We start from the raw sequence: 144,179 nt of genomic DNA on the forward strand, positions 1-144,179 counted from the left end.
TGGGAAAGTATAACCTGAAATTCTCGGGGAAGAAAATTCTCTGGTCTCACTCAGTCCTTTTGTGTCATAAACTGGCTACTGTCAGCTCTGTTTGGGAAATCTACACAATTTGGGGGAAATCGTGTTAGCTCTGTTTGGGAAATCTGCACAATTTTCCACAGTGTGAAACGACCTGAATAACCTACATTTAAATTTGTTTCCTTCGATTTGTCTGTCACCTAACTTTCTTTCTTTTGGCGGGGAGGCGGGGTGCTGTATACATTCTTCCCTGTATCGGAAGAATGTGAGTCCCATCTCCTGGATCTGTCCTGGACACTCCACTCCTGGTTGTAAAGGTTGTGTCAGGGACATTTCCAGTGCCAGCCTGGAATGGTTAACTGTATGGCTATTCAAAGCGAATTTAGACCTTGACTTCATCTATACGCTTCAGGCCTATTTACTGAGCAGTCATCTTTTAGAGAAACTTGTGTACAGAATCATAAGAAAATATCAGGATTTTTCTTGAATTTCTTGAATGACATTTCTTGAATGTCATTTGTGCTGCACCATGTCATATTAGCTTCTATCATCTTTATTGTCTTCATACTCCTGAACAACTTGAGAAAAGGCAGAGATCCACTAGATATCAGTTCATAACACCTATTTTTTTAATGAATATTCAAAGTTCATCAGTAAAGTTTCAAAGTAAACTTTGAAACCTAAAATGGTGCTTGAGCATTCAACACTTGATAGATTGGAAAACGCCAGCGAAACACAACCACACAACTCTTTTTCTCATGGTTACACATAAAATGGGCTGCGTTTTGATCCTCTTGATTGAAATGTATGGTGGTAAGAGTCTTGGATAGGGAGACAGAAGACCTAAGAACTTGCTGAACCATATCAAGAGAAATTTTCTAACCTGTAAAAGGAAAAGGTTGGAGCACATGTTCCAAAGATCTTTGATGAAATGAATCTCATCACAACTTCATAAACATATGTTGGATTTCAGTGACTCCTGAAGACTTTATCAGAATGTTGGTAAAGTTGTTACTCTTATATCCTTTTGAGGGGAGGTCTAAAAGTCAGCAAAGTAAAGGAAAACCAACAAATACATAGTAGGCAATTTTGATTTGATGAAAACCAAATATATAAGTATTTATAATTTTTAGGTTTAAACAGATCATAAAGTAATTGAATAATTTTCTTTTTAAGCTAAAAACATATTTCTTTTTTTTTTTTTCTGTACAGAATATGGATTTTGCCACAAGAAGATGGTTCTACCTGCCTTTGGGTTGCATGTTGCTGATCCATCTGACTCATGCTGACTTTGAATTTCAAAAGGGTGTACTTGCCAGCAACAACCCAGGGATCATGGAAGACATTGATCCCCAGTGCTGGCATACTTGCTCTTTGACGTTGATAGAGCTCAAGGAACTCAAGATAGAGCACAATGTGGATGCTTTCTGGAATTTCATGTTGTTCCTGCAAAAATCCCAGTGGCCTAGACATTATAATGTCTTCTTAAGCATAGCTCAGGATTTCTGGGACATGTATGTAGACTGCTTGCTTTCAAGATCTCATGGAATGGGCAGAAGACAGTTGATGTCTTCCAGGTATAATTTTCTACAGAAGATAAGAGAATTTAAATGTGTACTTAGATAATAGCAGTTTGATTTTCTTAAAAATTCAAAATTTAATCTTTCTGATTTTTAAAGTTTATCTAATAAGCTAGCAAATTTGCCATATTTTTCCTAATTTGATCAGCTTTGATTTTCATTTTTGCTGATTTTATATTGTTTAGAAACCATGGGAGCTCTGATGTGCAAATACTTGATTCTAAATGATCTTGGAATATAATATATTTTGGTAATCATTAAATAACTTATCATTTTATTTTTCCCCATGAATAGTTCATAACAAAGTCATTTAGCCCTGTAATTATTCATATTACATTTGTTAAAAAATTTTTTAAACATCAACATGTGTTTAGACTTTTGAAATTAATATTTTCAGTAGGGTTGCTTAAAGGGAGGGAAACTTAAGAATCATACTAAAATAAGTGTTAACAATTTTTCCTCTCTGACTTTACAGGACTGGATTTTATAAAACGTGAGTTTTACATTTAAGAGAATACAGAAAATACCTCAAGCAGGATGACACCAACCTGAAAATTTAACCCTGTGTCAGTATTTATGAGCTCAAATATTTCCTACAGCATTTATCAAAATTATTATTTCCAGTTCTTTAGTATTGATGAAGGTTTTATTTTTGTTGATGTGTAATTGTTTTATGCCTATTGAATCATCATTTCTACATTTTTGGATAACTTGTCAGTAATTTTTTATTTAGAAGTCATCTTTGTAAAGCATCTTTTTTTAAAAAAAGAAAATACCACTTAAAATGCAAATACAATATATATATTTTAATACAATGATCAATGGGGTAAAATAACAACCAGTTTTATCTGGTGTTATGTATAATATTGACCTTAAAACTGTGCCAAAACTAATGCCAATATTATCCTAAAAAGTAATATTTAATCTTGATGTAGTGTACTCTGTGGCTTCTGATATATGTGTCTCATCGCCAAGCTATCTTATATATTATTTTTTATCCATTAAGGACTAAAATTTAATTTTATGTTTTCATTTTTATTTTCCTCATTTTAAAAAAAGGAATAAGAAACAGAAAAGTAGTAAGAAACTTCATTTTAGTAAAGTGCAAAAAGGAAGTGAAAGTCACTCAGTCATGTCTAACTCTGTGACACTATGGACTTTATAGTTCATGGAATTCTGCAGACCAGAATAGTGGAGTGGGTAACCTTCCCTTCTCCAGGGGATTTTCTCAGCCAACCCAGGGATCAAACCCAGGTCTCTTGCAATTGCAGGCAGATTCTTTACCAGCTGAGCCACAAGGGAAGCCCAGGAATGCTGGAGTGGGTGGCCTATCCCTTCTCTAGAAGATCTTCCCAACCCAGGAATCAAACTGAGGTTTCATGTGTGGCAGGTGGATTCTTTACCAACTGAGCTAACAGGGAAGCCCTTTCATGAAATGTAATTGGATAGAATTTTTGTCTTTAGAATACAAAAATTGTTTTTATATTTCCTTTTATATAACACATTTTATTGTAAAAAAGGATATGGAATTTAAAGACATATGCCAAACAATAGAATAACATGAATTAGATGAAGAGGTTAGGATGATGAGACAAATAATATGAGGAAACAAATAATATGCAGTTAAAGTTTTAGATCAATGCTTTTAAATGCATATCATAAAGTTCTATACCTTTGATAAAGGGTAGCCATAAATTTAGTCTGAATTTCCAATGTGAATTGGGACTCATGAGTGGTTTCAAGATTCACAGTGGGGACCAAGCAATATGTTTGGGAGCCTAGCTTTTCCTAGGTCTGAGGATCAATAGAAATCTGTCCCATAGGTTTTTTATAATGGCTGCCATGGGTTACAGCGTTGTGTTTTCAAATATCCCAACAGTGACAGATAGCCTTCAATGTAACCTGATGCCAGCACACCCAAACACAATTAAATACAAACAATTTCAAAAGCATCAAAAATAATATGAATTGTCTGATGGTTTGATTTGATCCAATAATAAATTTTGAATTAAAGGAGGGGGCCTGACAGTTTTTGAGTTGTGGACCACTTTGAAATTCTGATGAAATTATAGACCCTTTACTAGGCGTTTTATATATATACACTCATACTTTGTACATAATTTCAGGGGTCCCATGAGTCCTAGGTCAAGAAACTCCAGTATTAAGGAATGAATGGACTGCATAACTTTGAGGTATTTTTTTTACAAGTAGCATTTCATATAAATAAATTTTGTATAATAACTGGTTATAGATAATATGAGGTTTTAAGTTTAATATTATAAAATTCTAGATTGAGAATATTTTATCTTGCCAATTACAGATAGATCCCTAAGCTCAGAAAATCAACTAGTTGGAGGGTAGACCATATGTTCTCTTACAAAAATGACCAAATACCCATGAAGCTGATTAATTCATTTCCTTTTGTAGAGGCATGGGGTCATGATTTTCCTTAGAAAACAGCTGTCTTTTGGAACTTCAGCAGTTGAATGCCATAAAGCAAGATCATGTCATTTTAGCCTAAAAAATTACTAAACCAGTTGTCACCAATCCTTGTTGTCATAAAAATTTTATTGCAGCAATGATGAGCTTTTTAATATTAATAAAATTAATTTCTAACCTTCTAAAATAAATTAACTGAAAATGGTTTCATAGTTCTCCTAGTTAAATTTACAAGCTACCTTGGATTATTAAAGATGTTAAAAATACACTCAGCATTCTGGTTTTAGAGCTGTTCATCTTAAGTCTCTTTGATGATACTTAGATATAATGCTCTGTTAAATCTCCCCAGTTTTGGGCAAAAATCATATCATTTGTATATATAAAATTGCATTCTTTTTTCATCATTCATTCAACACAAATTCATTGAGCTTGGAGGTACACTGCTGAGCAATCCAGACACAATCCTTGCTTCCAGAATTGTCACTGCTGTGGGACAATGATGCAGCAGGAAATAATATAACTAATTCAAAATACTTTTATGATGTCAAAATGTAAGCTTTTTTTTTTAACCAAAGAGAAATGGTAGCCAGAATAGGGTTGAGTGGGGAACAAGTCATAGTTCTCTTTTTCCATATTCCAAATCATCAGACTAGTCAGACAAGATGATGATCCAAAGGAGAAAAAAAACAAACCCAAAACTCACCCATTCTTGCAGTGATGTTATGGTAAAGACTCAATCAGTTTCACAGCTTTGTGTATATGCTGAACTCTTATAGCTTAATTCAGAACCAGTTATTTTCCAGAGTGCTGAAAGCTAAGGAAGGAAAAAAGATAGCAAAACATATATTGGGAATTCACTGGAAGTCAAGTGGTTGGGACTTCTCGCTTCCACTGCAAGAGACATGGGTTTGATTCCTGGAGGGGAAACCAAGATCCCACATGCTTCAAAGTACAGAGAAACAAAACAAATAAAACCATCTAATATTGCTCCCAAAATATTTCTTCATGAGGTGATACAGTGGTTAATTTACTGAGTGCCTATGCTTAAAATTCGGAGAAGGCAATGGCACCCCACTCCAGTACTGGAAAATCCCATGGACGGAGGAGCCTGGTAGGCTGCAGTCCATGGGGTCTCGAAGAGTCGGACATGACTGAGCGGCTTCTCTTTCACTTTTCACTTTCATGCACTGGAGAAGAAAATGGCAACCCACTCCAGTGTTCTTGCCTGGAGAATCCCAGGGATGGGGGAGCCTGGTGGGCTGCCATCTATGGGGTCACACAGAGTCGGACACGACTGAAGAGACTTAGCAGAAGCAGCAGCATGCTTAAAATTCCTCTGCTCTTCCTATAGATTTTTTTTTTTTTACTTTAAATAAGCTTTTTATTTTGGAATAGTTTCAAATTTGCTGAAAAGTTGCAAGCTAGTGCAGAGAGTTCTTATATACGCCTCACTCATTTTTCCACATTGTTAACATTTTACATTAGTCTGGTATGTTTGTCATAACTAATGAACCAGTATTGATACATTCTAAATTAAACTTCATAATTTATTTGAATTCCACTAGTTTTCCCCCTTTATGTCCTCTTGCTGTTCCAGTCTGATGATTCGGAATAAGGGAAAAGAAAACTATGAATTATTCCCCACTCAACCCTATCCCATCCAGGACACCATTTACATTGAGTTGTCATGTCTCCTTAGACTCTAAGATGATGTTTTTGATGACCTTGACAATTTCAGATATGGCCAGGTATATTGCAGGATGTCCCTCAATTTGGGTTTGCCTGATGTTTCTCTCTGGTTTTGATGGGGGTTATAGGTTTGGGGGATGAAAACTACAGAGGTAAAGCACTGTCTTCAACAGTGCTTTATACCGTTATATCAAGGGTTCAGTTTAGTCGCTCAGTCGTGCCCGACTCTTTGCGACCCCATGAATTGCAGCAGGCCAGGCCTCCCTGTCCATCACCAACTCCCGGAGTTCACCCAGACTCATGTCCATCGAATCAATGATGCCATCCAGCCATATCATCCTGGGTCGTCCCCTTCTCCTCCTGCACCCAATCTCTCCCAGCATCAGAGTCTTTTCCAATGAGTCAACTCTTCGCATGAGGTGTCCAAAGTACTGGAGTTTCAGCTTTAGCATCATTCCTTCCAAAGAAATCCCAGGGCTGATCTCCTTCAGAATGGACTGGTTGGATCTCCTTGCAGTCCAAGGGACCCTCAAGAGTCTTCTCCAACACTACAGTTGAAATGCATCAATTCTTCGGTGCTCAGCCTTCTTCACAGTCCAACTCTCACATCCATACATGACCACAGGAAAAACCATAGCCTTGACTAGATGGACCTTGTTTGCAAAGTAATGTCTCTGTTTTGAATATACTATCTAGGTTGGTCATAACTTTTCTTCCAAGGAGTAAGCGTCTTTTAATTTCATGGCTGCAGTCACCATCTGCAGTGATTTTGGAGCCCCCCAAAATAAAGTCTGACACTGTTTCCACTGTTTCCCCATCTATTTCCCATGAAGTGATGGGACCAGATGCCATGATCTTAGTTTTCTGAATGTTGAGCTTTAAGCCAACTTTTTCGCCTCTGTCACTTTCATCAAGAAGATTTTTAGCTCCTCTTCACTTTCTGCCATAAGGGTGGTGTCATCTGCATATCTGAGGTTATTGATATTTCTCCCAGAAATCTTGATTCCAGCTTGTGCTTCTTCCAGCCCTGTGTTTCTCATGATGTACTCTGCATATAAATTAAATAAGCAGGGTGACAATATACAGCCTTGACGTACTCCTTTTCCTATTTGGAACCAGTCTGTTGTTCCATGTCCAGCTCTAACTGTTGCTTCCTGACCTGAACACAGATTTCTCAAGAGGCAGGTTAGGTGGTCTGGTATTCCCATCTCTTTCAGAATTTTCCACAGTTTGTTGTGATCCACACAGTCAAAGGCTTTGGCATAGTCAATAAAGCAGAAATAGATGTTTTTCTGGAACTCTCTTGCTTTTTCTATGATCCAGCGGATGTTGGCAATTTGATCTCTGGTTCCTCTGCCTTTTCTAAAACCAGCTTGAACATCAGGGAGTTCACGGTTCACGTATTGCTGAAGCCTGGCTTGGAGAATTTTGAGCATTACTTTACTAGCATGTGAGAGGAGTGCAATTGTGTGGTAGTTTAAGCATTGTTTTGCATTGCCTTTCTTTGGAATTGGAATGAAAACTGCCCTTTTCCAGTCCTGTGGCCACTGCTGAATTTTCCAAACTTGCTGGCATATTGAGTGCAGCACTTTCACAGCATCATCTTTCAGGATTTGAAAAAGCTCAACTGGAATTCCATCACCTCCACTAGCTTTGTTCATAGTGATGCTTTCTAAGGCCCACTTGACTTCACATTCCAAGATGTCTGGCTCTAGATTAGTGATCACATCAACCTGATTATCTGGGTCGTGAAGATCTTTTTTGTACAGTTCCTCCGTGTATTCTTGCCACCTCTTCTTAATATCTTCTGCTTCTGTTAGGTCCAGACCATTTCTATCCTTCATTGAGCCCATCTTTGCATGAAATGTTCCCTTGGTATCTCTAATTTTCTTGAAGAGATCTCTGGTCTTTCCCATTCTGTTGTTTTCCTCTATTTCTTTGCATTGATCACTGAAGAAGGCTTTCTTATCTCTTCTTGCTATTCTCTGGAACTCTGCATTCAGATGCTTATATCTTTCCTTTTCTCCTTGGCTTTTTGCTTCTCTTCTTTTCACAGCTATTTTTAAGGCCTCCCCAGAGAGCCATTTTGCTTTTTTGCATTTCTTTTCCATGGGGATGGTCTTGATCCCTGTCTCCTGTACAATGTCACGAACCTCATTCCATAGTTCATCAGGCACTCTATCTATCAAATCTAGACCCTTAAATCTATTTCTCACTTCCACTGTATAATCATAAGGGATCTGATTTAGGTCATACCTGAATGGTCTAGTGGTTTTCCCTACTTTCTTCAGTTTAAGTCTGAATTTGACAGTAAGGAGTTCATGATCTGAGCCACAGTCAGCTTCCAGTGTTGTTTTTGTTGACTGTATAGAGCTTCTCCATCTTTGGCTGCAAAGAATATAATCAATCTGATTTCGGTGTTGACCCTCTGGTGTTGTCCATGTGTATATATCAAGGGTACACGCTGTCAATATAACAAACCCCATGGATGGTGTTTAAGCTTGGCTAAGGTAGTATTTGGGCTTCCCACGTGGCACTAGTAGTAAAGAACCTTTCTGCCAGTGCAGGAGGCATAAGAGATGCTGTCAGTCCCTGAGTTGGAAGATCCCCTGGAGGAGGGCATGGCAACCTACTTCAGTATTCTTGCCTGGAGAATCCCATAGGGAGAGGAGCCTGGCAGGCTACACAGTCCATGGGGTCACAAACAGTCAGACACGACTGAAGTGACTTAGTATGCAAGGTAGTATTAACCAGATTTCTTAGCTGTAAAGTTACCTTCCCTTCTTTTTCTATGTTGTATTGTTTGAAAGCAAGGCATTAAGCATAACCCACACTTCAGGGAATGGGAAGTTACGTTACATTTCCTTGAAAAGGAGCTATCTACGTAAATTAAATATAAGTGGTCATGAAACATGGCTGCCAATGACTAATGTAAGCTTAGGCTGTGTTGGCTGTAGGTGAGTAAAAATGAGTTCAGTTCAGTCGCTCAGTCGTGTCTGACTCTTTGCGACCCCATAAACCACGGCACACCAGGCTTCTCTGTCCATCACCAACTCCCAGAGTCCACCCAAACCCATGTCCATTGAGTCGGTGATCTCATCCAACCATCTCATCCTCTGTCGTCCCCTTTTCCTCCTGCCCTCAATCTTTCTCAGCATCAGGGGCTTTTCAAATGAGTCAGCTCTTCGCATCAGGTAGCCAAAGTATTGGAGTTTCAGCTTCAACATCAGTCCTACCAATGAACACCCAGGACTGATCTCCTTTAGGACAGACTGGTTGGATCTCCTTGCAGTCCAAGGGACTCTCAAAGAGTCTTCTCCAACACCACAGTTCAAAAGCATCAATTCTTTGGTGCTCAGTTTTCTTTATAGTCCAACTCTCACATCCATACATGACTACTGGAAAAACTATAGCCTTGACTAGACGGACCTTTGTTGACAAAGTAATGAGAGGGACTAGTTTTATTATACCCTCTATGTATCTATGTTAAACCTGTAAATTTTTGTTTGGTTCTGTTGGTCTCAGTATAGAGGAATATTAACAAATTTCAGCACTTCAGAAAGAGCTGGCCAGATTCATAGTCTGGAATGATTAAATAAACTGGATATTTTACCCCCCAAGACTTAGGGTGAACATCATAGTTTTTCCCTGTGATATGAAATGTACCCTCTGTTCCAGAAGGCAGACTGAGGAACAGAAGAACAATAGTTGTTCACCTAATTATTCACTGGTTTTCATCCAATATGAACAAGCACTGGCTGAAAGGATCTAATCAGGTAATGAACTCCTCCCTCATGGGGGAGGATTGGCTTCAGTGTTGAAGCCACTTTCATCTGGGCTCACTAAAGTCCATTTTTGTTTTCTCGACTATTTTTTCATTTAGTTTATTAGCAAAAGTTTGGGAGCTAAAATTTTGTCTCAGTTGACTCATAGAAGGAAATATACTGTCCACCTTTCAGCCAGGCTGGATGGGCTCAGGAGTGATGTAGTGGGAGCACAGATGTGAGGGGAGATGGAGACTTGTTAGAATTAGCGACCATGTCAGACAGAGGGACTGATTTGCTGGCTCACTGCTGGGTGCCTAGAACTATAATATGGGGTCTTGGGTATTGTCTGTCTACCAAGTACAAGTGTCTATATTAAGCAACCTTAACTACCCTTCATCCACATACATTTCTTCCTCTGTTAAATGGATGCTAGGTAATAACCTGCCCTATTTTACCTTTCCTTTTCTGATGGGTGAGATTTATAACAACAGGGAGAAATTCTACAGAAGGCACAGATTGTTTTGATTACAGTCAGTCCTAATAAATCTGGAGATACCAAGTTGTACTATATACAAAAAATGCTATTCACCCAAGTAATATCAATTCTATTTCTACTCTCTGGTCATATTAATGTAATAGTACTTGTGCCTGATTTTAGAGAAAGTCTACCACTCTTATGAAGTGAATGCGCTTGAACTACCATAACGTGTCTGTGTTTAGCATTCCCTGTATAGTGTTTTGTTGGTTGAACCTTCCCTTTGAGTTCAGGACTTTGCTGTATTTGTGTAAGTTGAGGGAAAGGCTGCCAGGAGTTGGGGCTACCATCACACTTATTTAGTAATTAACTAAGATGTGGGTTACCACAATGAATGAGATATGGTCTCTGTCTTGTCTTTAGGGAGCTTGGAGTCTGAGGAAGGAACTTACAGTCTACAAAATGGGGTAAACATTCCTTTCTTAGTCATGGACACTTCATCTCTGTTCTGTATGTATCTCAGATGTACCCAAAGTGTATCTGGTACTTTTTGTATGGGCCATCTCATTGTTGCATGTTCCTGTCCACATCCATTCTTGTGTCTCAGTAATTCCCCTTTGCATGTGTGTGTGCATGCTAAGTTGCTTCAGTCGTGTCCAACTCTTTTCGACTCTATGGACTGTAGCCCGCCAGGCTCCTCTGTTCATGGAATTCTCCACACAAGGATACTGGAGTGGGTTGCCATGCCTGTCTCCAGAGGATCTGCCTGACCTGGGATTGAACTCACATCTCTTAAGTCTCTTGTATTGGGAGACAGGTTCTTTACCACTAGCACCACTCGGGAAGCCCCAACTCCCCTTTACATGGAACCTTTGTGCTTAGGACTGCCTGTGAAGAAGAGGAACAGATTATGCCTTCTGCTGTCCTCTTGGGGATGATGGTAGTAGAGAAAGGGATTCAAAAGAAGACAAAGCTCACTGATAAGCTGATGCAGCCAGGCCAGGGTGAGAGGTCACTGGCGACTCATTCTAATTAGAGCAACATCAATAGCTGTCATTTCTTCTGATGCTACTTATTCAAATGCTACTATCCTCACAGAGGGAATAATGAAAAACTCCTGGAGGAATGTGAGTGGGAGGAGGAAGTATAAGGGGAAGAGGGAGGAGAAAGTAGGAGAGGGTGGGCCCAGTGGGGTGTTGGAACCCTCTTTCATTTGATAATGCAAGTGGATCCTATGCATGTCTTCCCAAATCTGCATTCAGCAGCACCATGTTGGTAGCTTGAAATTGGTCATCCTGGGAATATTTATATCATGCAAATTGGCAAACACTATATATAAGAGCTTTTTCCCCTTGAAGAGCTGGTGGTTATACATTACACTGCTATGTGCACCCTATGGGCCTAAAGACTAGACTCAAATTCCTTTCTGAGGAAACAGTCTTGTCTCTCCCAGCCCTGGACATGAACTCAACTTTGCAGCCTCCTGAGTGAAGAAGGGGGTTGATGGGGTTCTTGGCTTTGGAAACGCATAATGACACACAGGGACACAGACACTTATTGCTCTGCATCCAATATTAAGGGATCTACCTCTATGTGACAAGGTACCTCCACCACCAGAAGAGTTTCCCTCCACACCCACTTTCCATCCCCATTAAAGAGAAGTATCATTGGGATTTATTTATATATTGAGTTAAAATAGATAGCTAATGGGAAGTTGCTGTATAACACAGGGAACTCAACCTGGTGCTCTGTGACAATTTAGAGGGATGGGATGGGGTGGGAGGTGGGAGGGATCTTAAAGAGGGAGGGGACATGTGTATACCTATGACTGATTCATGTTGATATATGGCAGAAACCAATACATGCAGGTCAAGAAGCAATAGTCAGAACTGGACATGGAACAACAGACTGGTTCAAAACTGGGAAAGGAGTATGAGAAAGGTGTGTATTGTCACCCTGCTTAATTTCTATGCAGAATACATCACGTGAAATGCTGGGCTGGATGACTATCAAGATCAAGATTGCTGGAAGAAATATCAATAACCTCAGATATACAGATGATACCACCCTAATGGCAGAAAGCAAAGAGAAACTAAAGAGCCTCTTGATGAAGGTGAGAGAGGAGAGTGGAAAAAGCTGGCTTAAAAGTCAATATTCAAAAAACAAAGATCATGGCATTTGGTCCCATTACTTCATGGCAAATAGATGGGGAACAAATGGAAACAGTGACAGACTTTATTATCTCTTGGGCTCCAGAATCACTATGGACAATGACTGCAGCTATGAAATTAAGAGACACTTGTTCCTTAGAAGAAAATCTATAATAGATCTAGACAGCATATTGAAAAGCAGAGACATCACTTTGAGGACAAAGGTCCATATAGTCAAATCTATGGTTTTTCCAGTAGTCATGTACATATCTGAGAGTTGGACCATAAAGAAGGCTGAGCACCAAAGAACTCTGCTTTCAAACTGTGCTGGAGATGACCCTTGAGAGTCTCTTGGACAGCACAGAGTTCAAACCAGTCAATCCTAAAAGAAATCAGCCCTGAATATTCATTGGAAGGACTGATGCTGAAGCTGAAGCTCCAATAGTTTGGCCACCTGATGTGAACTCTGACTCCCTGAAAAAGACCCTGATGCTGAGAATGATTGAGGGCAAGAGAAGAGGGTGACAGAGGATGAGATGGTTGGTTGGCACCACTGACTCAATGGACATGAGTTAGAGCAAACTCTGTGAGATAGTGAAGCACAGGGAAGCCTGGTGTGTTGCAGTCCATGGGGTCACAAAGAGTTGGACATGACTGAGCGACTGAACAACAAAAACACAACATTGTAAAGCAATTTTCCTCCAATTAAGTATAAATAAAATTTTTTAAAAACCATCTTTATGTTTAATTTTTATTGTTTAGCTTATGACTAACATTTGGTTTTTATAGAAGAACTTTTACTTTGACCAACATATTTGCTGCAAAATTTTTACTGTCCATATTTATATATATTTATAATAACTTATGTACTTATCCTGATTCCCCACTCCACCCATATGCTTTAGATGGGACTGGCCTCCATCAGGCTCTGCGTGTAAGCAGTTCTCAGATCTGGCTAAGGTCATGATGAGTGGTTCAGGAGTGGGCATGCAACCAATCAGATGTCCCAAGATGCAGAGACAGTTGCAGAGACTGTTGAGAGGTAGGCATGCACTCTTTCCTACTGGATATCAACCTGGGAGAATATAATTCAGGAGTTTCTAGGAAAAGAGAAGATCCTACTCATAAGAGTTTTGGTTCTTGGATCCAACAATGCCTGTAGTTTTAATTAGTTTAATATTTGATTTTTGTTGTTGGGTTTTGTTTTGTTTTTTTTTTTTTGCTTTTTGGCTCAAACCAGTTGGAGCTGTTCACAGCAGTTGAAAGAGTCTTAACTGATACAATATGTTTTACAATTTTCAGTTAAGAAGACTATAATCTTTAGAAAGAAATTGATGACAACTCTTCTCACAGTATATGTTGATATTTTCAAAAAATACATTATATGTCCTTACTTTTATTTTTAATAGTATTTCACTAAAATATTTATTCTAAAATGTTTGCTTTAAATTTATATATAAAGATATTTAGCTAAAAATTATAAGTGGAATTTATTTCAAAAATCCTTTAGAGTATTTTATGTGGGATCACTCTTCTTTGGCTCATCCACAGTTTTTACTGCTTTCACCTTCTGTAAGGCTCCTCCTCGAATAGGCAGTTTCTTAAGAGCAATATCTGTATCAGCCAGAGGTCCTCCCACTAATCGGGCAGGAGTGCTTTCCACTGTTACTACCCCACCAGAGGGCACCTATAAAAGCAAAATTAAACATTTAAGAGTCCATTTATAAAAATTTTCACTAAGAGGAAAATCTATTCATCCTTTAGCTAACTTTGGAAAAGACACAAAATGTATATAGTAACTAGGAGGCAGTGTGTAATAATGGAAAAATCAGGGCTTTGGGCCCTTTGGATTCAGGGCCAAATTATTTCCAGAAGGGGACACCAAGAACACTGGAATATGGCATGGATCTATTTACCAAGCAAAGGAGGCACTGCGCACTCCCTGTCAATGAGATGTAGAGACCTACTTTGACTAGTGTTTACAGCAGTTTCTTGGGAATCCTGGAGGGCTAGGTCTGGTCTAAACCAGCACCAGGTAAGGGCAGGGATAAATATGCCTTAACTACTTGACATTTTAATAGCAAAAAGAAAAAGTATGAGACAAAACCTCATGGAAATAACATTCTTTGGGAACTAAATTCATTATCTATTAAGAAAAGTTATGGAGAAAAAAAAATCTTACTGTTGCGTTAAGGCCTTTAATATCTGTCCTGTGAAATATTGCATTTGGTGGTCTTTCACCATATCTAGAGGATTCTATAGCTTTCTCTTGAAGTCTTTTTGCTTTCTGAAGATTTTTGAATTAAAAAGAAAATAAAATTGTTATTAAAGCATTAACTATGGTACTTACAAAGAAGTATACAAAATATATTTGCATATATAATTTATTAGCACTAGATCCAGCATTTATTCATTTAGGCTAAGAAAATAGTTATTAGCAAGTTATATCCTTTGCACACTGCAGGAAACAACTAAAAATGTTACTGAGATTTCCAAAGATACTGGCAATATATGACCAAGGGATAAAGTAGTTCCTAAGGAAATCAGGCTCAATTTTTTGCAAATGGTTGAATAAACTACTAAATTTACAATAGATGATGAATGTTTTCAAATTATTTTGTACAAATACTAATCCAGTACACTTAAATGTTTTAAGAATTCAGAATAATGCAAACTATACAATTTGCTGCAGTTACCTTCAAATTCAATAGTTGAGGCACTAGAACAGGCGAAATCCTAGGGAACAACTAATCTGTGTGGAAGAGTTTTATAAACTCTTCCTTAAAAGTACAGGTAGTTATGGGGCTATTTTGTAAATAACATTGGGAAGAACTTTTCATGAGAAGGGGGAGACATGGTATCTTGAATAAGCTTGTTGTTAATTTTTGTTTTGCTATCTTAATATGGTTCCACTATTTTTGTGGGCTAATATATCATTTAATGATTCCATATTTAGAGGAAAAATTATCACATTATGTAAAAGTGTATCCCAAGCACAAATGGAAAAAAGTAATGAGATTTGGGGACTCCTCTGGTGGCTCAGAGGTTAAAGCGTCTGCCTGCAATGTGAGAGACCAGGGTTTGATCCCTGGGTCGGGAAGATCCCCTGGAGAAGGAAATGGCAACCCACTCCAGTATTCTTGCCTGGAGAATCCCATGGATGGAAGAGCCTGGTGGGCTACAGTCCATGGGGTCGCAAAGAGCCGGACATGACTGAGTGACTTCACTTCATGGTGTTCTTACATATTTCAAGTGAACAATTAGCATTATAAACTTTTTAGTTTACTTTCAAGCTTATTGCTGAAGCAGGTTATCACATTTTCTCAAATTCCTATTTAAGCTTTAATATAATGTTTCTTGTGGTGGTCACAGGGAAAACATCTTTGATCAAGAGGGCAATATGGACAGTTGTTTTTTGTGTCCTTCACTCTGCCTCTTACGGAAAGAATCAGTGAATAAGAAGGCTCAGAATGGAAAGCAGGGGCACACTCCTGCTTATTCCTGACTAACTCTCATCTCTTTTATGCAAACAAGGAACACCATCCTTGTTTCACCCTGCTAAGCCAAATGAAACTCAGAGTGGTATCTTCTGAAACTATGAAAAATGCTTAGTTTCAGTTATCATCTTAAACTGCAAATGAGGATCAACAGTGCTGGTATCCCACAGAAAGATCAACAGAAAAAGGTGAATGAATATTTCCCTGAAAAATTATGTCAGAGTTGGCTGGTTTTTGTGGTTATTATAATATTTAAAAAATCCTACCTTTAAAGTTTTAGCATTTGATGTTCTGGCCAAGAAATTTCCCCATGATTTATTAGCCAATTCTCTTTGTTTGTGTGTGGCTTGTATCTGAAATGAGAAAGATAATTAAGAGTTCATTTCTATGAAAGGATGCCAAAGGGCTTGAATACCTCTATTTTGAAGAAAGAGCTAGTTTTTGCCAACATAAATTTTAAGGCCAACTAGCAAAAAGATTAGAGTATAACAACTTAAATAACAAAAGTCTTAAATAAACAAAAAAAATCCTTTCCTCACTATGTGGCCAAGGTTTGAACTGCTTCCCATGAAATGTAATGAAAAACTGTTGTTATAAAAATATAAAATATGAGAATAACAATAATCGTTCTCAGCAAGACTGTTTTAAATAAGTATCACTTGCAAAAACAGAGTATAATCCAGAGCAAGTTACATAAATGACCCAACAGCAAATCCACAGGCAAAAGTAAAGAGATTTCTGCTGCCACTGATAATAGTTTAGGCATGATTATATTGGTGGAGCTTCTTCTAATTTATGACTTCAGCAAGATAAGCAATTTTGTGAGAGTGCTGAGTTTGTTGTGGAGTTACAGTCTGGGAAATACTACTGACAAACGACAAAGACTGTGGTTCTCAACAGACTCTCCACTAAATATATAATCAGAAAACACATGCCCTTGGTTGGTATATAGTATATTATTAACTTTAATTATGAACCTGAGTATTTAATTAAACAACTGCTAAAAAAATAAGTGGGGTCAGAGCCATGATAACAAATCAACGATAACCAGCAAATCAGCAATAGCTAGTCCACACAGCAGAATACTGCCACTCAATATAACTAATGAGAAGCAGAACTTCCATCAGGGCACTAAAGATCAAAGGAATGGCTTAAATGGCAGTATCCTTGCAATAAAAACTCTCCAACAAATAAAACTTTTAAGAAGGGATGTATCTAAGATGGAGCAGAATTTATAAGTGGATGCTAAGTTCCACTAGACTGAAGATATAAACATTTAACAGTATAAGCGAAACCAGCAGGCAATAGCAAAACACTTTGGAAATCACCTTAAAGAGTTCTAAATATTTAACTTTAGTCATAAAGGATCACCAAGCAGCAATGGGGAGTCTGTATCATCTCTGCGTCGGTGGACAAGTTCACTTAGTCACTTAACCTATTTGCTCAAAAACTTCAGGTGTGTTGTTTCTCACCTGTGTAAAGCTTTGGGGAAAAATGGCTCATATTTTCCCAACAGGCTTTTTCTGACTAGCTAAAGTCAGAGAGCACATGTACAGAGTGCTCACAGCATGTGACTTGGCACTGAGGTGAGGAGATGTGCCTGTGGTTGGCATACTAGTGAGGGCCTGTCACAGAGTGAGGGACAAGGGCTGACTTTCTCATTGAGATTAAACTTACAGTCACAGAGATAATGTTTGTCAGAATTTTCTAAATGTGTGCACTTAAATAGACCACAATTTTTGAAACTGTGACATTTCAAAAATGGAAATGTAAGCCTTTAGAAATAAAATTATAATGTCATAGACCAGCATTGAGTACAGTAATTGAATTTCAAGCTATTCACTCCATGTTCCCTTTCAGTCTGTACAAAGACACAGTAACTATAAAGGAAAATCACAAAATGACTCTAAGTGCTGAAGCATTCACAAGTAAGGCAAATATACCTTAGGGATAATTTCAACTAGTTTACACATGGAAATTATTTTGGCTTACTTTTGTATATACTTTTTGTTCATTTTGCACATCTTGGCGTGCTTGGCTTTCAATCATCTCACTCTGCAGAGAAACAACCATCTTTCCAATATTTTCTGATGCTGCTGTAATAGATTCCAAAATTTTTTTGTCTGTGGTGACTGGTCTTAGCTTTTCTAATTTTATTTCTTCATATATTTCATTCCATATTTCTCCAATCTGTTATAGCAAAGTTTTAAAAAGTTAAATTAACCAAAAATAAATCATATACTTTTAGGTAACCTAAAATGTATTTGAGTGATCATTCCAAAGTTAACACTTACTGAACCAGCTTTTCCTAACTTACTCTTTGGGAATAAGTGGCTCTGGGAATGATTTGGGGCAACAGTTACATTTGAGTATTCAGGAATCACTTACCTAATGTTTTTCAGTGATAAGTATTCACAGAGAAGGCTCTACTATCTAAGTGTAGTTCTTTGCCATCATCACTGCCCTCTCCTTTACAGTCACTCTGTTTTCACAGCTGCACAAATTGTTGCTTTACTCTCATCCTCCTAAAGTACTGATGCTTTCCTTCCTAAAGCCCTGTTTGAAGGCTGGGTCAAGATGAATTTGTAGAACAGTGAAGATGGAGATTTCTGGAATCCTGGTACCTAGTCATATGAGAAATAGGGCCTTGTCCCTCATCTTCTAGCTAAGGTAATACTTGACCTAAAACTTTAAATATGTTGATTTCATCATGCTGTAGCTCCATCTCATATACTGGGATATATGGAAATTACTGCATTTGAGTATGTTTAAATTTAGAGGAAAAAAATGCATCCAGGATACAAGTAAAATTAAGCCTTGTTTTCCCGTTTTAAATAGAGATTTATTCATTTATAGCATTCAATACATAGTACTAATATTAGAAGAGAGTGTTTACTTGAAAAGGCTTTCCTAAAAGTTCAAAGGCATTTATTTACCAAAAAGTATATAACCAGCAAAGTAAACAACTCAGGACTATTAATTGATATTTGACCATTGAATAATGTAATGATAAAACAATACTTTAATAAGTATTAATAATTTATTTTAACAAGTAATAATTCATTCAATTCTAGCTCTTTTTTAAAAAAATTATTTTTGAAACTTTTGACTGCACTTAGTCTTCGTTGCCGCGTGTGGGCTTTTCCTAGTTGCTGAGAGCCAGGGCTACTCTTCATTGTCGTGCACAGGCTTCTCATTGCAGTGGCTTCTCCTGTTGCAAAGCACAGGCTCACTCTAGAGCACAGGCTCAGTAGTTGTGGCACCGGGCTTAGATGCCCTGTGGCATGTGGGATATTCCCAGACCAGGGATCGAACCCATGTCCCTTGCATTGGCAGGTGGATTCTTAACCACTGGACCACCAGGGAAGTCCCAATTCTAGCTCTAAATACCCTTTTAAAGAGAAGAAATTATATTTTAAAGATTCTGTTAGGCCTCTATATCAGTAATGTCTATCTTCCTCTATAAACTAAAAGTTGGATGAAATCTTATCCCATGTAAATACCCAATAAATTAACTGTATGCTCCTTGAATAGTATCAGATGAAAAATGAAAACTACATAGTATGTGGATTATTGCTCACAAATATGAATAGATCTTTCCCAACTGATGACCTGCATACTAGATTTTAATAACAAGTCTAAGAAGGTACTCACTTTAAAATCAAGATATCTATGTATGATACATAGAGTGACAAAATCTTCAGCAGATAAGCCAGGTAAATTTTCAAAATCTAAACAAAGTTTATAAAGAGAGAATTACTTTAACTGAGCAAATAATTCTAAAAGGCATATATTTATCATAAAAATGCAAATTATTCCTTTTGATTTTATCCTGATTTATGAAAATGTTACTTCTGTGAGCTTCTGGCTTCCTCCTGTAACAAACCTCTGCCAGGTCATCCTTATGTAGTCATTCAGAGAGGAACATTTTCTGTGCTGTGGTCAGACCATGATACTGTACTTTTACAGTCTGAAGAGTGAGGACTTTTTTCTTAATAAGAAGCGAAGTTAAGTCCTCAGGTGATTCAGAATTCTAGTATTTAAGTCTAATCATCTAAACTAACTGTCTTTAATCCTGACTGTACTCTGGAATTGCCTGGGGAGCTTAAAAATACTGATGCCTTCCCCCAAATTCAGAGCTCAAGGGGGCAGCTGGTTGCATTGTGATAACAATGGAACATGCATTTGTCTATATAAAGGGACTTTTATTCATCATGTTTGAAAAATGGACTCCAAAGTGAAATCAATTCACAATACTCAGTAAAGAAAGAGAGGCTCTTAAGAATTTGACAAGTAACTTCTTACCTAGTTTGCCCAACACAGCATAAATTTTTGCTCTGATATTCTCAGCAACATCCATAACTGCAATAGTTGGGCAGTTAGCAGGTAGTGGTATGATTTTTTGCTCTTCTTGAAAACTAGTAAATAGAGGTTTCTTTGTATCTAATCATTGGATATGATAAAAATATAGAAAGGACAGATAAAAATTGTAGTAAATTAATAATTTTAAGATTTTAGTCTAGACATCATAAAATATACTAACAGAATATAGTACTGCCTGATACATGATTACTCTTTTAAAAACATAAGTAATCAGCAATTTTTCCCCATTCTGTTGGAAAAATTTAATTTTTTACTATTTATGTAAAGTATAAAAATTTCACAAAATTACTTTTTTAAACATGAAACTTTCACATAAAAAACTTTTCTAATTTTGAGATCCAGAAACTGAACATGTCAGTTTAACAATGATTTAATCTCCTATTTGCTTTTGGTTCCTGTATGTTATCCTATAAATATAAAAACTATTTTATGATGTTATGGGTTAGAAGTTAGAAATAATAAAAATGGATTGAAGAGAGAAATCACCAGGAGTTAAAGGGGAAGTATTTTCACTTAAAAATAAACCATACTAACACATAAAATTATAATAAGAATCATAAGAAGTATAGAAAATGTAATATAGCACTATAGAATAGATAAATGAAATATAAATTCTGATACTATAAACTTCATTAATTTAGAGTCTAGTCATTTAAATTTATGACCATTGATTTATTTTTATTTAGAAAAGTTTCCTCCTTTACATAAAAAGTAAACTATAAATGAGAATCAACAGAAATGTACAAAATACTATAAAAATTGTTCTTAAGCACTCTACTTATATCTCAAATTTTATTGGTAAATGAAATATTACTGAATATACTTACAAAAACAGATAACCCAAATAAAATGCTTTAGGAAGTCCTGTTAAGTTTTTTTTTCCAAGTTAAAGAATATAATCAAATACCATTTCCTGAAAATATTCTATAAAAACATGAACCTACTAATTTACTTAGTTTTCTTTTAATCTGCAGACCCCTGTGAAAAGAACTTTAAACAAAGAGGTAGAAGTCCCCATACTTTCCTAATGTCTCTTCTTAGAAATACAGATCTAATTATTTCTACAAACAATTACAAATACACTTACCAACAATCTTCCCATATTTATCACGTTTTACTCCTAGTTCTTTTTCTTCCTTTCTCCACAATTTAATTAAAAGACTAGCAGCTGTCTGGTCCTTCTTCCCTCGCCAAGCATTGACATGAGCCGCAGTTTTGGGATTATCACAAAATTCAACCATTATTCCAAGTATTAGATTGCAGAATTTTTTTTGGTTCAACTTTTCCAAGGAAACAGAGAAAGAAAAATGTTGCAATAAATAAATATTTTTTAAATAAAAAAATAAAAATTTTAAGAATTATTGTCTTTTAAAAGAGAAATATTTGTTTGTGTTAATCAGTAGGTTTTTTCCTAAATGATTGCCTTATAAAATCAAGACTCTAAGTATGATTTGTGACCATCTCCTGTTAAAATAGATACCATCGTAATGAGTTCATTTTCAAACAATAAGGACTTTTTAAAAATAGAAATAAAAAGATTGAATATAATTTTGATGTAGTCATAAACACATCCTGAACAAAAATGTCATTGATTTAGTTCAATTGAAATTAAGTGGAGCAAGGTCATTTGTGCTATACATAAGACTGTAATTATAGGATCTTTTTAATTTACCTGGTTTATTAAAGTTTGTTAAGACTCATCCTCGCTGTAACATTATTATTAAGAGACTGCTGCTGCTGCTGCTAAGTCGTGTCTGACTCTGTGCAAGCCCATAGGCGGCAGCCCACCAGGCTTCCCCATCCCTGGAATTCTCCAGGCAAGAACACTGGAGTGGGTTGCCATTTCCTTCTCCAGTGCATGAAAGGGAAAAGTGAAAGTGAAGTCGCTCAGTCGTGTCCAACTCTTTGCGACCCCATGGACTGCAGCCTACCAGGCTCCTCCGTCCCTGGGATTTTCCAGGCAAGAGTACTGGAGTGGGGTGCCACTGCCTTCTCCATATTAAGAGACTAACTGATAGTAACTCCAAGTGGCAGTCACATGTGAAAATAAATCAAAATGAAGTATAATCTTGTAGTTTGAAACTCAGCAACCATAAAAGAGTATATCAGCAGTTAAGAAAAATTATCTTATTAAGCATATTTCCTGTTTTTCTACAAATAGTTTTCAGCAAACTAAAATTTAGGTATAGAGAAGTCCAAATAGAGCAGAGGTGTCCATACAATCATGGCTTCTGTGTGAAATATTTTTGGTTGAGAAACTCTTACAGTGTACTGCTAATAGAATATGGCAAAAGAAGCATGTAACCTGTTGTCTGAATTACATACATTATCAGTTTCCTGTTTAATTAAATTATGGATAATATTACCTGCTTTCAGTTCAGTTCAGTTCAGTCGCTAAGTCGTGTCCGACTCTTTGCGACCCCATGAATCGCAGCACACCAGGCCTCCCTGTCCATCACCAACTCCCGGAGTTCACTCAGACTCACGTCCATCGAGTCAGGGATGCCATCCAGCCATCTCATCCTGGGTCGTCCCCTTCTCCTCCTGCACCCAATCTCTCCCAGCATCAGAGTCTTTTCCAATGAGTCAACTCTTCGCATGAGGTGGCCAAAGTATTGGAGTTTCAGCTTTAGCATCATTCCTTCCAAAGAAATCCCAGGGCTGATCTCCTTCAGAACGGACTGGTTGGATCTCCTTGCAGTCCAAGGGACTCTCAAGAGTCTTCTCCAACACTACAGTTGAAACGTATCAATTCTTCGGCGCTCAGCCTTCTTCACAGTCCAACTCTCACATCCATGCATGACCACAGGAAAAACCATAGCCTTGACTAGACGGACCTTAGTCGGCAAAGTAATGTCTCTGCTTTTGAATATACTGTCTAGGTTGGTCGTAACTTTCCTTCCAAGGAGTAAGCGTCTTTTAATTTCATGGCTGCAGTCACCATCTGCAGTGATTTTGGACCCCCCAAAATAAAGTCTGACACTGTATCTACTGTTTCCCCATCTATTTCCCATGAAGTGATGGGACCGGATGCCATGATCTTTGTTTTCTGAATGTTGAGCTTTAAGCCAACTTTTTCGCTCTCCTCTTTTACTTTCATCAAGAGGCTTTTTAGCTCCTCTTCACTTTCTGCCATAAGGGTGGTGTCATCTGCATATCTGAGGTTATTGATATTTCTCCCAGCAACTTAGAGAGTTATTATCTTATATGGGGTTTCCCAGGAGCTACAGTAGACACGGGTTCAATCACTGGGTTGGGAAGATTCCCTGGAGGAGGGCATGGTAACCCACTCCATTATTCTTGCCTGGAGAATCCCATGGACAGAGGAGACTGGAGGGCTACAGCCCATAGGGTCGCAAAGAGTCAGACACGATGGAGTGACTAACATATACACACACTTTCACATAGTAAACTCTCAGTAATATTTAACGTTTATGAGCAATTATTATTACACACTGAATAAATATTTCAACAGATTGTATTAATCACAATCCTCAATCAAGTTAGTTTTTTATTCCTCTACTTCACTTTGGGAACCCCTGGTGGCTCAGTGGTAAAGAATCCACCTGCAATATAGGAGACATGGGTTCGATCTCTAGATTGGGAAGATTCCCTGGAGAAGAAAATAGCAACCCACACCAGTGTTCTTGCCTGGGAAATCCCATGGACAGAGGAGCCTGGTCCATGGAGTCACAAGAGTCAGATATGACTTAGCAACTAAAACTGCTATGACATACTTCACTATTAGGAGGGAGGCAAATGTCAATGGTTGAAGTTTATATAGAAACTTCATTAAAATTATTTGTAATTTATAATTAGCTTGGTTGGTTTAATCTACATTAAGTACAATCTAATAATTACATTCAAGAAAACACAGCAAAAATATGTCAGGAATTATTCAAACCACTGCATATAAATGTATACACACATGCACATAACTGCTCATACAATCCTAGCAACAGTGCATGAGGTAGATAATACTGTTATCTCTATTTATAGATGAAGAAATTGGTAACAGAGATGTTAAATAATTTGTCAAAGTTACACAGCTAACAACTCCTGGAGGCCTCAATCAGACTGATTCCAGTCTGTGCTCACAGTCACTGTACTATAAGGCTTCTCCTACCAGTCTACATATCTTTCCATCCAGAAACCCTAATGGTGAAGGAGAATGAATATAAGTAAGAAATGTCTTTTAAGTCTTCTATATATTGTTAAAATAAAATTTAACTACTTTATACACACACACACACACACACACACACATAATATCATTCCTCACTTCCAAATATTAAGTAGAAGCTACGTTCCAGGAAGATATGCCAAATTAATTTTGTAGCTTTGAGAATTCCTTGGCACTGACCATGTGCTTCTAGACATACTCTAGTCAGAGGAACATGGTGAGATAAATGTCATTTAGGACTGCCTAAGTAGAGCTATGCATACATCCTCTGTATTACGCTCAATTTTCTGAACTTTCAAAGGGTTTCTGCTTATGACTCATTCAAGGTGGGTTATTTTTATTATTATAATTATTACTTACTTATTTTTTGTTTGTAGTGTTTTATATCTAATGAGCTTGCTATCATCTTTAGTGTCAACTAATTTTGTTTCACAGAGATGAAAGGACACAAATAACTTTAGTATCTTTGCTAAGTTAAAGGTCCGTTATTCTGTTAATAATATCAAGAATGGTGGCAATCACAGGCAGTGACATACCTAGAACTCTGCATGAGAATATCTCTCAGAGTTTTACTGAAACAAAAGTATACTTTTTCTTTATATTAACTATGGACCCACTTATTGAGGCTAGGAGGGGATTACTGTAAGGATAAATGAGAGTCTGTCATTCTCAGCCTTTCTGGATCATTCTATGACACACTCGTCTTCACATTACCTACAAATCATACAGGTTTTTTTTTAATGTTGATTTTTCCTTGTTTGTCAAGCTAGAAGTTATTAGTAAATGGTTATTGACTTTGAAGTAGTCTAGCTGTTTCTTTAATTTTGTGGGGAAAAATCCACATAAAACAAATTCCTTGCTGTCATGTGTTTGGGAACATTCATCTAAGTAAACCAATTTCTTCACTGGAGGAACTTTCAGACTCTTTATTACAACAATGCACATTATGGAACTCCAAGAGGGATTTTTGTTTAAAACAAACATTTAAACTCTATTTGGAGGCACATTTAATCACAGAGTAGTGTTCTGTGATACTCAGTTTGTAAAGACCTAATAAAGACATATTTAATTTTTGTTAAACAGTTATTGTACTTACTGCTAATAAATCCAAAAGGAGAAAAATGCCTTCTTTTTCAAGAAAGTAATCCTCTGAGGGGTAACATCCCAAAATGCAGCACCTTAAATAAAAAGGAAGGTAATAACTTAACAAGGCTTTACTGGTAAATTCAATTTGTGAGTTTATTTCTATCAAAAATATCTTTTCAAAGAATATTTTTCTTCATTCTCTCAAATCAGTTTATTTCTTTGCTTAAAAACTGAACTTTGAAGAGACTTTGCCAGTGTAGTTTAATTTCAACTATTTAAAAACTAATCCCAATTGTTTTTCATTACTGCCTATTTTCTGTAGATGCAATATTCTCCTTTGCTTTCCCAATGTTAATTATTCCTAAGGTCTCCTCTGGTTGCTCTATGAACTATTTCTTCAAGCTTTATTCATTTACTGTCTTTTACAGTGCTGGCATACCTGAAATACTTGCTTTTTTAAATTGCTTCTAATTACATCTTATCTTGGCATGAGATTATTTGCTGAAGTGCCTGCTGTGAAATGCCTCATCGAGTGAGGGACTGAAGTTGTTGCCAGGGCTCCTTTCTCTGTTTTCCTGGGTTGCAACAGACATGGGCTGAACAAGCCGCTGCTGGTGGTGGTGGTAAATTGAGCCCAATCTCCCTCTAGTCTTCCCAGGAATGGCAAGCCTGCTGGGGTCAGTCGAAATCTCTTTTCTATTTAACATGGTATTTATTTAGTTATATGTGATTCAGTAATAATATGATAATTATTTAACATGGCTCCCTCTTGGGGAAAATTTTGTGATGGTGGTTGTGTGTGGTGGTGGATGTGAGGATTGGTACATAAAGGCCATCAGCTTGGCCTCTTTCACTCATGGGCTTTCAAGTTTTACCACCTATGGGTATGAGTCACACTTATTTTGTTCCCACTTTTGAGGTAGTAACTCTCTCATGCCTATCATGGCCTGTCTTTTGCCTCCTTAATTCATAGCATTATTGTAATAATAAGAGAAAAAAAATAGAACATCCTTCTCTGTTCAGAAATTAAATAATATATTTCTAAATTTCCTAAAGATTGAGAAGAAAATCACAATGAAAACTGGAAAACAGTTTGAATTTAATGATAAGAGCATATGGAGCCTTGTTGACTTCACAGGAGAATTTACAGCCTTAGATGGATATATTAGAGCAGAAGAACAGTTGAAAAATCTATGATCTTAGCATCTATCTCAAGAAATAGAAGAGATAAAATTGAATGAAAAAAATTCCACAAAATTAATTAAATAGAAAAACAAAATAGCATAGAAACAATGATGCAACAATTGATTCTTTAAAAAGACTAATAATATTGATGTCGATCAACCCTGATGAAACCCATCAAGAAAAAAGAGAAGGCAGAAATGACTAATATCAAGAAAGGAAAAGAAAGTATCACTTTATATCCTACAGACATTAAAAATACTGAGAGGATATTATAAATGCTCACATAGCAGGAAATAACAAAAATTTTGACAAAATAACTAAATCCCTATAAAAAGACATCAGAACCTATGCATGAATAGAAAATCTTAACAGATATATACATATTAAAGAAATGAAACCTATACTTTAGCATCTTTCTACAAAGAAAACTCTAGGCATAGACAACTTAATTGGTGAATTCCACAAATTACTTAAGAAAGATATAAAAACAATCTTATGCAAACTCTTTCTAGAGAAAATAAAATGAAGGAATACTTCCAAACTTGTTTTCTGAGGTCAAAATAAACTAGATTCCAAAACTATTCAGGGAATATTAATAAAAAAGAAATATTAAACTTACATTAACATGGTATTCTCTTCCCCAAATCTAAAAATATTTGCTAATTGAATCCAGCAACATAAAAAATAAAGACATACTACACCATAACCAGTTCAGGCTTATTCAAGAAATACAATGTGATGTATCATATAAACAGAATGAAGGAGAAATATGATACCTCAATAGAACTAAGTGTTTGATAATATTTAAAGTCCTTTCATGATGCAAAGGAATAGATGAGAACTTCTCTTATTTAAGTTTCTAAGAAAGGGAAAAAGATCTGATGCCTGGTATTACCAATTAAACACCAAACTTTGTTGTGACTGCTGTTCAGTTGCTAAGCTGTGTCCAGCTCTTTGTGACCCCATCAACTGCAGCACACCAGGCTTCCCTGGCCTTTACTATCTCCCAGAGTTTGCTAAAACTCATGTCCAACTTATTTATTACTAATCTATTATACAAAGGTATTTGAAGGTATACAAAGGTATTTGTGCTCTAGTAAAAGACACAGATAAATAAAGTCATTTATCTTTATCTTAGTATAATTATGAGATATCAAATAAAAAGGGATAAAAGATCAAGTCATTTTCTGCAGTAACCACTGAATCCCAATATATTGGTATATAGCAAGGATGGTACTCAATACTCATGTCTGAACTTTTTACTATGCTTAATACAGCACCTTGGTCAATAAGACTTTGCTGTTGAAACTAAAGATCAGGTTATCATGTTATCACTATATCCTTCTCTGTAGTAAAAAAGAAACTAGATAATTGATTAGCCCCATTGCCCATGTTTATCTGGAAGCGAGCTGAGTATTCCAGCTCTGTATAAAATGAGAGAATTTCCAGGGGTAAATCTAGTTACTTTATCCTTTGGAAAGTAATATTCATCAGAGTTTTCTTACTACCCCCATGTTTATTGCAGTATAATTGGAATTTTTAATCTGTATATAGTTTCTGTATATAATTTGGTGAGTTTGGACATACGCAAATACTTGCATTGCTATCATAACAATCCAGGTAATAAAAACATTCATCACCTATTAAAGTTTCCTTATATCCTTTTGTGTGTTTTTGTTGGTGGTGTTTTTTTCGGGGGTGGGGTGGGGAATAAGACCACTGAACATATGACATCTACTCACTTAACAAATGTTTAAGTACACAACATCTTACCTTAACTGTAGCCACTATATTCTAAAGCAGCATGAGCAATGTGTTATACTGCAGGTCTCATCTCTGGAACTTACTAATCTTGTATGACTGTAACTTTATATCCATTGAACGACACATCATGCCTCCCTCGCTCCATCATTCTACATACTCCATCATACTACATACTATTATCTACTTTTACACTTTTGACTATTTTAGATGCTGTGTTTAAGAGAAATTATGTATAAGAGATATCCTTCTCTGAATGACATTTCACTAGCATAATGTATCCTATGTTGTTGCAAATGGTAGGATTTCCTTCTTTTTTAAAGCTGAGTAATATTTCATTGTATGTACATAACACATTTTCTTCATTAATCTGATGGACATCAGTGTTGTTTCTGTATCTTTGCTATTGTGAATAGTGAATAATTATTCACAGTGAACAATGCAGCATAGAACCCAGGATGCAGCTATCTTTTCAAGATACTGATTTCAATTCTTTTGGATATATTCCTGGAGGGGAGATTATTGGATCATATGGTAGTTCTATTTTTCATTTTTTGAGGAACCTCCATATCGTTTGCCATGGTGATTGTACCACTATGTCTTTCACCTCTTGTTTATGTTGATTTCTAAGAACTTTATTTTTAGAAATTACAAATGTGATTGTTTCTAATTTCCTCTTTATTGTATAGTTCATTACTAGTATATAGAAATGCAATTGTCTTGTATGTTAATTTTGTATCCTGCAACTTTAATGAATTCATTTATTAGTGCTAACAGTCTTTTGGTGGAGTCTTTAGTGTTTTCTACATATTAAGATCATGTAATCTGCTCTTGTCTGGAGAATCCCAGGGATGGGGGAGCCTGTTGGGCTGCCGTCTTTGGGGTCGCACAGAGTCGGACACAACTGAAACGACTTAGCAGCAGCAGCAATCTGCAAACAGATGCAAACTTTACCCTTTTTTTTTCTGATTTGGATGTTTTTTTTCTTTTTCTTGCCTAACTGCTCTGAGTAGAATTTATGGTACTATGTTGAGTAAAAGTGGTAAGAGTGGGCATCCTTGCCTTGTACAGATCTTAGAGAAAAAGTTTTTGGCTTTTCACCATTCAGTGTGATATTACTTGTGGCCGTTTCATAGAGCTTTTATTGTGTTGAGGTAAATTCCTTCCCTACCTAATTTACTGAGAGCTTTTAATCATCAAAGGGTGTTGAATTTTGTCAAATGCTTTTTCTGCATACATTGAGATAATTGTGTGATTTTTGTCCTTCATTCCATTAATGTGGTGTATCACATTGACTAATATGGATATATTGAACTATTCTTGTTTTCCAGGGATAAGTCCCACTTGGTCATGGTGTATAATCCTTTTAATGTGCTGTTGGATTCAGTCCAATATTTTCCAGAGCATCTTTGCTTCCATGCTCATCAGGGATATTGGTTTGTAGTTCTTTCTTTGGCCACACTGCTTGACTTGCAGGATATTAGTTCTACCACCAGGGACTGAACCCAGGTTCAAGACAGTGAGAGCACCGAGTCCTAACCCCTGGACTGCCAGGGATCTCCCGGTTCTCTCTTTTTTTAATGATGTCTTTATCTGGTTTTGATATTATGTTGATGCTGGCCTCATAAAATGAGTTTCGAAGGGTTCTCTATTCTCCTATCTGTTGGAAGAGTTTAAAAGGGACTGAGGTGAGGTGAAGTTGCTCAGTTGTGTCCAACTCTTTGCGACCCCGTGGACTGTAGCCTACCAGTCATGGGATTCTCCAGGCAAGAATACTGGAGTGGGTTACCATTTCCTTCTCCAGGGGATCTTCCCGACTCAGGGATTGAACCCGGGTCTCCCGCATTGTAGACAGACGCTTTAACCTCTGAGCCACCAGGGAAGCCAAAAAAGGGACTAGTATTACTTAAATTTTTGATAAAAATCACATGCAAAGCTCTCCAGACGTGGACTTTTTTGGTTGGGAGGTTTTTGATTATGGAGTCAATCTCTTTATTGTTACTGATCTGTGCAGGCTTTCTATTTCTTCTTGATTCAGTCTTGGTAGATTGTATATTTCTATTAATAGTTTAAGTATGTTGTGTTTTCACTTTAGTTTGCCTTGAGAAATCTTCTAGTTTCCTTTTTGTTTTTGTCTCCAACCCAATGGTTATACTAAAGTGTGTTGTTTGATTTCTATGCTTTTGTGGATTTTTCTGGTTTCCTTTTGTTATTGATTGCTAGTTGAACTCAGTTGTAGTCAGAAAAGAATGATTTCCATTTTCTTAAATTTGTCTAGGCTTGTTTTGTGACCTTGTACATGACTTACCCTAGAGAATGTGACACATGTGCTTGTAAAACAAACAAACAAAAATTTCTGTGTCTCTTCTCAAAACTACTCTAAATACTTCACTTATGGCCACCAAATGTGTAGGTTTTTTCTATACCAAACAATTATTCAATTCACAGTGGACATCAACTGGGTATCCTCCAATTCAATTCAATTCTGAAACTACTACCCAGAGTTAGCATCCAGTCTCACAGGTTAAAAGTTCAGTCCCACAAGATTATGCTGCTTTCCTCCTCCCAAAGTTAGATTTTAGTCCAGGTTGTCACCTGTGCTTCTGACCAATCAGATGTAGGGTAGCTCACAGAACTCAGGAAAATAGCTTACTTACTAGATTACCAGTTTACTGTAAAATAATATAACTTGGGGACAGCCTGATGGAAGAGATGAACAAGACAAAGTATATAGGGAAGGGGCCTGGAGCTTCCATGCCCCTCTCAGCAACTCCACGTGTTCACTGATGTGGAAGTTCCTCAATCTCATTGTTTAGGATTTTTATGGAGGCTTCATTATGTGGGTATAACTGATGAAATATCAGTGGCCATTGGTGATTAAACTCAATTTTCAGTCTCTCTCCCCTCCTTGGAGGTTGAAGGTGGAGCTGAAAGTTACAACCTTTAAGTAACTATATAGTTACTTCCCTGACAACCAGGCTCCCATCTTGTGGTTATCTAGGGGCTTTCCAAAAATCACCTTAGTACCATAAATTCAGATGTAGTTGAAAGGGGCTTGTTATGGATAAAGAAAGATACTACTTTCATCTTTATTACTCTGAAAGTATTATAGGAACTAAAAATAAAAGACCAAATATTGTAACAAAAGATGTTCCCATTGCTCTTATTAAGAAATTACAAGAGTTTGGGGAGTTCTGTACTAGAAATGGACCAAATATAAATTTTAAAATTATAAACCACAATATTACAGTGATTTAAAAAATGTGTTTTCTGCTGTTATTGGTAGAATGTTCTACATACATCTATCAGGCCTCTAGTCATGAGGGTTTTTTTTTTTTTTTCTTAAACAAATGTGTGTGGTGTGGCTCTCATGAATTCCACCCAATAGAACAAAAGAAAAGTATAAGTGTTAATAATATATGAAACTCAAGTAATTTCCCCCAAGACAAAATTTCATAAATTGATGTTAAGGAAAGCAGTTTATTTATTATTTGCCCTTTGGAATGCTAAACTTTTTGGGAAAGAATATTGACTAGGAAATACCTAATGAATTGGTTTTCAACTCTTTACGATAAGATGAATGAGGAATTCAAGAGCCCTTCATATCCTTTTGAAGGATATGAAGAATGCTATATGAGGAACAGTAGATGCTCTGTGTTTTCCCAGGCCAGGCCAAAATGGAAAGCATTCAAATCACAAATATAAGGATCTAAGTTTAGATACAAGAATGGTTTTTATATCTGAGTGATGGACAAGACTACTTTCCAAGGTATAATTGTAAGTATTATTTTTGGACTATTGAAAAGAAAAAGGCTTGTCTTTCTTCTGCAGTTTTGAGGGAAGAAAATGGATACATAGCTAGAGAGGTAATTTTCTTTTACTGTGGGTACAGCCATACTCACCAAATGCTGTCCAGTGTACTATAAAGAAGTACATTATAGCCTAATCCACTCTGTAACTTCTTGGGGTCTGTTTTCATTACATGAAGAATTATATCCACTCCTCCAGTTCCAAAAATTTCCTAAGAGATTTATTTACAATTATTTCTTGAAATAAACAAATACTCATTTCCTTTCCCATTTCATCCTATCCCAGAAAACTTTTCAACTAGGAAAATACAACATTGTTAAGAAAACAGTGTGTATGGGCATGCTCAGTTGCTCAGTCATGAACTCTTTGTGACCTTATGGACTGTAGCCCACAAGAGTCCTCTGTCCATGGGATTATCTCAGCAAGGAAAATAGTACAGTAATACAGTTGTTTTTTTTTAATTTTTACTCACTTTTCTCAGGAACTTAAGACAAATTATTGTAAAGTTGGTCATTTTTTAAGCGAGGATACCAATCAATATGCCAACTTAATGCCCATTTATATTTTTCCTCTTTCTCTTTCTTAAAAAAAAAAAAAATCCACAAGACTTGTCCCATGGCTTTTCTTTTTTCACACTGTAGTGAATGTAGTCTAACATAATGTCAGATAAGTACCAGATAGCAACAACTAATTTAAGCGGTTAAAATTCTATTATGGAAGATTTTCTAATGTTTCCAAGAGAGAAATAATCAATAGCAGTTAAAACTTTTAATAATTTATATAAAGTTATTACCAGTTAATATTTGTCCCATACCAAGTATCTTTCTTATAGTCCTATTATTCTATTCTGGGTCCCACTAAGCAAGACTATGAGTATTTTCTAGAAGAACATAGACACAAGATGAGAGAATAGAAGAAGTTTCACAAAAGCTTGGAGCTAAGTATGTATTTACTGTTCTTTTGGCTTCTCCCTCAAATCACTGTACTGAAGCCTTCATAATTTTTAATTTTTACTTTTCCAAATCTGTATTATTATATAAGTTATTAATCTCTGAGACTCAGAGTTTTCTAAGGCATTAAAAAGATCAAAAGGAATTAAACTCTTTTTTAACTTTTAGTTTTAGGTATGAACCCAATTCGAACACAAAATGGCATTTATAATGGTACAGCCACTTTGGAGAACTATTTGCCAGTTACTTCAAAACATAACACCTAGCTTATGATTCATCAGTTGCACTCCCAGGTATTTACCAAAGAGAAATGAAAGCATTTTTTTCCCACAAAAAGACTAGTGCAGCAACCTTAATTAAAGCTTTAAACATAGTAGTCCTAAATGGAATCAGCCCAAGTGCTTATCACCAGGGGATAGAGAAACAAATTTTGGTATACAATGAAATACTATTCAGCAATAAAAAGGAATGAATTATTGATATATGCAACAACATAGATATATTTCAGAAACATGGTGCTGGGTGACAAAAACCAGAACTAATAGGGTAGATAGTTATGTGATTCTATTCATATAAAGTTAAAGAATAGGCAAAACTAATTTATGAAGATAGAAACCAGAACAGTGGGTTGCCTAGATGCAAGTAGGGGCATGGCTGCTAAGCAGCATGAAAGAATTATAGAGAGAAAAAATTATATATATTAATTAGGATACTGGTTAAATGCATGACGTTTGTCAAATTGAACAATATACTTAAGATCTATATACTGTATGTAATTATACTCTAATTATAAAAAGAATATTAAATCTCCATAAGATTAATAAACACCAACATTTATGGACATTTACTAAGAAATAGTTCCTAATGTTATGTGATTGAAAGATCTGAACAAAACTTTGATTCACAGGCATACATACCTTCCCAGGAGTATGATGTTCACAAAGACCAGACAATATAAGTAAAATATCAGACTGAATTTCCAGAAGAATGGCCTCTTCCTTATCATTATACTTGCTTATTGTATTTTTAAAGATTCCTGATTTGAAGAAAGTTAAAGAATGTAAAGTTATTGAACACTGTATTTTTATTTTGATCAATTACTGTTCTGAAATTCTCATAAAATTTCAACTAGAACTATTTTTAAAAGGGTTATTTTCATTGCATGGTTTCCTAGAAGCTGTAGACAGATGATAAATGGATTCTTTGAGCTCTCAATACAATCAGTATTCTGATATATATATATAATTTCTAGTACATAATTAATTGAATATCATTAAAAGCAGCCTTTTACAACCTGACACTTCATCAAGAGAACAAAACTGTTTAAAAAAATATGCAATTTCATGAGGCAAAGACACATGCCTTTGCAAAAATATGACCAAAATACTGATCTTATCTTGCCTCATCTCTTCTTATCCTTATGATTAACAGGGTCAACTTTAAGTAAAGGTGGACGAGTGCCCTAAGTATGTTTTCTATCTCTGTTACTTCTTTCTGTGTTGTCTAATTATGTCTACCCGAAGGCATCTTTGACAACTTAGGTAGCAATATTCCTATGTCCTTTAAAAGTTCTCCCTTGCTTCCAATCAAAATTTTAAAAGACTTGAAAATAGTCACTTACACTGATGGAATGTCATTCACAAGAACATTTTGCTTCAGAAAAGGACTTCTCCTTTAAACTTTATATAAGGAACAAAAGTCACTTCACTTAAAGTGAATCAAAGGGAATTAGCATTAACAGCAAGGTGTGGAGCTATGTTTCAAAGTAAAAGGGCCATGGAAACCATAGCCTATTTCCATAGTTGCCCCTGAAGGGACAGTTCTTGGTCCTGTTATGGCGAATTACAGGTAAAGGATCAGAGTCTAGGAAGGCTAGTTGAGTGTGCTTGGAGGCCAGGGCAAAGGTATGCCATGGACAGAAGGCCTATGTTCTCTTATTAGGACACCTTCTAGGAATCCAGCTTGGCTTGCCTCAGGTCTGCTTCTCTTTGCTAGATTAACTCCTCTTCTTCCTATCTGTGTATAGGTATGTCACTTTCCCTGTTATCTGTAATAAATGTTATGTTAATGCTGAATTATTTTCTTAATATTTATCCTTTAACTCCCTACATTTACCCTCCCCATGTCCTGTTTTAAATCATTAGATATAATTCTTTCATATTTCCTCTTTCTAAAATAGCATTGTATATATAACTTCCCTAATCCAAACTACTGATAGCTCCCCGTGCTTAAAGTGGATGAAGTTCAAACTCTATTATTATCTGCCATTCAAAACTCTTTCTAGCTTGGCCTCTGACTAAACACTTAACTTTATCTCATATTATTTATCTTCATAAAACTTTGACTCCACTTAAACTCTCTCTGAACAACCATCATGTATATTTTGGCTTCATGTCTTTGCTCATGCTGTACCCTTGTGTGAAAGACCATTTCTTTCTCTTTTTGCCTCTTGAAACAGCCTTACCTTCACACCCTAACTCATAAAGTTTGCTGTTAAGAATTGCCCAGCCTTGAAAACTACCTTGTGCCATTTACTCTCTGTATTACTCACTAGGTGCTTTACTGATGGTGCAAGGTAACTCATACTATCTTTCTATGACATATATCTTTCCTTTTGTTTCCATTAAGGCAAGGTCCTGGGAGTTCTGCTCTATACATATTTATGACATCAGTGCCTAGACAACAGGTGTATGAACATTTGTGTTTACAATGCAATTACTATGTGTTGAGCTTATTACTACTATGGAGCCCTCTGTTAGACTCAGTAAGAGAAGATCCTTACCACTAGGAACTCACATAATAAAGATCAGCTTCTTTCAAGTTAAAGGGATAAGGTCCTAAGAAGAAAAAAACCTTTGCTATTTGCTTCTCCTTCCCCATTTGCCACCCAGGTAAGATTAAGACTTCTTCCTGGATATATGGAAAACTGTATTCATCCTGTTAGGCTGGGGCCCTAACATTGAGTTCTGCATAATGAAATGTGCACAGAAGAGATAAAATCTACTTTCAGGTTTGGTTATCCTAAGTAAACTCATCAATAACGTGAATGTTTTTGCCTAGCCCCTTTTTTCAATATCCTCACTTTGTTTATTTATAATAATATTAGAGGGTACCACACCAATTCAGGCTTCCCTGGTGGCTCAGCTGGTAAAGAATCTGTCTGCAATGCAGGAGACCTGGGTTCAATTCCTAGGTTGGGAAGATCCCCTAGAGAAGGGAACAGCTACCCACTCCAGTGTTCTGGCCTGGAGAATTTCATGGACTCTATAGCTCATGGGGTCACAAAGAGTAGGAGATGACTAAGTGACTTTCACTACTGATGGAAGAGTGGGCACTTGTCTTAACAGACAAGAAAGTTTTTGAGTAAGCATTTATAATTAACTGACATCCAGCAAATTATATCACTTACCCATGTGGTAGTCACTGAACATGAGTATGACTAATATAACTCTTACTTCTCAAAGTCAGGAAAGGTTAGGGCCAGAGAACTATTTATTATTTTTTAATAATAAAAGGCATAAAGTTTTAACTTTAGGGGTCCTCAATTTTTTGATAACTCAATTTTGAGCTCAATTTTGAGCTCACATGTATGAATGTTTGGGATAAAGTGACTTAGCATTGTCAAATCTAAGTTAAAATTTAAGGATATCCTGATATTTCACACCAGAAAGCCTATGTAAATTTCTGAATACACCAGTTGTACCAGTGTTCTGGTATGTCAAATGCACTGGAAAATGTAATGTTTTCCTCTTTTAAAATGACTCCAAAAGGTCTGGCCAAAAAGTGGTGATCTTACTACTAAAAGAATGAAACATAACAATAGTCCATTAAAAAAAGGATAAAGATAATCCTAAATGAAACCATATCCGAATTAAATAAACACATGTTTAAAGGATAAGTAATCATGATGTGTCAGTAAAGACAAACTAATTTATACCAATAGTATGAAACAAAAATCAAGAAATATTCAGGAGTTTGTCAGCTATCGGACAAAATAAATGTATAGAAAAACATTTCAAACAAAATTTCTAATTTATAAAAATCCTACTTTCATCAGGACAGAAACGTGTTATGTTTTACCTATTAGTTGCTGAATTGCTCCCTTTTCACACAGATCCTTGTTTATAGTATCATTCTCAAGGTAGACCATGGCTCTCAAGAGTCTTAAACTGTAACGCATCTGGGCAAACTTATTGCCACGGCCACCTGCACCATGAAAACTGTTACCATGACTAAAGAAGGAATCTGTAGGAAAATATTAATAGTTTAGTTTACATCAAGAAATTTATACATTATTTCTGTCTATATAAGTTTAAAGAGATGGTAAAATTTTGTCATACTTCAGGGTTTTCCTTTTTAGGGAAGTAAATGTGATTTCGATCCCCCTCCTCTATTTCCTGCATGTGTTTTTAAATTTTACTCAAATGTATCATTATTGCATGTATCTTTTGTCATTTGTTTTTTTATTAACTCAACATTATGTTTTTAAAATTATTCACATGGTTACAAGTAGATCTAGATCACTCAGTTTTAACTGTTTTCCACATCCACATTATAAATAACATTTTATCTGTTCACTAGTACAAACTGCTAAGATGAACATTCTAGTTCATGTCCTCTTGTTCCCACAAAGAAGTGTTTTGCCTGTGACACCAGAATCCTGTAGGGTACACCCACATGGAGTTCTACTCACCTTGCCAGACTGTTTCCCAAAGTGGTTATATGAATACAATGTATAAGAAATAGATTTTTTTCCTTGATCTATTAAATGTGAAATGGTAGTTCACTGTTATCTTAATTTGCAGAGCAATTACATTTCCTCTGTAGTGCAGTGGGGTTGAGTGTCTTTAAAAATTTTTTTTTTTTTAATTTGAGATTTTCTCCAAAATTTTTGAAGAATTTTCTTGGCAAACCTTATTCTTTGTCTACTCTATGGAGTTATTTTCTTTTTGATATTTAAGAGTTCTTTATGAGCCTGAATTCCAATTGTTTATCAGTCAGAGGGGTGAATAAATATCTTCTCTCAATTTGTAAATTGTTATCTTATTCAGATTCTGTCGTTCTGTCACACAGATATTTCTGTTTTATAGTAATTAATACATTTAATAATCTTTTATAATCTTATAAATAGTTTAAGCTCTTCTGTTTTTTAAAAAAATCTTTTTTTCACCCTGTTATCATAGAGATAACTTCCCATGTTTTCTTCTAAGATTTTTACAGTGTTTCACATTTAGGGTTTTAGTTCATTTTGCAATTAACTTTTTAAAACAAGTTGAAAAGATCTAATCTTTATTTTTTTCACAGAGGGCCAACTGCCCAAGCACTATTTTTTTCTCATTGATTGGCAATATCATCTCTGATAATTCCCACCTCCCATATATTCCATTTCACTGGTCTATTCCAAGTCTAGTACAATATAATTTTAATTACTATAGCTTTATGGTCAGTCTTGATAAGTAACAAGACAAGTCCTCTTTCTCGGATATAATATGCATTCTTAGAAAGGTTCTTTTAGAGGTATCTTTTTGTTTGGTGCTAAAAAAAAGTTCAAAATACTATTCGCAGTAATGTGTATAGGTTTAAAAATGTGCGTTCTGGAACTAGACTCCTTGTATTAAATCCTGGCCCTGCTACTTACTATTTGAAAGCGACAAGTTATTGAACTCCTCTGACTGAGTTCTATCCACTGACCTACAGGACTAATAACAGAACCTATAACTCCTAGATTTGTTTTGAGGCCTAAACGATTTAATATTGTTGAAAGGGTTGAGGCCTACCTCACAGTAGATACTCAATAACTGTTAGCCATCAGGCTTCCTTTGGTTAAGCAGCATTACCTTTTGCTTTTTTTTTTTTTTTTTGGTCTTATAGATTTCTATAAATATAAATGATATAAAGCAGATGCAGGAGAACTGTTTTATTTAATGTGCAGGAAAGATTGAGGGCAGGAGAAGGGGAAGACAGAGGATGAGATGGTTGGATGGTATCACCGACTCAATGCACACGAGTTTGGGTAAACTCTAGGAGTTGGTGATGGACAGGGAGGCCTGGTGTGCTGCGGTTCATGGGATCACAAAGAATTGGACATGACTGAGTGACTGAACTGAACTGAATTTAACATGACTAAATTTAATAACTCATCATATTAAAAGCTAGAGAATAAAAATAAGCCATAGTTTTCTCTCCCTCATTGATAAATGAGTGCTATTCCTGATCTAATAAAAATACACCATGTAAAATTATTTCCAAAGCAAAGTTACTACCAGAAAAGAGAGCAGTATCTTCCTTATAAATTTTTTAAAAGAATGTATTTATTTCCCTTCTAAGAATTATGAGAATTGAGATGAAACAGTCATATAAATTATGGCTCTTGTTAATTTAGCAGGCAATATGTGGCTAGAGATCTAGATTTGAAGCTCCATGAAGATAGGATTTTATTATTTTGAACATGTGTTTCTTTAGCAGATAAAATATGGTAACTAGTAGGCATTCAATAAATATTTGTTGAATGACTAATTACAATATTATAGGACAGTATAATTATTGGATAGGTCTAATAATACAAAAAATTTAAATCAGTTTAAATGAATGATTTCTTTTACTGAAAGGTATGCATCAGGTATAGCTAACATTTACTAACATCTGACTCTAAATGAAATCTCAGACTTTTTTTTTTTAAACAGAATTTAAATATATTAAAATCACTGAAGGTCAGATCAACATTTTTAGTTCTCCTTTTAATTGTATTTCTTTTTGTATACCACCATTCAGTTGAAGGATTCCCTGGTGGCTCAGATGGTAAAGAGTCTGCCCGCAACGCAGGAGACCCAAATTCTATCCCTAGAATGGGAAAATTCTCTGGAGAAGAAAATGGCAACCCATTCCAGTATTCTTGCCTGGAAAATTCCATGGACAGAGGAGCCTGGCGGGCTGCAGTCCATAGGGTCGCAAAGAGCTGGACATGACTGAGCAACTTCATTTTCACTTTTATTCAGTTGAAATGTGTAAATTGGAATTTTGACAGGAATCTGAAAGCCCACTTACCTTCATTATCACACCATGCTAGAAATTCAAGGACTTGAGCATTTCCATTATAGAACATGTACTCATCTATTAAAAAAGGAGCCACTGATGACAAAGTGGCAATTGCGTGCAGCTGTAGTTCTTCATACTGTGCTGCAGACCATTCAAGTATTTTGTGTTTCTCAGGCCTTTTAACATAGGTAAACAAAGCCAAAATAACTTTGCCATCAATTAATAGCTACGAGAAAGGCAAAAGTACTATGTTAGAGACATAATTAAAACAATTTAAGGAAATTTAATAAAAGATTTCCAATTTGATGTGTTATTGATGATGATTTCAAAATAGTTCCTTCCTAAAGATTCCAAGCTATGTTAAGTACCAAAAACTAAAAAACCAAAACCCAAACTCAATAATAACAACCGTTCACTATGATCCCCCTTTCTGGGCTATGCACTCTATGGCTGACAATAATACATAATAAGTAGTAATTTTAAAACCTATATTACTTATATATGCAGTTTCTTTAACTGTAGAACTGTTATAACATAGCTCCTGCTTATCATAAAACCACAAGAGTCAAAAATTTGGGGCAAATAAGCTGGTGGTTATTTCTGCCTTCCTTGCTTTTTTAACAAAAAAACCTTTTAGAAACTCAATTGTATATTTGAATTGTATACTTTAAGAAATTATACACTTCAAGAAATCAATTTTGTCTGAAGTTATGATCATGACTATGGCTAATTTTTAAGCATAGCCAACAGAACCTTCACAAATACTCTATCTAGTTTGTACTGAATCCATGATTTCAATAAAAATAAAAAGTACAATGCTATGATAATATGACAATCAAGTTAATATTATAGTTGATTCTGATTGATACATATTTATGGTTCAAAAGATAGTAACACACCATGTGCTATATTCTATTCAATTTTCTTTTCATCTGGCATTATTCTACAAAGACATTTTTACAACAGCATCTATGAATTTTTCTGAAATTTATATTATTCCACATGGAAAGAGCACAAGATTTAGAACTGAGAAAGCAAAAATAACTATTAGTTCTAGCATTGCTATATTAAGTGAATAATTTTTTTGAAATACTGTGTGAGCTGTAAGTAATAGTACACATATTCATTATCACTACCACTACTGAGCCACAGACACAAACATATGACACACAAAAAATTGATTGATTCCATTGCTTACATCTGTGCTTTAAGTAACTTACCATAGTCTTTGTGCCATTTGACTCTGTATCTGTCATTTTAATAGTTATATGATACTCCATTGTAATAATAAAACACAGTCTATTGATTTTCTATATGACATTTCAGAAAATACATTTAGGTTCTACAGAGTACATGTTTTTGATATGAATAATAAAGTTATAATTGTAAAGACAGGCTTTTTCCTGAGCATTTTTTGGTATATTCCTCAAAGTGTCATTACCAAAAATTTTTCATAGCTCTTTTAATCTTCATAATAATTTCATGAGATAGGTATGTTTTCTATTTTGAAATTGAGATAACTGGAATTGAGATAAGCTAACATACTTATTCAAGATCACATTACTAGAAAGCAAAGAAACGAGTTTACCTGACTAAAGCCTTAATCACCATACTATACCACTTTTATATTATTACTAATGATGTTAATAGACTGAATGCCCCCCTGGAACTTGAGTTTTAAGACTAAAATGAAATTTCAACTAATGCAGTATTAACTAAACAGATGGAATTGTTAGTAAGTAGTCATTTTTTTCTATTACCTTTTACAAAGCCTTTATCTTAGTCTCATAAGAGAAGGAGGAATTGAGCCTCAGAAAATTCAGGTGACTTTGCCAAGGTCATATAGCAAGTAGGTGATAATACAGGCTGAAATTCATTTCCAGTGTTCTTCAAATTACATCATGCTTTATTTAGGATATAAAGTATTAAGATAATTCATGGGTTTTATATATATATATGAGTTAGCCACTCATATTTCAACTCTTTGTAACCCCATGGACCGCAGCCCGCTAGGCTCCTCTGTCCATGGAATTCTCCAGGCCAGAATACTGAAATGAGTAGCCATTCTCTTTTCCAGGGGATCTTCCCGACCCAAGGATTGAACCCAGGTCTCCTGCATTGCAGGTGGATTCTTTACTGTGTTAGCCACCAGGGAAGGCCGAGTGTATGTATATATGTGTGTATGTGTGTGTGTGTATACAAAGAGGTTAGATTTGTGTGGAGAAAAAGCAGGGTCATAGGGCTTGAAATGGGCATCACAGAGATGAGCAATTTCTTCTAGCATTAAATCATCCCTTATTACTATGGTCAGAGAGACTATTAGGCTGGGTGGGCCTATATGGATTGCCTTTCATATTATGTTCTCTTTTTAGCAGCTCTAAATATATAAATAAATCTCCCAGGTTCTCCTGCTTTTCCTTGATTTGTTTGATTTTATTTTAGGTAAAATCACTATTCATTAATAGATATGAAAAATTTTGAAAAGGTGAAATTCCAGTGAATAAGAGTTTGTTACTTAGGCAATGGCACCCCACTCTAGTACTCTTGCCTGGAAAGTCCCATGGATGGAGGAGCCTGGCAGGCTGCAGTCCATGGGGTCGCGAAGAGTCGGATACGACTGAGTGACTTCACTTTCACTTTTCACTTTCATGGAATGGAGAAGGAAATGGCAACCCAGTCCAATGTTCTTGCCTGGAGAATCCCAGGGGCGGGGAGCCTGGTGGGCTGCCATCTATGGGGTTGCACAGAGTCAGACACAACTGAAGTGACTTAGTAGTAGTAGTAGTATGGTAAACATATGGGCTGATGAAAGATTTGCAGCTGTGACTTTTAAAAAATTATACTACAAAGTGAGACAATTTTAATTTTTGTTTTGATTACTTTTTACCTGTATAGTAGATAAATCTTTACATAAGATCACAATTATATTAAACAGCAATTTCTTCAACTCAAAATCTTCATAGGAATTAGAAAGCTTAAGACCTTTTACCAAAGGATTTTGACTTTTAACTGTGAGGGAGAAAAAAAGGAAAAGGAAAATAAAAGCTGAAATGATGTATAAGACATATTAAGATAATTATAACTTGAAAGTTTTATGGTTTTTACCTTCATTAAATGTTGCAAATAATATCAAATCCCTGGTAAAGCCAGACTCCTAATAAAAATACACAAAAGAAACAGATGGATGAATTAATTATATGTAAATTAGGTTACAGATTCCCATATTTACTTAATATTTAAGTATATTTGTCACATTCTCCTTGTCATTGATTTGAATTCATAAAGCACTAATAGTAGGAAGGGATGAAAGCAAGAAAATAAAAGCATATAGCCAGATAAGCCTATAATTTATTTAATATTAAACTTAACTTTGTAGGTCCTAAAAAATATTTTACATTATTTTATGAATATTTTGGAAGATGCTGTTTAAAATTTGTTAGGAACCTAAAAATGTATTACTACAAGTTACTTAGGTAATTCCATAGCTTCAGTTGAGAAAAGAAGGAAAGAAAATAGTTATTTTCAACAGCTTTTCTTCTTAACACCCCCCCAGCTCCCCATCCTGACATCAACTACTCTCATATATGAAAATCTTGGTCAAGAGAAAACAAACAATTCCTATTTAAGCCGAAAAGCCCTGAAGAATGACGAGAACTGCGAACATTTCAGCATGAGGGAAATCATTCCTGACGGAGATATTCTAGGTGGACTTTGTACATTAGGAAGAATTTATAAGACAAACTTTGGGCTTTTGAGCTTGCAACTATATATTCCTACTACTTTAAGATCTACCTGTTTTCTTTAAAATGGGAAGATGTTATATCTGTTGATTCACATTCATGGAATTCACCCAAGTTTGCAAGGATGCTAATGAGAATTTATTGACTGACCATGGGCTTCCACAAAACATAGGTCCACCTACATATTACAGCCTTGACTAGGAAGCTATGTAGGTAATGAATGAAAAAATGACTTTTAGACTGAGGCCAGGCCCTTGCACCTTAAAGAGATGCTAAAATTCAGGGTAAACCTGTAATCTTAGTGGTTTGAAGAACCAGAAGACAGAGGCAATCACAGGCAACCTGTGGGATAATATCAAAGAAATGAAACATAAGTATAATCAGTTTCAGAAGGACGGGAGAGAGACAATGGGGTTGGAAAAATATTTAAAGAATTGTGGTCTCAAATTCTCCAAGTGAAAGTGAAAGTGTTACCTGCTCAGTCGGGTTGACTCTTTGAGACCCATGGACTGTAATCCTCCAGGCTCCTCTGTTCATGGAATTCTCCAGGCAAGAATACTAAAATGGGTAGCCATTCTCTTCTCCAGGGGATCTTCCCAACCCAGAGATTGAACCTGGGTCTTCTGCATGGCAGGCAGATTCTTTAGCACCTGAGCCACTGAAAAACTGGTTTTTCCTTAAATTTACATACTCAGGAAATTTAAATCAAAGTTAACAAGTCAATTTAAAGGAAATCAACCCTGAATATTCATTGGAAGGACTGATGCTGTCACTGAAGCTTCAATACTTTGGCCACCTGATGCCAAGAGTCATCTCATTGGAAAAGACTGATGCTGGGAAAGATTGAAGGCAGGAGGAGCAGGGGATGACAGAGCATAAGAAGTTGGATGGCATCACCAACTCAATGGACATGAGTTTGGGCAAACTCCAGGAGATGGTGAAGGACAGGGAAGCCTGGCGTGCTGCAGTCCATGGGGTCGCAGAGTCAGACATGAGCAAGCTACTGAACAACAATAACATATTCAGGAAGATTTATGAATCTCAACCAGGGCAAATACAGAGAAAAATCACATCTTGGCACATTATAGTAAAACTGCTGAAAACCAAAAAGAGTGAAAATCTTGAAAACAGAGGACAAAGTGATGCAATTTGAAATAATGACTGCTTCTTATAGAAAACAATGGAGGCCAAAAGACAGTGGAATGATATCTTTAAAGTGCTAAAATAGAAGAAAAATTGCATCTAGAATTCCATATTTTGTGAACACAGATGTCAAGAATTAAAGTTAATTAAAGCTATTCTAAGATACAAGAAACTAAGAAAATTTGTTGCTAGCAGTCAGCAGATCTGCATCACAAGGAATGGTGAAGGAAGTTCTTTGGGTGAAAGAGATGATAACAGTTAGAAACTCATATCATCAGGAAGAGATGAAAAACATCATGAGTAGTATATACGTGAGTAAATTATAGTACATGAGGAAGATCTCAGCTGTCCAAAGGGATGCAAAGAAGAATTGGCAGAGTGCAAGTATACTGGTGACCATAATGATAAAACCTGGTATTTACAATCAAGTACATAAATGTTGGGAAGATCCCCTGGAGAAGGGAAAGGCTACCCACTCCAGTATTCTGGCCTAGAGAGTTTCATGGACAGTCCATGGGGTCACTCAAAGAGTGGGACATGACTAAATGACTTTCACTTTCACATAAATGTTACACCGTTTAGGACTCCTTCCTCCTCCCTACACCCACCGCCTCCACAATTAAAATTAAAATGCAATTTGATTTATACTTACAATCATTGGTGCCCCAGGATTTTGAGATATAATTGTTGTGATCACTAATATGTCATTTCTAAGCTGACGATCATAATGACTAACGCCTCTTATAAACAGATTTTTAAATACTTCCTTCAAAGCCCTAAAAAATAAAATCGTATCTTTAAAGCCATATTTCTATGGAAATACTCAAGTATTTCCCACCAAAATCTCCCTTTTTCATTCATTTCAAAATATTTCTAATCTTTTCTCTTTCCAAATCTACCTGTAATTCACTGAGGGAGCAAATAAGAATCTCTCAATCGAGTCTATACATGGTGGTCAAAGTGACTTTTCTAAAATAAAGATTCAGTTACATCATTCTTCTTTCTAAAATTACTTAAAGGCTTTTTTCCTTTGTTCTCAGGATAAAGTCCTACCTCTTTAGCACGGGTTGTCAGGCCTTCCATGCTATGATCCCTGCTAACATTGTTAGCTTCATCTTTCACTATTCTACCCTGTATTTTCTCTCTCACTATATTGAATTTCTTTAAATTTTTCAGTTTTACTAAATTCTGCTTTCACTTCTCTTCCTCTGTCTAGGATGCTCTCTACATGCAAAACTCTTGTGTTGCTAACTCACATTTAGCATTCAGATACCAGATTAGGGTTTGCTGTGAAGTGTTCATTAACTCTCCAAGTATGGGTTAGGTTCCCTGTACAATGGGCATTTGCCACTCTATCTTCTAGGACCTGCTTGCTCTTCTCATGATAACAGTATCCTTATTTTTATTTAGGCAGTCACTCTTTCCCCACTTTTGGTCTTGTGATGCTGCCTTTAACTAAAGGGAAGCTAGTTAGAACATTTCTTCTTTCTGTCACTAGTAATTCACTCTGGAATGGGCATATGGTCAGCACCAGGTTAGCAGGAACTCAGAAAATTTTTCTTTGAGCTTTTGGAATAGGAAGTCTTCTCTTCTGCTTGGTTTGGGGTTGTGATGATGTGATACTAGACTTCTTAGGTCTAACCATATGGATCTTGTGACTTAAGCCAACACAGTGGAAAACAGAGAAGAGAGATGAAGAGGGCTCAAGTCCTGATATTTGCTGAGCCTTGAATACAGCTGCATATGAAATCAGTTTTATCCTTGACTCTGTAGTTACATGAGCTCATAAATTTCCTATTTGGTTTGAATCAGTTGAGTTGGGGGGTTCAGTCATTTGCAAACAAAAATGTACTGATCTACCCTCTTCTGGAGAACATGAAGGACCTTGCAATGATTCTCTTTCATAACGTTTAGTATGCTCTCTTTTAGTTGCCGGTTTACTTGTCTGTCTCTCTTAACATAAAGTGCCATGAACGCCACGGCAGTATAGAGACCATCTCTACACTGTTTCCAGTTGTACTTCCACAGCCTAGTACTGAACCTGGCACAGAGCAGACAGTAACTATCTGATAAATAAATGAATAAGTAACTTAAAGTCTCACTCATGTTATTGCTAATGCTTACTGCAATATCTGGAAGAGAGTAAATACTCAAAAATAGGTTTACTAAATGAACATATGAGCTAGTCCTTTTAAATATATAATTTTACTTTATATATACTCAAGGACACAATTTACTTTTGTTAACAAGCTACTTTAAATGTCTCCCACATAGAAAGAAAAGACTTGTTATCATGCAAATACATTTATACCGTGGTACCAAAAAAAAGTCCTGAAACATAGCTATCACATGAATCAAAAACCTAATTGAACACAAATTTAAACAAAGAGTTTAGTTATGTTACCAGCTATCATTTTAAGGCTAAAAACATTCCTGTCTAACCCCATATACTTACAGCAAACATTTCAAGTTACTAAGCTGTTGTATGACTTCTTCTTTTGAAGATTTTTCCAGTAAGTTCCAAAGTATTTCAGATGAACGAAATAAAAGTTGTCCAGAGGGATCTGGGTCGTTGAGGTGAGCACAGATTCCACTGGCTGCTTGTGCTTTCACCATTAAAGTACAATTAACTTCTGAAAATAAATTCTACAATTGTTTTATAGACTCGACATTAATAGATAAAAACAAAAATAGTTGAGAATGAAGTGTTCAGTTATGTATATAATATACAAACCAGAAGTTGAGAGATGCTGCAGAGCTTTAAGTACCCAAAGTTTCTCAACAAGTTGATTTTCAAGCAGCTCCAACGACTGGATCATTGTTTTTGCCAGTCCTCCAACTTCAGCCATTTTAATCTTATATGAGGAACTAGCCTGCTGGTAACCTAACAACCAATTAGTGAATAAATATGTGCAATTATTTCACATAGAAATCATCTACATTAAACAAAGGAATGAGTAATTTATCACTAAACAGCAACAACAACAACAACAACAAATTTTAAAAAGTATATGGCAAAGGGTTGGACACGACTGAGCAACTGAACTGATACGGCATTTTAAAATGGTATAGCACAGGGTAGGCAGACTTACTCTATAATAGGCCAGGTAACAAGTATCTTAGGTTTATGTAGCCTATAAGGTTTCTCTCTCAAATATTCAACACTGCTACCATAACACGAAAGCAGGTATAGACTGTATAAAAATAAGTGGGCATGGCTGTGTTCCAGTAAAAGTTTATTTACAGAGGGCTGGTTTTGGCTCAGGATCCACAGTTTGCCGATCCCTAGTGTAGAATTTGAAATAGGACCACAGTTTTGGAGACATATCTTAAATGCTAAAATGAACATTATTTCTTGTCTCTAGATACACTTTTCCATAAATGAAAATGGCATGATTACAAATGCTAAATGTATTCATATTCAAGTCAATTCACGACTTTAGTGCTTTCAAGGGACCACAATTATGCAATTTGGTGATGTAATTTGGCAATGAATATATAATGCTATTCTGATAAATGCTAGTGAAATATAATGGTATTTTAAGGAAGCATGATTCTTGGTGATAATAGCTCCCATGAGCACCACCACCACCTCTCCTATGATACAGCTGCACAGGTAGTTGCCCAACAATCTCTCAACTCAAGAGAGATTAAATACACAGCAGAGGGTACCTGCTTCCTTGAGATGCAGCTATTTTCCCTTGTAGTGACATACTACCTACCTCCCTGATTTCTTGACTTTTGAGACCAACTAGATTCTTTGCCATGGTTCTGAGATGTCTGTTATTTCATCTTTATGCATTTGATCTTTAGCCCTGGACATGGCCCTGTCCTTTGCTGTGATGGGTTCTCTGGTATACCCTAGCTATTCACTTTAGGTGTATAAAAAGTAAGTATAAAGAGGAAACCAAACATTGCATAATTTCATCTTTCAGAGAGAACAACCTTAACATTCTGGTATATTTCTTAGAGTATTGATATTTTCATGTATCATATAATTTTAACAATACACTATATGTAGAATTTTATATTCAATTGTAGCCGCTAAACATTTTATTGTAAGCCTTTTCTCATTCTATAGAATATTTTCCCAAATCATGGTTTTTTTTGCATAATAGCCTGGTTGCATGCCTGTACTTTGTGCTTACAGTATCTTTATATATTTAGTTTACATTTATATAGAAGGATATTGTAATATTAAGGCTCATGAACCTGATTCCTATCCCCAGGGATATGTCTCATACAATTGCCCTACCGATGACTTTTCAGCTGTGGTCCCAGATATCCAGCCACGCCATCACCTGAAACCAACTGTGTGACACAGCTATTGAGAGCACTGCCTAAGGTTTCCAATATTCAGAGCCTGGTTAAATTAAGATCAGCCTCACTTCTCTGCACCGTAACTCCTCTGTCTTATCTTATACATCATTTGTTCCCCCCCCCCCTTTTTTTTCCTGTCTTAAAAAGACAATGGATATATTGCCTAGGTTAACCTTATGCTTGTACTCTTAATTCCATCCTCTCATGTTTTGGGAATTTCTTCCTCTCATTTTCCATATACTAGCTTCTTGTTCCTCTGCCTATAGGGGAAAATGAAGTTTTCCCCTATCCTAAAAATGAAGTTTTCCCCTATCCTAAAAATTATGAAAAAAAAACGAATATCTTCTTTGATTTTGCTACCAGTTGAGTTGTTCTCCATCTTCCTTCTTTTTCTTCTCCATCTGATCTTAATACATAAGTCGGCACTCACTGTCTCTATTCTCACAATCCTCTCATTCTTTGGTCTTGTATCTGTCCTATTTATGGCAATAGTTCCACCAAAGATGTACTAGAGTTTTCCAGATATCACATCAATTGGTAATTTGACTCTTTAATTACAGAAGCCTCTACAGTATTTGACATTAGGACTACTTCCTTCATCAAATATTTTATTCACTGGCATACAAGACATGACGATCTTTTGCTTTTCATCCTCCACTTTGAACCTTCTGTCATTGCCAATTTCTTTGGATCGTTTCTTCCCCCTGGATCTCAGTATGGACCCTCTCCATGCTGTTATTCTTAGTCCTTTCCCATTTACATGTTTTATCCCCTGGAAAAACTCAAGCATCTAGATGGTTTCAATTTTCATTTCTATTTGGGTGAACTCCAAACCTGTATTTCTGTTAGTATTCAGTGTCTACTATCTATCAAACACTCTCTCCTGTTTATCTCACTGATAGCTCAAATATGACAGTTAATAATCTCTCTACTCATTTCTTCACTTCAGATGTCTTCCCATTTTCCCCTATTCTAAGTAATTTTTTTTTCTACCAGCGCCTTATTTTCACCTATCTTAAGGAACAGAGAACTTTAAAATGTATTTTATATCTTCTCTCCTTTCCTAAATTGATTATAAATTATGGAAACTATGAAGGTAGGAAATATATCCTAAAGTAACATTATATCCTCCATATAGCAAGTGTCCCCTATCTTGATACTACCCATTTCAGTGTGACTCATTATACCATTATATATTAAGATTCCTTAGCTGTAACATGCAGAATTCTTTTTCCAGAAGTGGTGGAAAACATTATTAGCTTTGGGGATCTAACATTATAAACGTTAGAAAAGAATAATATTATCAACAGTATTAAATTACATTAACAGTAATAATTATAATTAAACTAGTTTGGGTTTAGCCTTAAAAATTTTATTATAAATATTTAACATCAGAATATCTGAAGTTGACAAAAACATAATTTTTCTGTTTAAAATGACTGAAGAGCTTGAGACTGCTAAAAAAGCCTGTTTTTGATGTCTTGCATTTATGATCCCCACTCTGTTTTTACAAGTTCAAAGAGATATGAGAATGTTCTGTTTTATAAAGACACAAGTTATTACTGAAACAGTATTGAAAACTTTACCTGTAATATGCTTTTTTGGTGGTTCTGCATGATAAAAGTCAATAATACACTTACAAATTTGAATCCTCAATTCAGAATTTTGTATTTTCATTAAGTCACCTGTCAGAAAGATGAATGAATGCTGTTTAATAACAATGACATATGTTTATCTACAGCTTTAAGGATAAAGTATTAGTAACATGATTATTAAAATATCATCAGCAGAGATTCAAACTGGATCATGTAATTTTAAATACATACACACATACACACACAAAACACCCTATCTATCCTTGGACAAGAATCAACTCAGCCTTTCCTTCCCAAGAAGAAAAGAATGGTAATTAGCACCTAGAACAAGATTGCCTAAGATTAAGTGCTGCTTGACCACTTCAGTTCAGTTCAGTTCAGTTCAGTCGCTCAGTGGTGTCCAACTCTTTGCGACCCCAATTGCAGCCCCCCAGGCCTCCCTGTCCATCACCATCTCCCAGAGTTCACTCAGACTCACGTCCATCGAGTCGGTGATGCCATCCAGCCATCTCATCCTCTGTCGTCCCCTTCTCCTCCTGCCCCCAATCCCTCCCAGCATCAGAGTCTTTTCCAGTGAGTCAACTCTTCGCATGAGGTGGCCAAAGTATTGGAGTTTCAGCCTCAGCATCAGTCCTTCCAATGAACACCCAGGACTGATCTCCTTTAGGATGGACTGGGTGGATCTCCTTGCAGTCCAAGGGACTCTCAAGAGTCTTCTCCAACACCACACTTCAAAAGCATCAATTCTTCAGTGCTCAGCTTTCTTCACAGTCCAACTCTCACATCCATACATGACCACTGGAAAAACCATAGCCTTGACTAGACGGACCTAGGTCGGCAAAGTAATATCTCTGCTTTTGAATATGCTATCTAAGTTGGTCATAACTTTCCTTCCAAAGAGTAATTTCATGGCTGCAGTCACCATCTGCAGTGATTTGGGAGCCCCCCAAAATAAAGTCTGACACTGTTTCCACTGTTTCCCCATCTATTTCCCATGAAGTGATGGGACCAGATGCCATGATCTTTGTTTTCTGAATATTGAGCTTTAAGCCAACTTTTTCACTCTCCTCTTTCATCAAGAGGTTTTTAGTTCCTCTTCACTTTCTGCCATCCTACTACCTGTATAAAGTTGTGTCTCAGTTTTCTCATCCATAAATTGGTATAGAAATAGTTACTACTTTAAAGATTGCTGTGAGAATTAAATGAGTTAGCCTGAGAAAATGGCTGAGAGTTTTCCTCCCTAGCTAGTCAGTAATCTATTGCCTCTAATAATGTATCCTTTGCTTAGAAAAGTTCAGCTGAGCTCTGCCCCCTCAGGTTATTGACAGACTGGAAGATAGTGTTTCTAGGCAGTCTTTCGCCTGCTGGTAATAATTTTATGTTCAAGTTATTGTGGCGGGGATGGAGGATAGGGAAGATTCCTTTTCAGTCATATTTAAACAACTTCTGATTTCCATACAAATCTTGAAATTATTTGTTCTAGTTCTGTGAAAAATGTGGCTGGTAGCTTGACAGGGATTGCATTGAATTTGTAAATTGCTTTGGGCAGTATACTCATTTTCACTATATTGATTCTTCCGATCCATGAACATGGTATATTTCTCCATCTATTAGTGTCCTCTTTGATTTCTTTCATCAGTGTTTTATAGTTTTCTATATATAGGTCTTTAGTTTCTTTAGGTAGATATATTCCTAAGTATTTTATTCTTTTCGTTGCAATGGTGAATGGAATTGTTTCCTTAATTTCTTTTTCTACTTTCTCATTATTTGTGTATAGGAATGCAAGGGATTTCTGCGTGTTGATTTTATATCCTGCAACTTTACTATATTCATTGATTAGCTCTAGTAATTTTCTGGTGGAGTCTTTAGGGTTTTCCATGTAGAGGATCATGTCATCTGCAAACAGTGAGAGTTTTACTTCTTATTTTCCAATTTGGATTCCTTTTATTTCTTTTTCTGCTCTGATTGCTGTGGCCAAAACTTCCAGAACTATGTTGAATAGTAGCGGTGAAAGTGGACACCCTTGTCTTGTTCCTGACTTTAGGGGAAATGCTTTCAATTTTTCACCATTGAGGATATGTTTGCTGTGGGTTTGTCAACCTCGAATAGCCAAAGCAATCTTGAGAAAGAAGAATGGAACTGGAGGAATCAACTTGCCTGACTTCAGGCTCTACTACAAAGCCACAGTCATCAAGACAGTATGGTACTGGCACAAAGACAGACATATAGATCAATGGAACAAAATAGAAAGCCCAGAGATAAATCCACACACATATGGACACCTTATCTTTGACAAAGGAGGCAAGAATATACAATGGAGTAAAGACAATCTCTTTAACAAGTGGTGCTGGGAAAACTGGTCAACCACTTGTAAAAGAATGAAACTAGATCACTTTCTAACACTGCACACAAAAATAAACTCTAAATGGATTAAAGATCTAAATGTAAGACCAGAAACTATAAAACTCCTAGAGGAGAACATAGGCAAAACACTCTCAGACATAAATCACAGCAGGATCCTCTATGATCCACCTCCCAGAATTCTGGAAATAAAAGCAAAAATAAACAAATGGGATCTAATTAAAATTAAAAGCTTCTGCACAACAAAGGAAAATATAAGCAAGGTGAAAAGACAGCCTTCTGAATGGGAGAAAATAATAGCAAATGAAGCAACTCACAAACAACTAATCTCAAAAATATACAAGCAACTTCTGCAGCTCAATTCCAGAAAAATAAACGACCCAATCAAAAAATGGGCCAAAGAACTAAATAGACATTTCTCCAAAGAAGACATATGGATGGCTAACAAACACATGAAAAGATGCTCAACATCACTCATTATTAGAGAAATGCAAATCAAAACCACAATGAGGTACCACTTCACACCAGTCAGAATGGCTGCGATCCAAAAATCTGCAAGCAATAAATGCTGGAGAGGGTGTGGAGAAAAGGGAACCCTCCTACACTGTTGGTGGGAATGCAAACTAGTACAGCCACTATGGAGAACAGTGTGGAGATTCCTTAAAAAATTGCAAATAGAACTACCTTATGACCCAGCAATCCCACTGCTGGGCATACACACCGAGGAAACCAGAATTGAAAGAGACACATGTACCCCAATGTTCATCGCAGCACTGTTTATAATAGCCAGGACATGGAAACAACCTAGATGTCCATCAGCAGATGAATGGATAAGAAAGCTGTGGTACATATACACAATGGAGTATTACTCAGCCGTTAAAAAGAATTCGTTTGAATCAGTTCTGATGAGATGGATGAAACTGGAGCCAATTATACAGAGTGAAGTAAGCCAGAAAGAAAAACACCAATACAGTATACTAACACATATATATGGAATTTAGGAAGATGGCAATGACGACCCTGTATGCAAGACAGGAAAAAAGACACAGATGTGTATAACGGACTTTTGGACTCAGAGGGAGAGGGAGAGGGTGGGATGATTTGGGAGAATGGGAATTCTAACATGTATACTGTCATGTAAGAATTGAATCGCCAGTCCATGTCTGACGTAGGGTGCAGCTTGCTTGGGGCTGGTGCATGGGGATGACCCAGAGAGATGTTGTGGGGAGGGAGGTGGGAGGGGGGGTTCATGTTTGGGAACGCATGTAACAATTAAAGATTTTAAAATTTAAAAAATAAAATTAAAAAAAATAAATAAATAAACAACTTCTGAATTGGCTTCAGCCTATACTTCAAACTGGATTGCATTTGCTCTGGCGAAGTCCTCCAAGTATGATCCCTAAGAGAATCTGAAAATGACCAGTGGGATTCTGAAAATGATCCATGCCTTCTGGGCACCTGCAGAACACTGCAGTCAGGAGAATCAGCTTCAGGACGGAAAAAGATCTGCTTGGATTCTCTGAGGGAAAGAGATAATTAGATCTCCCTTGAAGATTTGTGTTTTGCATTAGGTCTTGCATAATGTTTATCTCTGAAGGTAGTCAGTGAGTGGGTAAGCAAGTGGACAGGAGGAGGGAGCATGAAGGAGACAGCCTAACTTTAGGAGAATCTATCTGCAAAAACTAACACTGGGTGGGGAGGGTGGAGCGGGGCAAGGGGAAAGACAGGCTACTCTTAATTTTTTTGGACTCTCCTTTGTGGTTGAAAACTAAGTTTTGAAACAAATTAGGCAACAGGAACAACTAAACTTTTCCAACAAAACTAGCCAAACCAAGTTTATGGGAAATGCTAAGGTTTCTTGTCTGTTTCACTATCATTTTAGTTCCTGTAAGTTCAGATCATCTTTCATGGTTTCCTGTTTTACAATCTCAGGGCAGAGTACCAACTTTTTCCTTCATGTTTCCAGAATCCTGCTGTTAAGTGGAAAAATATCTACTATTTAGGACAAAAAGTAATATAATTCATTTTTATAAATAGCACAAGTAGAAACTGGAAATTATTAGTAAAAATGAATATCCTTTTTTCAAAGCTTTGTATTACAATTATTTTAGTTTCAACTCATGTTTCCAGCAATTAATAAAGGACAGAACAGCAGTACTTACTGTAAGTAATCAGTGAAAGGAGTTCATTTTTTAGCTAAGAGTTCATATTGCCCTCAAATGAGGCAATAACATGCTCTGCGGGCAGGGATTCAACAAACAACAGACTGACACAGTAAGAAAGGGCTATGTATTATACAAATGCATACTTAAAAGTAATAAGGGCAACAGAGAATTTTTTTAATATTATCAACCAAATCTACACATTTTAATCTGTTAATACTATCATATCCTCTTCAAGGTTGGTTGGCTTCTCACTGGTAAATTAGTTTCCCATTAGTTTCCAAGCTGCCTGTTCCTAAAGGTCATCTTATCTAACTCCCCATGTCTATTCTAATTTCCTTCTTCACCCACTGTAGGCCACAATAATTTCTCCCGAAGTACCTACAGATGAAGACTATGAAACTTTATTTAGACATAAAAGAGTTAGTGTCTATGTTAAAATTTTTAAATGATACTAGTATTTTACTATACTAGTTTCTGTCATCTTTCAATATGGAATATAATGTTAGGAACATAAATTTCAGGAAATAATTATTTTTAATTTGTATTTCTTTTATTTCTACTATACAAACAAAAACTAAATTAATAAGTATAAATTTAATTTAGGATTTGTTTTGGGAACATGATGTCATGTCTCAGGGGCTGATTCAAGGAGCCATAGTGTTTGATAAATTCAGACTGAAATTGAAGAAAGTAGGGAAAACCACTAGACCATTCAGGTATGACCTAAATCAAATCCCTTATACAGTAGAAGTGAGAAATAGATTTAAGGGACTAGATCTGATAGACAGAGTGCCTGATGAACTATGGACAGAGGTTCGTGACATTGTATAGGAGACAGGGATCAAGACCATCCCCATGGAAAAGAAATGCAAAAAAGCAAAATGGCTGTCTGGGGAGGCCTTACAAATAGCTGTGAAAAGAACAGAAGCAAAAAGCAAAGGGGAAAAGGAAAGATATAAGCATCTGAATGCAGAGTTCCAAAGAATAGCAAGAAGAGATAAGAAAGCCTTCCTCAGCAATCAATGCAAAGAAATAGAGGAAAACAACAGAATGGGAAAGACTAGAGATCTCTTCAAGAAAATTAGAGATGCCAAGGGAACATTTCATGCAAAGATGGGCTCAATAAAGGACAGAAATGGTATGGACCTAACAGAAGCAGAGCTATTAAGAAGAGATGGCAGGAATACACAGAAGAACTGTACAAAAAAGATCTTCATGACAAAGATAATCACGATGGTGTGATCACTCACGTAGAGCCAGACATCCTGGAATGTGAAGTCAAGTGGGCCTTAGAAAGAATCACTACGAACAAAGCTAGTGGAGGTGATGGAATTCCAGTTGAGCTATTTCAAATCCTGAAGGATGATGCTGTGAAAGTGCTGCACTCAGTATGCCAGCAAATTTGGAAAACTCAGCAGTGGCCACAGGACTGGAAAAGCTCAGTGTTCATTCCAATCCCAAAGAAAGGCAATACCAAAGAATGCTCAAACTACTGCACAATTGCACTCATCTCACATGCTAGTAAAGTAATACTCAAAATTCTCCAAGCCAGGCTTCAGCAATACGTGAACCATGAACTTCCAGATGTTCAAGCTGGTTATAGAAAAGGCAGAGGAATCAGAGACCAAATTGCCAACACCCACTGGATCATGGAAAAAGCAAGAGAGTTCCAGAAAAACATCTATTTCTGCTTTATTGACTATGCCAAACCCTTTGACTGTGTGGATCACAAGAAACTGTGGAAAATTCTAGAAGAGATGGGAATACCAGACCACCTGACCTGCCTCTTGAGAAATCTGTATGCAGGTCAGGAAGCAACAGTTAGAACTGGAGATGGAACAACAGACTGGTTCCAGATAGGAAAAGGAGTGCGTCAAGGTTGTATATTGTCACCCTGCTTATTTAACTTATACGCAGAGTACATCATGAGAAACGCTGGGCTGGAAGAAGCACAAGCTGGAATCAAGATTGCCGGGAGAAATATCAATAACCTCAGATATGCAGATGACACCACCCTTATGGCAGAAAGTGAAGAAGAACTAAAAAGCCTCTTGATGAAAGTGAAAGAGGAGAATGAAAAAGTTGGCTTAAAGCTCAACATTCAGAAAATGAAGATCATGGCATCTGGTCCCATCACTTCATGGGAAATAGATGGGGAAACAGTGGGAACAGGGTCAGACTTCATTTTGGAGGGCTCCAAAATCACTGCCAATGGTGACTGCAGCCATGAAATTAAAAGACGCTTACTCCTTGGAAGGAAAGTTATGAGCAACCTAGATAGCATATTCAAAAGCAGAGACATTACTTTGTCAACAAAGGTCCGTCTAGTCAAGGCTATGGTTTTTCCAGTGGTCATGTATGGATGTGAGAGTTGGACTGTGAAGAAGGCTGAGCACCGAAGAATTGATGCTTTTGAAGTGTGGTGTTGGAGAAGTCTCTTGAGAGTCCCTTGGACTGCAAGGAGATCCAACCAGCCCATTCTAAAGGAAATCAGTCCTGGGATTTCTTTGGAAGGAATGATACTAAAGCTGAAACTCCAGTATTTTGGCCACCTCATGTGAAGAGTTGACTCATTGGAAAAGACTCTGATGCTGGGAGGGATTGGGGGCAGGAGGAGAAGGGGACGACAGAGGATGAGATGGCTGGATGGCATCACTGACTCGATGGACATGAGTCTGAGTGAGCTCTGGGAGATGGTGATGGACAGGGAGGCCTGGCGTGCTGCAATTCATGGGGTTGTAAAGAGTTGGACACGGCTGAGCGACTGAACTGAAGTGTTTGATCTCATTTCTATTATTTTCTTTCTCTAGAAAATTGAGCTATAAGCCAAATATAAACACCTGCTTGTGATTTTTTTATATCTTTGTGTACAAAACACAGGCATCTTTATGTATATTATATTAAAGGTCCCAATATTCCAGCATTTTAAGATTTAAAATTATTTAATAAATAATTGGGCCCACAATCAATTCCTGCAATCATTTAGATTCAAGCGGTTATTAGAGCTCAAAGATGAAAACATTTGTGTGATTACTGAGAGGAACATGTACTTCTGATTTACACACAAAAAAATGTTAAACATTTCAACGAACTAAATACATAACATCAAGACATATAAGCACAAAGAAATATCTTCCAGTCCTTATAATTAAGGAACAAAAAATCTTGTTGGTATCATGAAACACCTGAGTGGAAGATAATACAAAAAATATCACCAAGCACACTATGATTAATCTCCAACCAGAAAACAAGAAAAGAGAAGTATTCTTAGTGAAACATAGTGAAAGAGATATTTCCTTCTTGTCAGTGGTCCAATCATCTTAACTCACCCAAAAGTCCAACTGAATTAGCAGTATCTTCAGCATATGTTATTTCATCTGATGCTTTCTTTTTCAAAAATGGCAAGCTTCAATAAGAATGAAGAATATGAGTTATGTTTAATGAAGTCCTTCACTGAAGCATCATTTGCAAAATAGAGGAAAATTTCTCTTCTAAAGATTAAAATGAGGATAAATATCCTTTCTTTATTCCTGGAGAATTAACTACCAAAAAAAAAATGTTTTTCTAACCAGCTGACCAAAATAAAATAAAACAAAATAAAATTGGTTTATAAAAATGAAGAGAGATGGACATAAAAGGCAAGAGTTTAGAAAGCCATCTTGCAATACTACATAAATACAAAACTTATGAATTCTCTTTCCTCTCTGAGGGTAAGATAATACTATCAAAATTAGGAGTATACTAGAAAAGCTGATACAAATCACAGGTCTAGTTTTACCCATAGCTTAAAGGCTGTTTAGGGGATTTTTTTTCCTGAAAATTTGCAACTCCAGTTAATATCTCAATGGTCTATTTGTTCTTAAGGGTTAGTGACTTTTTCCTTATTAATTGGATTAGTTACCATCCACAAAATAACATATATACTTTTTGAGACACTAAAGAATTCAATTTAACAAATATTAATTATATTAGAATCCTATTTCACAACTAATATAACCAAAGTTATTTGAAAATAATTTATTTATTCACAAATCAGAAAAGATAGGGCACTTGAACCTACGTCATTAGTCTGTCAGAGGAGAAATAAAAGTCAGTTCCTAAATAAAATTATCTACTATTTCAGCCCTTCAGGGGTTAAAAATTTGAAATTTATATGTTATTTAAAGATATTTAATATGTCTTATATATAGTACTTTTAAATCATATTTTTCAAGAAAAATTAACCAAGTGATTGAAAAACAACACTGGGAACTATCACATATGGATATATATATATATATATATATATATATGCCAATTAGAATTAAAAGATATTTCAATGTTAAGCTATGAGAAAGAAAAATTTATAAATGTCATCAAGGTTCATTTCTAGTATTTCTACGTGTCATTTCTAGAATTTTTCACTTGAAGTAATTTATTACTTGACACCCAGCTGATTGTTGAATCTCTAAAGTGAAAAACTCTAAAATGAATTCTTCTTGTCATATTTTTTCCTTTCATTACCAAAGAAAGCAACCTAAAGGATAAAGCATCAGAAGAGTTTCCCACCAAAAAGGTTATGAAAAAAGTAAGCATTATGCTTCTGATGCACTGAGAAAATGAATTACTTGAGGCCAAAATAGAAGGGCTTGATTTTACTTTTTAAATTTTCAATGTTTTTATATCCCCAAAATGACCTTAAAAGGGAATCAAGTGAGGGTATGGTATGGAAAAGTACATGATAAAAGGAGAAATTAGGAAATTTTAAAAAAAGAATGTGGACAATTATGAACTATGAAGGTAAGTGAAGAGTGCATTTCTAAAGATTTCTCATATTATGCAATGAAACATTCAGTTACAGCTTTCCTAGAGGACCAATTCTTGGTAGAGTACTCTAGGAACACTGATACTGAAAGTAATGTGAACACGGTATTCTAAGATTGCATGGCCTCAAAATCTGAAACTACTTTACATAATATTATCTCACATCAATATAAAAATAATTTCCAATTAGTATATTACAGTTCCTTGAGAGCATCAGAGCAACATTTATTTCTTTATTTTACATGGTCTCTATTAAAAAGGCATGGAAAGGACAGTCAATAAATTATTTTCAATCATTTGTTCAGATATCAAAAAACTTAAATGAACTTAGTAACAAAATTGCAAATATTGCTACTAAATCTAAAAGTGAGAGATATACTTACTATGTATAAATACTATTATTTATAATTAAAAGAAACTCACTTTTTAAAGTTAAATTGGTAGAAAGGTTTAGAAGATTCAACTGTCAAAAAGTTTATCTCTTTTTAAAGAAATTTCCTCTACTGTATTATATTGAAAATGGGGAATATGTATTTTAATATACATCTTGATTAGCAATTATATGGCTGTTCCCCCAAATGGTTGCTGAAATAATAGTACAGAGAATGGAAGACATAAATTTTATAAGTCTGATCTCTAATTTACATTTTGAAAAATAATCTCCCAAATAATTTGGTGATAAATCCTTCTTTATTCAAATTTGGAAGATCAAATAAAACATTTTGACTCTCATCTTTGAGAGTCAAATATTTTAAAGAGATAGAAAAAAACTAGACAGAAATTAGTATTATCCATACATTTTCTTAAGGATTCTCTAAAAATACTATAACTTCTTATTTATATCTCATATTTTTCATTCACTTGGGGTAACTTATTATGAGAAAACATTTTAATATACTTGCAGTTTAAGTTCTTGTGGCCAGCAATCTCAGATTACAGTAAAATGGACTACCTTTGAGATATCAGCTGCTGGAATCAAGTGATCAAGTGAAGCTTCCTGAGTTCTATATTGCTTTGCTACACTATAAAGCATAATGTCTTTATAAGATAAAACATAAAATACTGCATGCGTGCTAATATAAAATAAAGTTTAAAAACTTACCCACATAATTTTATGATATTATATGCAGGTTCTATAAAATGGGGCTGTGTCTTAATTTTTTCTGCACACAGATTCAGAATTTTAAATATCTGTGCTAAATCCCTTAAGGGCTTTAATATTTTTAGTTAAGAAATAAAATTAAAATTTTTATTAATATATTCTTTACAGTATTTCTATCAAGAAAATCTATAGAATTCCATCTATTTCGTTAAACATGGTTGACCCTATTTTAATTACAGTAATTTTGAAGTGTAAAGAGAAAAACAGAACCATTTTTTTTAAGGAATATTATTTAATTTTTGTCTCAGTAACCTCTTATTCAAAATATTTTTTCTCTTCTCACCACATCTTTAGAATCTGATTACCAACTACTACATCAGATACTCAATTGAGCAATAACTTATTATTGGCAATGAGTAATAACACTTTGAAAAAAAAAAACTTAATGGCTCAATTATATCCTTCATCTCCACCCAAATACAAAATATACATTGCTCAGGAATAAGCAAACCAAAGCTGCCTTACTTTCCTGCATTATTTATTAATATTACTCAGTTGCCTTTTCTTGTTTTTAAGGTTTATATTGGTTGAAATTTTATTTAAGACTAGTTTATGAAAGCAAAATGTACCCTCTCTAGATCTTCAGGTAAAAGCAACTTTTATTATATCTATTTAAAAAACCCAATTGGTACCTAAACAAATTTCACTTTTTTTTTTTTTAATAGTTAAGGGGACATGGTAATGTGACTTGCACTTCTTCACTGAATCTGATCACTTCTAGTCTCTTTCTAGGAGCTTCTTTGTAAAAGACAGGAGAGCTGGATGTATTAGAAATACAAACTTCCATTAACTTCCTAGGGAAATGACTAAGATACCTCTCTAACCTATCTTTGCTTTATGTTTTATAAAGTCTAAAGTCAGACTACTGAAGACATTCAGAAACAGAGCCATTTGCCACCAACTCTCTGGCCTGAAGAAGAAAAAACAATGGAGGTGTTGTTATCAGGTTAAGACAGGAAAAGAAATCATTTGCTAGTACACTTTCTTGGCTACCAGTAAACAATGCTTGATATCCACAAGCCCTCAGTAACTGACTGACCAAACAAATCCATATAAAACAAGGCTAAAATAAGGTGAGAAAAGAGTTAGATAAAATTATAAGGCACATTTTTCTAAATGGGAGGCTTAAGATGTTATGATATATTAAACAAGCTAAATTAGAGGCTGGTATTTTCTTTAAACCTGGTTTGACAACTGTTAAAGTTTATTTAGATAAATACTACTGTAATTGTGGTTGTGGACCATGCCAGTTCTGGAACTGTATGTTATCAGTCTATGGAAAAATAACTATAGAAAGTGAGTTTCCTGTAACAATTCTATTGCATTTTACAATAGCATGTATATGCAAAGGTTAAAAAAGAAAACAACCCCCCATCAGCAAACTGGTTCTTAATCACACATAGTTTTGAAACACACTATTCTCTACATATTCTAATCATGGGGGTATATTCATTGGGAATAACATGTTTATAGAATGTTTTGAAGATTATCAAGCAATGCTGGTATGTTATCTAGTCTTCCTTGTGACCTAATGAGGAGCTATTATCCCTATTTCATAAGGGTGAAAAAATTGAAAAGTTTATCAACAGTGCAAATACTCAAGTAAACTGGTAGAAAAAAGACTTTGACTTGGCCCTCCTAACTACATCCACTATCTCTCTGAGTCTATAGAGACTGACACTACACAGTTAATATTGCATTATACTGTTTCTTCTGCTTTATATTCTCTGGTAAAAATATAATTTTGTGAAAGACATAAAATGTTAGATATTTTCTGTGGTAAACAGAATAATGGCCTGTTCAATGATATCTCAGAGAAGGCAATGGCAACCCACTCCAGTACTCTTGCCTGGAAAATCCTATGGACGGAGGAGCCTGATAAGCTGCAGTCCATGGGGTTGCTAAGAGTCGAACACGACTGACCGTCTTCACTTCCACTTTCCACTTTCCTGCATTGGAGAAGGAAATGGAAACCCAGTCCAGTGTTCTTGCCTGGAGAATCCCAGGGACGGTGGAGCCTGGTGGGCTGCCGTCTATGGGGTCGCACAGAGTTGGACATGACTGAAGTGACTTAGCAGCAGCAGCAGCAGCAGCAACAATGATAACTACATCCTAACCCCTAGAACTTGTGAATGTTACCTTTCTTACTATATGGCAAAGGGAATTTTCTGATGTGATTAAAAACCTTGAGATGGGAAAGTTATCCACAATTATCCAGGTAGGCCAAATACAATCACAGGGTCCTTATAAGGAAAGGAGAGGCAGGAGAGGGTCAAAGAAGGAGGAGTGACGGCAAAAGTAGAGGTGAGGGGGTGGTCCTTGGCTACCTCTTGGGAAGGGCCCAGGAAGCCAAGGAAGGCTGGCTGCTTCTAGAAGCTGGCAAAGGCAAGGAATGGTGTCTCCCCTAGAGCTTCAGAAGGAGCCAGCCCTGCCAACACCTCTCCTTGAGCCCAGTGAGACTTCCAGACTATAAAACAAAAATTTCATGTGGTTTTAAGGCACTGAGTCTGTGGTAATTTGTTATAGAAGCAATGGGAAACTAACACGTTTCCTAATAATTCTCCCATTTTAGGATAAAGGAAACAAACATACACATATAAGTAAAGGATACAAATCCATTTTGATAACACTGCACCAATTTCTTGACAGATTTAAGTTGTCTTTCTTCCAAATCATCCTGAAACAAATTATCTATTTTAGTTGTTTTGTGTTATTCTGTTGAGATTTTTAAAAGTTTCCCTTAATGTAAGAAGAAAGTAGACACATTATCAAGTAATTCTTGAATTACTTTATTATAATGTAAGCATTATAAAATGCTCCCTAAAATAGTGAAGGTTAGAAATAAACTATACATTCATATAGGAAATTGCAAATCAAAACTAGATTAATATAAAAGCAGTAACGGTTTCCAGAAATATTAATAATACTTGAGGTATGTTGAGCATTTTTCTATGCCAAATACCATTTAGGCAATATATATAGATATCATTTCATTAATATTCAAAATAACCTTATCAGGAGGGTATTTTTATTATCCTTCTTTTTCAGAACAGGAATCTCAGCTGAAACACTAATTATTCCAAGTCATACAGCTAATAACCGGTGATTTATGAAGTCAGATTTGACCATCTGAGTCCAGAAGTTGTATTTTTAACCTAAAATATGCCCAATATAATGGCTCAAACTAAACATCTTCAGTCAATTTAAACAAAACATACACACACACACACATATTTTGGCTACCCTTAATTAACAAGCTATTAGGAGCTCTATGTAGTTGGGTTTCCTTTTTTAAAAACTGTAGATATGTTCACAATTAAAAATAACTTTCACAACAATCAGAGCCAACAAAAGAAATTATCCTTATAAAAGGCATTATTTTTACTGTGTTTTTTCTTCTTTCTATGTAAAACTAGAAACTAAAAACTGTTAAGACAATGACTAAATTTTTGCACCTGTTAATCATAGGACTGTTTTGATACCATGGTCAGCCCACTTCCCATATACTGAAAGCATGCAATCTTCATCCTGTAGTAATTTTCTAGTGTATACTGACTTTTTAGGCATTCAGTCAATTCTTGAGTAACATCAGCAGAGTGTCCTATAAACATATATGCATATGCATTTATTATCCTTTCTGCCAAAGCGTAAACTCAGTTTTGAGTTTTATATCTTTATTTCCATTACATTCTGTATGAGAGTTCTCCCAAAATAAATCTTATGACTGTGTATGAGTATCTACATATCCTAATTTCATATCAGAAAATTTTTAAGTACTATATCATGATACATGTTTCCTACCCTTGCACCCACATCCTGCTTGGTAATAAGCATGAACAAAGGCTAGATGAGTCAAATCTACTCTTATGATTTCTGTTTATATTCACCTGTATAATATATGTATATATTATATTCATATATATGTACCTACCAGGTTAAATATATTCATACTAAATTTAAACAGAAGACATATACTGTTTGAAATGTTGTCAATGAAAGGAGAAATGGGAATTATATTTAGGGGAGTACATATTACCTTTCAGGAAATCACAGTTTCTAAGTGAAATGGAGAAATTTTCTCCCAAAGCTTACTTTACCAGTCTCTTCGAAGAGTTTGATGACACGATTTAGGTCCATAGACTTGAAGGCACCCTAAAAAGACACAATTCACAGTATTCTATATCATAAGAATCAAGAAATCACATCAAACACATTATTTTTATATGGTAGTATTTCTTAGCAACTTAAAAATACCTTATGACAAAAAGAGAGTGAGGGGAGAATGAAAAGCAGCTGAGACTTATAGGAGTAAATAAATTTTGGAGTTAAAAAAAAAAAGCCCTCTTGAATTTTGGTATTATCTTACAGTCTCAATGTCTTTAAATTTCAATAGTTCCAAAAGGCCCAAGAGAGCATCTGGAATAACAGCACTTCCATGCCTTAAGAAATAAAATGATTTTATACATATTATGCATCTCATGGATACACATCGTATACACTGAGTTTGCCTATGCAGATATACCTAAGACTAGCTTCTAAACTACAGGTAGGAGACCACATTCCTGAACTAGGTATCCCTTCTCCCAGCAGTCTTACATCACCCAGATTAGAAAACAGGAACTGCCAAGTTCTACAGATTTTACATCTTAAAGATTTTGGAGCCCACTCCATCATTTAAAAAACAATTTTTATTGGAATAGAGTTGCTTTACAATGATGGCATTGCTTTGTTCCTTTTATGGCTGAGTAATATTCCATTGTATATATGCACCACGTTTTCTTTATCCATTCATCTGTCAATGGACATTTAGGTTGCTTCCGTGTCCTGGCTGTTGTAAAGAGTGCTGCCATAAACATCAGGGTGCTGCATCCTTTCAAATTATGGGTTTCTCGGGATATATCCCTAGGAATAGGATTTCTGGCTTATATGGTAGCTCTATTTTTAGTTTTTTAGGAAACCTCCATACTGTTCTCCATAGTGGCTGTACCAATTGACATTCCCACCAATAGTGTAAGAGGGTTTCTCTTTTCTCCAGCATTTATTGTTTATCGATTTTTTGATGAAATGGCAACCCACTCCAGTGTTCTTGCCTGGAGTATCCCAGGGATGGGGGAGCCTGGTGGGCTGACGTCTACGGGATTGCACAGAGTCAGACATGACTTAAGTGACTTAGCAGCAGCAGCAGCAGCATTCTGACGGTGTGAGATGATACCTCATTGTAGTTTTTGATTTGCATTTCTCTAATAATTACTGATGTTGAGCATCTTTGCATGTGTTTTTTTTTTTTGGCCATCTTTGGGGCTTCCCTGGTGGCTCAGAGGTTAAAGCGTCTGCCTCCAATGCGGGAGACCTGGGTTCGATCCCTGGGTCGGGAAGATCCCCTGGAGAAGGAAATGGCAATCCACTCCAGTATTCTTGCCTGGAGAATCCACGGACGGAGAAGCCTAGTAGGTTACAGTCCACAGGGTCGCAAAGAGTTGGACACGACTGAGCAGCTTCACCTTCATCTTTGAGAAATGTCTATTTAGATCTTCCACCCATGTTTTGATTGGGTTGTTTTTTGATATTGAGTTGCATGAGCTGTTTGTATATTTTGGAGATTAATTCCTTGTCAGTTGCTTTGTTTGCAAATATTTTCTCCCATTCTAAGGGCTGTCTTTTTGTTTTGTTTATGGCTTCTTTTGCTGTGCAAAAGCTTTTAAGTTTAATTAGGTCCCATTTGTTTATTTTTATTTTCATTACTTTAGGTGGTGGATCGAAAAAGATCTTGTGATGTATGTCAGAGTGTTCTGCCTATGTTTTCCTCTAAGAGTTTTATGGTAGTTGGCCCACTCCAGCTTAATGATTTATTCAGTTCTTATTTCTCACTCAATTGTGACGTTTTCCTGCTATTTGCTCTCCCTACCTCTAGTCTTGCACCCTTCAACACTGTCCTCTACCCTCTGGTCAGAACAATAAAACTCAAATCTGAACACAACACGTCTAAATCATTCAATGACTCCACTAATGCCCTTCCCCCACTCTGTTTTCATTGTTGTTATGATCCTATCCGTCTCCTTGGTTAACCCTCACAGGTCCTTTGAGACACAGTCGCCTCCATTCTTATCATCAAAATACATCTTATTATTTTGATATACTATTTTCTGTTTTATATATTTACTTATATTTTATTTTGTTTTTGTTTCCACATATAAATACTTAACATAATTTCACTTACTGTTAATACCATTTTATATTCTGATTTTTAAGTCTATAATACATACATTTCCATATTTCTACATAGTCATTGTTTCATTGCCTCCTAGGTCTAGAATTTCCTTTCCTTTCACAATTACAAACTAATATGTTCTAATCTTAAGAAATGTCATTCAAATACAATTTTCAGTTAAGTGTTCTAACTTTGTCTGCAGAATAAGTCCCTGAGTTTACTCAATATGATTTTCACTTTAAATATTATCAAAAAAGATTTACTATATAGTTATTTATCCTAGGTATTATGATTATCATTAACAGTGTTACATCTTACTATTAAATTGCTTAAATTATTAAATTTACTGTTAACAATTTTTTGATAAATAGAATTTTGCCTTTTAAGATTTGGAGTTTTAACAGTGCCATCTGCCACCACCTCAGTTGTTCTTTTTTCTCCCTGTGTTCTCAGAGAAATAAAAATGTACAGTGAATTTTTATTTTCTGATTTTCTGCAATATTGGTTTTGTGGGTTGGAAGAGATATTGAAATGAAATGTCAGTGCAGAATTTTCTTTTTAAAATCTGTATTATTATCAGAATTTTTCCCCCTAAATGGCCAGATATAACTTTTATAAGAAAGAAGAATGGTAAAGATTAAGGCACAGATTTAACTTATATTATCTTACATTTATTTTATATTATCACTTCATGTTACTCGGTATTTTATTTGCATGGCAAATGTTATATTTTTAAGATTTCTCCCTCCTTCCCTTAGCCTTTTCTTCTTTTTATAAATATTTATAAGTAGCTTCTACATTTCAGAAATGGTAGGTGTGGGGAATACATTTGCCCTGACTTCAAGCATCTATCAATCTGGCATGAGATATAGGTAATATAGATAACATGCTACAAAATGGTTCATGAATGTCGAGAGGTGTGTTCCAGAACTATACAGAGAGGGACAGAATGGCATGGGGAGGAGGGATAGGAATCTGGGACAGCTTCTGAAAGAAGCAATCTGCAGGCAGTGTGAGATTGAATAGGATTTGTGAGATAAACTGAAGGTTTGAGAGATGGAGCAAAGGGAGTAGCATGTGTTAAGGCCTGGAGACAAGAAAAACATGGCATTTAAAGGATTGGTGAGTCATACGGTAGGAGAGGATAGTGCAAGGGATAGAAGCTACAGATGCTGCTGATAAGGTAAGCAGAGGTCAAATCATGAATACTAATCTTAGTGATAATAACAATGATGGTACAGTTGTGAGCTCTTTAAATATTTACTAAATGAATTCTGTGAAGTAGATACTATTAACACCATTTTACAGGTGGCCTTGTACATACTATGATAAGGCTCATCAGAAGATATTGAATGGTTTGAGAGACTGGATATTAAAACAGGCAATGGCCAGATTTTACTTGGTAACAGAACTCTGTCCTCCAACCTCTGCAGCAGGCCACCTAGGAAGTCAAACCACAACCTCTGCAGCTGTTGGCTCAGAAAAGTCAGTATTTGGTCAATGATGATCACATTCCCTATTTTTTGACCCCATCTGCCACACAGGGCCAACCAGAAACAGCCAAGTATGCTTCACAAATCAATCATTCAGTCAACAAGAGCAAAGCAGAAGCCTCCCTTTTATTCACAGTGAAGCTTCCCTTGGAGTCTCTGCCAAATATAAGTAATGCTGGCTGACTCTCTTTCTACAGCAAACTCTGCATAAACAGTCGGTGTTCATTCTCATTAGGGTGATCTTTGTTGATTTCCACAGGTTTTAACCAGAGGAATGTAACAATAAAGAGATAATTCTGTCTGCTGAGTACAGACTGATCTGGAAAGATCTAGACTGGAAGTGGGAGACTAGTCTATGACTTCAGGCATTGACTAAACAGCGGCCACCAGGATATACAACGAGTGGAATGAAAAGCACCAAGGAGGCAGAATCAGCAGGTCCTAATAAGTGATTTGATTTGGTAAGAAAGAGAAGGAAAAGGTAAGGATGACTGACTGGTTTGAGGAATGACATAAGTGGTAGCACCATTTGTTGAAACAGGGATGCTGGAGGAAGAGGCTTGTGTTGAGGCTGGAGATGAGTTAAATTTGGGGCAAAGATTTCTAAATCACAGGCTTAAAGTAATAATTGGGAGAGATTAGGTAAACAAGATCACACAAGCAGAATGTAGCAGCAAGAGACAATTTACAAATGTAAATATAAAAATAACTGTTGTTATTATCATCATAAGATTTTATGGAGAAATTATAAAAACATTTAACAAAATCTTTTAAGATCAAAAGCTCATTTAATTAACTGCTTTGAAGAAAATTATTCCTCCACAAACTTCAAGTCATAGGATGAACTTATTTTCCCACTTTACCAGTGAACATTTCAAAGGGGAAAAAATCCTGCTTATTTTTGATACCTAGTTATAGGGAAAGAACTAACATTTATTATGGTCCATTTATGTGTCTGGCACTTTATATTTTAATTAACATATCTCAAATCTACAATATGAAGGTAGAATCATTATCCCTGTTATTGAAACTGAGATCTAACTTATTACGGTCACATAGTGACTGTATGGGCTAGCAGGGCTGTTTGATGCAGAAACACTGGTTCTTTGCACCTTAGTTCTCTGCCTGACACCTCAGTTGACCCAGAGATTACTTCTAGCAATTACTCCACAACAAGGATAGGCCACTTTAAGTACATAGTACATGGCAGAATTATAGATAGTGCCAGGATATGACAGCAACCAACAAATTGTGTAAGTTCTCAGAGGCTCTCAGAAGGAAAACAAATTTGGGCAAGGAAGCTCAGCCATGACACCCACTCAAGTCAACTGTTTACAATAATGTATTTAACCTACAAATATTACTGTGTGCCTCTGCTGTGAAGATATTAAGAAGAGGTGGCAAGAATACACAGAAGAACTGTACAAAACAGAGCTTCACGACCCAGAGAATCACGATGGTATGGTCGCTCACCTAGAGCCAGACATCCTGGAATGTGAAGTCAAGTGGGCCTTAGAAAGCATCACTATGAACAAAGCTAGTGGAGGTGATGGAATTCCAGTGGAGCTATTTCAAATCCTGGAAGATGATGCTGTGAAAGTGCTGCACTCAGTATGCCAGCAAATTTGGAAAACTCAGCAGTGGCCACGGGACTGGAAAAGCCCAGTGTTCATTCCAATCCCAAAGAAAGGCAATGCCAAAGAATGCTCAAACTACTGCACAATTGCACTGATCTCACAAGCTAGTAATGCTCAAAATTCTGTAAGCCAGGCTTTAGCAGCACATGAACCGTGAAATTCCAGATGTTCAAGCTGGTTTTAGAAAAGGAAGAGGAACCAGAGATCAAATTGCCATCTGCTAGATCATGGAAAAAGCAAGAGAGTTCCAGAAAAACATCTATTTCTGCTTTATCGACTATGCCAAAGCCTTTGACTGTGTGGATCACAAGAAACTGGAAAATTCTGAAAGAGATGGGAATACCAGACCACCTGACCTCCCTCTTGAGAAACCTATACGCAGGTCAGGAAGCAACAGTTAGAACTGGACATGGAACAACAGACTGGTTCCAAATAGGAAAAGGAATATGTCAAAGCTGTATATTGTCACCCTGCTTATTTAACTTATACGCAGAGTACATCATGAGAAACGCTGGGCTGGAAGAAGCACAAGCTAGAATCAAGATTGCTGGGAGAAATATCAATAACCTCAGATATTCAGATGACATCACCCTTATGGCAGAAAGTGAAGAGGAACTAAAAAGCCTCTTGATGAAAGTGAAAGAGGAGAGTGAAAAAGTTGGCTTAAAGCTCAACATTCAGAAAACGAAGATCATGGCATCCGGTCCCATCACTTCTTGGCAAATAGATGGGGAAACAGGAGAAACAGCGTCAGACTTTATTTTTTTGGGCTCCAAAATCACTGCAGATGGTGATTGCAGCCATGAGATTAAAAGACACTTACTCCTTGGAAGGAAAGTTATGACCAACTTAGATAGCATATTCAAAAGTAGAGATATTACTTTGCCAACAAAGGTCCGTCTAGTCAAGGCTATGGTTTTTCCAGTGATCATGTATGGATGTGAGAGTTGGACTGTGAAGAAAGCTGAGCGCTGAAGAATTGATGCATTTGAACTGTGGTGTTGGAGAAGACTCTTGAGAGTCCCTTGGACTGCAAGGAGATCCAACCAGACCAGTCCTGGGTGTTTGCTGGAGGGACTGATGCTGAAGCTGAAACTCCAGTATTTTGGCCCCTCATGTGAAGAGTTGACTCATTGGAAAAGACCCTGATGCTGGAAAGGATTGGGGGCAGGAGGAGAAGGGAACGGCGGAAGATGAGATGGCTGGATGGTATCACTGACTCGATGGACGTGGGTTTGGGTGAACTCTGGGAGTTGGTGATGGACAAGGAGGCCTGGTGTGCTGTGATTCATGGGGTCGCAAAGAGTCGGACACGACTGAGCGACTGAACTGAACTGAACTGCTGTGTTAGATATCGTTCTAAGTTCTAAAGACATAGTATCGAATAAAACACACAAAATCTCTGCTTCAACAAGGAAGTGATATGGTTTGGGGGAGACAATAAGCTATATAGTGTACTGCAAGGTAATAATGCTCTGGAGAAATGGGAGTAAACAGTGCTAAGATGCTCAGGCAATTGTCGGCAAAAGAGGAGAGTGGGTAACATTTCACTACAGTCATGAAGGAGGAAAGGTAACAAGCCATGGATATCAAGGGGAAAACTTCCAGGCAGTGGACACAGCAATTGCAAAGACCCTTAGGCAGGGTATACCTGGCATAGTTGAGGAGAAGCCAGGGAACCAGTGTGGCTGGAATACAGAAGATTTTGTAAGCTACTTAAGAAGAATTAAATATATACTCTGAGTTTAGAGTTGAGTGGGGAAGGACATGGAAGTATTAAGATATATGTCCTACACTTAAGAAGCCCATATGCTAATGGGAGAGACAAAACAAGACAAATGAAATAATAACAAATATAAAACAAGAGATCATTAGGTAAGAAACTGTGTGATTCAGGCTGGGGACTATACCCATTTATGAGAAGAAGGTCTGTAAGTGTGAAACTGAATGGGAAGTGCTTCCTGTTGGGGATACTTTATGGTAGAGAGGTAGGACCTGAAGGTAGGGTAAGATTTAAATTCCAAAAACAGGTGGAGGGCATTCAGTCCACACATCGTTAATATCCCCTCCTGTGTACCAGGTGTTGTGCTGGTTGCTACTGGGAGATAATAGGGGACACTACAGAAAAAACAACAGAGAAGGTTTCTGCCCTCACAGAGGTAGCACTAAGCAGACTGCATGGTGGAAATAAAGTACAGGTTATGCATTAGGAAACCTTGTAAACAGGACAGAGAGGTAGACCTGACACACTGAGGATGGCAAAGACCTCACATGCATCTAGTTCAGAGGTTTCAAGGCCAAAAATCATTTGAGGGAGGCTGTTAAGAGTCCCAGGCTCCACACTGGGGATTATGCTTGAGAAAATCTACAGTACCCCGCTAAACTGCCTTTCTGAAGCAGTTATTAACAGGGTAGGAACTTTAATCAATACAAACCAATTTCTACCTGGAGAAGAATCCTAGGCTCTGTAAGAAGAGATAGGAATGAAAGAAAAGCGAAAAAAAGAAAGGGAAAGGGAAGGGAGAAAATATACCCACATCTACACAGGTATGCTTGTTCTGCATTACTTGATATGTTGTGGACTATATTGGCAAATAGTCTGTTAAAAGTATTTCCCCCGTTTTCTCCTTCTTAACCCACGGTTGCCTGCCTCCTATAACTTGGCACCCCACCCCCTTTTGTAATACCAAGTAAAGGAGGAATGAGAGCCATCAGATGCCAAATACACCTACTTCTCAGTTTTGCCAGGTGCCTGGGAGAACAGTGGTAGGGTTGAGCCCCCTTGCAGCTTTGGGAGTGAAGGGACATCTGTTGCTCCTCAAAATTCTTCTCCCTGCCTGGACTGCACTACTTCCACAAAATCGATTAGGTAAATTCGCTCAACACCTGCTCCTCTTCATGCAAAAGTGTTGCTGCTCCATGAGTTAAATGTCTGTCCATCTTCAGAGGGTGCAACCCTATTCCCACCACAGGAGAGGTCCCCAGTCAACCAACCGCTCCTAAGGAACTCTCCAAGGCTCCAGGATGTGGACGCAGGGGACAGGTTTCCTGACGCAGCCTGAGCCTTCTGAGGCCTCAACAGGAATTCCCAGGGTGGCCCCACACCATCAGTGTGAGGAGGTAGTGCAGGATTCCTCTGTAGAATTCACATTAATATAGGGCTTGATCATGGCTCTCTGGGGAGGAGCAATGGAACCCTAGTATGAAACAAACAACTTGGAGTTTCTAAACACCCCTGCTACAGATCCACAGGGTTCTGAAGTGAAATTTCTCAACAGAAATTAGAATTAGTTTTGTATGACAAAAAGTAACCAAAAACCAAAATATACGAGCACAATAAAATCAATTCTATTCCATTCCAATTCTCTCTAACGTCCTCCCAAACCAGATTCCAATTTTATATAAAAATGTTTAATTTCTAGTTTTAATAGTATTTTCCTCCCCTCCAGATGCAGGTTTTGGTAGCAGCAAATTCAAACACACGAGGATTTACCCCTGTATCAAGAACAGCACGCGATAACAGGGTTCTACATATAAAAGCCCAATGCATATCAAATTTTCGCCAAGAATGTTTCCCTCCCTCTCAGGCCTTTCGTCGCCTCACATTTTTCGAAGCCAAGTCTCCAAACCTCGGCTACTCAATTTACTAGGACGCTCAGGGAGGACCCAGGAGGACCTCGAGACACAAGTCCCCAGACAGGTTGATTGACGACAACCAACTCCCCTCTCAGGCAGCGCAGCTTTGCGCTTGGAGCCTCCGAAGGATCAGCTTTGCGCTTGGAGCCTCCGTCCCGTGGGCTGCCCTGGTTTCCACTCGGGCCCCCACTTCCGCTCTCGCTGCCCCCAGGCTTCGTCCCCGCCCCCAGATTTCAACCCCCTTCCTTAACACCCTCCAAAGCCAGACACCTGGCCATACCTGCACTTCCTCATCCTCCGTCACCACTCCGACTATCGGGATTTGGCGAGGGCTGCTGAACTTGATCCTGCTGCTGGGCTCCCGGGCCTCGGCCCTCTCCGTGGCCTCCGCTGTGGACATGGCCGTGGCTGCGGAGGGAGGGATGGGTGCGTCTCCTTCCTTCCTACACTGTGCCCGCGGCCGCGAGACAGAAAGAGGCTCCGCTACCAAAAAGTGAAAGCCGCCTAAGAGCGGCTAGAGTCGCGAAAGGTCCCGGGGGTCCGGCCGTGGCCTCGGCTGCCACGACGCCACTCGCATCCCGCCCCTGAAGCCCACCCGCACACCTTGCCGCTTTCAGGCTGGCAGGTTGCTAACAAGCTAAAGCGTTGCTAGGGGAGGAGCCAGAGGCTGACAAAAGGGCTCCTACGGAAGCCGGAGGATCCAAACTACTCCAAACCCTTATCTACATCCTAAACTCTGGAGTGGCTAGATTTGCATGGGTTCCAGAGGGAAGAGGGGCGAACACCTCGGTAGGTAACGGTGGAGTGTTACCTTGGTGGCTTGTGTGACTCAATCTTTGTAGTTTGCTCTGGGCCTTCTTAAAACAAGAATGGGCCGGTGGTGGATGTGGGATGCAGGAATGATGAATGATAGAATGCTAATATTGGAAGCTGATCAGTTTATCTCATCCCTAAGAAGAGACCAGTATTACCTACATTCCCCAGCCTTTTACTTTCTGTACTTTAGTGAGCACCAAAGCATTGTACACAATGCTGGAAGGCTTTCGAGTCAAACCGTTGAATTTAGAGCAAGTTAACCCCTGGAAACTCCACTCATAACTTTTTCACTTTTCTCATCAATAGGATTGCTGTGAGAGGACTGAATGAGATGATGGTTTTGTAAAGTGGTGCTTGGCACATAATAAGCAAGATGATCTATATGACATTTCTGGCTCTACAAATCGAAATGGAAAACCTAGATTGGGCTTGGCAGCACTTGATGTGAGTCACAGCCAAAGAAACCAAGTTTCTTTGAAAGAGTACTGCACGCTTCCAGTCCCTGTTTCCTCAATTCTGTTTAACCCCAGTCCTTGGAAACTGCCCTTACTGAGGTTACCACCACGTGCGGTCAAAGACTGTGTACATTTTCATGTCTTCATCTGGGTGTCAGAGAGGGCAATGGCACCCCACTCCAGTACTCTTGCCTGGAAAATCCCATGGATGGAGGAGCCTGGTAAGCTGCAGTCCATGGGGTCGCTAAGAGTCAGACATGACTGAGCCACCTCACTTTCACTTTTCACTTTCATGCATTGGAGAAGAAAATGGCAACCCACTCTAGTGTTCTTGCCTGGAGAATCCCAGGGACGGGGGAGCCTGATGTGCTGCCGTCTATGGGGTCGCACAGAGTCCGACACGACTGAAGCGACTTAGCAGCAGCAGCATCTTGGTGTATACTTGTCTATAATATTTTACACTGTTGACCACTCACCCTTTCTTGAAACTCCCTAGCTCCATTTTCAGCATTATTATTTCTTTTAATCTTTACAGCTACTCATTGGTGCCTTTAGAGCTCCTCTCAGGCCTTACACCCAGAGGTGGTTCAGTAGGTCTAAGGTTGCTATTAACCCAAGAAAGTGCAAAGGGTGTGTCACTTGTATTGTTGACGTAACCTTAATTACTGTGTAAGTATACTACATCAAGAGGAGACTGAAACCGCTTGGATAAACAGAGTGGAATCCTATGAGAATGGCACCAAAGCCTAAAATGGTGGTTGGAAAGCTGATAATCCAATGACTTGCGATCCTCTGTGTGCTCATTTTGGCATCTCAAGATGAGGAAGGATGAAGAAAAAGGATTGCCAAGGAAAATTTTCCACTTAAAGTAGAGCTTACCTAGGAGATGTCAACTGACTTTTGTGATTTAGCACAATAGACTGAAGGTGATAAGAGTCCATAAACCTCAATGGCCCTGGGAAATCAAACTCTTCTAACTGGACTTAACTGAAGACATTTTTCTAACAAATGAACGATAGGATTTTTGTTTTATTTTAACCAGTTGTGTACCAACCTATATATTCATTCTGTCCCATATCCAGAGTATCAGTTCCCCATCCTTAATTAGCACAAATCCCAAGAACTCCCCCTTTCTAGCACTTAAAAACTTTTGACTTTTCTCCATTAGTGAGTCTATTACTGGGAAGTTAATAGATCTAACTGTAATTTTTTTTTTGCTTTAATGATTTTTATCTTTTTACAGATGAGAAGCAACCAGAATAGAATCCTCAGTCACCCCACGCTCAAGCCGTATTGACTGAATTACTTCACTTTTACACAGGTGCCAAACTTCCTCCTGCATTACCTTTGCATCTTTTGTATCTGTGACTGTCCTCCAGTGTCTAACTCCTTATGAAACTCAGTTCATGTGACCTTTTCTAGGAAACCTTCTCTATATGCTCTGCTATTTTAGGAGCTGCTTTGTCTGTCATTCTGTTCTTGTACTCTCCACACATTTAATGGTATTTACTGGCTCAGCAGACTCCCTGCTAGACTGAGATTTTTTAAAACAAGGAGTTACTTACCCAGGTTTTTATACCCCAAGCCCTCAGCATAGTGTCTAGAGAAGTATTTCTCAAAACTTAATGTGCATGAGAATCATCCAGAGAGCTAATTAAAAGACTTCTGAGTCCCATATCCAGGGTCTGCTTTAGTAAGTCGGGTAGGGTTCAAGGGTTTGCATGTACAGTTGACCCTTGAAGAACACAGGTTTGAACTGCGGGTTCCACTCACATGCAGATTTTTTTTAATAAATACAGAGTACAGTCCCACACAACCTGGTGGATTTAATCCATGGATACGGAACCTTGGATACAGAGGGTTAACTGTAATGTTACCCCTGGGTTTTCATCCAAGTCAGGGTCGATGCCCCTAACCCCACACTGTACCCTAACCACCCCCAGCATCCTTAACAGCTGCACTGGAAGCACAGAGTGTTAACCACTGGACTGCCAGGGAAGTCCCATTGATCCTTCTTTAGTATCACTTTTTAAAAACTGTTAAGAACACAAAAGACATCTTTATGACAGCAGAACCCAGAAGGATGTAGGGTTAAATGGCTAACTACTGAAATGGTAAATTATTTCACAAAAAGGTAAATTAATAGTAGAGAAATGTATAAGAGATGACACACATAGGGAATAAAAATACTTCAATCTGGTAACAATTCAGCAGAATTTAACATTTCTGTTGCATTACAAATTATAAATTCTTAAAAGCTGCTGTAGACTTAAAGATTAACTACAAGTTTTAATAATTTATTGAACTATGCACCATTTTAAAAAGTAACATTGAAAGCTAAATATATTTTTAACTTAAATGGAATATTAGGAAATAAATATTCTTGATTTTTTATTAATACTTGTTTGCACCCTAATTAACAATATTTAATAAAATTGTAATTATTCAATAGCATGAATTAAGAATTTTTCTAATTAACATTTTAGATTATATATGAATCTGGTAGTCAATAACCTAGTGCCAAATGTTCTAAATGTTCACACAAGTATTATTTCTTTCTGAGAGTAATTTATTTTAAACAGAAAAATTTTATAGCACATGGGAAGTGTGATTATAGTCCCCTGTAGGGGAATTATGTAACAGAAAAAATACATAAAAGCTGAGATTTAATCTATTGTAGTGTTTTAAAAAATCTTTCAAGTTGAGTGTTGTAGAAACAAAGCATAAAAAAGAAATTACCTCCTTCTAACAGAATCATTAAATTTGATACTAAGTAATAACTACATGGAACATAAAAACAAAGTCAACCATTGTTTGGTTGTCAACCATTCTAATGAAGTGTACTAATAATCTAAATTGCAAGTGATTTTTAAATAGGAAGCTACAAGAGCTATTCATGTTTAGTGGAGCAATGAAATAAATGGTATTAACTTATAAAGAGTGACTTTTATCTGATCAAAGCTTCAGCTCCATGACGCAGTTCCAGTTCATAGTTCCATAAACTGAAAATGTTCTTGAACTTTTAGAACTAAAAGCCATTTATTGTGTTTACATGGTGGGAGGTTATTGTAACCCCAGGAGAGAACTGTCTTTATTGTGGAGTAGGACTAATCAGACAAGCTTATTCTAGTGACATTAATTACCCAAGTTCTGTAACTAACTTGACCTGTTCTGATTCTATGAACCATGTTTTAGTCTTTGAAGGCTGTGGGAAGGCTGTGGCTTACGCAACAGAAATTTTATTTCCTCACAGTCTGGAAGCTAGAAGTCCAAGATCAAGGTGTCCAAGATAGGTTTCATTCTGAGGCCTTTCTCCTCGGCTTCTCCCTTTGTCATCACGTGGTCTTCCCTCTGTATCTTTATCTACTCTTCTTACTGTTCTTATAAGGACACCAATCATGTTGCATTAGGGCCCACCACTATGACCTCATTTTACCTTAACTACTTCTTTAAAGACCCTTTCTCCAAATGTAGTCATTCTGAGGTACCAGGGGTTAGGACTTCAATGTGAATTTTAGGGGGACATAATTTAGCCTGTAATTGATCCTGACATCCTTTGGACTATAATTAGAATTCTTGTAAAGAACAGATTGAAGAGTAGAATGTGCTTAGTTGAGGCAATACCGGTTTCTTTGCCTTTAGGACATTGATATTTCTCAATGGCTCCTCTGTCTATGGAATTCTCCAGACAAGAATACTGGAGTGTGTAGACATTCCCTTCTCCAGGGGATCTTCCCAACCCAGGGATCAAACCTATGTCTCTTGCATGGCAGGCAGAATCTTTACCACCTGAGCCACCAGGGAAGTCCAGGTATTTCTCAGATATTTCTGACTTAACAAACTATCACTGTACATTTATCAATGTGAATCCATCCCTGGGAGATGTATCCACTCAAGGTTCTCAGCCAACCTGGATTTTGAGTCTGCACAGCCCTATGTCTGACTTTGTGAAAATCATCATTTCATAATTTTCCATTTGAAGAATCTACTACCCAAATTACTGTGCTAGCCTAGGTTCCCTAGAGTCTTCCACAAACAAACAAGAAACATTCCCCTTCTGCCAGTTGGTTGGGGGCGGGCACTGTTTCTGCTAAGCAGAAGGGAGGAAAAGATGGAAGTGAGGCAGGCAGTGGAGGAGGATGTACAAATATAGGTGTTACTGAGCTGCCATAGCTTTGGAACAATGGAGTTATAAGTGCTCGGGCTTTTAGGATATTTTCATGGAGGCCTTGTGGAATTATTGAACTTTGGAACAGTCCATCTGGGGAAATGAAGGGAAAACTTACTTACTAGCACCCTCTTATGCTTCAACTCTGATCAAAGTTCACCCTTGAAGTAGAGTTGCCAGGTTTAAAGGTAAAAACCCATGCAGTATTTGTAACAGAATTACACTTATTTGTTTCTTTGCAATTCAAATTTGATTGAGTGTCCTGTATTTTATCTGGACCCTACTCTAAGGATATTAATACCCACACATTTCCAGGCAGCTGCAGGGGGAGCCAGAGCCTTCATAGATCCTGTGCACAGGCACGAATATCAATACAGCAGTGTGGTGGGGCTGATGGTGGCAGTGGCAGCAATAGCAATGATTCCTCTCTGGGCCCGTACGGCAGCTCTAACCACTGGCCAGGAGGCAAAATAGAAAGCTGAGATGGTGATGGGGAGGGTGTGGGCAGGAGGATGCAGGCATGGCTACGCAGAAATCAGCTGATAAATAACGTAATTTTCTGTAAAAATGAGGCAAGTCATACTATCTCATTGGTTTCTGTAGGACCATATTTTACTAGACACTAGAAATACAGTTGCCAACAGAGGTCCATATAGTCAAAGCTATGGTTTTTCCAGTAGTCATGTATGGATGTGAGAGTTGGACCATAAAGAAGGCTGAGCGCCAAGAACTGATACTTTCAAACTGAGAAGACTCTTGAGAGTCACTTGGACTGCAAGGAGATCAAACCAGTCAATCCTTAAGGAAATCAACCCTGAATATTCATTGGAAGGACTGATGCTGAAGCTGAAGCTCCAGTACTTTGGCCATCAGGGTCATTGAAAAAGACCCTGATGCTGGGAAAGACTGAAGGCAGGGGATGCCAAAGGATGAGATGGTTGGATGACATCACTGACTTGATGGACATGAGTTTGAGCAAGCTCCAGGAGATGGTGAAGGACAGGAAGCTTGATGTGCTGCAGTCCATGGGATCACAAAGAGTAGGACACGACTGAGCGACTGAACAACAAAGGAATATAGCAGTAAGACAGAGTTCTGCTATCAGGAACTTACAGAATATAGCTTGAATACTGTGTTCAGTCCTAGTTTAAAGATACTTAATAAATGCTAGTGAAGAGAAATACTTTTAAGAATACCATCTCATTAGATGCATGTTTTTCTAAATGTCTGCTCTGATAAAAGCAAACAAAACTTCCCCCAAACCCAAAACAATTACATGAATGCTTTCTGAATGCTTCTAAAAAGAAACAGCCAGCAAAGTATAGATGGCTTCCATCAAATACTGGAATGATTATTCAGTAAGAAAGACAACTCCACTTGTATATAACATTTCAAAAAAGAAATTAAATCACATTAAATAGTACGTTTTTATTTAGATGTTTATAAGGCAAATCTATGAGAATGATATAAAAACATGGCATATAATTTGATAACAGTATTTTGGAGATTATGGAGTTTTATCAAATATCTATTACACAGTTATAAAGAAAACAGTATTTTCTAAGCAGATACAAAATACTCAATGAAAGATAAAGGCAGGAAAATGAGTATAATTAACAATGGAAAATCAGTTCTAATGTGAACTGCATACTATCCTATAAAAACTTTTAAACATAAGAATTATTGCAATCTAGTTTATTCAAATAGTGTTATATGGTATTGTAATAAAGAACTGAAGGCCAGGATGGATTAATTTTGATTTCATATAAAGAAACCCAAATTTACAATGGCTTAAATACAGGAAAAGGCAGTCAAAGTAGTGAAGCAGTCAAGACCTTTTTAATTTCTAACATGCCCTCCTTAGGGTTTGGCCTTGGTCTTCTTGGATATTTGCAAGAGTTCCTATTATATGACAGTTCTGGCAGCAAGACAGAGGAATAAGATAAAGGAACACATGCTGCTTTTCTTTGAAGAGACTTTTAAGAATTCACTTATTTGCACCTCTACTTCTCACTGGTCCACACTCAGTCACAAATGAAGACTTAACTGCAAGGGCTGTTGAGGAATGTGATGGGCAGCAGCTTTTAAAGTAGGATAACTAGACACAGGGAGACAATTTCCAGTCCCCCTTCAGACTCAGTATCTGCAAAGCTATGAAAGACCTTTAAAGAAAATAAGAGAATCATCCTTGGAGTTGGCGGAAATCATTTTAAAAAAACACCTGCTTTGGGTATTTATATTAGCCCATCTAGCCATTGGGAGAATCCAAATAGTCCACCCTAATTTTGGATGACTGCATGATGTTAATCCAATGATTTGGAAAGTTAAAAAAAAAAAATCTGTTCAGTAGTCCTCCTCTTATCCACAGAAGAGGTTTCAAGACCCCCAGTGGATGCCTGAAGCCACTGATGGTACCGAACTCTATATATACTATGTTTTTTTCCCCCTATACACACATACCTGTGACAGAGTTTAATTTATAAATTAGGCACAGTAAGAGATTACAACAAAATACAAATAATAAAATAGATTATAACAAAGTACTGTAGCAAAACTTATGTGAATGTAGTCTGTCTCTCTCAAAATCTCTTATTGTATATAATGTCTTTTCCATCTTAACTAAGCACTTGTCACACACTGTATAACTTTCGTAGTATGAAGTGCAATGTAAACCTAGCATGAATTTCTTTTTCCTTCTTCATAATTTCATAGATAGGAGATTTATTCTTACCATATATCCTAGCAACCTCAGGATACAATTTTTTTTCTTTCCTTATTAAGTCAAAAACTTTTACCATTTCACTTAGAGGGGACACTTTACAACCTCCCTTTGACATATCTGAATTCCTAGCGTCACTACCCTTGTACTCGGAGCCCATTATTAAGTAAAATAAGAATTACATGCACTACAATACCACAACAGCCAATCTGATAACCAAGACAGCTACCAAGTAACTAAGGGAAGGACATACTGAACAGAGGGCTGATTCATGTCCCAGGGCAGCTGGAGTGGGAACATCAGCTGTTCCCAGCTGATCTTGGGAACACCCAAGATCTCACCATGCTATTCAGAATGGCACACAGTTTAAAAGTTATGAAGTGTCTATTTTCAGAATTTTCCATCTAATATTTTCAAACCGCAGTTGATTGTGAGTAACTGAAATCACAGAAAATGAAACCATGGTAGGGGGGACTATGGTGTGTACATGTATTCAGCTAAACTAAATGTTTTTTGGTAACATATTGACAGAATCTCTGAATATTAGCACTTTAGAAGTTTGCTTAAAACAAAACTGAAGAACCTATTTGTTCCTGTAAAATTCACTGTTCAAAAGTATGAACAAATTGTTTCCACTAAAATTATTACAGTTTCATTTAGAGCAATTACATATAATGAATATGTATCAGAATTTGCTTTAGTGGCTTATGAAAACTGAGGGTGGAGCAGCTCATTTTCATGACAACACATCACAAATATAAATCTTAACACCAGGCTCAGGTTATTATACTATGTGTTATACTACTTTAAGTCATGAACTTACAAAATAATTTCAATGCAACATTTTAGGCTGTTTAAATACTTATTTCAAAACAGAGATTTTATAGACTGACACAGGTTCAGTGTTCATAGTATTCCTAAAGAAATATTTATGAATTACACTGATGGCACTTTGTTTAAAACATCACATAAGAAATTTTAAATTTCATAAATAAAACCTCTTGGCAGGGGGAACCTCTATGTACAGAATTTTTTATGAAATAGTTTAATGGCAACGTACACCCGTGGCAGATTCATGTTAATGTATGGCAAAACCAATACAATATTGTAAAGTAATTAGCCTCCAATTAAATAAATTTATATTAAAAAGGCAATTAAAAATAATTAAGATTCTATCACATTAATAAGAGATAAACAATAAAAAAATTGGATAGGATATATTCTCAAAAGCCCTTTTACACAAATAATTTTCATAATTTCACTGTAAGGATGAATATATGTTAGGCTATTATTAGCAAATTAATTTTGAAAGTAAAATCCCTTAATCAACTCAAAATTATGCTAATTTATAAGAAATTAATCAGGTAGTTTAACACTGGAGCTCATTAACCAATCCCATATGTAGCACAAAATAATTATCTCTGATAAATACCTATAAATATAATTTATTCATACTTTAAAATACTTCAAAATTTAAATAAAAATCTCTACCTGTAGACAATCTAGGCTAATTTTCATATATGCTTTGAAAAATATATGCTAACATGAATATATTCCTATTCAAACATGATTTTAAATATCTTTAATAGAGGAGACATATGAAATCTAAAAGCTAGGTAGCATGATTCAGTCCAATAATTAACTCCTTCTTAGGAAAAAAATTAATTATTTTGCATAGGATTAAAACTAGGGCTTCCCATGTGGCTCACCTGGTAAAGAATCTGCCTGCAATGTGGGAGACCTGGGTTCGATACCTGGGTAGGGAAGATCCCCTGGAGAAGGGAAAGCTACCCACTCCCGTGTTCTGGTCTGGAGAAATCCATGGACTCCACAGTCCATGGGGTCGCAAAGAGTCAGAAACGACTGAGCGACTTTCATTCTCAGAACTAGATATATTTTACGTTCTTATAATTTTCTCAGGGACACTTCTCAAAATATAGTTTAGGAAAAACAAAACTACTTTCTCACATCTAGCAAGAGCAAAATTCAGTCATACTTCTGAGGTGAGAGTAATGATTTCTAAAGAATGATTATGAGAAATGATGATTAAGAAAAGTAATCAGGTAGGAAGTAGTAAAATAAAGCAGTTAAAAGTTATTTAAGTAAAGCAATTAAAAGTCAGTATTTTTCCACTTTTAGAAAAGCTTTTAAACATTTAGAATTATAATGAACATATTACACTTGGGCTTCCCTGGTGGATCAGTGGTAAAGAATCCACCTGCCAATATTGGGATCCACGGGTTGGAAAGATCCCCTAGAGAAGGAAATGGTAACCCACTCCAGTATTCTTGCCTGGGAAATCTCATGAACAGAGGAGCCTGTTAGGCTACAGTCCATGGAGTTGCAGAGTCGGACATGGCTTAGTGACTGAGCACGCACATATTATATTTATTCTAAAACTTCAAAATTATGTCAGCTTTGTAGTACTCAAAAGAAGATATTACCATTTCAAACAACTGTTACACATACACTTCATAAACTTCACTTTTTCATATTTTCAAAGGCCCCATTTATCTGTAATAGTGATAATTTTATCTTATTAGCTAATTAATATATACATGTAACAATATAAATATACTTCAATAGTAAGCTAAGTTTTAAAACTATTTTGTTGTATTTTCATATTAACTGGTGAAAACATGGGCTTAAATGGAGTGAAACTGAAGGGACAAGAAATTATTACAAATATGTAGTTAATTTCACAAGTTTACTTACTACATAGTTTATAGGTGTTACCTTGAAGTTATCACCCAACTGAATTCCTGCTGAGAACTAACAAGTAAATGATTATCAAGACAGAAAGGCTACAATTAAAATGAAAAGCTCAATTAAAAAGTACAAGTTACTAAAATTCACCAAGGAGAGAACATCAGAGAATCATGAGTAGTTTACCAAACTGACATGATATGGTGGTAGGGAGCGAGCCATTGGTGGGAAAGGTAGCTTCTACTGAGTAAAAGTCCTTTTCTTTTTGGCAGCTGGTTTCAGTAGAACCTTACTGGGTAAGTTTTAAAATGTTAAAATTTCAGGAAGAGGAATACATATTATTGTATCTTGTTTGCAACTTTCTCTTTTAATAAAGAAAGAGCAACTGGGGGAAAAATGTAGCACTTTCTAACCAAAGCATGAACAAAATGCAATTTTAATGTGTAATGTCAGTACTGAAAAATTTCATGAATAATTTGTATGATTCTATGTCCATAGAGTAGGAGAAGGCAATGGCATCCCACTCCAGTACTCTTGCCTGGAAAATCCCATGGACAGAGGAGCCTGGTAGGCTACAGTCCATGGGGTCACTAAGAGTCAGACACGACTCAGCGACTTCACTTTCACTTTTCACTTTCATGCATTGGAGAAGGAAATGGCAACCCACTCCTGAGTTCTTGCCTGGAGAATCCCAGGGACGGGGGAGCCTGGTGGGCTGCCATCTATGGGGTCGCACAGAGTTGGACACGACTGAAGCGACTTAGCAGCAGCAGCAGCATATCTCTAGAGTAGATTCATAATTAACCCACTCATCTACATATCCTTCATAGTTGCAAACTGCTCCCTAATGAATGGCTGAGTAGGCAGGAGGACGTCTTAAGAAGAGAGAAAAGAGATGACCAAATCTATAGGGACTTTTAAAGACTCTGTAGGACCTCTGCTGTTAACTACTACTACTACAGTCCTATCACTACTGGAGTCCCTTACTGCATAAAGAGGTGTATGGACTGCCACTGATCTCTAGGGTCCTGTCCCAGGCAAGATTCTTTCCTAGGGTAAGTGTGAATTATATCCCCAAGCAAGGATAAATTTACAATTATATCTTCACATATCTTTTGACACACACGACACACTGTAAAGAATGTCAGTGCCTTTATACCAAAGAGGAAGCATCTAGATTGGAATGCGTGGGAACGGGGCAGGGGCCATACAGCCTAGAGGCTAAAACCGTGGCCTCTGAAATATGACTGCCTGGACTTGAATACTAGCTCTGGAATGACCTTGAGCAAATTACTTAACTTTTCTGTCCTCCATCCAGTATCCTTATATGTAAAATGAGGATAATAACCACCTCTGTCAAGGGGTTGTTGTAAGTACTGTACGGGAAAATATAAGTAAAGTGCTTAGAACAGTGCCTGGCATGTTATAATCCCTTAATGAATGTCAGTAAAATCCTATATCATTCAGAATATGACTGGCTAAGGTGCAACAGCAAAAACAAGCTGATAAACAACTACTTGTATGTAAACTTAACACTTTCCCTCTAACTAGAAATAATTATAAGATTCCCAGGATTGGTATTATATTAGAAAAGTCAGTTTTGGAGGCCATATATTAAACTGTCTTCTCCCTGGTCAGTATATTAATATGCAAATAAAACTGTTCTGCAACAAGATAAAGAATAAAACTTTTCATGAGGTATACATTATCAGTATATATTTCATGTCTACAATGCATTTTAAATATAATTTCAAGTTCAGTTTGTCTCTTTGTGTTTGTTCACAGATCACATTGGTTCAAACCCTATCTTTGAAAGAAATATAGGGATGTTAACATATACTCTTACCTAGATGCTAACCTAAGGTGTCCCTTCTTAAAAATCATGTATGTTATGCAGTTTTATTTCTTAAGCTGAATAATAATTAGAATCTTACTTAAGCTCCAGGAAAAAATATCCATCACATTATATTAAAACTTGAAGTTCTGCTGGTTTGCAGTTTTGTTTTTTTTTTTTTAACATTATGTTGTATCTATACTATTAACTACAAATATTTCTGCCTGATTATGGAATAAAGTTTATTAAAATAACAATAGCATTACAATTATACAAAACAAAACATACCTATGTTTCAACATAAATTGACTACAAAAATTCATATTGGCAAAAATGTGACATTAGGGAAAACAAATTGGAAGAAAATTCTACCATTAATTCAGTTGACATCCCATTGAACAGGTTTCAGCCCACAGCAGCTTGACAGTGCACTTGCAAGTGAAGATAAAAGAAGTTATAAAAATAATGGGCGTGAGGAGAACTTCATATAGCAGCGGGGAGCACCATTTATCATCACATTACTGTAACCCTCTCTGGTGAGAGATGAGGAACTGCTCCTCCAATACCTTCTTCTAGAAACTGGCTCTTTTCCCAGCCCTTTTTAATTCGCTTTAGCTTTTGGCTTATACATGGAAGGAGTAAAACAATCTTACCCAGAATTACAATTGAGGGCAAAACAAGAGCAAGAACAAAGTTTGGTGGTGTATAAAACCTGTAGTACTCTTCTTCGAAAGCTCGTTTCCATCCATAAATCAAAACATGGAAAGTACTTATGAGCAGAGCAACATATCCAAGGGTGGACTTGGGACAGGGGAAGAAGAAAGAGAAAGAGAACAAGAAGCAAAATTATTCAAACTCATAAATTAATCCATCCAGATATACTATGTTTATATTTTGAAAACACAACTTTATCTTAAATTATTGAGTTACTCTTTGTTATCTACTGACTTAAACAATTTTAACATTTTCATATATTTCTTATACATTTATGTGCACACTGTTTTACACAAATAAGGCCAAATTACATATATTCTAATATTCTGATTATTTATCACATCTAGAGCTTTTCCTCATGTCATTAAACATGAAAACATGAGTTTAATTTAAAAGGTATTCTACTGAATGGATGTGCTATAATTTACCTAACCATTCCTTTTTGTTGATCATTCACTGTTTTTTTTACCTTCCTCAACTATTATATAATGTCACTTTAAGCCCTTTTTTATATTTTGGTTTAGTTCCTTAGAACTGATTTCTAATAGTGGGATTACTGGTCAAAACATCTGGCTTTTCCTTAAGGATACTGATAAAAACTGGAAAACTTCTTTTAAAGGTTCTCCACATTTCTACCAGTTGTGTATGTTTTTTAAAATGTATGTGAGTGTATATATATACTATATATAATACAGTACATATATACACATGCATATAATTAAATGCTAAAGAGCATTCTCATAGGTATACACACATATAGTTGAACATAAATATGAAAAATCTTATAGTATTAATGTGTAACATAAAAAGAATTTCAAATGGTTTTACTGACCATATTGAATGAGGTTATAAGAGTATTTTGTTAAAAAGTTGACAGTTTAAAAATCGAGCAGTTCAGCATTTTGGGTTCCCTTTATTATATTTAACTGCTTGTTGAGAAGTGGTCTAAGTCACACAAAATGTAGCAGTCTATCAGCATAGTAATGTAAAGTCTAACTTCACTGGAGAAGGATTAACTCTCTAGCAGAAAATTGTTCTGCTTGCAATTACTCATCTAAACTTATCATGATACTTTGCACCTGTCTAGCACCTTTTATCAGAGTGCCTTCTATTTCTTTTCAGGTGGGATTAAACTAGCAGTTGGGAAAATATTCACATTTTATTTCCCTCAAAAAGGAAAAATTAATTTAGATGAGGGATAGGCCCTTTATTCTGAATGAGGTTTTTAGACCACTTAAAAAAAAAAAAACACACAAGCAAATAGGCAAAAAACAAAACCCCAAAACAACCAAAAGTTAGTGTACCACCAGATGCCACTCATCTGCATATTGTGCTATAAACCATTTGGAAACAACCAATACTGGTTTTATGATAATTTAGGAAGGGTCTATTTGAATTATGTATTTTAAAAATATGCAAATTCATTAAAGAGCTATTACTAGAGAAAGTGAATGTTTAACTTATCATACAACAAATGTTATTTTGAAATCCCTCATACACGTATGTATACAACTGATGTACTAAATACATACACTAACAAGATTCATAGGGCTGGTTGCTTGTCATAATCCATTAACCTAGTTTTGTTATTGCTTGTGTTCGTGTGTATATACACATTTCCTTTAAAATATTCAGAGTGAGCTTCTCTCCACTTGAATTACAACTAATGAAACTTTTCTAGACAGATTAAGATGACTCAGAATATAAAACGTCTCCGTTCAGTTGGCCAATAATACACTGACTTTGGTATTAAATTTGATCTAAGCTGACTCGCCTCCCACTTTCTATTCCTTTTTAAAATAACCTGTATCTATAACATAGTAGGCAGTGCTATCAAAACCTTCCAGTAAAGTCCTGTACTGGTCTTTTACTAACTAAACCAGAATGGTCCTAACGTGGCCTCTAGCAGCATATATTCCACGAGCTACTTGCATAAACAGCAGTCCCAGAGGCATTCTTTCATAAGGAACATATTTAAAATTTAATTGTACTTAGTTGTAGTTAAAATTCTGTACCACCCATCCCCTCACCAAACAAACACCATGTACCTGAATGAAACTGAATTCCCTCCAGTTTAAAGCATTGCTCACTGAAGGGATAGAGGTGACTGCCAGGAGGGAAAGTAAGCCAAGGCTCATTATGCCAAAGGAAATATACATTTCAATTCTCCAGACTTCTTCCTCGTTCCAAGAGTTTTCAATATTTGCATGAACCTAACAAGAAAGCAAATGTGAATTTCCTTTGTTTGGTAGAACATTAACTGATTCAGAACAGAGTTCACTCTTGGCCTAAGAATGTGTCATATACAGACATATTTAGGTTGCACTAATTCAATTTAATGAACTGTTATGGAGAACCTATTACTGGATGGTATTTGTTCCAGGTGTGTGGGAAAGAGACGAGAGAGTTAAACAGAAAGAGAACTAAGGTCCTCTCCTTCCTCACCCATATGTGATAAGGGTAGTTGACACATTTGTAATACATCGTGCTGACATGGACTCTGGAGTCCCAACACTGAAATACTGAGTGGTTGGTTCCAGAGGGAGACGAAAGAAGTAGTGGCAGTTTCCCGGTACTTTTAGAAGTTGGTTTCAACTTGGTTGAATATTCTGGCCTTAGTTCAACTTAGAATCCAAGCAGGGGATTTCTAAATTTTGTTCCTTCCTTTCTCACAGAATATTTTTATATTGATTTACTTCTTTCTTCTTACCTTCTTTTCCCCAGGAAGTTGAAATTGCCCTGAGGATGAAGCCTTAAGGAGCACAAATATTTATCTACTTGAATGACCTCATTAATATACTTTTCAACTGTCTAGTTGCCTCATGCAGTACTTTTCCAAATGTCTTCCCCTTACATTGATAATGCACATATAATCAAGCCAGACTTTAACTCTGAATATGTCAGATTCTGGATAGGAACTACTTTTAGAGTTGTCTGTTTACATGCAAACAGTATAATTAGAGTATAAATCAAGGTTTGGATTCCTTGGGTTGAAGCTTTGATCTATTCAAGGAAAACAGGTTCTAACTTAATACCAGCTTTAGTTTTTGTCCACTTCCAGGTAACCAAACTGAAGTTCAGTTGAGGTAACCATACCTGAAGTTTAAAAAAAAAGAGAGAAAAGCTATTTCTTAGCCACTAGTTCACTGAAGCAATCAATACCAACATTCTGAAAGAAGCCACAGAGCTCCTCTGTGGAGAAAAGGTTCTTACTAACTCATTTGGCATCTATACAACAATACAGAATAACAGCATACCCCAGTAAACCTGGAGCCTACAACCTGTATCTCTCTATTAATACCTGTCCTCCCAATTCACCCCTTCATTCCATGAGTATGTTTTCTGAGCGTCTACAATGTGTCAGACACAGTTCCAGGCATTATGCATCTATCAGTGAGCAAAATGGACAAAGACTCCTCCTCTTGTGAACTTACATTCTGATGAGAGAAGGCAGAGAACAGTAAATAAAGAACACAAAGTGTGTTAGAAGATGAAAAATACTATTGAACAAAGAGAAGGTACAGCAGGGGAAGGAGGAGAGGCTGGGAGTGCCAGGGTTGAGTCAGAAGCAGGTGGCAGAATGTAAAACAGTGTCCAATGAGAGCCTCGCTGAGGAGATAAGGACTTGATGGGAAAAATTTTCACATTCTGAGGTATGGGAAAGTCATTCTGGCTCATACATGATTTGGTTTGAACTTTATTAACTAAGAACAGCCTGTACAATGTATGATGTATGATGTACAAACATACATTGTACATCAGCTATACCATTAAAAAAAAGAATGCTGCCCACCATCAAGTTTTATAAAGGGTTTAATGGGCCCTTTGGGCCCCAGTTCACAATGGGCCATGAGAATTCAGGAGGAAAACAGACGGATGAGGCTTTCTGGGCTATGAAATATTGGCCCCTAGATAGTTAAGATGCATACCTCTGGGAGAATTTCAACGACCCCAGATTCCTGCATCTTCCAATACATAGAAAAACACTGAAATTATTAACTTGAAATATCTGTTTTTTGTGATTAGCAGTAATCCTTTATCAAGGATGTAAGTTTGACCACACTTATTTCCTAGCTAAAAAATTCATATACATTCTGGCTCCTTCCCTGCCTCTTCAGAGCAGTCCCCTCAGAGTTACTGAGAGGTTGTTTCCCAGGTTATAGACTTCAGCTTTGTGTGGATAAAACTCTCTTCTAATCTGATTATTGATCATTTATTATTTTTGTCAACAAATTGAAGACTTGAAGGAGGTGAGAAAGCTGGTAGAGTAGATATCAAAGCCTACCATTCATTTAAGTGAAGTGGTTTTTAGAGAAAATGGCTTAAAGAACATCAATCTAGTAATTTTTTTTCAAATTATTTTAGGTTTTATTGTTTAAACAAATGTAATTACTGGATGCTACACACTTGGACCATAATGCTTTGTTTCCTTATAAAATGCAAAAGCTCTTACACACGTGTTTGGTATATTGTGCTCATCTTTCACTGAAAAATGCTACATCAAAGAGCTTCAGTGAAACCCCTGATATTTACTGAATGGAAATTGTTGAGGAAAATCATAGTCTATGCCATCATCAAGCCAATTCTACAAGGCTCTCTCTGAGATTTTCTTTACAAGTTAAGTGCCAGAAAAGCTTCACCTGAGAACCAGTACCTTGCTTGCTTGTTGATAACAAAACCCAGCAATCCTGACTTGGTATTCTTTTTTATATTTTCACTAGACTTAATTTTATTGTACGTATTTACTAAAAGCTGCCTTATTATTTCACGGAACATGGCCAATTATAAAAGAATTAACTGATGCTGAAAGTAATCACTGCAGTTGTAACAAAAAAGGAAAATAAAACCCAACTCTTCACTTCTCTGCTTTTATTCTGCAGAGAAAGGGATGACAGAAGCTTTAACTATAAATTATTCTGAATTAGCCATATAATTCTATGCAGAAACCTTGTTTAAAGAGTAATTCTTTCCCCTCCCTAAATATACCAACATTTCTATTACGAAGTATGTAAAGTTTTGGTGGTGGTGGTGGTTTGGTGGTTTAGTTGCCAAGTCGTGTCCAACTCTTGCGATCCCATGGACTGTAGCCTGGCAGGCTCCTCTATCCATGGGATTCTCCAGGCAAGAATACTGGAGTGGGTTGCCATTTCCTTCTCCAGGGGATCTTCCTGACCCAGGAACTGAGCCCAGGTCTCCTGCATTACAGGCAGATAATTTACCAACTGAGCTAAAAGTATGTAAAGTTTTACACTATATTAAATCTTAGTTTTTATAAATTATACTAATCAAGTATTTTACTAGCATCAGATAAATATCAAACTTGCTCCATACCTGCTGATAAGCCATGTTGAGAAACAAGTATCTCTCCGATCTTCTCATTGGTAAGCAGAGGCTGTAGGCAACATGGACCGAAGCGAAGAAAAAGCTTAATAATCCAAGCTGTTTTCTACACTGTAACCAGGTCTCCAACCATGGTGGAAATCTCCTATACTTGGTGCCATAGTAAAGCTGATAAGCAGCTGCCAGAAGACCTGCCAGGTAGACCAGGGACAGCAAAGTAATGGCAACTATGGGCAAGGTCTTATTCACAATCTCAATAGGAATCTTGTAAAAGTCACTCTGCTGGTTTCTAGCATAGGGATGAATCACATCTCTGACAAAGGAATAAAGAAAGAAAAACGTGGCCAGGCTTATGGCTACCACCACTGGCCCTCTCCAGAGAGTAAATAGTCGCAGGGGTAAATTTTCAATCTCCCTGGCGGATGATAATGATCCCAAGTCAACGGGAATGAAATTCAATTGACGGGCAAGTTCAATAACCTGTTGTCGAGCTTGAATATTATTGCTGCATATATAAACCTATGGGAAAAAAACAGAAGACTCATCATTACCATTGTTGCTTATAAAAATGGTAATAATCACATGCTCCATTTAATCCATGGAGCATCACATATGATGACCTTGAGTGATACAAAAAACTAAGGTGATAGAGCATTTGTTAATTTATTAATCTGTTTATTTATAGGTTAAAATAGTATTGTAAAAAAACAAGAAAGTCCTTGCTAGCTTCGATGACATGAAATGAAAATGCAGAAAAATCTAGCATGAACCTGGGACCAAGTCCTCAGGGGAAGGGAGGCAGGAAGAAAAATTTCTAAACCACGTGCTTCTGAACAGATAAAGTAAGGTCTTCTCTTCAGTAGTCTAGGTGGAATTCAAGCTGCTGGCCATGCCCCTCCCCCATCCAGCTCCCACACTCCTGCAGATGGGCTGGGGCTGGTGCTCCAGGCTTTGGTGGACGGCTTAGTTCTAGGACTGCAGTGATTCTGCCAGAGTGATTGCAAGCAATACACTTCATGGCTATTCAGTAAGGGAAAAGATGAGTATGGTAAATGAGCATGACATGGTTGAATTTGCAATGAAAACTTCTAAATTATGTCATGATGCTATACTATTTATAAAGTTTACCTTCTGGCTTAGAAACCAATTCACCAACACCATGGATAATCTCAGGTATATTGCTTCATTGGTCAGAATTATGAAATTCTTTCATCTTTAAATGAGGATAATATATTTGGTGGGGGAAAATGGCATTATTAGGCTTAGTTAATTTAAATAGTAAAAGTAACTGCCGTTTGATGTGATTGAGATCAGTAGGGGTGGGGGTGGGCTTCCAAGCTACCAAATACTCTTATATATTGTAATAGGGTTGAGAAGTCAACAAATATTTATTGAATACCAAGTTCATGCTGGAGTAATGTTAGAACCTGGATTAGTGTTACAAAAAGTTTGCTATAAAATCTCCAAGTGATGTTCAGGGAAAACAAATTCCTAAATATATCCCTGAAGATGTTTATATACATGCTCTGGAACAGACCACACTGAAATTCTTGCCTGCTAAACCTAGTTGTATAATGGAAATAATGTAGACTTCTTAGGATTATTAATTTTATCTAACATTAGCCATGTAAGTGAAAAAGTCTATACTGTTAGAACTTCTAAAATGGAACAGTGAAGGTAGAGAACTACATATGAAAGAAATAAGGAAAGGCATTCTCAGTTTATTACAGGCGTAACAATGGTCAATTAAACTTTTTTATTTAATTCATTAGGGAAAAACACTAAAAATTATAAATCTTTATAATTTACCTAAAAGAATAAATCAAACATATGTAAAGCCACAAGATACAAATCAAACTCTTTCTGTATTTCACATTGAACAATTTCATGTTCCATAATTTATTTTGTTGAATATTAAAATTATCACTAATATGGGCAAAGGATTACATTCAGGTTTATCTCTCGTTTACTTGATTGGATCTATCGCTAAACCTTGGTGGATATGCAAAAGGAAAAAAGGCTTCAGAACAGTCTCTAGGAAAGTACATATTCTTTTACTAGGTCTTCCAAATTAAACACCTGAAAATGAGTAGTTCATCATGATTCTCTCATGCAGCATGCTGTGCTGTGCTGAGCTTCAGTTACTCAGTCATGTCTGACTCTTACGGCCCCAGGGACTGTAGCCCGCCAGGCTCCTCTGTCCATGGGGATTCTCCACACAAGAATACTGGAGTGGGTTGCCATGCCGTCCTCCAGGGGATCTTCCCCACCCAGGGATCGAAACCATGTCTTTGGTGTCTCCTGCATTTCCGGCAGATTCTTTACTGCTGAGCCACCATGGAAGCGTGATATGCCGCATACAGTGCTGTAAATACTTGAATTTATTTTCTAAGACATCTAATCAACTGTCTTTATGGGCAAAAATAATAAAAGTATTTTATCGTCTTGCTCCAATATAATGCATAACTACACTTTTGAAAGATTTTTAAGGTGCACTACTCTATGTGTTTACTTATAAAAGCAGAGATGGAACACTGTTTACCAAATAGGCAAACACTGTTTACGTCTTTTTGTTTGCAAAGAAAGGAGGAGGAAGGAAGAAAGAGTGGGAGGAAGAGAGGCAAAGAAAAAAGACATGTTTGAGATTGTTTTAATTTTTGAGGAAGTAAGGAGATGGCCCATTATTCATCTACGAATCTTGTCTTTTTCTTCAATTAGCTGATTATGATAAGAAAGTTCAAGTTATTTTCTCAGATTTTTACATCATTTTGAGGATAGAAATATGTCCTTACAAGGTCAGGACACGAATCTTCAGGAGCTCATACATAGTATTCAAAATGATAATCATGGGAGAGCATCAGAATTCATTTTTTAGGTATATATTTGTCTACCTATTTAAGTATAAAATACCAGCTAAATAAGAATCAAATGTAAAAATACATACCTGCCGGCTGGCATCCTTAGGTCCTAACTGAAGTGCCCAAGCTGAGATAACATTAAATCCTTTCACAACCAAGGAGTCTGGGAATAATGAAGCCAAATATTCTGCATTGGATTCTGGGTATTGGTTTACCCTCATATTATTGCTCACATCAATCAGGATTTTACCCACAAGCAGATGTCTCAGGTCCCACAGGGAGGTATAATGTTCTCTATGTATAGCAACAAATATTATATTTGTTTTTATTAGAGCATCTTCGTGGTGAGTGACATCTACTACATGAGGAAAAAATTCAGAAGCAAATTTAGGATTTCTGCTTCCTATTACCACATGATAGCCACATCTAATAAGTCGAATGGTCAGGGATTTGGCAAAATCCCCACTTCCGATTACACCCACAGTGACCTTCCTTGCATCTTTGATACCATTTATCCCATTAGGCAAAAAAGTTTCACTAAGACTCTTGGGGCTTCCCATCATGGAGATCGATTCCATGATATGGACTCTTCCAAGATCACCAGGGATATCCTAGGGGAGAGAAAATAAAGCACTCATCAATTACTTATTACCAAACATGAACACACTTTTAGATGTTATAACAACATCCCTGTTTCTAGAGGTAAAACAATCTGGCAAGCTATATAACATCAAACACCACAAGACACAATTTGTAAGCCAGAAATGGATCTTGAAATAGAAAAATGAACTGTCACAAAGTTGATGTGCTAAATTGGAGCTTCTCCAATTTTAATGTGCATTTGAATCATCTGAGAATCTTGTTAAAACGCAGATTCTGATTTAGTAAGTCTGGAGTGAGGCCCGAGATTCTGCATTTCTAATAAGGTGATGCCAGTGTTGCTGGTCTGTGGGGCCCCTCTTTGAACAGCAAGGCTCTAGAGCACACAAAAGGAAAGACAGTGAAGTTTTCAGCAAGGGAGAACTTTAAAAAAAATACAGCTGCAACCAGTGTGAAAATTCAGTTTCTCAGCAGACCAGAGGCAGCAAAGTCAGAAATACCACTAGAGGTAAAGAAGGACCGTGATGATTCATCATAGCTCATGAGACAAGAGAAGACAGACAATAGTAAAACCCAAAGAACCATTTATAACCCCAAACTGTCTAGAGTCATTTGGGACTACCTCAGTAGCTAGTAAGTAGCTAGTAAGAGCTTTATTATTAAATAAGAGTAAGCTAAATCAGCTACTAAAAAAAATGAAATCTGGGGTTTACCATTTTCAGAAAAGTAGCCATCAAAATATAATAAAGAATTAATTAAACACTATAGACTTCTATCATCCACCTTATGTCTCATTAACTTATCATCGAGAAAGTTTTCCCATATAAAGGGGGTTAGTAATGTGTTTATGGTTTTATATTACACAATACTTATGAAATCGTTTTCTTCCCTTTTTTTGCATCGGTTGCCTTGAATATAATGAAGTTATTTTTTTCTGGAAAAAATCTGTCAAATTCTTTTCTTAGTGACTAACACTGCAAAGTTCATATTTGTAGTAACTTGCTCAAGAATACTATTCAAAAAAAATAAAGAAAGAAAAAAATCAAGATTACTATTGAGATGGCCATGAATCAGTGTCACTGTTAGGTCTGAATGAAAAACACTCTTCCATTTTATCTGCAATGTTCAATTTCTTTTATAGTAACAGCAGATGTGGATCTCTTCAGAGAACTTAATGGATTTTACAGGAACAGGTGGAATGTTTTTAAAAAACATGTTTTTCTGGTTTTTAGTAACTGGAATTTGAAATTACTGGAGCCAGGAAAATTCAACTTTTTATCCTAGAAATAGAACATGTTCAATGACTCCAAATATATCAGTGAATTAATCTTTAGAAAGATAATTTACCTGATACTCATATAGCATACACTGTGTGCCAGCTCTGTGCTTTACAGATTAACTGACTGCATCCTCACAACTACCCTATGAGATAGGTACTAATATTGTCATGCCAATTTTGCAGACGAAAAAACTGATACATGCAGAAAATAACTTGTACAAGGTCACAAAAGAGGAACTAGAGAAACCAGGATTAGAACCCAGGCAATCTAGCAAGGTATGTATCATTTGGGTGCCTGTAAGGAATTAAAGAAAGATATGGGGGTAGTGGCAAGGTGGAAGAGAGATGGTGGTGTTCATATTAGTATATTCTCCTTCTTCAGCCATGCTCCTTAGCATTACTCCTAGTAATTGCTCCATGTCATTGCTCCTAGTCATCTCAATGTCTAACTTGGGTCCTGGGAAAGGGGAAAACTCACTATTTTTTAGTCTATTACATGTTTCATTTCACACTTTTCAAGTTATAAGGGGTAATAATTATTTGCTTTCCCTTCGGGTGATCCCACACACCCTGAAAAGCGGGGGTGAAGGGGGTGTCAGAGGCACTAAGGTGGTACAAAACTGTCAGCATCCTCCGAGAGGGATATTCCTGGTATTTAGAGAATCAGGAGCAGTTAAAGAAACCAGAAGTAATTAAATCAATGCTCATTTCATTAAACAATTCAAGGTGAACTAACTGACTTACCCCTAGTCATATATATTATCTAAGGATAAAGAGAGTTACTAGATTCTCACACAGGAAACCAAGTTTCCTATATCCCAGTCTCAAGTTCTTCTGAGTAGAGATTGTAGCATCCCCCAAAATGTAAGAATTGCAAGATCTTTAAATCCAAGAATCATGATGATTAAGACCTTTTCAAATGAAAGCAAAAATAAAAACAGTATCGCTGATCTGCTTATTTTACAAAGTAAGTTCAAACCCCTTCTGTAAATCAGAATGTGAACAAGTGAAAATACATTAGGGCCTAATAATGTCATCTCTGGGTACCTCATAATACCATGTATCTTATACATATTAATAGATGACTCTGTCCTAACATGTCTGGGCCTTATTCATATTGTATTTCTAATGGCAAGTTTTAACTGAACCCTTTAATAGTATGACTGTGCCTATAAATAGAAGTTGGTCTAATAAATGAGACTCCTCATCAAGGTTTTAAGTAATGTAAAAGCATTCATGAGGGAAAAAAAACAACTTTTAATGGATTTGAGAGATGGATTATTTGTATACTGCTGAAAGCATATGATGATGGCACATACTATTTCGTAGTTTGCAATATTTTCACATATATTACCTTATTTAATTCTCAGGTGGCTGTGAAGTACATACTATGCCCATCTTGAAGATGGGGAAACAGAGGCTTAGAGAACTTTGGCAATTTATCAAAGACAGTGCACTTTGTAGTTAACACAACTCAGCTTCACATATAAGTCTTTTGACCTCTGCTAATTCTAACACTGCAGTGCAAACATTGTATGGGATATCTTAAAACTATCAAGATCACCAAAAGTCACCCATTAGTTTTATTCTCCAAAAGAAATACTAACTCTAAATAAAGTATGAATCATAGCTCAGATAGTTTTAGGTAAACCCAAAGCTATAAAATGGGCAAACTCTGGGAGATAGTGAGGGACAGGGAGACCTGGTGTGCTGTAGTCCATGGGGTTACAAAGAGTTGGACATGACTTAGAACTAACTGAACAACAATGACAAAGCTATATAGTTTGGATTTATTAATCAATCATCAGTAAATCCAAATTTTAGATCAAAACCAGCCAAAGACATAACTTTATCAATACTATGAAAAAAAAACCATGATTGATTGATTGCTGGGTAATTCTTGAAGAACCCCCAGGTAGCAACCCATTTTCTGTGGGGGCACTGCAAATACCGTGAAGGTATATCCTGCTTCTAGAGGGGAGGAAAAAAGAGCCAAGAAATATGTGTGGGTCCTGTGGAACTCACCTGTACACAGACCTAAAAAGCACCTCCTCTATACAAACTATGGGTGCTGAGACACTGGAGTAAAAATCTCATGAATCTCCTTTCAATTCTGTAAGCCATCATTTTGGATCACTTAGTTAACAGCTGAGCTGAAGTTTACAATTGTGATGTTCATAAAAAATGGGGTTATAAGGCACTTTCTTTGCTCCAGTGACTCAGACTCAGCTTCTAATGTAGGGGCCCTGCGTTCGATCCCTGGTCAGGGAACTAGATCCCACATGCCACAACTAAGATCCTGTGCAGCGAAATAAATAAATATTTTTTTAATGGGGTTATAAGAAGTGAATAATGTCAACAGCTGAAAAAGGTTTACCTATTTACAAAGTAAGAGTCATAAATACCTTACATTGTACATTTCCACTGATAAGGAGTGATGCAACTATAATCTAAAGGGAGATCTGTTTTTCCATGGTCCAGCATGAATTTATTCAGGCCACTGTGTACTTTGCACAGAAGATATAAAGAAGAGAAGCACAGCGCTTAACACTTAAGTTTACATTCAAGAAAAGACAAGATATACTTGAATTAAAAAGCAAGAGAAAGAAAAACAAATTCATATCAGCATATAATTAAGAATTAGATAGTATGATCAGAGCATAGTTATTCTAGAAAATCAGGGAGAGAAAAGTATCATATGGTGTCTCCTTACCTCAAATCATTCTATATATATGAATTGTACTTGCAAAATAATCTCAAAATTACACAGAATGTTTCAAGGGAGGTACACTACAGGTTCATTCTAGCTTAAAACATCAAGAACCCAAAATGAAATTTGGCTTTCTGTGACCTTACTTTCAAAGTACTAGGGCACTGGCTCCCAAATATGAAGCTATCACTGGTCAACAGCAATTAAAAAGTATATGGATACAGTAGGGAGTTTTTCATAAAATTATTCAATTTGCCAAATTGTCTTTTCCTCCGAAAGTATATCTGAACTAACTTTAGGGATCAAAATGTCTGTTTTTTATAAAAGGATAGTGATAAAAGTTGTTTGAGTTGGCAGTCCTATATAGATCCTCTCCCCTCCTTTTTATTTTACTGGACAAGTTCTCGGCTGCTGGAGATGTCTGCTTAATCCTCAGATGATATATCAAATATCCCCATCTAATTTTATAAAACTAGAGATTTTACTATCATGATCTTTGGGTTGCAAAAAGATAACCTCTACAGTCTCTCAGTATTTAAATAAACATAAAACCCAACTGTTTATGGGCTTCCCTTGTGGTTCAGCTGGTAAAGAATCCACCTGCAATGTGGGAGACCTGGCTTTGATCCCTGGGTTGGGAAGATCACCTGGAGAAGGGAAAGGTTACCCACTCCAGTATTCTGGCCTGGAGAATTCCATGGACTGTATAGTCCATGGGGTCGCAAAGAGTCGGACACGACTGAGCGATTTTCACTTTCACTTTCACCTGTTTAAAACAAGAAAGAATTTCTTTGAGGGAAGAGGTGGGGTCTTTCTTTTTTTAGGCTTTCATTTTTTGGAAGAAATTTGTAAGTCCTTTAGACAAGCCCAGAAGCAAAGCTACAATTCTGCTTGAAAAATCAGAATGTGATTTCTTAACACAGCAGTTGTCCAAGTATGGTCCTTGAACCAGCAGTATCAGCAGTACTGGGAACTGGTTAGAAATGTGAATTTTTAGGCACTATCCCAGACCTCCTAAATCAGAATCCCTGGGGGTGGAGCCCAGCAATCTGTTATAAAAAGTCCTCAGGTGGTTCTGATGCACATTAAAGTTTGAGAATAACTGCCCTAATGTAACAGTCCAACCACTGTTCACCATTTGAATATTTAAATCCACTTAAGTCAGATTATTAAATTCTTTCAGCTGAAACTCTTGGATAATTTATATGCATCCTCATTTAAAAATCATTCTCTCAAATTATGAAACAGTAATTTTATTAAAACTATGCAGATTTATTCTTTGAAATTCTGTTTATAAACTATGGTAATTACAAATGATTCATTAATATTTCATACTTGGATCTGAGTGTCTTTTTGTGTTCATATTTTCTAGAACCAACTGAAGAATTTTCAGAAAAGAAATATAATAGCATTATAGCAAAATAATGCTAACTAATTCCAAGCCTTCCAGACTTTTCAAATAACCTGAATTTTAATGAGATATGCAAAATTACAAGTAATTCCCAAAATATTTTCTAGGCTCAGTATGTATTCAATATATACCTCTATATGGGTAAAATTTTATGATATTTCTAGGTCCTAAATCACCAAAACAAAACTTTATATGTTTATTATGTTGAAATTACTAGGGAAAGAAAGCAATCTAATTCATGGCAGGAAGATTTTAAGCAAAAAGCTTTCTGGTTAAATTTAGGTTAGTCTAGAAATTCAATTTTTAAAATATATTGCCTGACCACTCCAGTTGATAAAAATATTTTAGGATCTTCAATAAATTAAAGTAACAAATCCTTCTAAGACCTCCCCACTCACCCACTTTTCCTCTATGTTTAGGCCACAGAAGATGCTATACACATCCTTCCATCCACCTTATAAGGAAGCCTGTTACATCAAGCACAGTCAGGGGTCTTGTGCATACCTGGACTCTCATAGCAATGCAAACTGAATGACAAGGGGGTACGTCATATTCCCAAATGAAGCTGGGAATAGCAGGTTATATCATGGCTGATAAAATCTCCCCATTTTATAACGTGTTGCAGATTATACTTTGAGATAAGGACACCTATGTTTGGTGGTGGTGGTTTTGTCACTAAGTCGTTTTCAACTCTTGTGACCCCATGGGCTGTAGCCTGCCAAGCTCCTCTGTTCATGGGATTTTCCAGGCAAGAATAGTGGAGTGGGTTGCCATTTCCTTCTCCAGGGGATCTTTCCACTCAGAGATTGAACCTGGGTCTCCTGAATTACAGGCAGATTCTTTACTGACTGAGCCACCAGAGAAGCCCACACCTATCTTTCAGTTCAGTTCAGTTGCTCAGTCATGTCCGACTCTTTGCGACCCCATGAATTGCAGCACGCCGGGCCTGCCTGTCCATCATCAACTCCCAGAGTTCACACCTATCTTTACTGGCTAGCAAATACAAGTTTTCCTGTGTTGTAGCAACTTACAAATAAATAATCTTCTATGAAAGGTCTAGCACTCTAGCCTCTACACAAACCCATTTCCCCTTTCAATGCCATACCATAAACAGATTAGAAAAGGCACCAGTGTCCACTGGGTGCTGTCAACTGTAGGGATCTCTGATGACTGACATCAATTTATTTATTTTGGAATCAATTTAGAAATCTGTCCACAGCCAAAGGTCATAAGGATACCATCCATCCCCAACCATTCCCCCATCCAGTGTCTTATTGAGCCTGACCCACCAGGCATTCAGCTAGGTATTAACACTTCAGTGACACCAAACAAGTACTAGCTTCTTGGTCTTCTAAACAATATGATGAAATTATAAATATTGAAGCATATATAGCAACTAAAAAAAGCTTTATGGAGGTGTAATTTACATATCATGAAATCTACCCATTTAAAATGTATAAATTAATAATTTTCAGTATATTTACAGTTATGTGACCATCACAACAATCCAGTTTTAGAACATTCCCACCAGCGATAACTGTTATTACTCAAATTTTGATAAAAACTTGCTGAGAGCATATGCCTCTTTTTTGTTTTTTAAACTAGTATATGCTTCTTTAAAAAAAAAATCCTTCTTCCTGCAATCCTTCTTCCTAAACATCCCACTGGCTTTCACACAGCAGATTGTGGCCTGTCTTTTGCTGATTCTGCTCGGTACTATGGGTATAATAGAGGCATCTATTACTTGGCTTAAGTGGAGAGGCAAAATCTCAGTCTCAGAGCTGCCTCTTTCCACAATGGAGAAAAACCTTCTAAAGCTGTGGTTCTCAACTCCAGCTTCACCCTCCAGTGACCTAAGGAGCTTTACCACATAGTGATACCCAGTTACCACCACCCCTGAACCCCAGATTTTTATTTAATTAGTCTAAGGTTCAGCCTGAATTTTTTAAGAGATTTTTTTCATCAGGATTTTAAATGATATCCTTAGGTGCTTTAATTTGCGGCGAAGATTGACAACAACTATACCAAAAGAGGCAGGATTCAACCACATACTCATTTGGGAATTTGGAGATAACAGATATGGCTTTTTGATGCTCAGTTACATTTCTTTTCACATTGTTTTTTGTAATAATGAAAAGTAATCCTAGCAAGAGACTAACAGCGGCCCCTGGATGCTGGAACCTGGAGAATGCAGCCCTTTCCCTTGCAGGCTCTGAGCTGTCTCAGAAGGTCCACTCACTATTTTGCAATTTCCTCTCTTCATTTTTTGGAAAGGACAGTGCCATTCCTTAAAATGTGTCATCCCACCGCACAGCATACTTTGTTCCTGTTATTTCATAACATTCAAATTTCAGAGTGTTCCAGTAAGAGTGTCCCTTCTGTCTGACTAGGGGCTTCTCTCCTCAATTCTTCAGGCATCATAGGTTCCATTGACCTGAGCAACAAGGGTTTCCAGGTGGACGACTATCAAGCTTTAATGTGGGTAGGATCACTTGAGGATCTTGCTACAATCCACATTCTGATTCTCTAGGTCTGGAGGAGGCTTGAGAGCCTGCCTTTCTCCCAAGCCCCCAGGTGATACACATGGCCCTAGAGTTTCATGGCCCAGACTTGGACTAGAATGGCCCTAGAGTTTCTCTACCTTTTCTTTTGATCTTAACAGGTGATACAGACTAAATAAATGAGAAAACTATGGCATTTATAGAAAGTTTTGTTTCTGTGGTATCAAGGAGAAAGAATACGCCTAGGCTTCTGAAATCATCTTGTTATTATGAATTTCAGTTTCCTTTGTTAAAAAAGTTGTACTTGACTCTGTGCAGTCCTTTTCAATCTAAAATTCTTTAGTTTCTAAGGCTCAGTTCAGTTCAGTTCAGTCACTTAGTCATGTCTGACTCTTTACGACCCCATGAATTGCAGCACGCCAGGCCTCCCTGTCCATCACCAACTCCCAGAGTTCACTCAAACTCACGTCCATCGAATCAATGATGCCATCCAGCCATCTCATCCTCTGTTGTCCCCTTCTCCTCCTGCCCCCAATCCCTCCCCACATCAGAATCTTTTCCAATGAGTCAACTCTTCACATGAGGAGGCCAAAGTATTGGAGTTTCAGCTTTAGCATCATTCCTTCCAAAGAACACCCAGGGTTGATCTCCTTTAGAATGGACTGGTTGGATCTCCTTGCAGGCCAAGGGACTCTCAAGAGTCTTCTCCAACACCACAGTTCAAAAGCATCAATTCTTCGGCGCTCAGCTATCTTCACAGTCCAACTCTCACATCCATACATAACCACTGGATAACCATAGCCTTGACTAGACAGACCTTTGTTGGCAAGTCATGTCTCTACTTTTGAATATGTTATCTAGGTTAGCCATAACTTTACTTCCAAGGAGTAAGCGTCTTTTAATTTCATGGCTGCAATCACCATTGGCAGTGATTTTGGAGCCCTCAAAAATAAAGTCTGACACTGTTTCCACTGTTTCCCCATCTATTTCCCATGAAGTGGTGGGACCAGATGCCATGATCTTCGTTTTCTGAATGTTGAGCTTTAAGCCAACTTTTTCACTCTCCTCTTTCACTTTCATCAAGAGGCTTTTTAGCTCCTCTTCACTTTCTGCCATAAGGGTGGTGTCACCTGCATATCTGAGATTATTGATATTTCTCCCAGCAATCTTGATTCCAGCTTGTGCTTCTTCCAGCCCTGTGTTTCTCATGATGTACTGTGCATAGAAGTTAAATAAGCAGGGTGACAATATACAGCCTTGACGTACTCCTTTTCCTATTTGGAACCAGTCTGTTGTTCCATTTCCAGTTCTAACTGTTGCTTCCTAACCTGCATACAGGTTTCTCAAGAGGCAGGTCAGGTGGTCTGGTATTTCCATCTCTTTCAGAATTTTCCACAGTTTCTTGTGATCTACACAGTCAAAGGCTTTGGTATAGTCAATAAAGCAGAAATAGATGTTTTTCTGGAACTCTCTTGCTTTTTCCATGATCCAGCGGATGTTGGCAATTTGGTCTCTGGTTCCTCTGCCTTTTCTAAAATCAGCTTGAACATCTGGAAGTTCACGGTTCACATATTGCTGAAGCCTGGCTTGGAGAATTTTGAGCATTACTTTACTAGCATGTGAGATGAGTGCAACTGTGCAGTAGTTTGAGCATTCTTTGGCATTGCCTTTCTTTAGGATTGGAATGAAAACTGACCTTTTCCAGTCCTGTGGCCACTGCTGAGTTTTCCACATTTGCTGGCATATTGAGTGCAGCACTTTCACAGCATCATCTTTCAGGATTTGAAATAGCTCAACTGGAATTCCATCACCTCCACGAACTACTAGCTTTGTTCACAGTGATGCTTTCTAAGGCCCACTTGACTTCACATTCCAGGATGTCTGGCTCTACATGAGTGATCACACCATCGTGATTATCTTGGCTGTGAAGATCTTTTTTATACAGTTCTTCTGTGTATTCTTGCCACCTCTTCTTAATATCTTCTGCTTCTGTTAGGTCCATACCATTTCTGTCCTTTATCGAGCCCATCTTTGCATGAAATGTTCCCTTGGTGTCTCTAATTTTCTTGAAGAGATCTCTAGTCTTTCCTATTCTGTTGTTTTCCTGTATTTCTTTGCACTGATCACTGAGGTAGGCTTTCTTATCTCTCCTTGCTATTCTTTGGAACTCTGCATTCAGATGCTTATATCTTTCCTTTTCTCCTTAGCTTTTTGCTTCTCTTCTTTTCACAGCTATTTGTAAGGCCTCCTCAGACATCCATTTTGCTTTTTTGTATTTCTTTTCCTTGGGGATGGTCTTGATCCCTGTCTCCTGTACAAAGTCATGAACCTCCATCCATAGTTCATCAGGCACTCTATCTATTAGATCTAGTCCCTTAAATCTATTTCTCACTTCCACTGTATTCTCATAAGGGATTTGATTTAGGTCATACCTGAATAGTCTAGTGGTTTTCCCCACTTTCTTCAATTTAAGTCTGAATTTGGCAATAAGGAGTTCATGATCTGAGCCACGGTCAGCTCCCAGTCTTGTTTTTGCTAACTGTATAGAGCTTCTTCATCTTTGGATGCAAAGAATATAATCAATCTGATTTCAGTGTTGACCATTTGGTGATGTCCATGTGTAGAGTCTTCTCTTGTGTTGTTGGAAGAGGGTGTTTGCTATATCTAGTGCGTTCTCTTGGCAAAACTCTTAGTTTCTAAGACTAGTAGCTATATAATAATGGGAATTGCTAGCTTATATTTAACAGTATGACACTTCAAATTTGTGAGCTTTATTTAACAGTATGATTTAAGTAGTACACAGGTTCCTTGAAATTTCAAGGTCACAGTTTTCCTGAGTGGACCTTTGACTTGATGCATGCATTTAATCCCTGAAGTATGCTGTTGTTGTTGTTTAGTTGCCAAGTCTTGTCCAACTCTTTGCGACCCCATGGACTGCAGCACACCAGGCTTCCCTGCCCCTCACCACCTTCTAGAGGTTGCTCAAGTTCATGTCCATTGAATTGGTGATGCCATCCAACCATCTCATCCTCTGTCGTCCTCTTCTTCTATCCTTCAGTCTTTCCCAGCATCAGGCTCTTTTCCAGGGAGTCAGTTGCTCACATCAGGTAGCCAAAGTATTGGAGCTTCAGCATCAGTCATTACAGTGAATATTCAGGGTTGATTTCCTTTAGGATTGACTGGTTTGATCTCCTTGCTATCCAAGGGACTCTCAAGAGTCTTCTCCAGCACCACAGTTCAAGAGCATCAAATCTTCCACGCTCAGCCTTCTTTAGGGTCCAACTCTCACATCAATACATGAGTACTGGAAAAACCATATCCTTGACTATACAGACCTTTGTTGGCAAGATGATATCTTTGCTTTTCAATACACTGTCTAGGTTTGTCATAGCTTTCCTTCCAAGAAGCAACTGTCTTCTAATTTCTGGCTGCAGTCACCATCCAGTGATTTTAGAGCCCAAGAAGAAGAAATTTGTCACTGCTTCCACCTGAAGTATATCATCAAGCTAAGAGAATTCTATTACACTCAGATACATCACCTCCCAAGATTTTCAATTTTGTGAAGTTTCCCTGACATTCCTCTGGCTGAATGGCAGCTATTGTGCTATATTAATTTTATAAAACAGAACCACATTTGTTTCACAAACATCTAAAACATTAATTGTTGGATGATAATAACTCTGAAAGGACTGCTGTTCTCAGAGATCTTAATGACTTTCAAAGCCTGCTGATTTGGATGTGTTACCAAGAAAAAGTAATTCTCTGGGGCCAAGCAATGAGGTTGTTGTTATTTTTTACTTTGCAGGCTTTACTGAACCTTTCTTCTTCTGTCCTGCAAACCCCAAGCTCCTTTGAAGCTCATGGCAAAGTTAAACATCCTCTCCCTATGCTCACTGCTATCATCTACTGATTTCTGGCTTATTCATTATTACTAGTGACTTTGGCCCCCAATTCTAACACAGTCTTCCTCTCTGCCCCAGCAGTTGTTTGCCGACCACTTCATCATTCAAATGGATGAACTATTTAGTCTCATGGCCTCATTTCCTTCATCTAAGGCAATGAATCTTTGCCTCCACCTCACCTCAGATATCTCCAAGCACTATGTCTTGGCCTTTCCAATAATTTAGTTAAATACTCACACTGATAATTCCAGATAGCAGGAGAAATCTGATCTGTTTACTATATTCTCACTCTACTGGTTTCTTTATCTATCCTAGATTTCACAGTGTGTATTTATCATTACTCACTTAAAAAGATGGACTCTTGTTACACACTAAATGTTTATTACCCTAACCAAACTATAGGTTGAAATCCTAACTCCCAATGGGAGGGTGTTAGTATGCACAGCCTTTGGGAGGGGATTAGTAGGCCACAAGGGTGGAACCCTTATCAACTGGATAAAATAGAGCCCAGAGAGCTCTCTTTTCCCATCCACCATGAGGTCACAGAGAGAAGTCTATGAACCAGAAGTGGGCCCCTACCAGACTGAATCTTCCAGTGTCTTGATCTGGGACTCGCCAGCCTCCAGAACTGTGAGAAATAAATGTCTGTGGTTTAAGCTACCCAGGCAGTGGTATTCTGTTATAGTTCCTTTCCATCACATCCACTTGGAAAATCTCTAGTTGTGGAAGAAACCAGCTATCCATTTTCACTGTTATCTGTATTCAAGTTGGTGAAAGCTGCTACAGAAAAATCTGAAAACTCAGCTCACCTTAAATTCACCATTATCAATCTCACCTATCAAAGGACATCTGTCCATTTCTGGCCTGGACACCATCCCTTTTCTCCTTCCAAGCAGCTTTTGTTATGATCTCCTCAGAGACATCTCAAACTTAACAGGTTCAAAATGAAACAACTTTTTCTACTCAAATCTATTCACATTCATCCAAATTTTCTCCTCTCAGTAAATGATATCATTACCCACCATTTGGGCTTCCCTGGTAGCTGAGGTGGTAAAGAATCCTCCTGCAAAGCAGGATACGTGGGTTCGATCCCTGGGTCAGGAAAATCCCCTAAAGAAGGGAATGGCTACCCACTCTAGTATTCTTGCCTGGAAAATCCCATGGACAGAGGAGCCTGGCAGGTTACAGTCCATGGGGTTGCAAAGAGTCAGACAAAACTGAGCAACTAAGCACACATACCCATCATTTGGTCAAGCCAGAAATCTAGAAGTGAACTTCAAGTCCTTGCTTTCCCTCACCCTTAACGTAAAAACCCAATACCAACTTCTGTTTTCCAAAATATTTCTTAAAAATCTCTATCCAATGACACCAGCTTAATCCAAGCCTCTCTCATCTTTCACCTGAACTCTGCAGACATTTTCTAGTGGGTCTCTCTACTTCTTTCTTCGCTTCTTTCCAAACCATTCTCCAGGTAGCAGCTAAGATTGTCTTAAAATGCAGATCAGATGATATCTTTCACCTCCTTAAAAATCAATGGCCTCGTTGTTTCATTTTGAACTACAGTCACCTTTCTGAGCTACAGGTTTCCCAGGTGGCGGTGATAGTGGTAAAGAATCTGCCTGCCAATTCAGGAGACATGGGTTCAATCCCTGGGTCAGGAAGATCCCCGGGGGAAGAAAATGGCAATCCACTCCACTATTCTTGCCTGGAAAATTCCATGGACAGAGGAGCCTGGCCGGCTATAGTCCATGGGGCCACAAAGAGTTGGACACAACTCAGCCCTCACTCACACACCTTTCTGACCTACATGAACCTGACCTGAAGGCTCTGAATGGACTAGCTAGCCCCAGTATAACTCTTCAATATCATCCTGTATGACTGTTCCTCCCTATGTTCCAGTCACAGAATCCTTTTCTTGACGTAGAAAGGACCAATCACTTTCTGATCCTGTGAACACGCTATCATGTCTCTTCAGTAAAATGATTCACTCCAAGTTTATTTTGTTTAGAGCCCCTGTTAATTTTCCTTTCTTATGTAATTATTCTTTCAGTTCAGTTCAGTTCAGTCGCTCAGTCGTGTCTGACTCTTTGCGAACCCATGAATTGCAGCACGCCAGGCCTCCCTGTCCATCACCAACTCCCTCATTACTATTTTCCTGACTGGAAAATCAGCTCCCTGAGGGTAGAACCATGTTTGTCTTGTCCATCACTCCCTCCACAGTTTCTGACACATAGTACATAAGAATAACATAAATATTCTTCCTTGTCAAATGCATCCAAAAATGTCATGGACAAAAGAGATGTAATAAAGATCCCTCATTTTGCTGATGAAGACAGCAAGCCCACAGGCCCAAAGGGGGTGATAAATCAATGTCATAGTTAAGTCAATGTCATGGTTCCTGGCTGAACACAAAATAAATGCATCTCCCTGATGCCCTGAATATGTTCTTCACTGAAACTGCAGTATTAAAATATAATTTTGCTCACTCACTATAAGTCTGTTTTCCATGTCACTAGATAATAAAAAGTGACCTGGATATATAGCCTTTCATTTCCTTTCTGCACAATTTGCTCAATTCATCATTACTGATATTGTCTCACTCCCTCAACACCTCTCCACCCTCTACCCCCTCACACTGTCCCCCCCCCAAGTCTGACTAGCTAAGACAAAGAAACTGTAGTCTTTCAAATTATGTTTCTAAATATCCTGCAAAATCTCTAGGATGGGTATTTTTCTTTTGAAGAGAAACAGAGACAGCTGCAGACTAAAAAATAAAGAGACTTAGAGAAAGAAAAAATAAATGGAGATCAACACGATGAAGAAATAATATAGGTGAAAAAAGTGTGTGGGTGTGGCGGGGATGTGGTTTGCAGAGAACTAAAAAGGCTCCCAGCGCGGGGGTTGTTAGCAGGACTAGAATCCAATCAGAGTCAAGAGGGTGGGGGTGGGGCAGGAGTTGAAATTCTACTTCTCCCACTTTCAAGGTGATGAGTGATAATTAACCATGACCTGGAACAAGTTTTTCCATCTAAAAAATGCACTGCCTGAGGAGCAAAAACTGACACCAATCCTTCTCTAAGGCAGTAAGGAAGATAATAATTGGAAATCTCTCGACAAAAATTCTCTTTATCTCTCTGCTCTATTTTAAGAGCAAGATTTTTAGGCCATAATTTTCAACAAGTTTTGGCTGTGGCTGAATACAGGGCTTAGATAATTTAGGACACTCAAAGAAGAGGCCAATTACTTTCTAACACATAATGGCCTAAACACACCACCGTCACATCATTGGGTAATAAACAAAATGACTACTAGAAAGATATACACGTTCGCAAAGCAGCGCTGCCGGATCTTCAGTGAAATACGCTGCATGAACCTAAAGTGGATACAAGAGTATCAGGCAGGTTAAGGTAACCTGTACGTCCTTTCCCTTCGTTCCCTTGGGCCACATCCTACCTGGGACAGTGTCTCTCCTGGCCTCCGTTCTCCTGGGCCCAACCAACCCCAGGACTTTCTGGGAGCTCGGGGAAGTAGGGGTCGGAATCCATGGTACAGACTCCCTCCCTACTCCCTGCCTCAAGGTACCAGGCGATCAGGAACCCCAGAAGCTCAGAGCGGACGCCGCAGAATCCTGGGAAAGAGGCATGCAGCGCTTGGCACCGACCGCATCTTGACCCCCAACTCTGCAGCTGCCACCGCGCCTGGCGCTCTCCCCAACAGACTCACCTCTGCGCCCTCCGCGCCGGGCAGGGGCGGGCCTCGCAGCTCTCTCCAGCAGTGCCGATTCCCCGGGGGCCTCCCCGGGCTCTAGGGCCTAGGGACCGTGCCTCCGGCTGGCGGCTTGCAGGGTGGCTGCCGCTGCGGTCGCGCTCGGGCAGCTTCCCCGCCTCCCCAAGCTGGATCGCGCAGGGTTGGGGAGCACGGCGAGGAGGGAGGGAGAGGGAGGGAGGGAGGCGCGCGGAGGCCGGCCTCGCAAGACCCGCCACTAGGGGCTGCGCGCTGGGAGCGGGCAGAGCGCGGAGCGGGACCGGGGACCCCTAGCGGGCTAGGTGGGAGAGCTGAGGCGGTGGGGGAGGAGTCGGAGAGCTCGGAGAGGGTGAGGGGAAGATCTGGGGACAGCCCGGGAGTACGTGGACCATCGAGAAGTGCAAGCAAAGCGGCAGAGAGTGCTGGTTGTACGGTGCCAGCTTGGCGCTTCCCTCATCCCCTGCACCTCCTGGGAGCCTCCAAGTATCCCTCCACCCGTGGCCTGAGCCTCCCTGTAGGGCTCCGCCAGGATTCATTTTGAAGCGGTTTAGAACAGTTGAACCCACTTTTCTCCTCCATTGCTTGTGTGCTGTACAGCGCCTTTTCCAGTCTAGACTCAGCTTTTAATTACACCCCCGCTCTCGCCACTCTCAGTTCCTGACAAGTCTCCAACAAACTGCGCTTTTTATCCTGTACGTGTTCTTTCCCTCACCTCTACCCACCCAAATCATCTTTTGGCTTGCCTCTGTCCTTGGAATAAAATGTTCACAAATGCCCTTTCATAAACAACATTTAACAACTCCCTGGGATAGGAGAGAACCCTCAGAGCTGGCGGACCACATAGCAGTTTGTTAGCTTTGACCTTCACTCTAGCTGATGGTGCTTGAGCTTGGTGTAGGAGAAAAAGAGGGTTAGGTCGGGAGTGGGGGGGGGGGGCGGGGAACGGCAGGTGAGGTAGGATACCTGGGTTCCTGGGAAAGCCACTTAACTGCCTAGGCCACAATGGCCTTGAGTGTTCAGAGGATTCCTGAGCTGTAAGGCCACATTTGGTTTAAGGATTATGTAAATACCTCCCCCACCCCCACCCCCGCCCCCGCCCCCGCCCGCGCCAACCCCGCAGATTGCCAAATAGCCAGGTATCCTTCATCTTTTGTGCCGAAGATGCAGGCAGAAGCAAGAGATCTTTATTTTCAAATGTCAAATCGATTTATTGAAGATTCTCAAATTTGGGGAATTCGTTTTCATACATCAGTAAATCCCCATTTCAGCAAATTTAAGTTTAAAAAATAATCTCTTCCGGTGTTTTATTAACCAGGGGGGAAAAACTCTTGAAGCAGGTCTTGGATCGATTACTGGACACTGCACTTTCCCCTTTGCAGTCTATACTGAGATTAACCTTTGCAAATGCTGCTTTGGAAATACATTCTTTGTTTGACTTGACATGTGCCCCCTCCCCCACAACCAAATATCAAGTTCAAAAGTTTAGGCATGAGCTACCCGTTAATGATGTGTCATGATGTGGTGGCACTGGCATCTGGTAAAATTCTTCCCACGTTGGTAACTGGGAAAAAATAATTAAATTTTATATCAGTTTTTATTATTTTGCTTCAACACTACTCTGAAATAATGAAATTAGTATTTTTAACACTTCTATAGGGCAGGTAGACGAAATTCATGAAACAATAGTTGATGAAGTGTTTAGCTTTCCCATGTTCTTAAAATATACAATAGCATTATATAACTTCCACAAGGGTTATTAACACAAAGGATTTTTAAGTATCCTAAACTATAAATTATTATCAAACAGGTAGATAAGACATATATTTTAAATATTTTTAATAGCTGTCTTAACATGGATTTGAACTATTGAAAAAAATCAAGTTATATGTGAAATCGCTTACCCTAAGAGAGAACCAATGAGTCAGTAATTTGCAATTTCCAGAAGACATGTGTACTTGAACTATTAAAATAAGACGTTCTCAATGGAAAATCTCATGCCACCAGACGTGTTCCCCAGAATTGTTGGTGTTGATGCAAACATGATTCCTTTCAACTTCTTCCATGGTTACTGTCATTTTTACTACAGTTGTCATTTGGAGTTGCAGAGTATAAAAATGATTTCACAAGATTTTTCCAGGTCATGACATGCTCTGTGAGAAATCCCTTTAGTTCCATGAAGTAGTAATAGATTCCACTGAAGTACAGCAATAAGTTATTAAATGGATTTCTAATGGCTTAGAGATGTTCACACAGTATTTTCTTTGAAGTTATTACACAATTGAATAACTTTAGAGTGGTCATTTCCAAAGTATGTAACTTCAAGCTCTAGTCCCTCAAAATGCTCTTCCAAGTAATACATTCACTACAAAAGTGTTTATTGAGCTCCTGCTGTGTGCCCTGGCTAAGGCACTTGGGAAATGGTGAAGAACAGACATACTTACCTGTCCCGTTAGAATTGATAGTTTGGGGACAATAAATTAGTGAACAAGTACAAATGAGATTTACACAAATTTGTTTACACAAGTAAAATAAACATAAATCATGATGAAAATAACAGATAATAACAGATAAATAATATGATGAACGTCTTTATTTAGAGATTCACAATGCAAATTAGTGGGTTAAAGGCTCCAAGAATTTCTACCTAAAAGACATTTCCTTTACTTCTCCCCAACAAATTCTCAAACTTTTTTGAGGACTGAATATTAATGAAATAGAACCATTTTTGTGAAACACTACTCTCTGAAACCAATAAACAAAAAATTCTGTTAACATTACCTTACATTTTTTGTCAATGAATATTCATGTACTTTAATAAATTTATATATAATACATTTGAAATAGATTGAAGACAAAATTATATACATTTATAAGTACATTAATAAATTTTGGTAGATTTATAAAGATATGTTTCATAGATTTTGTCTGAAGACAAAATGATGTAGACACATTTATAAATCTATTAGAATGTATGAGTGTATATCTATTTAAGACATATTTTGTGGCTAACATTGTTTCATGAATGACTTTGCATACATCAATATAGTCCAGATGCTTATAATTTTTAATTGCTATAGTCCATAATATTAGTATAGAATTGTTTTCTTTACCCTGAGCTTTAGGAAAATACATTTTTTTATTCTTTTGCTATTGCAACTAACACTGCTTTAACCTCTCTGAAAAATTTGCTCTTTGCTATAGTAAGTGGAAGGAATATTTCTAATATCAGTATTTTATTAAACATTTAAAATGTTTATTTTAAATTATAATCTACAAAATTTCAGTAAAAGTAGATTTGATTCTGGATCTCATAGATGACCACTTTGTAACCGAGTACAAGTATGCAATTTCTGAAGGCATGTTTTTTCGCATTTATCATGGCATTGGTGCCTAGCAATATCACCCTGTCAAAGTCTAATGAGAGATCTTAGAGCTGAACAATACAAAGACAAATACCAATTATAAAATGATCCAATTATAAAATGGACAAATGATTTATAAAATGGACAAATGATTCGAATGTATCTGTGGACTTTGTTTCTAAGAAGACATTTGCTTCAAGTGAATACCAAATAGCATTAATTTGTGCTTTTTCAAGGTGTAGTTAACAACTGACAGAAGAGAAAAAAGGGATGGGAGAAATTAGTCACTCTCCAACACATTTTAATTAAAAATTTATCTTACATAAGTTATAGGTATATAATATAGTGATTCACGATTTTTAAAGGTTATATTCCATTTATAGTTATTATAAAATATTGGCTATGTTCCCTGTGTTGTACAATATATCCCTGTAGCTTATTTTATACCTAATACTTTGTACCTCTTAAGCCCTACCCCTCTGTTGCCCCTCTCCCCACTGGTGATCACTAGTTTGTTCTCTATATCCATGACTCTGCTTCTTTTTCGTTATATTCACTAGTTTCTTGTATGTTTTAGATTCCACATATAGGTGATATCATACAGTATTTGTCTTTCTTTCTTTGACTTATTTTACTTAGCATAATGCCCTCCAAGTCCATCATGTTGTTGTGAATGGCAAAATTTCATTCTTTTTCATGGCTGAGTAGTATTTCTGTGCGTGTGTGTGTACATACAGTATATATGCCATTTCTTCTTTATCCATTCATCCACTGATGAACACTTAAGTTGCTTCCATGTCTTAGCAATGGTAAATAATATTGCTATGAACATTGGGGTACCTGTATCTTTTCAAGTGCTCATTTTAAGTATGTTAAACCCAGAAGGTCTACAGAAGTACAGTCAGTACCACACTCAATTTACAAGCAGCAATTTAATTTCTGTACAACAATATTTTTCATACTCAATTAATTGTGAAACCCAGGTCCCCACTGACCAGATGTATCTTGATTTCTCATCTATTAAATGAGTCTCTAACCTTATAGAGTTATTGTGGGTATTAAATGAGTTGCTACATATAAAGTGGCTATTATCCGCTAACTAGTATATGTGTTAGATATTATTTAACAAACTTGCACATTTGTTTTGGTTTCATAGTTATGTACATGTTCTAATCCTAAGAATTTTACACAAAGTTTTGTATTTGAACTATAATACAAATATATAATTGAAATATGATACAAAATTATAATCATGTAGTTTTTTAAAAAAGGAATTTAAGTCAATAATGTGGCCATTGAGAGTTTTTCTCTCTTCTTTTTTTTTTTTAAGGGGTTCATACTTTACTCAAATTTGAGAATCATTAGCCTAGAATAAACTTGGGCTTTTTTTCTCTATATATACTTTTTAATACATCACAGGTGTCACTCTCTGAGCTCTTAAAAATTAATAAGGAAAACCATACTTAGGACCAGTTGTCTTGTTAGTAAAGTTTTAGGTCAAATGTGCTTATTCGCTCAGTCATGTCCAACTCTTTGCGATCCCATGAATTGTAGCCCACCAGGCTCTTCTGTCCATGGGGATTCTCCAGGCGAAAATACTGGAGTGGGTTGCCATGCCCTCCTCCAGGGGATCTTCCCAACCCAGGGATCGAACCCAGATCTCCCACATTGCAGGTGTATTCTTTATCGTCTGAGACACCAGGGAAGCCTTTTAGTTCAAATACTCGTGGATAAAAGGAGGAGGCATGTTGCATGGAAATTTGTAAACTAAGAGTTAGAATGTCTTCAATGATTTATATAAACCTTTAGCAAGTTGTTTAACCACTCTTGGCCTTAGTTGGAATGTCTTTGAAATGGAGATCTGCTTTTGGGAATTCCCTGGTTGTGCAGTGGTTAGGACTTGGTGCATTCACTGCCATGGCACAGGTTCAGTCCCTGGTTAGAGAATTAAGGTCCTGCAAGCCATGCAATGTAGCCAAAAACAAAACAGAAAAAAAAAAAAGATTGACTTTCAAATCCCTTCAAGGTCTAAAATTCTATGACATTTTCAGTATGCCCACTGTTACAGTGTGATAAGTTGTTATTACATCTGGCACTTAATAAAGAAATGTGCCCTTCAAGGGGCCAAACTTTCCTGTGTTATCATTCAGTTGGGAGATTCTCTGGTGGCTTAGTGGGTAATCTGCTTGCAATTCAGGAGACCCAGCTTCGATCCCTGGCTTGGGAAGATGCCCTGGAGGAGGAAATGGCAACCCACTCTAGTATTCTTGCCTGGAGAATCCCTTGGACAGAGTAGCCTTGCAGGGTACAGTCCATGGAGTCACAAAGAGCAGGACATGACTGAGCAACTAACACTTTCAGGTGTTTGTTCTGCCCTTTTCTCATTCTCTGCTATTAGTCTGAATACACAGTTAAATTCTCCAAAGTAGAGGAAGAGCATTTAGTCAGAAGAACAAGTTATAGCAATTACCACCCTTGTACAGTATCCTCCACAATGAATCTGGGCTGGCGCATTTTACAAATGAGTGCAGTAGTGGTGATGATTTGCGACATCTAAGACTGAGTCACAAAAAGCCTTGTAGCTTCTGCCTTGGTCTCAGAGCTCATGTTATAGGGGAAACAAGCAGCCACTTAAAATTTACTTTAGACCACTATGCTGTGAGGAAACCCAACCTGGCCTCATAGAGAGGCCATGGAAGAGAGAGATGCCTGAAGGGCCTATCCAGTTGAAGTGTGAAATGAAGAAGCCATCTTGGATGTCTGGGGCAAGTCTTCATAAAACTCCAGCCTCATCTACTATCTGAGCAGAAGCATGACACCAGAATGAGAGTCACCAAGCCAAAATAACTGAATTTACAAAACTGCCAGATAGTAAACTTTTTGAAGCTGTCGATTTGGCAGCAATTTGTTATGCAGTGATAGATAAGCTTGTTTAAGGGCCAAAAAAAATGCTCATTTCTCTTTTGATCAATTATATCTACTTTATATCCCTCTCATATGAACTCCTTTTTAGAAAAGTATAGCCATATAATTTTTTTTCAGTAGACAATTTCCTCTTTGTTTCATTCATTAAGAAAAATAATCACAAAGACATGGTTTCATGTCATTTCATCATCTTTTTGATGCCCAGTTTAAGAATCATTTTCTGGAAATAATTGATTCATCATCAACTTTGCAAATCCTGTTATTAATACCCATGAAAGAAACTAGCTTTAAGAAACAAAACATAACTACTGTTTCTATAAACATACATGTTTGACTCTTATTACAATAAAAGGATCAGAGAAGATTAGGAGTGAGAAAGATGTTAAACAGGAGCCCATTTAAATCTGTTTTATTATTTTAACATTATATTTAATTTAGGTTATTTATCTTAAAACACATTTAAGTAAAACTGAAATGTCCTTTAAGATGTTGAAATTTTATAACTAAATCCAACTATCCCTAAAAAAGAGGTTTCCATTTATTTTACTACAAATGTTTTTTAGAATTGATAGTGTTGACAAATAAAGTGTTTTATAATACTTAATTTCATACAATACTCCAAAATAAATACTATTTTGGTCAAAGTGTTAAAAATTGAAGTTCTATGTTTTTTAAAAATATAAGTTGATGTGAAATGTTTCCTGTAAATTTATAAAGTTGTTGTCAAATTATTTAAAACAGCTCACACAAATTCAGGATAGAAGTAGAGGTTTAGGCTCCAGTAATGAACGAAAGAATTGATGGACATTTTAATTAAGAAGAAATAAAACTGTTTAATAAACAGAGACTCTGAGAATGATACCATCAATGTGCTTTCTATAATCTCTTTCTCTTTTCCTTTTCATTAAATTTGAACAATCAAGTATTGTTCTCCAAGCAGCTCACCAAAGGTATTACTATTTAAAGTCCCTTTCTAAAATTTGTAATATACTTTGTTAACGCAAAAAGGAAAAAGTAGGTCATTGGCTTAAAAATGCCCAGGACAACATTTCTCTTATTTTTATTAAGCAATTATTTAATAAAGGAGTCCCCAGTCAGTACAGTTCAGTTCAGTCACTCAGTGGTATCCGACTCTTTGCGACCCCATGAATCGCAGCACGCAAGGCCTCCCTGTCCATCACCAACTCCCGGAGTTCACTCAGACACGCGTCCATCGAGTCAGTGATGCCATCCAGCCATCTCATCCTGGGTCGTCCACTTCTCCTCCTGCCCACAATCCCTCCCAGCATCAGAGGTTTTTCCAATGAGTCAAATCATTGCATGAGGTGGCCAAAGTACTGGAGTTTCAGCTTCAGCATCATTCCCTCCAAAGAAATCCCAGGGCTGATCTCCTTCAGAATGGACTGGTTGGATCTCCTTGCAGTCCAAGGGACTCTCAAGAGTCTTCCCAACACCATAGTTCAAAAGCATCAATTTTTCCGTGCTCAGCTTTCTTCACAGTCCAACTCTCACATCCATACATAACCACTGGAAAAATCATAGCCTTGACTAAATGGACCTTTCTTGGCAAAGTAATGTCTCTGCTTTTCAATGTGCTGTCTAGGTTAGTCATAACTTTACTTCCAAGGAGTGAGCGTCTTTTAATTTCATAGCTTCAATCACCATCGGCAGTGATTTTGGAGCCCCCCAAAATAAAGTCGGACACTGTTTCCACTGTTTCCCCATCTATCTCCCATGAAGTGATGGGACCGGATGCCATGATCTTCATTTTCTGAATGTTGAGATTTAGGCCAACTTTCTTATTCTCCTCTCACTTTCATCAAGAAGCTCCTTAGTTTCTCTTCACTTTCTGTCATAAGGGTGGTGTCATCTGCATATCTGAGGTTATTGATATTTCTCCCGGCAAACTTGAGTCCAGCTTGTGTTTCTTCCAGCCCAGTGTTTCTCATGATGTACTCTGCATATAAGTTAAATAAGCAGGGTGACAATACACAGCCTTGACGTACTCCTTTTCCTATTTGGAACCAGTCTGTTGTTCCATGTCTAGTTCTAAATGTTGCTTCCTAACCTGCATACAGGTTTCTCAAGAGGCAGGTTAGGTAGTCTGGTATTCCCATCTCTTTCAGAATTTTCCACAGTTTCTTGTGATCCACACAGTCAAAGGCTTTGGTATAGTCAATAAAGCAGAAATAGATGTTTTTCTGGAACTCTCTTGCTTTTTCCCTGATCCAGCGGATGTTGGCAATTTGATCTCTGGTCCCTCTGCTATTCTAAAACCAGCTTGAACTTCTGGAAGTTCACAGTTCACGTATTGCTGAGGCCTGGCTTGGAGAATTTTGAGTATTACTTTACTAGCATGTGAGATGAGTGCAATTGTGCGGTAGTTTGAGCATTCTTTGGCATTGCCTTTCTTTGGGATTGGAATGAAAACTGACCTTTTCCAGTTCCGTGACCACTGCTGAGTTTTCCAAATTTGCTGGCATATTGAGTGCAGCACTTTCACAGCATCATCTTTCAGGATTTGAAATAGCTCAACTGGAATTCCATCACCTCCACTAGCTTTCTTTGTAGTGATGCTTTCTAAGGCCCACTTGACTTCACATTCCAGGATGTCTGGCTCTAGGTGAGTGATCACACCATCGTAATTATCTTGGTCATGAAGATCTTTTTTGTATAGTTCTTCTGTGTATTCTTGCCACCTCTTCTTAATATCTTCTGCTTCTGTTAGGTCCATACCATTTCTGTCCTTTATCGAGCCCATCTTTGCATGAAATGTTCCCTTGGTGTCTCTAATTTTCTTGAAGAGATCTCTAGTCTTTCCCATTCTGTTGTTTTCCTCTATTTCTTTGCATTGATTGCTGAGGAAGGCTTTCTTATCTCTTCTTGTTATTCTTTGGAACTCTGCATTCAGATGCTTGTATCTTTCCTTTTCTCCTTAGCTTTTTGCTTCTCTTCTTTTCACAGCTATTTGTAAGGCCTCCTCAGACAGCCATTTTGCTTTTTTGTATTTCTTTTCCATGGGATATGGTCTTGATCCCTGTCTCCTGTACAATGTCACAAACCTCCATCCATAGTTCATCAGGCACTCTATCTATCAGATCTAATCCCTTAAATCTATTTCTTACTTCCACTGTATAATCATAAGGGATTTGATGTAGGTCATACCTGATTGGTCTAGTGGTTTTCCCCACTTTCTTCAATTTAAGTCTGAATTTGGCAATAAGGAGTTCATGATCTGAGCCACAGTCAGCTCCTGGTCTTGTTTTTGCTAACTGTATAGAGCTTCTCTATCTTTGGCTGCAAAGAATATAATCAATCTGATTTCAGTGTTGACCATTTGGTGATGTCCATGTGTAGAGTCTTCTCTTGTGTTGTTGGAAGAGGGTGCTTGCTATGACCAGTGCATTTTCTTGGCATAACTCTATTAGTCTTTGCCCTGCTTCATTCTGTACTCCAAGGCCAAATTTGCCTGTTAATCAGGTGTTTCTTGACTTCCTACTTTTGCATTCCAGTCCCCTATAATGAAAAGGACATCTTTTTGCAGTATTAGTTCTAAAAGGTCTTGTAGGTCTTCATAGAACCGTTCAAATTCAGCTTCTTCTGCATTACTGATTGGGGCATAGACTTGGATTACTGTGATATTGAATGGTTTGCCTTGGAAACGAACAGAGATCATTCTGTCATTTTTGAGACTGCATTTCGGACTCTTTTGTAGACCATGATGGCTACTCCATTTCTTCTAAGGGATTCCTGCCCGCAGTAGTAGATATAATGGTCATCTGAGTTAAATTCACCCATTCCAGTCCATTTTAGTTTGCTGATTCCTAGAATGTTGACGTTCACTCTTGCCATCTCCTGTTTGACCACTTCCAATTTGCCTTGACTCATGGACCTGACATTCCAGGTTCCTATGCAATATTGCTCTTTACAGCATTGGACCTTGCTTCTATCACCAGTCACATCCACAGCTGGATATTGTTTTTGCTTTGACTCCATCCCTGCATTCTTTCTGGAGTTATTTCTGCACTGATCTCCAGTAGCATATTGGGCACCTACTGACCTGGGGAGTTCCTCTTTCAGTATCTTATCTTTTTGCCTTTTCATACTGTTCGTGGGGTCATACTGACACAATGTGGTCCGCTGGAGAAGGGAATGGCAAACCACTTCAGTATTCTTGCCTTGAGAACCCCATGAACAATTTGAAAAAGAGTCCCCAGTTTTCCAATATTCAAATATACATATATATTGGGCCTTATTATTTCCTAGATTATTTTACTCCAGTCAATTTACCCATTTTATGAGCAGCTTAATGTTTTGAGCCATCTTTTCCAGAAGTATGTTATTAAGAAGATTCATTTTTGAGAGCTTCCCTGGTGGCTCAGATGGTAAAGAACATACCTGCAATGCAGGCTACCCAGGTTCTATCCCTGGGTCAGAAAGATCCCCTGGGGAAGAAAATGGCAACACACTCCAGTATTCTTGCCCAGAGAATCCCATGGACAGAGGAGTCTGGTGGGCTACAGTCCATGGGGTCAGCTGCAAAGAGTCAGATGACTCAGTCAGATGACTGAGCCACTTTCTATTTAACTTAAAACAGTGACTAATAACTTTAATTTTTATGTTTTTCAAACTATTAATTTATTCTACAAATATTTACTGATATTCTTTTTGTGTCTCTCTTACCAGACCACCTGACCTGCCTCTTGAGAAATCTGTATGCAAGTCAGGAAGCAACAGTTAGAACTAGACATGGAACAACAGACTGGTTCCAGATAGGAAAAGGAGTACGTCAAGGCTGTGTATTGTCACCCTGCTTATTTATATGCAGAGTACATCATGAGAAACACTGGGCTGGAAGAAACACAAGCTGGAATCAAGACTGCCAGGAGAAATATCAATAACCTCAGATATGCAGATGACACCACCCTTACGGCAGAAAGTGAAGAGAAACTAAGGAGCTTCTTGATGAAAGTGAAAGAGGAGAGTGAAAAAGTGGGCTTAGAGCTCAACATTCAGAAAACGAAGATCATGGCATCCGGTCCCATCACTTCATGGGAGATAGATGGGGAAACAGTGGAAACAGTGTCCGACTTTATTTTGGGGGGCTCCAAAATCACTGCAGATGGTGACTGCAGCTATGAAATTAAAAGACGCTTACTCCTTGGAAAAAAAGCTGTGACCAACCTAGATAGCATATTCAAAAGCAGAGACATTACTTTGCCTACTAAGGTCCGTCTAGTCAAGGTTATGGTTTTTCCAGTAGTCATTGTATGGATGTGAGAGTTGGACTGTGAAGAAGGCTGAGCGCCAAAGAATTGATACTTTTGAACTGTGGTGTTGGAGAAGACTCTTGAGAGTCCCTTGCACTGCAAGGAGATCCAACCAGTCTGTTCTGAAGGAGATCAACCCTGGGATTTCTTTGGAAGGAATGATGCTAAAGCTGAAGCTCCAGTACTTTGGCCACCTCATGCGATGATTTGACTCATTGGAGAAGACTTTGATGCTGGGAGGGATTGTGGGCAGGAGGAGAAGGGGACGACAGAGGATGAGATGGCTGGATGGCATCACTGACTCGATGGACGTGAGTCTGAGTGAACTCCGGGAGTTGGTGATGGACAGGGAGGCCTGGCGTGCTGCGATTCATGGGGTCGCAAGGAGTCGGATACGACTGAGTGACTGAACTGATCTGAACTGAAGGGGCTTGGAGACACAGCCACAGACAAAGCACATCCCCACTGCCATGAAGCATGCCCTGTAGTCTAAAATATTTAAATCACAAATTCACCAGTGAAGTATAGGTAGTTAAAAAAGAAAAGAATTCCAAGGATTGAGCTGTAGAACATTCCAACATATGGTGATGAGAGTGATGAAAAGTAAAGGACAAAAGAAATTAAGATCCCATTAAGAGAACATCTCTTAAGGAGGTAAGAGAAAAAGTGGAAATGTTGAGTGCCCTGGAAGCTCAGTGAAAGGAGTATTTCAAGGAAAGGGCAGTACTCAAGGGAGTGTCAGGTGCTTTTATGTGATGAAGTAAGATGAGAAATAAGAACAAGATTTAAAATGTGAAGATCATTGATATCTTACCTCATGGCAGTTCGTTCAGAGAAGGGGAGAACAGAAATTGGAGACAAGTCAAAGAACAGAGCAATCCAAGTATAGACAAATTTTCCTAAGACTTTTTCTGTAAAATACAGAAGAGAATTGGAGTGATGACTGGAGGGAAAAACAGGTTCCAGAGCCAGGAACAGTTTAAGATAGAAAAGATTGTATGTATATTCTTATAGGGACAATCCCAAGGAGAGCAGAAGATAGATAATGCATAACAGAGAGTGAAGGATTGCTGGAGCAGCTGAGAAGGTAAGAGGGGATGGGATTCAGTGCACAATGGTGGGGCTGGCCTTTGTTGGGAGGATGAATAGTTTATCCTCAATGGAAGAAAAGACACTACAGATGGGTCTGGATGCAGTGAAGTGGCTAGATGTTCTGGGTGAGCTTGGGGAAGTTCTCTTCTGCTTCTTTTTTCTCAGTGATACAGGGAACATTTGTCTGCTGACAGTGAGGATGAGGGAAAATGAAAATTTGAGAGAAGAGGGAAAGGCATACAAAATGGGACAGATAGAAAGCACATAATAAGATAGAAATAAGTCTAAATATATCACTAATCACAACTATGAATGGAATAAACTTTCTAATCAAAAGGCAAAAGTTTTAGACTGGATTGAAATGAACATTTATGCTATTTATACAAGTCAGGTGTAAAATGCAAGAACACAGAAAAACTAAAAATTAAGGATTCGAAAGGGGTACCCGTCAAATGTCAAGTAAAAGAAACATGATCTAAATATATTATTACCAGATAAAATGACTTTAAGGAGAGCTACTACTTAATGGTAAAATATTCAGTTCACTAAGAAGGTAAAATAATTCTAAATTTGTATGCCTCTAATAATGTAGCCTTGAATTGTAGTATGACAGAATCACAAGGAAATTTTTTAAAGTCTGCCACCGCAGTAAGAGATTTTAATACATTTCTGAGAAGTTGAATCTTTAATTAAACTCTTTTTATGAAGTAAAAAGTAAAAAAACAAGTAAAATCAGGCACAGGAAGCTTTCCTGGTCAGTTATCTAAACATTTAAAGAACAGACCAATCCAGTATAGCACAAACTCTTCAAGAAAACAAATTGAGAAAGAATGTCCCCCCGCTTGTTTTATGAGGTTAGCATAACCTTGAAACCAAAGTTACTAAAATATGGTACAATTTTATTTTTTAATTAAATAAAAAATGTTTTAAAATGAACAATCTGATTTGCTTAATAGCAAATTTTTAAAGAAGATAATACATCAAAATCATGATTATCTCAGTAGATGCAGAAAAGGCATTCTGCATAACTCTCTATTCATAAAAAATTCTCAGCAAACAGAATAGAAGGAAACTTTTCAAACTGAAATGTAGTTGATTTACAATATTGCGTTAGTTGTAGTTGTACAGCAAAGTGAGGCAGTTATATATATAGTTTTTTCAGATTATTTTCCATTATATGTTATTGCAAGATATTGAATATTGTTCCTTGTGTTGTACAGTTATTTCTTGTTGCTCCTATATTTTATATATAGTGTGTGTATCTGTTAATCCCATACTCCTAATGTATATACCTGTTTCCCCTTTAGAAACCATAAGTTTCTTTCCTATGTCTGCGAATCTGTTCCTGTTTTATAAACAGATTCATTCGTATTATTTTTTAGATTCCACGGATAAGTGATATCAAACAATATTTGTATTTCTCTGTCTGACTTACCTCACTTATTATGATAGTCTCCAGACCCATCCATGTTTCTGAAAGGCAATATTTTATTCTTTTTTATGGCTGAGTAACATTCCATTGCATGTATGTATACACACACACACACACACACACACACACACATACATACAACATCTTCTTTATCCACTAATCTGTTAATGGATGCTTATGTTACTTCCATGTCTTGGCAATTGTCAGTAGTTCTGCTGTGAACACTGGAGTGCACATATCATTTTGGATTAACATTCTCTCTCTTCCAAGTATATACTCAAGAGTGGGATTGTTGGATTATATGGTAGCTCTATTTTTAGTGTTTTTAAGGAAGCTCTATACTGCTTTTCATAGTGGTTGCACCAATTTACATTTCCACTAACAGCGTAGGAGGGTTAAAAGGAAACTTTTTAAATCTGCCATTGAGCCTGTCCAAAAATGTGCAGTACTTCCTAACATAGTGTTGAAAGCATATCCTTAAATGATGAACATTACAAAGATGTCCTCTGTCACCATCACTGTTCAATACTGTACCTGTAGCCCTGGCTTGTGTAATAAGGAAAGAAGAAGAAATAAAAGGCAAAATGATTAAAAAGGAGGAAACAAATTATCATTATTCATGGATGAAATACAATTGACCCTTGAACAACAGCAGGGGTTAAGGGGGTTAAGAGCAGGGGTTCCACTTCACCACAGAGAGCATCCAAGTATATATTTACAGTAGGCTTTATGTATCCATGGTTCCTCATCTATAGGTTTAACTAACTGTGAATCATTCAGTGTTATAGCATGTATTTACTTTCTAAAAAATCCACATGTAAGTGTAGCTATGCACTTCAAATTCCTGTTGTTCAAGGGCCAACTCTAATTTTACATAGAAAACCTGAGAATCTACAGATAAAGTACAGGATTTAAACAGAGGTTAGCAAGATTGCTAGATGAAAACATCAACATATAAAAGTCAATTGTATTTCTATGCACTGCAACAAACAGTTGATAATGCATTTCCTAATGCAATTAGGAAAGATGCCATTTTTTACAGTGACCCAAAGCACCAAGTGCCTGCTACTAGAGTTAATGAAAGATAAGCAATCTCTTTTTGGAGAAAAACTTAAAGTGTATTGGAAAAGAAATTAAAAAATATCCAAATGAGCATAAAGATCTTTCATAATCTTTTGTAGAAGAACTCAGTATGGTAAAATTGCAATTCTCCCCCAATACATCTATTTCCTCAGTTTTATTCTAATGGTTGTACCATCAGGATTTTTCATGGAACTAGACACATTAGTTCTAAAATTATCATGGAATAGCAAAAGGTCAAGAAGTCATGAAATTCCCAGAGAAGAAAAACAATATAAGATGATTTACCCTTCTAGATATCAAGGCTAATATAAAGCCATGAAAATTGTTTAACACGGGGTTAGACAAACAGACTAAGGGAATAGAATAGAGAACACTGAAACTGACCCAGGCACAGAGGAAAAATTCGATATGTGCCAGAGCTTGTATGTCAGTATGAAAGAAGTGCTATTGTTTATATTAATTTATAAAACATTGTGTTATGAAAACAATGAAATTCTACTTCCTTCCACAAAAATCAAATCTAGGAAAAATGAAAGACTTACCGTGAAAGGAAAACTTGAAAATATAGGAAAATATCTTTAAAGACGAAAACATGGGAAATATCTTTGTAACCTTTGAATATGGATAGATTTATTAAATAAGACACATATAAGAATGTGAGCCAAAAGAGTAAAAAAATCATCCATTTACACTAATATTAACATTTATCATACTCAAAAGGAACCATGGAGGGACTGAAAAATACCACCATTCCCTTGTGAGAGAATGAAAGTGAAAAGTTTATCTTAACACTATTTTGAAAATAGCTTTAAATAGGAATACATAGGAGCTAAATGATAAAGGAAAGCAAGACAATGATAGACCAAAAATTTAGCACACTGCCTACCTCTGAGGATTCAGGTGGGGAGTCAGCTATAACAAGGAAGGGGACCTCTGAAACACTAAGATTTTATTCTTAAGCTGATGTCTGCTATGGGAGTGTACATTTCCTTAAAATTATTTTAACTATGCACATGTATTTCATATGAATTATATATAAATAAAATATAATTTAAAACACACTTATAGTGTAATACAAATCAATTCAAAATGACAAAGCAATATTAGAAATACATTGGCTTTCAAATGGAAAAGGAGAACTTCAGGTATGGTTTGATCCGGAATCCATACCTACAGCTGGGGAAGAGGGCATCTTCCTTAACAGCAGATAGACTACACTGGGAAAGGTTAAATACCAGGATGAAGAACAAGTGAGAATGGAAGAATCTAGGCAGGGAAAATCAGTAAATTTCCAGAGCCACAAAACAAACATTTCAGTTAACATTTCTCATCTTGAACTGAACTTTTAAAATCCTTGTTTTTCCATTTGACTTTTGCTAACCTGGATTTCTAGCTGAAATGAAACATTAAGAGGAATAATAATTTTATAATATCCCTTAATTATTTTGTACATATAACCTTCCAACTCATGCTTTAACTTTTTGCTCAAAAGATATTTTGATTCAATAATAGGCACTCTTCTTAAGTGTGGTGGCATTCTGATTGAGAAATAGTACTAAAAGCTTGTTAAAATAGTGACTGCTGTGCCTGTGTGCTTGTATCCCAGTATATGTATAATATATATACAAGTCATAATTACGATAGTGTTGACTTTGAATATAACTGCAACTTTATTTTATGTTATTTATTTAATTTTCATATTTTTCTAGTTTTGAAGCTGCTATTTTAATAGACAACTTTCCCAAGCTGATTTATATCAAAGTTTATAATTTCTTTTGAATAATTGTGGATTTAAATAATTTAAAATCTCCCTATTAAGTCCAAAAATTTTAAAGAAAATTATTCTTTTTAAAATTTCTTTATTGAAATATAATTAATTTACAATGTTTTACCAGTCTCTGCTGTACAGCAAAGTGACTCAGTTATACACATAAGTATATTCTTTTTTGATGTTCTTTTCCATTACGGTTTATCCCAGGAGAGTGGATATAGTTCCCTGTGCTATTTAGTAGGACCTTGTTGTTTATTCCGTCTAAGTGTAGTAGTTTGCATTTACCCACCTCAGACTCCCAGTCCAACCCTCTCCCTCCCCCTACTCCTTGGCAACCATAAGTCTGATCCCTATGGAAGCAAAATTATTCTTGATAGCAATCTCTCAAGACCTTAAACAGATTAAATGCTATGTAATTTAATGTTTTGTTCATGACGCAAGGTCATTAGGAATGTAAATTACTTTGTTATAATTACAATTAATTTCTGATACAAGTAGCTGTTTGTTTCTGTACTTAAAGGGATTATTCTAACTGGTGAGTGTGAATAATTGTTTTTTGGTCGCTACTCTCCACATGAGCATTAACTTAAACAAAATTATTTCTTTATGTATTTATTTTTGGCAGCACTGGGTCTCTGTTGCTTTTGCATGGGTTTTCTCCAGTTGTGGTGAGTGGGGGCTACTCTTCCTTGCAGTGCATGGCCTTCTCATTACCGTGGCCTCTCTTTTTGCAGAGCACAGGCTCTAGGAGAGCAGGCTTCAGTAAGCTTGGCTAGTGGATTCAGCAGTTGTGGCTCACGGGCTTAGTTGCTCCACAGCATGTGGGATTTTTCCAGACCAGGAAATGAACATGTCCCTGTCATTGGCAGGCAAATTCTTATCCACTGTGCCACCAGGAAGGCTGAGCTTTAACTTTCTGAAGCTGTTGATATGCCAACACCTATCAGCAAAACTCTTCTAAGCTGTTACATCTTAAGTGCTACAAAATAATTAAAAGCATGATATAATCATGTCAAACATGTCTGTGAATAGATTTTAAGTAAAGTTTTCACAAAAATTATGTACTTGAATTTTGGAGCAAAATTTTTGATCTCCCTTATATATCACAATAGCTTTAAAATTTTTACTTATAATTTTCCTTTTTACCAAGTTGTCAGTTATCTTGTTCTAAGGAATCCTATGAGTATAGCTTGTTTTGTAAACAGGAAAAAGCACTAAATATGAATCAAAGTGCTGAATTATTTTAGTTATGTATGATTTAACCACTGTAATGTTTAAATTCTATACTTCCTATTTATAGTGAGTGAAAGTCGCTGAGCCGTGTCCGACTCTTTGCGACACCATGGACTATACAGTTCATGGAATTCTCCAGGCCAGAATACTGGGGTGGGTAGCCTTTTCCTTCTCATAAAGCTCATAAAGCTTTATTAATTCCTTTCTAAGCTATCCGTGATTTCTGTTAAAAAAGATTCTGTTTTTAATTGTCTGTCTCATTTACTTTAAAAATTATTTTAGTGATTTATTTCTCATTTTATATTAAAACTAGTTGGTGCTCTTTCAATAATCTCCATTGTCTGTAGGACAAAACATAGACTATCAAACTCTTCTCGTGTATTTCCAAATTGCTTACCTGCTTTAACCTGCTATATCCATGGGTAAACTCTTTTCACATCCTATTTGTCTAGATTATGTCATTTTCAGCCCTATTTCCTGGTGAGGTCTACTAACTTACCTACCTCTACTAAGTGATCCGATGGTTAGATCTCTTTTCTTTATGAGACCTTTCTTAATTTCTCCCAGCCCACACAAAACTCACTCTTCTCCATGTTTAATACATTACCCTCCTACCGATGTAGAGCTTGCATACTGTTGTGTATTTGGAATCTGTCTAGAGTAACCTTTGGAGTTTGTTTATCTCCAACACTTAGCACAGTGTTTATCCACAGTACCCAGAACAATCTCTTAGTAGATACTTAGTAAGGATATAATGATGGTGGAGTCTTCATTTAGAGGGCACACCAGTAGCTTACTTGAGAGAGTTCTTAAACTTTTGTGATGAAGTGGTATGGATTTCCTTTTGGTGAGGAATTCTTGCAGGCAGAATACTGTGAGTACACATTTGTACCAGGAAAGTAAAATACAGACCTCCGGCCAAAACTCTCAAGTAATTCTCGCCAAAGACATAAACAGCCAAATTCCTTCAAAAATAGTTTCCTAGAAGCAATTTGCATTGACTGTGCTTTGGTCCAAACAGCCTCCTTTAAAAGTGTAAATCTTTAAAAGCATGGTAAATCTAATCATTGCAGATAGATGGCTTGGAATAGTAGTGTTTAACTTTTGGCTAAAATCATCTAGATTTTTGTCAGTAATTCAATTAATTTTTCCAAGTCACCATTCATCTTTTTTACAGATATGTGGTAGAAAGTACGTACCTTTTTAGAATGGGAGTACCTTTCTAATTACTGAACAGTCTTTCTTCAGGTGTAGAATTTGTTGAACCTAGGATGTGGAAGGAATTTTTAAAGTGTGATGTCATGGTACAGTGATTAAAGAGTCAGTGGAAATTTAGCATTTTTCCTTAATGTGTACATTGATCAGAAATCTGAATTTAACTGGGTTAAAGACATTCAATTCCTAAACTGGGATAAAGACATTCAAACTGGGTTAAAGACAGAGTCAAGATCAATAAACAAATAAACAAATGTTTATTAATTTGCAAGCCAAGTCTACCAGGTGGCTCAGTGGTAAAGAATCCACCTACCAATGCAGGAGCTGCAAGAGATATGCATTTGATCCCTGGATTGGGAAGATCCTCTGGAGAAGGGAATGGCCACCCATTTCATTATTCTTGCCTGGAAAATTCCATGGACAGAGGAGCCTGGTGGGCCACAGTCCATGGGATTGTAAAGAGTCAGACACAACTGCGCGGCTTTCACTTTTTTACTTTAAGCCTTACGTAGGATGAAAAGAGCCATAATCTTTGCCTTTAAGAAGTTTGAAGTCTAGATAAATAGATATAGGTAGATAATATGTGTTATTTATTGAGATATGAATTCATGATTGAACAAAGCAGTATATCATACTTGCCAAAGAATGATACAACAGAAATATCATGAGAGAGAAAGGGAGGTGTTCTTCCATGCTGGAATGAGCACAGCAAGCTATATCAAGGTAAACTGAAAGAGTTGTACTTGAAGAACGGGTGGACTTTGAATATGGATGAAGAGAGGTAAAAACATTCTTGGAGATAAAGAATGAGAACAGTGTGAACAAGGCCACGGAGTCAAAGCCATTTTCGGAGGAGAGAGAAGATCAGGTTTTCAGAGAGGTGCAAAACTGTAGACTAGACTAGGAAAGGAGTTTGGAGTTGGGTTGTGGAAGAGTGTGAATGCTAGGTTATGGAATAAAGATTTACCATGTAAATGAGTGGCGAGGAGCTATTTGGGGAAGATTTTGATAACCGAGAAATCTTGATCCAAGTTGAGGTTTAGGAGATTAATTGTTAGCCATGTACCATTTGAAAAGGAAGGCAAAGAGGTGAGGTAATACGAAGAGATTTAGAAGACTAACAAAGCAGTGCAAGTATGAGGTAGAACAGAGGACATATGTAGTTTTTCTTTTCAGCATCCCCTTTCTTCTGATTCAGTGTTTCTGGTGGAGATGACTCCATCCTCTGCCAAGAGCAGATGACCTTGATGTGCTCAATTAAAAGAGTCCATTCCTCTGGTCATAATTATTGGCTCATGAATGGGCACACACCCTAAAGTAAGAAAATTAGTTTTGTCTCTAGAGCTCTTTCTGCTAGACCTATCAGGAAAAGTACCCTCTTCTTTAAGGATCCTAACATTGTCAGTGGTCATCTTTCCTGTCATATTGTATAGTAGCCAGCTTCCAAGATGGTCCTCAGTACTGAGATGGTCCTTCAGATACTCATGTCCTTGTATAAGCTTCTTCTATATTATATCAGAGTTGGTCTATGTCTAAATGATGAATGGGGCTTCTCTGATAGCTTACTTGGTAAAGAATCCACCTGCAATTCGATTGCAGGAGAACTGGGTTCGATTCCTGAGTTGGGAAAATCCTCTGGAGAAGGGATATGCTACCCACTTCTTATTCTTGGGCTTCCCTTGTGGCTCAGATGTGGTAAAGAATCCACCTGCAGTGAGGGAGGCCTGGGTTTGATCCCTGGGTCAGGAAGATCCCCTGGAGAAGGGAACGGCTCCCCACTCCAGTATTCTGGCCTGGAGAATTCCATGGACTGTATAGTCCATGGGATCACAAAGAGTCCTACACGACTGAGTGACTTTCGCTTCACGTCATATGGTGAAAGAGTATACAGCAGAAGTGATGGTATAATGAAACTGTGAAGGGAGAGAAGCTACAGATTCCAAAGTGAAATCTAGACTTAGTATCAAGACTTGATTTTTAGATAAAAGGGAACACCAAGTTTTTTAGTTTAGCAAATGGTTGTATCATTAACAGATGTAGCAATGTCCGGAAAGGGGATTTGTTGTTGTGGGAGAAGGATAGGAGGAGATAAAGAATATCTTTTCAGGTCAAGATTCTGGACAGTAGCATTAGAAACAATGGCTGGTACTGATAGAAATAGACTGTCTCACAAAACACTGAGTTCTCTGTCACTGTATGATTCCTTGTTGAGGATGTTGGAGACTGAGCTAATTATAATAACATAGCATATAAAATCACATCCAAGTAGATGATTTGATTTCTACCAGTTATACAAACACATACTCAAAAAAAGGGAAACTTAACATGAACAGAGGCAATAGCCATAATCTCTCCTACCTTAGAGATCTTCAAAGTTTTTTTTCCTTGTTTCTCACTTGTTGCATCAGGTGAATTTTAATCTCTGTTGGAGCATACCCAGTTCACTAGACAGACTAGAACCAGAATCAGGGGGCTTTGGTCACAACCATCTCTCTACTTTGCAAATTATTTTGGTTCCACTTTAACTTGATTCTATGCTGTATAAAACTGACCATCTCAGAAAACACTAAAAACACCCCGAAGAAACCAAAGGATACTCTAGCAAACTGACAAACCTATATGTCTTCTATTAGAAATAATTTTGTGTCCTGTGAATATCTTTCCTATATTGCTCAATACAGTCAAAGCTCCCTTTTCCTTAATTTTCTTTTCTTTTAAAAAAAAGTTATCACCTATTCCTTGTTTCTGAAAAAAATTTCCCTTTTCTTTAACATAATCCCAAAGTAAACAAAATACTTTGCTTGCAGAAAATAAAACAGAAATGTAAAGTGAGGAAATTCGACTAGACAATTCCTAAAATTCCTTTCAGCTCATAAACATAAAAAGCAAATCCAAAATGTTTGTATTCAACAGCACTGAACTCCTTTAGTAATAGTTAAACATTTTTTTAATGACACATTATATAAATTATGTTTTTCAATACATTTTCATCAAATAGTAAAATTCTGTGGACATTTAAAAGGGATTTATGGGCCTGAAAAAGCTAATATGCTTTTCTACTAAGCATCTTATTCATAAGAAGCCAAATCTTGATATTCAATAGGATTTGTGAAAAGCAGCAAATAAGGAAGTGGGACAAAGGGAAGAAAACAGGTTCATCAGATTCTTGCCTCATTCTCAGCTTCCCTTTACCCTCTCACCTTGGATTCATCCAGTACATTCGTTTTTTTCAAGTCTGGAAAATCTCCCCTGCTTGATCAATTTGGTAGATGCCTACCCTGAAGATTTATTATTTATTTTTCTTGCATCCTTGCAAAATATTCCTTGAATATTTTAATGAGAAATAGGGTTTTTCTTAGAAAATATTTGATAATTTGATTGATTTTGTAAAACTACACAAAAGAGTTTTTTCATCACTGGAAAGACACTTAACATATTAAGTTTTCTTACGCCATCTAGAAACATCAGAAAGACCAAGCTGATGCAATTTTCACTCATCATTTACTTCATGAAAGCAGGGAAATTCCCAGTCGGCCATTTTTAAGGACACTGCTGGGCTAAAGGAACTAGTTGACTTTTAAATTCTATTTGCATAAGCAAATACAAATTAAGACCCAAATCATGGATCAACTGGCCTCAAAATTTTCCCCTTCTTGATGTTGTTCTTTCCCTCTGTCCCTCCCTGCAGCCTCCCTCCTCTTGTTGACAGTTCATCTTACCATAAGCTATTATTATATAGAAGATATTACCTTTCAGGATAAAGGCAGAATGCCAATGCGGAGGCAGGATTTTGGCAGTATTCTGAATTTTCTTAAAGACAATGTTCATTCTTCTTCCTTCATCCCCTTAGAAGTGAGAAATAAATCTCACCAGCTTTAATGGAACAAATTTAGCTCAGCTCTCAACAGGCAAAGTGTTCTTTTTTTTTTTTTCCTCCCTGTAGTCACCTCAAGAAGATTCCTGAGCCTTCATTGTATAAGATTGTTTTTAAAATATTTTGCTCTTTCTTTAGGTATGACTTGTACAGTATACAAGTGTAATTTAGTAATAAAATTTTAGTTTTCATGTTGCAAATCTGGTTGCCCTAGTTTAAAATTATATGTTGAATTATGAAAATCAAGCATTTAGTTGCTATGGGGAAAAGAGAAATTGTTTAAATATGCAAGCTTGGTGTCTTTTCCACTCAGATTTTCCATCCAGAAAGTTGTCTGGAAAACCATTACCCCTCTACTAGAGATATTGCACAAATGTAATGAAAACCTAAAATAATTTTGGTTTTCACCGACCTTTTCTTATGAATTAGTCACAGTTTCCATCTTACTCTCTGAAAATAACAAAAAGATGGATTTTGTCAAAGGATTACTATGAAGAAGGAAATGTGGTTTTGGATTGACTAATACAGATATGAGAAGAGTGTAAAATACTGGTCTATTTGAAAACAATGGACCTAAAAGAAAATTTAGGAAGACTTGAGTTGCTTTGTATAGCTAAAAACATTTTATGTTAAAGCCTAAGCAATATAGATTTAGGAAACTTTAGTAGGTATGGCATTTAAATGTGCTTAAAATGTAGGCACTAATAGGCTATTCTATATTTGAATTTCAAGTTTTAAAAACAATATTCAATGAATTTTACATTAGATTTACTTTTTGGTAGATTAAAAATAATTTTTTAAAACAGAAGAAACTATGTCTCTTAATTTGAAATAATATCTCACTACCTTGAATAGTCCATGGGATTTTAATGATTATTCTGGGGTTGCTTTTGAAGAGGAATTACGGCTAGAGATACTGCTTAATTAGCAATAAAGCCCAGGGATCTGAAAACCGAAGAATTCATGGTGGTAACTAATGGGATATAAGACTGTATAGTGTCTGTCCCAGTAGAAGGAAGTATTTAGTATTAGCAATCATTGAACGAGATCCGGATATAAGTTTTCAAGTGGCTGTTTTCCCAGCTCTGTTACACACTTCATACCCTTTGGCAACCTCAGATTTAGTGCCTTTGGACAGTGAGCTTCTTAAGCCAGGACTGAGGGTTTCTGCAGACAACAGAGATATTTTCTCTGTCTTGACTCTCTGGATTCTTTCCCAACCCTTGCAGTGGCACAAATGCACGTCTTTCATCACAAAGGAGACCAAACCCAAGAGTGTAGAAGGATCAGTGCTAAACTCTTGGCATGACACAGTGGCTACAAAGTCATGGAGCCCTGGGTCTCAGACCTTCTGCCGCTTGCCAGTGTGTGACTCTGAACAGTCTCCTCTCTCTGACCTCAGAGCTGGCTATACAATGAGACTCATGGGGATTTATGATATGAAATTACGCTACATAGTTAGAATTTACAGAAACTATTTTAGATTAGGAATATGTAGACAGTAGAATGAATTCTTATAGACTCTGCTTCTTATGAGAGATGGATTTCATATAAAAAGCTGGCTGATGGAGCACTGACATTTTGGCACCAGTTCACTGACAGCAGGGACCACAATAATTGCCTCAATCCTGCCAGAACATGAGGCTTTGTGAGAAAAGTGATAATTTTTGTAACCTTAGCTCATTATTAATGATATCCCTTCTAGCAACACCATCTACTGCCCAGCTTTTTTCTAGAGCCAAATTTTAGGAATGTGCATAACCACCCACTCTCTCTTCAATTGCTTGGAACTTGGATACTTTTTTCTAACTAGTCTGTTTTTTCTTTATGGAAGGTTTGGGGATTTTTCTCTTATTTTTTGGTAGCCTGAAATTTCACCAAGACTGAATAGGCATAGATTCCCGAGCTCTCCAACTCTCTAATTCATCTTAAAAAGCCCTTGGATCTGAAGTCTAGTGTTTTTCTCTAGCTCCAGGAAATTTCCTTTCATATTTGTTTTCACATTTTACTATGTCCATTTCCTGCTTCTGAGGACTTACATGAGAGGTATTTGAAATCATCTAGATCTCTTTTCCATGTATCTTAAATTTTCTTTGACATTTTCAAGTTTTCTTTTGTACTGCATTCTGGGAAGAGTCCTCAGTTTGGTCTTTTAGTTCTGAAAGTTAGTCTTTAATGATATATGTTCTGATATTCAGTTCCTTTATTATCTTTTTTCCTTTTTGAATCCTGAGTGTAAAAAGTTGACTTAATTATAATCCCTTAGTTCATAGCACAGTTTTATCATTTGTTCATGTAAGAATCTTATTTCACTCATTTATTTTTCTAAACTTCATCCCTGATTTGCATTTCCATTTTCCCCACCACTGTTTCCATTTAGTATAGTTAATATAAGATCTTGAATCTGCATATATTCTTGCATGCCCAAAGATATTTTGTTGTCTTTTGTGCGTGCTTTTCTATTGTTATAAATATACAATATTGTGCTATGCAGCATAGTTTTAAAAAAATTTGGCAGTAATAGTTTTAATTCCTAGGAACTCCAATTGTCTCTCTTTTTTATAGCAATCATATTTTTGCTCATCACTGTAATATCTTCTCAAATCTCTCCAAATAGATGTTATACTTATTTTAAAGTCTTATTTTGTTGTCCCCATTAACTTTCTATAGGTTTTATTTCTGTTGTTTGAATTAATGATGCTTTCCAGTGATGTTAATTTTCCCCAAATATTTGGTAACGATTATCTGTTCTTATTGTCTGTTTCCTTGACCAGATGAGAATCCCTGTTTACTTGTCTGCTAATGCATGTTTCTCTTTTGCTGATAAAGGAAGAGCACAGTGAGATGTGCACCCAGAGGGCTGGCGTATTAGTTTTCTAGGGCTGCCTACTTTTCTAGGCTGCAAAGTACTCCAAACTAAGAATAGAAATTTATTCTTTCACAGTTTTGGATGCTAAAAGTTCAAAATGAAGGTGTTGGCGAGGCGATCTGAATGCCACGCCCCTAAGAGAAGATCCTTCTTTGCTTTTTCCAGCTTCTGACAGCCCTAGGCACTGTTTGGCTTGTGGTAACATAGATCCATGCTCTGCCTTGTCTTCACACGGTCATCTTCCCTCTGTGTCTGTGTGTCTCTTGTCCTCATGTGGTGTTTTCCCCTCTCTGTCTCTTTCCTCTTCTTATAAGAACATGCAAATCATACTGGGTTAAGGGCCAACCGTATTTCGTTGGGCTTCCCAGGTGATGCCGTGGTAAATAATCAGCCTGCCAATGCAGGAGGTGCAGGAGACACAAATTTGATCCATGGGTTGGGAAGATCCCCTGGAGAAGAAATGGCAACCTGCTCCAGTATTCTTGCCTGGAAAATTCCATACACAGAGGAGCCTGGTGGGCTACAGTCCATGGTGTTGCAAAGAGATGGATACGATTCAGCATGCATGAGCAGGATACTTCATTAGAACCTAATCTTAACTAATTAAACCTGCAATGACCTATTTCCAAATAAGGTACTAGGGATTAGGATTTCAATTTATGTTTTTCAGGGATACAATTTAACCTTTAGTAGTGGGTAAATAGCTTGTCCACTGGGTAAAAGTGGGCTTCCCATCCTTACCTTGTACATTGTCTTTCTCCATTCCCAGAAGCTTTGCTGGGAATCTCTGATTCCAGAACTCCCAGTTTCAAGACCTGACCTAGTGGCTTGTGGTAAAGAATCTGCCTGCCAATGCAGGAGGCACAGGTTTAATCCCTGATCTGGGAAGATCCCTTAGAGAAGAAATGGCAACCCATTCCAGTATTCTCGCCTGGGAAATCCTATGGACAGAAGAGCCTAATGGACTACAGTCCGCGGGGTTGCAAAGGGTAGAACATGACTTAGCAACTAAAACAACAGCAACATGACAGTTTACCTGGTGGCAAATGCTAGAATCAGAATGCTCTTTTATTTCCACCCTCTGCTGTTACTGTGGAAGTCTTGGCTAGTCTCTGCTTCTCAGGCCCCAGCACCGAAGCCAGGAGCCTTTCCCAAAGCCTTTTAGCTTTGTTTATAAATGAAATCTGCAGTCAACTGAACAGATCTTTCCTCAAAGGGTCACTGGCCAGATCTTCTGACTGGTCCTTTAATGACTCATCTGATGATTTCTCCAGGACTGATTTGGTTTGATTAGTTCAATGCCTAAAACTCATACAGGATTTTTCTTAGGAACTTTTGCTTCCTTTTGCAATAGCTTCTATTTGGATCTTGTGTTGCAGTTTCTCATTTCTCTGTAAATCTGCTTTCTACCCCTCCCCTCAAACACTCTTTGTGTACTGGAAATTCCTCACATTTTCTGGTCCACCAATGCCATGCTTTCCTGTTTTTCTCTCTGTTTTGGATCCTTCTTTAACCATATCTTTTCTTTAAAATATCAGTGGTATTTAGATGGGAAGGAGATAGATGTACCTGTTTGCTCTGCCATAAATATATGGTGTATGGTGTTGATCTAAACTAGAGGGTCACAAGGTTTTTCCTGCACAGGGCCTGAGAACAAAATATTATAGGCTTTTTTGGCTATAAGTTTACTCTTGCAACTACTCAACACTGCTGTTATAGTGCAAAAGCAGCCTACACGATATGTAAATGAATGAAAGTGGCTGTGTTTCAGTGAAATTTGACTTACCAAAAATAGGCTGTGGGCCAAGTTTGACATATCCCCGAAACCAGTGGTTCTCAAGTTTATCATGTGTCAACATCTCTGGAAAGACTTGATAAAACAGATTGCTCTTCTCACCTCCAGTTTCTGACTCAATAGGTCTGGGGTGGGGGTGAGGCTGTCCCAGAATTTGCATTTTTAATAAGCTCCCTGGTGATGCTGATACTACTGGTCTGTGAACCACACTTTGAGAAACATTCATCTAAACAACTTATGTTTCCTAAACACCACCATCTCAACCATTTATTGATAATACAACTATGTTCCCTATTCATTTGTTCATTCATTCAATAAGTATTTTATTGAGTTTCTCCTATGTGCCAGGCTCTGTTCTAGGTTTTGAGAATATTGCCATACATAAGACAATGGCTGTGTTCTCACGAGTGGGGAAACTAGACAACCAAACCAACACAAATATACCTATAAAGGATATAATATTGCATAGTAATAAGAACTACTTAAATAGAGCCAAGGGGAAGGAGAGAACAGAACAGGAACAGAACTCTTTTAGATAGGACGGTTAGGGAAAATCACTTGGAGGAGATGCCATCTGAATATAGAAGTAAAGATGTAAAAGAACTAATCATGAGAAAGGTAGAGCATTCCCGGAAGAAAAAAATAGCAAGTATTAAGGCCCTAAGATAGTAATGAGTTTGTGTTTGAGAAACAGCAAGGGAACCAGTGTCACTGGAGTGATTTGAGTAAGGTAAAGAGTGGCAGGAGTTAACTTTAGAAAAGTGGGCATAGTGCACATGTTTTAGGGATTTGTAGCCCATGATATAGAGTTTGCATTTTACTCTGTTTCATGGGAATACACTGGAGGTTTTTGTGCAGAGGGGTGACATGCTAACATTTACAATTTCGAAGCATCGCATTGGTTGCTACGTGGGAAAGCCTCTGGGAGTGGTGATCGCGGCAGAGGATGAAGATGACAGCGGAAGCAGAAAGACCAGATGGGAAGTTTCAAGAATTCTAGGAGAAGGACTACAGTGGCTTAAACCAAGATGATTTTGGTGACGAGATACACTTAGATGGAGAATATATTCCGATGGCGGAACAAGTAGAATTTGCTAATAAATTTGATGTGGAGTGTTAGGTAAAGAACCGTATCAAAGATAACTTCTAAGTGTCTGTCTTGAGCAACAGGGTGCGGCTGGGTAGGAAATTAAGATTCCATTGCTAGAACTTCGTGTTTGAGATGTTTCTTAGACATTCAAGTGAAGTGGTCAAAAAGACAGATAAAAGGAGCTCAGCTGAAAAGTCGAGGCCGCTGCTGCTGCTGCTGCTAAGTCACTTCAGTCGTGTCCGACTCTGTGGGACCCCATAGACGGCGTAAGGCTAGGGATGTTAATTTGGAACTAATCAACAAACTTTTAATGTTTTATATTTAAGGCTATCCTGTGAGTAATATCCTAAAAGTGAAAGTCACTCAGTCATGTCCGACTCTTTGCAACCCCATGGGCTAGGGCCTGCCAGGATCCCCTGTTCATAGAATTCTCCAGGCAAGACTACTGGAGTGGTAACTGTTCACTTCTCCAGGGGATCTTCCCAACCCAGGGAGTGAACCCAGGTTTCCTGCTTTACAGGTGGATTCTTTACTGTCTGAGCCTCCAGGGAAGCCCAGGAATACTGGAGTGGGTAGCTGATCCCTTCTCCAGGGGATCTTCCTTGTCCAGGAATTGAACTGGGATCTCCTACATTGCAGATGGGTTTTTTACTGTCTGAGCTACTAACAAAGCCCATTTAAGGCCATAGAGCGAAGGAAGTCACCTGCAGTGTGACTGTTGATAAAGGTGGGGTTCACAAGTTAGTGTTGCTAACATTGACATGTAAGTTATATCAGTTTTCCTCTTCTGTTGTCAGTATTTCCCCTCTTAATTAAGAGACTTTGAGAAGGTTTTTATGCCTTGCAAATAAGCAATCCCTGACAAAAAAAGATCCATTACCTTATCTGTATAAATGAGGTAGAATTTTCAAACTATGTACCATGGAGCCCAAGTTGTCACAGGGGCTTATGAGCAGGCTGTGTGTGGGTATGTGTGTGAGTATGTGTGTGAGTATGTGTGTGCTTAGTCACTCAGTTGTATCCAACTCTTTGCAGCCCCAGGGACTTTGGCCCACCATACTCCTCTGTCCATGGGATTTTCCAGGCAAGAATGTTGGAGTGGGTTGCCCTTTTCTACTCATGGCCTTTGTTAGGAATTTTGCTATTTAAAAGATGAAAATTAAGCCTGCTCTTACACTGTATAACTCCACTGTGTAAACCCATTAATGTTTATCTTTTGTGATAGTACAACTTCAAGTTCCAAGGGCGGTCTGAAATCATTTCCCATATCACGTGCCAGGGTACATGTTGGTCCTTATGGCCAGGTCATCACCAGCCTCAAGCTTAGTTTCCTGATTCTCAGACTCTCAGAAGAGCTTGTCTAGTCAGTCACTCCCTGGTTCAGTCGATGGGCAGGAGGGGGCATTTTTTCTAAGAATACCAGCTTTCTCATCATTACCATTTTGGCACCTATGCTCTTTTCCCTCTTTCTCTCTCTTCAGTTGTTGAGAAATACAAATATTTTGCTGAGGGAGCCTTATTTCAGTGGGGTCATGCCTCCAGGCAAGGGATTAGTGAGCTCAGGTGATCTCATCAGTCTCTTCCAGTTCAATAATTTTATAGCTGCACGAACTGGCAACTTGTTCTGGGCAAAGTTCAAATGGGCATCCATTAATAATTCTGGGAATGTCACATACTCACTGATAATAAATGTGAGGACCCCTTGACCAGCTGAAGTAATGGAATTAGCTGAGAAGAAGAAGGTACTGGACTTTAGTTTCAGGTCATGTGTAATAGTCACAAGTTGGTAATTTATTAATTTATTCAAGCATAGGATTATTTTCAACAAATAAGAGATCAAATAATTTATTACGTCTTCAAAGGCCCTCTTGAAGACATCTGGAGAAACTGGCATGAAGAAAAGGTGATGTCTAATTAACTGAGTAAAACCTAATGTTAAATCCAAACTGGAAAATTTCTAACACATTTTTACTTGGAAGACCAGTTTTAGGAAAAGCAGCTATTACATCTTGTTCCTTTTCTTGGAAAATAAAGTTCTAGAATTAATGTTACCAATTAAAATTACATATTTTTGTTATTATTTCAAATGTTCAATTTTAGCATTCCCAAGTTTAATAGGTCATAATTTCTTACAGGCTTCCTTAAACATGTGGTCTATAGTCTGAAAATCAGATCATGATCATAAATTTCTTTTTTATTGTCTTTAAACATCATTAAATCCAACTCATTATTACAATAATAAAAAGGCATCATTTTAGTAGTTTTTTTAAAAACTGAAGATTATAAGATTCCTATAGAGCAAATACTTCAAGAAAATAAACCCCAGCAGCCTTCATTCTGAGCAGGAAAGGAAGCTCTGAGGAAGAAAGGCACCAGGCTCCTGGCTAGCAGTTTTCTAGGTGTTCTTTGTGCTCCAGGGAGAACCTGTGTGACTGCGTTAAAAACTAAACAAAACAAAACCTTATCAAAAGGCAGGGAAATACCTTACTTTTCCTTCCCACTGCCACAAACTGTATGTCTTTCGTAATTATATTTGTGTATAATGAAAACAAAAAAACCACATGGAATTTGTTAACAACTGTGTTTTGTAAATAGCATACAGTGTACAGAATCTTACTCTGTTTTCAGTTTGGTTAAAAAAATATGCTTCTCCTGTAGAATTCCCTACCCTGTTTAATGACATCATTCTCTAAGTCTTCCAGGCAAATAGAATCCTAGAAGTCCCATTTTAAATGCCTTCCCCTCCCTCACTCTTCATGGTCCACTGGTCATGAGCTCCTGGAAATTCCATCTTCCTACCATGTTTCATTAGCTCTTCTCTTTCATCCATTCCCTCTGTAACAACCTGTTTGAAAACTTAGGGCCTCTATCTTGGGATACTGCTGTTGTCTCCTTAGATATTTTTCCAGCCTTCTAACTTGCCTTCACCCTTTGTACCACCACTTCCGCTCCTCCCCCAACCCTTAGCAAATCTATCTCCTGGACAGTCTACAGATAAATCTTTCTAAATGACAAACTATGACCATGTTAAGTACCCATTTAAAAATTTTCATTGACCTCCCTAATCCTTGGAGGACAAAGTCCAGATCCCTACCCACTCTGGTATTTCCTTCACCTGCTCTATTCCTGAGTGTTAGTCC

At 37.2% G+C, this 144,179-nt stretch overlaps 2 protein-coding genes across 2 annotated transcripts; both read right to left on the reverse strand.

The window, feature by feature from the left end:
• CFAP69 (cilia and flagella associated protein 69) lies at positions 12,882 to 74,902 on the reverse strand. The gene is made up of 23 exons (XM_005679307.3): positions 74,552 to 74,902; positions 65,390 to 65,449; positions 63,909 to 63,974; positions 61,238 to 61,347; positions 58,662 to 58,738; positions 50,798 to 50,896; positions 47,626 to 47,775; positions 47,347 to 47,524; positions 45,544 to 45,667; positions 43,114 to 43,162; positions 42,896 to 43,017; positions 40,018 to 40,234; positions 37,054 to 37,218; positions 33,891 to 34,009; positions 32,116 to 32,234; positions 25,278 to 25,359; positions 21,086 to 21,278; positions 19,921 to 20,058; positions 19,270 to 19,346; positions 17,608 to 17,805; positions 15,882 to 15,968; positions 14,301 to 14,405; positions 12,882 to 13,805 (listed from the first exon to the last, which is right to left on the reverse strand). Exons 1-23 carry the CDS (start codon positions 74,669 to 74,671, stop codon positions 13,635 to 13,637), a joined length of 2,826 nt encoding a protein of 941 aa, XP_005679364.1. The 5' UTR covers positions 74,672 to 74,902; the 3' UTR covers positions 12,882 to 13,634.
• On the reverse strand, positions 87,187 to 112,272 carry STEAP2 (STEAP2 metalloreductase). Its single transcript, XM_005679305.3, has 5 exons — positions 112,008 to 112,272; positions 95,968 to 96,492; positions 93,015 to 93,542; positions 89,732 to 89,896; positions 87,187 to 87,770 (listed from the first exon to the last, which is right to left on the reverse strand). The coding sequence occupies exons 2-5, from the start codon at positions 96,457 to 96,459 to the stop codon at positions 87,483 to 87,485; spliced, it is 1,473 nt and encodes a 490-aa protein (XP_005679362.1). The 5' UTR covers positions 96,460 to 96,492; positions 112,008 to 112,272; the 3' UTR covers positions 87,187 to 87,482.

Source organism: Capra hircus, chromosome 4, assembly GCF_001704415.2.
Source record: "Capra hircus breed San Clemente chromosome 4, ASM170441v1, whole genome shotgun sequence".
NCBI lineage: Eukaryota > Metazoa > Chordata > Mammalia > Artiodactyla > Bovidae > Capra > Capra hircus.

Excerpts from the sequence above, each read along its gene's own strand:
- CFAP69 (XM_005679307.3), bottom strand. The coding sequence starts at position 74,671 with ATGTCCACAGCGGAGGCCACGGAGAGGGCCGAGGCCCGGGAGCCCAGC. Across the intron at positions 50,897-58,661 it reads TAATTCAGTTGGACTTTTGG|GTGACTTAATGAAAATACAA; the intron begins GTGAGTTAAGAT and ends TCTTTCTGACAG. Across the intron at positions 34,010-37,053 it reads AGCAATTCAGCAACTAATAG|GAATCTTTAAAAATACAATA; the intron begins GTAAAACATAAC and ends TCTTCAAATCAG.
- STEAP2 (XM_005679305.3), bottom strand. The coding sequence starts at position 96,459 with ATGGAATCGATCTCCATGATGGGAAGCCCCAAGAGTCTTAGTGAAACT. Across the intron at positions 89,897-93,014 it reads TCAACATGGCTTATCAGCAG|GTTCATGCAAATATTGAAAA; the intron begins GTATGGAGCAAG and ends CTTTCTTGTTAG. Across the intron at positions 87,771-89,731 it reads GGGAATTCAGTTTCATTCAG|TCCACCCTTGGATATGTTGC; the intron begins GTACATGGTGTT and ends CCCTGTCCCAAG.